Below are 138396 nucleotides of genomic sequence, written 5' to 3'. Positions count from 1 at the left end.
GTTTGCCCAGGGGAGCGCTTGCAATCAGGAGACCTGGGGGATGAGACTGTTGTGTCTCTCTCTCTCTCTCTTGCAGCACAGGGCTGTGGGTGGGTGACACCAGCTGAGGCGCGGGAGTGTCACTCTGATTTATTACCCTCGCCTCACCTGGGGCCCAGCTGCTTGAGCTGGTGGGGATGCATCTTTGATTCTGCACAAGGTGCAAGGCCTATCCTGTTGCTCTGCCTTGGCTGGGGAAGCCCCTGCTGGAAAAGGGGCCTGGCGGCAGGGGGAGGGGGAATGCTGCGATCTCAGGCTCATTCTTTGCAAAGGTCCCTTCTGAAACACAAATCCGGCCCGCTCTGCACCTAACACTTAGGTCGACCTAGGTATGTTGCTCAGAGGTGTGAAAAATCCACCCTCCTGAGAGATGTAGTGAAACTGGCCCAAGCCGTCGGATAGCTGCTGCTGGCTTGATGGCAGAATTTCACCACTTCTTGAGGGGATGGATTTACCACAGAGATGGAGGGGGAAACCCCCACCTCTGTTGCTATAGCAAGTGTCTACACCACAGTGCTACAGCAGCGCCACTGTAGCATGGACATAGCCTCCACCACTGCTGTGTGTGCATCCACACATGCGTGTCATCAGTGTGTCTCTATTGGTGATTGTAGATACCTGGCGCTAGCGCCAGAGGAGTGGTGTGCTGTCGTCCCTGACACAGTGGGTCTGGGTAGGGGGTGCAGTGCATCTGATGTAGCATGATGGATCAGTGGGTGCAGATGCTGCAGTGGGTCTGGGTGTGGGGCACAGTGCCTCTGATGTAGAGCATATGTGTCAGTGGGTCTATGTTGGATACAGGAGATGGATGCAATGGGACTGTCCTTCCCCCTGCTCTAACCCATTCTAATTAGGTCAGTTTTGCTCTACAAAACTCTGCTGGCCAAATGGGACCTGCCTAGCTCACTGGGGCTGAGCACTCTGACTGGTCACTGCAACATCCCTCCTTCCTCCGGAGAAGGATTCCCCTGCAGGGTGAGGTCCTGCTCAGCAGCTCTCTCAGAGACAGCTGGGTCCCATTTATAGGGGGAGTGAGTGCCTGGTGTCAGGAATAAAGGCTCCCAGCTCAAAAAGAAGAGGGAAGTGAATCCAAACCAGCTCTCAACTGGAGCAATTACAGCACCTTCTTAAGACGAAATCTGATCTGCTCGTTTGGGCCTAAATCGTTAACTGGAGCATTAGTGATTTCTTCGACGAATGAACATGGTTTGTATATCTCATTGCAGGGCACATAACCCAGGAAAGGTGTAATTTACACGTGGGTAACCCAGCTCCAGTGGGGCATCGGTGCCTGGGGGGGCAGCTGTGACATCATGCTACGTGGATGGCTCACAAATTCAGCTCCCTTTGGTCGCGCCTGTTAAACGAACCTGTTCCTGCATTTGGCTTGAATGAGAATTATTGTCTTTCTCTAACGCCCTTGGTGCAGATCCTTAAAGAGGTTTAGTCGCCTACTTCATATTGATCTCAGTGGAAGATAGGAGCCTAAATACCTTTGTGGATCTAGGCCCTTCTGTTTGAGGAGCTTAGAGCCAGTTTCCCTGAGCTGTGGTGCAGGGAGCAGTCGCTGGGGGTCTTCAGACAGCTGGCTTTGCTGGTGAGTTGCAGTTTGCTCCATGCGAGACAGGGAAAGTACTGGAGACTGGTCAATTTCACAGTGGTTCTAATCAGTTCTGCTTTCCATTGTCCTGGGGTAGCTGGGTTTCCAGGAGGGCTGTTTCAGTCATTCTCCCTGCACTTCAAAGACCCATATGGGGACAGCAGCGGGGCTGAATGGCTGCAGTTTGTTTGTCATTAGTTTTTGATAGGAAGTTTATGGGAAATGCCCTGGACTTGAATCTCTGTTTCTTTACAACTCCTGGGCTGGGCCCGATCCTCAGCTTGCGTCAGTGGGTGCCGTTCCATTGACGTCGATGGAGCTATGCTGATTTACACCAGCTGGGGACCTGATGGCAAGTCAGCATTTGCCCCAGTGCAAAACACCACCCAACCCGAATGCTGGTGCTTTACACCCGGCTTTGCCCAGGTGTAAATAATGGCACAAGGTTCAGGGCGATGGAAAAATTGTGCCCATTGACAGGTGAACGGGGGAAATCTAGTGATCTCTGAAGAGCTGTAAACCACCCAGCAACCAGGAAAAAAATCCTGGTTTTTGCAAAAGTTTCCTGGTGTGTCTGAGACATTGTTTTCATGCTTAGTTTAACTCTCACTGTTCTGGGAAATGTTTATCCCTATACAATGGCATGGTCTAATGGGTAGGACAGTGACTGCGAGTCAGGAGATTTCAGGTCTGTTCCTGACTCTGCCCCTGCACCTGCTGGATGACCTTGAATGAGTCACTTCACCTCTTTCTGCCTCAGTTTTTCCTCCTACCCTTTGCCTGTCCTGTCTATTAGCTTGTAAGTTCTCTGGGGTGGGGACTGGCTGTTGCTGTTTACATAGAAACATAGAATATCGAGGTTGGAAGGGACCTCAGGAGATCATCTAGTCCAACCCCCTGCTCAAAGCAGGACAAATCCCCAGACAGTAGTTGGGTTTTTTCGGGGGGCAGCTTGTACTTTGCAAAGAGATGCTCCGGGCAGACCCTCAGCTGAAGTCAGAGAGACCTTGTCTTGCCACGTGTCCCATGAATCTGGGATGATTTTTCTTGATGATTTTCTAGTGGCTTCTCAATTTGGCAAAGAGGAGACCACCCTTTCCTGCCAGACAACACGCTTGTGGGCTGCAGAGAGGGAGGGAGATTTGCCAGGTTAATTCAGAATTGGGTTTAAATGATTCCAGGCTGTCAGGTTTCCTTAGGAAACGCACGGGGAGGCTGTTCATTTGAAAGGTCAACCCCCCCAGGCTGTTTCAGACTCCTAGTGATGAATGCTTCCTTGCGGCTCAGCATGAACTGGTGAGAACCTGACTAGAAGATAGTCTAGAGATCCTGCCTTTGTTTAGAAAATAAAACCACCCAGGGGATGGAGGGCATTTCTAAAATGTTACCCTCTGAGGCAATCTACTGCAGCAATCTATGCAGGCTAGAAATAAGGTGCAGATTTTAGCAGTGAGGGTAATTAACAGTGGAACAACTTACCTACGGATGTGGTGGCTTCTCCACCACTTGAAGTCTTTAAATTAAGACTGGATCTCTTTCCACAAGGTTTTCGAGCTCAGCCAGCAGTTCGGGACTTGATGCAGGAGGCACTGGGTGAGTTTCTCTGGCCTGTGACGTACAGGTTAGACTAGATTATCAGAATGGTCCCTTCTGGCCTTAGCATGTACTCATCGGGTCTCATGGCGAGAGCTCGCTGCTGTGTCACGGTGCAAATTTCACCGCCAAACCAGTCTGCGCTGGGAAGTTCCATGATGCCACAGCCTCGCTGCTCCAGTACCCAGCAAGCAAGCTTAAAGCTAGCTCAGCTGTGTCTACGCAAACTGCAATCCCAGCCCCTGTGACTGCACCACAGACAAACCCTAGGACCATGTTCCCCCTGAGTTAACCCTCAGTGTAGTTGAGAGGTCAGATTCTGCACTGCTCCCCCAGGAGAGCGCAACACAGAATCCCCATTGCGCTGTGCCACAGTTCCAGCCCTTCCTGATGCTCTGCCCCTTTTGTCCCAGCCCCACACCGAGTCAAGGCTAATCCCTCATGTGCTCCAATGTCGGGGAGACCGGTCCTGCGTGGCGATGATGTGTCAGCCTGCAGGATGGTTTCAGCCCTGAGCGAGCCTGGCTGTGTTTACCAGCCGTCTTGAAGGCTGAGTGTTCTCTGATGCCAGGCCCAAAGCTGAATTCCCCCATGACTGGGTTTCCTGGTCTCCCTCCCCCACTTCTCCAATGAGGAGTCTGGTGGCACCATAAAGACTAACAGATTTATTTGGGCATAAGCTTTTGTGGGTAAAAGACCCACTTCTTCAGATGCAGATGTGAAAATTACAGATGCAGGCAGAAATATACTGACACATGAAGAGATGGGAGTCACCTTACAAGTGGAGAACCAGTGTTGCCAGGGCCAATCCAGTCAGGGTGAATGTGGTCCACTCCCAATAATTGATTAATTGTGTCCAGTTCTGGGCACCACATTTCAAGAAAGATGTGGAGAAATTGGAGAGGGTCCAGAGAAGAGCAACAAGAATGATTAAAGGTCTTGAGAACATGACCTATGAAGGAAGGCTGAAGGAATTGGGTTTGTTTAGTTTGGAAAAGAGAAGACTGAGAGGGGACATGATAGCAGTTTTCAGGTATCTAAAAGGGTGTCATCAGGAGGAGGGAGAAAACTTGTTCACCTTAGCCTCCAATGATAGAACAAGAAGCAATGGGCTTAAACTGCAGCAAGGGAGATTTAGGTTGGTCATTAGGAAAAAGTTCCTAACTGTCAGGGTAGTTAAACACTGGAATAGATTGCCTAGGGAAGTTGTGGAATCTCCATCTCTGGAGATATTTAAGAGTAGGTTAGATAAATGTCTATCAGGGATGGTCTAGACAGTATTTGGTCCTGCCATGAGGGCAGGGGACTGGACTCGATGACCTCTCGAGGTCCCTTCCAGTCCTAGAGTCTATGAGTCTATGAGGCGGCGTCAATACCAAGAGAGGGAAAATTGCTTTTGTAGTGAGCCAGCCACTCCCAGGCCCTACTCAAGTCCAAACTGATGGTGTTAAATTTGCAAATGAATTGTAGCATCTGTAATTTTCACTCTGTGCATCTGAAGAAGTGGGTATTTTACCCACGAAAGCTTATGCCCAAATAAATCTGTTAGTCTTTAAGGTGCCACCAGACTCCTCGTTATTTTTGTGGGCACAGACGAACACGGCTACCCCTCTGATACCCCACTGCTGACAGTTCCAACCTCAATCACAAACATCTCAGCTGCTTTGAGGCAGGATTCAGTTCCAGCCGCCTTCCCGGCTCTCCTGACTTTCTGCTGCTATTGTTCCTGCCAGGACTTCGGAGTCCCAGCTTGCAGCCCTGTGGTATGACATCCAGAATTTGCTGGAGAGATCAAAGTCTTGTTTAGCTCTCTTTGAGGTTGGACCAGCCCATTAGGGGGCGGAAATGATAGCATGTGAAAGCCCCGGCTGGCCAATCCCACTGCTCAAATCTGGAAAGTTGCTAGCAGGCAAGTGGCCCATGGACTGAGGTTTCTTGCCCACGCACATGCGTCAACCCGTCTTGGCTAGTGGATGAAGGGGAATGAAAATCCCAGCAAAAGGGATAAAGGTGCCAGATGTTCGTGAACTGACATCTGATCTCCTAAGGCGGCGGGAAAGGGTGAATTAGACAGAACTTCCAGAGCAATGAAAAACTGCAAGGGCTGGTCCCTTGCGGCTGTGCACCCTGTCCGCAGCCACTCTGCCCAGGTGGGAGAATCAGACCCACAGATGCTGGCCCTGGACCTGCCCTCAGTTTGTGCCACTGCGTGGGCTGACCCAGGACTTACTCTGGTGTCAGTGAGCCCAGAATCAGGCTTTTTGCCTTTTTGACCTGAGGAGTTCACCGCCACATGTGATCATCCCGGGGGTGGGCGTGGGGGAGCTTTGCAATTGATTGTTCTCCTGGCCGCCCAGCCAGTCTCAGCATCGCTGCTGATCTCTGCACCTCCCTCAAACACACGCCTGCTGGCCGCCCCCTGGCCACTCCCTGCCCCACAGCCAGGGCCAGCTCAAACTTTTTTGCCGGGCCAAACAAAAAAAAAAAGAGTGTCGCCCCGCTGTGCCACCCCCTCCAAGCGCCGCTGAAACACCCCTCCGAGCGCCACGCCACTGAAACACCTCCCCGAGTGCCGAATCGCCAAAACACCCCCCTGAGTGCGGTGCTGCCAAAACACCCCCCCAAGCACCGTGCTGCCAAAACACCCCCCCAAGCACCGTGCTGCCAAAACACCCCCCGAGCGCTGCGCTGCTGAAACACTCCCCCCACACGCCGTGCCATGCCGCTGAAACAAAAACAACAACAACAAACCTCGAGCGCCGCCCTACCAAACCAAAAAAACCAAACAAACCCCAAGCAGCCCCTGCCACCCCAAGATTGACCACCCCTTACAAGGTGCCGCCCCAAGCATGTGCTTGGTCGGCTGGTGCCTGGATCCGGCCCTGCCCCACGGCCCTGTGCAGGGCTCCGGGCCTGTGGGACATGCACGCACGTGGCCCCCAAGTGCTGAGCGGCCAACCCAGCTCTCCTGACAAACAACAATTTGTTTTATGACAGAAAAGGAAATTGCCCGTCAGTTTCACAAGCGCTGGGAGTCCCTTTGAAGTGCTCTGCCCGCTGGGGATGGGCGGGGCCTCTCTTCTCCCTCCATCTCCTCGGCCCCCCAACCTCTAATTACTGGTTGGGAGCAGCTCCCCAGGGAGCCAGGAGGGAGGGGAGGGGAGGTGCCGCTCTCTGTGGATGGGCGTTTTCGCTCCCAACCACCGAACTCCTTCCAAAGGCCGCAAGGGGCTCCGGGCCGCTGAGCCGTTCCTGGTGCAGGCCAGGGATGGAGAGCGAGGGGAAAGGACTGAACTAGAGACGGGGCCAGATACTCCGGTGGTGTCAATCAGCGCAGCCCCGTGGACTGCATTCCTCAGGGAATCAGGCAGCCCCCGCGTCATGCCGGCCTGGGAGCGCTGTCCCCAATGCCTGGGCAAGACAGGCCCCTGGAGCAGCAACTCAGCTGCCTGGCCACCTTGGGGTGAGGCGCCAGCGCTGTGGGAGCCCCTGCTGACCAGTAAAAGAGGGGGGTCACTAAACGTACATAGGCACCGCCCCACCCTCCAGCAGATCCTATTTCTCCCCTTGCCTCTCATTCCCCCTCCAACTCCCTTCACACTGACCACCCCCCGCTCCCCTCAGAGTTCTCCGCATCCCCCTCACTGCTTCTTCCCTCATCCATCATCCCCCCTGCACCCCATCTTCCTTCCATCACCCCTGAACCCCATCCTTCTTCCGTCACCCCCTGCATCTCATCTTCCTTCCATTACCCCCCCTGCACCCACATCTTCCCTCCAGCACCCTCCTGCATCCACATCTTCCTTCCATCACCCTCTGCACCCCATCCTCCTTCCATCACCCCCCGGCACCCCATCCACCTTCTGTCATCCCCACTGCACCCCATCTTCCTTCCATCACCCTCTGCACCCCATAGTCTTTCCATCACCCCACTGCACCCCATCCACCTTCTGTCACCCCCACTGCACCCATCCTCCTTCCGTCATCCTCCTGCACCCTTTAAACCTTCCATCACCCCCCACTGCACCCCATCCACCTTTTGTCATCCCCCTGCACCCCATCTGCCTTCCATCATCCACCACTGCACCCACATCTTCTCTCTGTCACCACCTGCACCTCATCCTCCTTCCATCACCCCTCAATGCACCCCATCCACCTTCCATCGTCCGCCACTGCACCCCATCCACCTTCCATCACCCCCACTGCACCCCATCTTCCTTCTGTCACCTCCATGTACCCCATCCACCTTCTGTCACCCCCCTGCACCACATCCACCTTCCATCACCTCCCACTGCACCCATCCTCCTTCCATCACCCCCCTCCACCCCATCCACCTTCCATCACCCCCACTGCACCCATCCTCCTTCCATCACCCCCACTGTCCCTTCCCTCCCTCTGTCACCCCCTGCACCCCATCCACCTTCCATCACCCCTCAATGCACCCCATCCACCTTCCAGCATCCCCACTGCACCCCATCTTCCTTCTGTCACCTCCATGTACCCCATCCACCTTCCATCACCCCCCTGCACTGCATCCACCTTCCACCACCTCCCACTGCACCCATCCTCCTTCCATCACCCCCCTCCACCCCATCCACCTTCCATCACCCCCCACTGCACCATCCTCCTTCCATCACCCCCACTGCACCCATCCTCCTTCCATCACCCCCCTCCAACCCATCTACCTTTCATCACCCCCCACTGCACCATCCTCTTTCCATCACCCCCACTGCACCCCATCTTCCTTCTGTCACCTCCATGTACCTCATCCACCTTCTGTCACCCCCCTGCAACTCCCACTGCCCCTTCCCTCCCTCTGTCGCCCCCTCTGCACCCCATCCACCTTCCCCAGACCCCCTCCTACCTGAGGCAGGTCGGTTCTCCCCTTGCAGATCCCACCCTGCCCGCCACACCTCCCCAAACCAGTCCGATTGGCTGGGTTCCAGTGACGGCTGTGACTGCAGCCCAGCCCATCCGCAGGGAAGGCAGAGCCAGGGCACGTCCAAGGGCACCTGGCCCTAGGAGCAGGGTGGGGCTCAGGTATTGCATGGCCAGGGCTGGGAAAGGAGGGACAGAGATGGGACCAGGCGGGTGCTGAAATAACCTCCTGCCATCCCCCTTCCCAGGGGAAAGCCCCACAGCCTGGGCCCCTCCTGATATATACTAAATCCAGCAAGGGCAGCATATGGGCACTGTGCTGTCATTGGGGGAATGAGGCAGAAGGCTTAACCTCTTCCCTGCCAGCATCTGCTGCAGGGCCTCTGCCCGTCCCCTTTGCAGGGGCTGCGCACCTGCACTTAAAAAAACCAGGACTCCACCCCAGCACAGCGCCTCCCCCTGGGCAGAGCAGCCCCTCCAGTCTGAGTGCCTGGCTGGGCTCTGCACTGCCCAAGGTGAGGGATCCATTCCTGGTGCTGGTGCTGGCAGGGCAGGAACAGAGTCGCCGTATGGAGACGCTTCCCGTGTTCCCCGAGCTCTCCTAGGCTGATTGACGATCCAGTACCTGGTATCTCCAAGCCAGGGTCTCGCCCGGAGTCCTGCTCTGGCCCACACAGCCCCCAGACACAATGCCCCAGGTGGGCACATCACCCCCACTCCAGGTGGGCCGCAATCCACAGTCCAATCCCACTCCCTTTACTCTGGGACCCGGTGCTATGCTGAGCCCGTGCTAGGCCGGGCCCTCTAGCCTGGACTTGGGCAAGTAATCACGAGCCTTATGCAGGGGCTGCTGCCACTGGCTCCCTTTCTGACCCCCAGGGAGCCATGCCAGAAGGTGGCTGGCTCAGGCCCTCCTGGGCCTGGGGAGAGTCCCGCTCCATCCAGCCCCCTTCTCACAGGGTGACTGGCCCTGTTTGGAGGAAGCAGGAGCCAGTGCACCTGTTGCTCTTTGCAGAGTGTGTTTGCTGGGACCAGAGAGGGGAGGGAAAGGCTTACATGGGAACTGGGGGAAGGGTCCTGGGGGCGCTGCTGTGAGAGGGAATTATCGAGGTTTCCTGCAGACCTTTGACCAGGAGGAAAGCGTTTGGCCAGCGGGAGCACAGGAGTGGAAGACTCCAGCCACGGAGGGCAGAGGGTGGCCTTCGGTGGCAGTGAAGAGCTGCAGAGACCAGATTTGGGGGGGGGGGGGGAGGAGTCGAAAAGTCCCCAGGACTCAGCGATGTTTTATACCAGTAAACTGGGCCCTGGGAGATGGGACCTCTTTGAGCAAAAATAAAGGCTGTGTGGAGTTTATTTAAGGCACCCCTTGAAGGGGGAAACAGAGGCAGGGCTGGTGCAGAGTCAAATCTGGCCAGCAGGGGGTGCTGCAGGGCAGAGGTACCATCACACCGCTGCCTAGAATCACGGCGCAGCCCAGCGAGGTGTGGGGAGCATCCGTCTCCCTCTGGGTCAGCGGGAATCACTAGCCCAGGCCAGGCCATGGCTAGCAGGAGCCCAGTGCTTGCGGTGTCAAAGCTGGGTGCTCTGTCCTGCCCAGGCCACTTCCCACTGGGGTCCAGGCAGCCTCACACACTGTGCCGGCCACCCTATGCCAGCCGGGGCCCCAACTCACCACTGCCCTCCCCTGTGCCACAGCAGGGTCCCCAGCCTGGCCTGGATCTCCACCCAGCCCCTAGGATCTGGTAACTTCTCTCCATCTCCCCTGCCCTCAGCCCCCAGGCGCGTCGCTCCCAGGCATCCCTTGCTATGTATCAGCGAACTGCAGCTGAGCTGACTCAGGGAGTCTTGTGGCTGGCTGGGTGGGAGTGGAAGCAGGCGGGTTGAGGAGTGAGATGAATCAGGAGACCTGTGCAGGCGGGGAGTGGGATAATGCGGGGGGTGGAGGGGCGGCAGGTTGGGATTGAGGTGCATTGGGCAGGGCTGGCAGGATGGGGGGAGTTCAGGGGTCCGTTAAATGGGAGCAAGGGGGCAACTCAGAAATGAGGTGTATCTGCAGAGCAGCTGGGCAGGGTGGGCAGGGGGGAGAGGATTGGAATAAATGGGGGACTTCAGGTTGGGCTTGAGGAATGTCATCAGCAGGGTAGGTGAGAGGGGGAGGAAGCCGGTACAAATTACCAAGGTCCGGTGGTCAGGTGTTTCCCACTTTGCCATAGATTCCTTGTGTGACCTTGAGGAAGCCTCTTTTCTGCTCTGTGCCTCAGTTTCCCCACCTGAAAAAGTGCATAATGACTAGAGCCGGACAGGAACTGGATTTTCCATTTCGTGGAAAAGTCCATGATTTCAAATATTTTTCTGTTCCAAAATGGATCATCCCCACCTCAAATTTCTCCCACAATGAAATTCCAAAAAAAAAATCTCCTTTTGGATTGAAGGAAACGCTTCCTTCTGATCAGCTTGAAACATTGTGTTCTGTTTCCAACCTTTTAAAACTATTTTAAATGTATTCTTCTATAAACAACCCAGGAATTTCATTTCCCAAAGAGCACCGAGACCTCCCATCATGAAAATGTCCAGGCGGGACATAACTGAAACGTTGTGTGTGGGTGGTGGTTTTTGTAAAGAAGTTTTGTAGAAATCCACACGTGGCTCGAAACGTTTCGATTGAGACAAAAATGGCCCTTTTTATCAAAATGACGACAAACTTCCAGCCAGGTCTGCTCCTGAGCCTTTTCCCTCAGCGATCCATTGTTACGGCGTGCCAACGCTGCAATGGGAGTGGGATTGTGGCATGGGAAGGCGCCCCCATTCTGGCTTTGGTCTAGCTGGCACTGCTGAAAATAGCAGTGGTGTGCACTACAAACCCACCCAGAACCCTGGCTACGTACTGGCATTCCAAGCCCGTGCTGCCATGTCTTCCCTGCTATTGGTACCTGGGCAAGCTAGACGAAGGCAAGTGTGGGTCTGCGGGGTTCCTTGCACCAGTGCCCTGGCCCATGCCAAGTGCCATGCAGCAGCTGGCAGAGAGGATCTCACCTACCAGCACAGCTCGGAGCCAGTTCCAGAGTCCTATTCCCCTCTGGAGAGAGGAAGACCTTCCCCTACTCCACCATACCACCCTCTCCAGGGAGCGGAAGCCCCCACAGCTGCTCCCTCGAGGTGCAATCCTCTTTCCTGTGGGATCGCTGAGCTCCTTGGAGCTTTTCCCGGCCAGGCCAGCGCTTCCGGGATTAAACCAAAAGCTCCTCCACAAAGGATTTGGCAAGCGCAGGAGCCTCTCCTCCTCCCTGAGACTCTCTCAGCACCACAAGCAGAAATCCCCCACCTGGCTCACAACGCTCTGCCCTGCACCTCCCCAGAGCAGCAAGTCCTGCAGGCATGGGAAACTCTCTGGAGTCTCTGTAGGGTACAGCGCTAGGTATAAACAGCCATGAGGGGAGGGCAAGGATGCCATTAGGAATACCTATCCCTCTCTTGCTTTGGGGCCTCGTGGGCTAAGCAGGGATCAGTGCTAGGATGGGAGAGGCCTGTGGAACTCCCAGCTGCTGGACGGGAGGCTGGTGAATGTCCAGGTGGTGCTCTTCTCCCTGCTATCAAACGCATCGATCTAGCCCAAGTTCCTGGGGTGCCTGTTTTGCGTGAGACCTAAAACCGAGCCCCTGATTTGCTTACGATCATTGGCAAGCCCACAGCGCTTTCTGCAAGAGTAGGGATATTAAATCCCAACGTGGCTATTTGCTTCTGCCTTTGTACATTCCCCAGCTGGGCTCCCTTGGAACTGGGACCCTCCAGAGCTGCCCGTCCAAAACCGCGGCAGCAGGTTGCCTGGGCAGCTGTTGCACGGTGGCCGCGCTTCGCTCCAGGAGGGGCTGCATCGCAGCGAGTGGGGAAGTGATTCTTGTACTCTCCTTGAGATGAAAGGCGTTTGAGAAACGCAAGGGATTAGCAAAAGAAGACGAGTGCTCCTTTCCCGAGCCAGACTAATCCCTTCTACACGCCGTGTAATTTAGCATCTGAAATTCAACCTCGATACCTTCACACACCATAGCTGCTGTACATCCCCACACACTTTCAGCGATGCGTGACACATGGCCGCGCCTAATCCCTGTCACGTACAGGACGCTTAACGAGAGCGGCTCCTTTGCTTCAGCTGCCCAGGCTAAACTGGAGACTGAAACTGAAATCAGGAGACCGCACGCCAGATTGTGATCCGAGAGCCATGTGAATCAGGGGAAACTCCCATGGGATTAACGTGGCTTAAGAGTCGAAGCAGGCCGATATTTCCTACTCGCACTTGATGTCGTTATTTATTTTATAGTAGGGCCTAAAGGATCCAGCCAAGGCTGGGACCCGGCTGTGTTGGTAGGAGACTTTCGCTGCCCCAAGGAGTCCAAATAGACAAGGGGTGGGGGAGGAGTGACTGACCCATGATCGTCCACGCTGGCAGAGCTGGGAAGAGAACCCAGGAGCACAGAACCCTAGCCCAGTGGGACATACCTCTAGAATAGCCCCTAGCAAGATATGGTAAACAAATTTCCCATTTGCAGCCACAGGAACAGCATAGTGAAAGGGTTAATCCTGAAATTCCCCTCCGTCCAGGAACAGAGTGACCCCTGCACCAGGTCCGAGTGCCAGCCTCAGCCTCGCCCGGCTTTGGATGGGGACAGTCGTCCACTACCTGTCCTTTCCCACTACTGGCACATCTCAGAGGGTTCCAAGGAGCGGCTGTGCCTCCTGGCTGCAGATCTGTCACCAGTTCACAGGAATTGAAAGCCTTTCATCTTCCCATGGGGTTTCCTGTGAACCATCTTTTTCATGTTAGAAGCCAGCACTGGATTACGTATGCGGGAGGAGAACACCAAAGTATGGTGCTTCTGGGATGCATGAAAGGGCTTGATTCCTGGCTACAGATCCACACCAGAGCCTACCCCTGCAGCAGGGGGATTTCCAGAACATCAAGAATTATTGATGCTGGAGTTTATGATTTATTAGCCTGCAAGATCTTTGGGGCAGGGGCTGTGTGTGGGGCTGACAAAAGGGGGGAGTAAGGGAAGGAAAATCATACTGGGGCCCTGAGCTCAGAGCCCCGCCAAAAAATCTGTAGCATCTGTGTAAATAAAGTGAAATGGGAGACGCTGGGGCCCCAGCAAACTGGATGTCGTGGGGCCTCAAATTTTTACCTACAGGCCTAGCTCTGTGTGTGTGTGTATGTGTGAGAGAGAAAGAGACTGGAAGGGACCTCGAGACGTCATCTAGTCCTGTCCCCTGCACTCATGACAGGACTAAGTATTATCTAGATAAATTTGTTAGTCTCTAAGGTGCCACAAGTACCTCTGTTCTTTCTTTGAGCTTTTAGATGCTACTCAATAGACATGTTAAAGATGGATGGGTGTATCTAGCTACGCTCTGCGCTTTGCAGCACAAACTGAAGGTCCCTGCTACAAAGCGCTCCCAGTCTATTGGTCTAAGAAGAGATACACACCGTTTGTATTCCATAAAGACAGGCTGCTCTGGGCAGCTCGGAGGTAGCAGGACTGCTGCTGTTTGAGTAGAAGGCTGCTTGTAGGCTGGAGGAGTCGAGCTGACCCTCCACTAATAGGAAGTCATAAAAATATAAGAATGGCCACTCTGGGTCAGACTAATGGTCCATCTAACCCAGTATCTTGTCTTCCAACAGTGGCCAATGCCAGGTGCCCCAGAGGGAATGAACAGAACAGGTAATGATCAGCAGATCCATCCCCTGTTGCTCATTCCCAGATTCTGGCAAACAGAGGCTAGGGACACCATCCCTGCCCATCCTGGCTAATAGCCATTGGTGGACCTATCCTCCAGGAACTGATCTGGTTCTTTTTTGAATACTGTTATTGTCTGGTTACAGTCTGCTCTCTACTGCTCTTCCTCCCAAAGTGGATGGACCTAGTGATGGAAGAGGGTTTTTCCAGCCCAGCTGCCAGCACTAGCCATCCTTAAACATGGACGTTCCATGAGGAAAACAGGGACATGGTTGTTCATTCTACTGATGTGCACCAGCTGGTGGGCCCAATCTAATGGACTCACAGAGTTTCAGGCCAGAAGGGACCATTAGGTCATTGAATCTGATCTCGTGATAGCACAGGCCAGACAACTTCACCCCCGTGAGTTTGATACGCTCTCATTGAACTCAATGGAAAGACTCCGCTGACCTTAGTCAGCTTTGATCAGGGCACAGGAACGGTCTTTGGAGGGCTGGCCAATATTCCTGGCCACAGAGACTTGTCCCTCCTAAATCAGGACGCCTGGCGTGCAGCTGCCTCTCACCGCTATGACCCACAAACAGCCAATATGGCCCCCTCAGCGAGATGTCTCCCAGCCAAGGGCCGCAGAGCTTTGCATTGCTGCTCCTGCCAGTGGGTTCTGCAAGGGGTGGGAGGAGGGTTGGTGAAAGGACGGGGCGGGGGCCCTTGTAGTCAAATAGAAACATCCCTCTGTGTCCACACACTCCATCGACAAAGTCCAGAGAGCGAAGTTGCTTCAGTTTGCAATGCCCTCCCGTGACCTCCAGGTGACCCAGAGCAGGGTTTGGAATGGGGTCAGCTGTGTTTTGCTTTGGGGCTTTCTCCAGAATTTGCCAGGAATGTCAGTAGCTGTCAGGCACTCACCATCAGGCTAATCTAGCCAGCTGATCTCATCTAGATACCCAGTAGCCACCTCTTCTACTTGATCTCTCAAATCTCTCTCTGTTGTATCTTATCTATCTAGTCTCATGTACTCATTTATCTGTCTGGCCCCCTGCACATCTATCTATCCCCATACACACGCCAATATCGATCTAATCTTGTCTATCTATCTATCCCCATACACACCCCACTATCTATCTATCCCCATACACACCCCACTATCTATCTATCCTTTACTCTGATCCCTCTTCTTTGCATCCACCCATCCATCTATCTATCCATCCCCATGACCCACATCTACTCATCCCCCATCCCTTCTGTCTCTCTCTTTTTACAGCACCCAAAGGTGTGCTGAGCTGGCTGCAGTGCCAACAGAAGGGCTGGGTCCCTGCTAGGAAGCCTCAGCTGTTTACAGCTACACAGAGGCGAGAGACCGGCCCAGGCAGCCGGTGGCCACCCCTCCAGAGGTGCTAATGATCACACTTCACTCTAGTTACGTTCCCAAGCGCCCAGGAGCCGGCGGGTTCCGGTGTGTCCGGCCGGGGTGTGTGGGCCAAGCACGTGTCCATCGCCCTGCCCGCGATCGGGCCCGTGGAGCTGGAGCCGGTCTCCCCCCGCTAACCACCCCCCGTGTGGGCTCCGCGGCCGTCCGGGGCCGGGAGTCAGCGGCGCTGGCCCTGCCTGGAAGGGTTAAAAGCAGCTGGGGCAGGTAGGGGGGCGGAGCTGGGCTAGGAGAGAAGCGGAGCGCGGCCGAGAGTCGGGGCGGGATCGCTCTGCTCACCTGGGCTCGCTCGCTCCGCACTGGCTGCGGGGACCGGCTCTGGCCAGCGGCCGAGGGGCTCTGCCCGTGGGGCGGGCGGGGAGGCGGACCGGGCGCCCCGGCGAGGACGGCTCCGCGGGGAGATCGCGGCACCCCCGGGCCCCGCTGAATCCGCAGGTAGCTGAACTCCGTGGGGCTGCCCCGGGGCGCGCCCCCCGCGGAGGCTAAGGCGGGAGTGGGGGCGGCTGTCCGCGGCGCCGGCGCTTGGGGGGCAGCGGGTTGTGTCCAGGGGCGTTCCGCGCCCCTGGGAGCCAGGCAGGGAGGGGCCTCGGGACCGGGTCCTCCCTTCTCCCGTCGTGGGGCACCTGCTGCTGAAGCCCCGGGAGTTCCTGCGGCCGCGATCGCTGCTGTGTGGGGGGAGAAGGGCCGCGGTTCCCCAGGTAGGTTCCCCCCCCGCCACGACGGTAGCTGCGCCAGGGCAGCCCCCCAATGCACAGGGGGCCGGGGTGCAAAGTGGGATATGATCAGGGTGCCCTACGGAGGGGGCTGGGCTGGTATTAATTCAGTCCAGCCTCTGGTCTGAACTGGTAGGATTGGGCCCAATCCTGCCCCTGTCCCCCGCCACCAAGGTTGTGGTTGATTGGACCCCTGGCCAGGATCGATTGAAGGGGAGATGATCTTGGCTTCCTGCCACCTCCCTCTTCAATGCCGGCCACTAGCAGCTGCTTGTTGGTTTCTGCTCAGTGCCTCAGTTTCCCCACTTGTAAAATGGTGCTGGTGCATCTTAGACTTTCCTCGGGGGGTACAGGGAAAGGGGCTTGAGGGATTTATTAGTGGAGCTGCTGAGGCATTTATCAACACATTTATTTATTTTTGCTGGAAAATGTGAAAACCAAAAGTGCTCACAGGAGCTGCTGGCCGGTTTTCCTGTATTGAGCAGCAAAGAATCCTGTGGCACCTTATAGACTAACAGACGTTTTGGAGCATGAGCTTTCGTGGGTGAATACCCACTTCGTGGAATGCATGTAGTGGCTACATGGATTTCCTGTATTGAAAACATGTTTGGATTTCTATTTTTGGGAAACGTTGCTGTTTTCTGAATGAAACAGTTCCTGGTTTTGGTTCAAAGAGCGAGTTTTATTTCAAAGATGTCGCTTGTGTTCACAAAAATTGTCACGATTCCAACTTTTTGTCCTGACTGGGGATGGGAAAATGTTTCAGAGACCATGTGTTAGTGACATGGCCAGGAGCGGCTGCAGTGGGTGGGGCCTCTGCTTTGTTAACCAAGTGTAGAACTGGAAGAAGGATCTGATTCCCTGCTGGTGTCAATCCGGAATGACTCCTGGGAAATCAGGGGGATGATTCTGCACCTGTGCGTGCCTCACTGACGTGACAAATTGGCCCCAGGTCTAGACTGATGTTGACATCCCCACTGGAGCCTAGAGAGAGCTGGGATAGGAAGAGGCAAAGCAAGGACTTATGCCTGCCCTGGCTCCTTAGCAGGGGAATTAGACAGATCCCTATGTCACCCAAACCTTGTACGCTGAAACTGGCCCCGCAGAGTCCTAGCTTGGCCCTAAGAGGAATTGGGCCCTTTCAGGGCACCGTTGCTTCTTAAGCAGTTTTACCATGTAGCGCAGCCTGGCTTTGATGGCTCCTGTGCTCAGTTCTTCCCCTAGACACTGCTACCCTTTGGAGTCAACCCGAGTCCTGTGCTGGCAGGGCTGGGCCTGCTGGTGATAGCTCTGGATCCCGGCAGGAGCCATCCCCAGGGATCCAGCTTCCTACTAATGGAGTCTGTGTGTGTGTTTGCAATTAACCTGGGGCTGGGGAGTGTAGGAGCCTGTCTGAGTTCTGCAGGAAAGGGCTATTGAATTGCACGTTTTACCAGTGAGCGAGGCCGGGGTGGGTCCTGCAGGGCTGGGCGCTGAGATCTCCTAGGGGCTGCTTGGCCAAATCTGTTTATGCCACGCAGGAAGGGAGGGAGCTGGGCACCTGTTCACAGATGCAGCCTGGCCCATGATTCCATACGGAGAGGGGACCACATCCGTTCCTGCCCCCGGCTGCTGGCCAGAGGGCTGCCATGTTTGCAGGCCTTATCCTGAGATACACCACATGCCCTCAAGTGGTCACTGATGTCAGAGAGACCTGAGGGCCCTTAGCACCCCTCAGGCTCAGGGCAACTCAGTGGTTAAAGAGGGCTCTGCTGTTCTGTGCCGGGGGGGGGGGGGAATCTTCTTTCTCTCCTGATTTTTTCCCCCCACCACAGTGTTAACCCTTTACGCACCTCTCTCCATCAGCAGCTGGACCTGCTCAGTTCTGGGGAAGCCAGCCCAGATCGTATCAGCACCCTGGGCACCTTCCCAGTTGGCTACTTGGTTAGTTCCCTTCCCTGCTTTGCTTTTCCTAGGCACTGTTGCCCCCTTATCCCTGGTGGTGGAAGATCCATGAAGCCTTTGTCCAGAAGGTCAGCTTCACCCAAGCAAGCTAAACCCTGCCCTGTAGGGCCCTGTCTGGCCTGAACCATGATGACGGCAGCTTCTGGACCTGGCTGTAGCTAGCATGGTTGTAGTGCAGTTTCCCAGTCCGTGCTGGATTGCAAGGGTAGGGTGGGAAATGTTACTCTTTAAGCCACCCTGCTAGCTAAAATCATGCACTGGGCTCCACCCTCTCATGGGGTTGTGATTTTTGTTGGATGTGGACAGAATTCACCCTATGCTGCAAATGAGTTTCAAACCAGAACCCTAGCATGGTCAGCGTCATGGAGCCAAAGATGGGGCTGGAGCAATGCCACCTGGGAGGGAATTCCACTCCCAGCTCCACCTCCCCACCGAAATGTGGGGGAAAGAGTGTTCTTCTGGTTAAGGCTTATGGAGAATTGAACTCGGCTCTGAGCCCCACAGTTTCTGAGTGGGCAGAGAACTGGAATTGGTGTCCTGAGTCCAAATATACCAGGAACCTGTTTGCTCAATCAGGCACCATCAGTGTGAACTCTAGTCAGTTTCTGATGCTGAAACAAACATAACTTCAGGCCTGGGGCCTGTCCCCATCTCCCTGCCTGTACAATAATTGTTCTCCCTCCCCTCCACTCCTGTTGGGATGAGAGACCCACACAAACTCAGAGGGGAAATTGACTAGCCGGGGGGAGCCGTGAAACTGACTTGAGACACAGTTAAAGAGGCTGTAAATAAACAAGGGGGAAAAAAAGCAGAGAAATGTATTTTCTCCTCTGATCTTTGTCACCTCCACCTGCTCAGATGGCCTTGAGTGTCCCCCACCAGGCAGTGAGTGCTATAAATCCTTCTCTGTGCCAATCCCCAGACACCATCCAACTGTTTCAACCCTCCAGCTGGAGAGGCCTGCCTGTCTAGCTTCTAACTCAAGAGATCACTGGTTCAATCCCTAGTGTTTTGGCCAACACGGCAACTGTCACATAAGCATGCCCCCACCCCCCCTCCCAGGTGTTACTTATAACAATGGCGGGTAAAAGCTTTCTGACAGGGTGTGATTTTTTTTGTTCTGTTTTTTAATTGAGGTTGGGTGTCCCCTTTAACGCTGCTGCAGGTCCTTCAGTGAGAGGATCTGTGGGGGACAACGCATGAAAAAGGGGACAGAAAACTCCCGTCAGCTACCCTGGTGATATGGGGGGAAGTTCAGGATGCTGCTGGTAGCGACCATTTCTGGAGCAGCATCGTTCTTGATTTCTATACATCTGGGGCTGGCATAAGCATCCTCTTTCCAGGACACCTCTTGGTGTGTCTGTGGATTTTTATCCCTGTTTTCCTGCTGTCAGGGCTGTCTTTGCCCTATTCCCGTACTTCCACCCACACCTCTCCGTGTCGTCATACATGCGGATTTGCACATATTTGTCCATAGCAATGCAGGGCAGGGTAGGGGGAAGTGGGGAGAGCTGTGTGTTACCCCAACAAGGGGGAGAGAGTAAGGGGAATGAAGCTTTCGGTTTTCCTTGGTTCTGTCCAAATGGAGTCAGGATTTTCCAGCATCCCCTGGCCTGAGGGTGAGGATTCTCCTGTGCAGTGCTGGGCTGTCTGGATTGGGTCTCCAGCGAATGGTCATTAGCAGGAAGATGAGGAAGGTTATGGGAGCCTGGGAGAGTGCGTGTTGGGAGGATGTATGTAGAGCTGCCAAGTGGGGGAGCAAGATGGGGTACAGGGTACCAAGGCCGAGCAAGACTCCTGGGGGCAGGAGACAATTGGAGCAGAGCGAGGGCTGCGCCCCAGGGAGGAGACTGGGTACTGCTCCTGATGGAAACTTGAGGGCGGGTGCTAGTCCTGGCAGGTGGATTTCGACATTGGGTGGGGCGCCTCGCCCCAATGGGGCTTCCACAGCTCAGCAGAGTGAGTCACCGGCTGGGATCCTGAGAAACAAACGGGGATCCTGTGGGACCCAACACAGGCCCTGAACCCTGATCTCAGTTGCTGTGGAGCAGGGCAGGGCTGGCTGGCGACTCCTGCCCTGGAACAGACAGACGGGCCCTGAGTGAGCTGCTGACATGGTTACCGGGAGAACAGGACTCCTGCCTCCATATCATCTGGGCAGTGCGAGCTGTAGGCTCTGTGTCCCAGCTGCCTGGGAATGCTGCTTTGTGGCGTTGGCTGCCCTGCAGCAGCGAATGGTGCTGTGTTTAGCATCCCTAGGCTCTGCAGCTGCGGCCCCTGGGCACTGGCTGCCGTTTAACAACCATCTTGATTCCCAGTTGAAATTTATCAGAGTCTGGAAAGTCACGGCACTGGCTCCCCAAAAATCTGCTCATGGGGTGTTAAACTGACCCCTTAACTCCCTTGTGCCACCGTCAGTCGCCCAGACTCCTGCTTGTTACCCTGGCACTGCTGCCCAGACGGACCAGAGGCTGCCTTCTGCATCACTGTTGCAGCCCCCAGTCTGCTAGTGCAGCCGGGAAGGGAGAGGGAACTCGGGGTTGTTGAGTGAGGGGAACGGAGTTTAGTGGTTTGGGGATGGTGACCAGCAGTGGCCTCCAGTGAAGTGGTCTAAACCGCTGCACAGATCTCTCCTGACTGGCGGTCGGATGGCCCACACCCACTGCTGTTGAGCGCTGAAGGACAACTGGTGCCAGAGCAAAGGCCACCAGCCTGCCTCGTGAGAGGATGGGTGGCCCAATGGTTAGGGCATTGGCCTGGGGATTGGGAGACCCTGGTTCATGTCTGCTCTGCGGCAGGCTTCCTATGCAGGCAAGTCACGAAATCTCTCTGTGCCTCAATTGCCCCTCGCAGGGGTGTTATCGGGATAAATGTGTAGGACACTGAAATGCTCAGGTAATACAGGGGCCAGATAAGTATGCAAGATAGAGAGCTGAGGCCCTGTGAAATGCCCATGGGCTTGGCGTGAATGCGGCATCAATATCGCTACCCTGCCGTCAGGCAGCATGAGATGAAATCGGGTGCTGTGGGGTTAGTGCTGGAAAGCAGCTGAGCTCCAGGTGGGACCAACCCAGTGGAACTGTCCCCTGGAAGGAGCTGGTGTCCGTCCGTCCCTCCCTCCTGGGGATCAGCTGTACACAAGGGAAGGAGAGGAGGCTGTGCCCCAAGATTAAAGTATATTCTGCAGCAAAGGGTAACGTAAATTCTGGTGGCCTCCTTGTGAGAGATGCAGTGCAGTGATGTTCTGTTCTGTGGGACGGCTGAGCTCCTTTCTACATCTACTGCTGACCCCGGCATCATCCCCGTCCCCTGAGGACTTCCCTGTTGTCCCTTTGCGGCAGATCGCAACCCGTCAGCTGGGGCAGCGCTCAGACGCTTCCTAAGACAGAGCCAGGACCACTGGAGCTGAGAAGCCTCATGGCGGTATTGGGCCTATGGCGCATGACTGAGCAATTCTGATTCCATCCAGTAGGGGGACACAAGCTAGTGATTGTTTAAACTTCAATCACGGACTCAGCCCTGCCCCATAAGAGGGTGTGGGGCCTTTGTCTGCCTGGGGAGACCCCAGCTCTAGCCCTGAAATGCAAGCGCCAGCCAGCCAGGCACCATCGCTCAGGATACTAGTCACAAGGGGCAGTGAGGAAGGCTTTTCCTTGTGCACGGTGCTGCGTGACTAGCCAGCTGCCTTATGGAGGGAAGGATGGGGGCAAGGTTTGGCTTGCTTTAGATTGGCCACTGCCCCAGGCAGGATACCTCCATGGGCCAACTCTTAGGGATGGCCCATACCTGACCGACCAGCTCCTGTGTTCTTAGCGCCACTCCCGCAGGGATGGGCCTGACGAGCAGGGCCGCGGGCCTATTCCGGGGCGTTCTATGGAGCCATGCAGAACAAGGCTCTAAATACCCCGCCAGGCCTCCCCACGCCCCTGCCACCCCGGGCCCAGCTCAGAGGTGCTCCAGAGCAAAGCTGGAGCCTCTTCCATCCAGCAGCGCAGACGATCAGTCTGTAATTACTGTAATCCACCTCCCAAAAGCTGCCTATTAGAGGGGCCTGTCTCCGAGTGCCTTTTAGGAACAGAGACTAAACTATACTTAAATCTGCTGCTCCCCCTCCTTTTTTAGGAGCCTCTAAAATACCTTCAGAAACACCCTGGCCATCTGGACAGCGCACAGAGGGGAAGATGCAAAGCTGAGATGCTGTCCAGGGACCATACAGGGCTGGGCAGCTCAGGGGCTCTGCGGACAGAGGGGAGCTGTGAGGGGATGGGGAGCAGCATCAGATCTATCATCCAGGGTGTCTGTTGCTTCAGGATCCTTAGCACCACCTGCCACGCGTCGCAGAGCCAGAGCCCACTGAAGTCAGCCTGAGCGTTTCCACTGACTCCAACCGCCTTTGGATGATGAGTGTGAGGGTGAAAGGCTCATGTTCTGTCCTGTACACCTCGCCTCCCCTGATTCGATGACCCAACTGGACAGCCTTTCAGCTGGAGGGCATCAGCCCTTGGGGGCAGGGTTGGGGGCAAAGGATGGTGGCCTAATTGCTAGAGCACTGGATGGAGACTCAGGAGATCTGGGTTCTATTCCTAGTTCTGCCACTGACCTTCAATAAGTCACTACTCTTCTCTATGCCTCAGTTTCCCCATCTGTAAAATGGGGATAATGATACAGCCCTTTGAGAGCTACTGATTGAAAAGCTCTCTAGACAATCTCCTTGGGATAAGAACCATCTTTTATGGTCTGTGTTTGTACAGCGCCTAGCGCCACACGGTCTGGATCCCAGACCAGTGCTCCTAGGGGGCTACGGAAATACAAATAATATGAAAAACCAAGGTCTTGTTGTTGTCCTGGTGTCCTCTGTCCGGTTGCTGGGTGGTTGGTGGCACAGCCATGTGAGAAAGGAGTAGTCCCTGGGCCACATTCATCCACCGAAATCAGTGGGGTTACTCCTGGGATGCATTTGGCATCCTGTGCCGAGCTCGGTGCTGAGAGGGGCTCAGCAGGATCCCAGCCCCCAGTGAAACAAATGACCTGGCCCAGACCCATCTCTGGCTCCATGGTTGAAGGGCAAACTCGGGCCAGTTCCCAGGGAAGGCAGTACAGGGTTAAGTGCATGGGAGGGGAATGAGCATGACTCCCGACTCAGACCCCTTCCTCTCCCTCTCTCTCTCCTGCTCCAGGTCTGCCGGAGCTGCGGCCCCGCTCTGGAGTACGGCAATGCTCACGGCTGTCTGCGGGTCTCTTGCCAATCAGCGCTCAGACACGCCGCGCGCCTCCTCCCCGCGCTTGGACCTGCAGCCCTACCAGCCCCACGCCAGCTCCGAGGCGGGCGGCGACTTCCCTTCCCTTCTCCAGCCCACGGAGCTCCAGCACCTGCCCTTGGCGGGCCCCGGGGTGGATTTCGCGGCTGCTCCTGGCTACGATCTGCATGGCTCTTCAAGGCTAGACCTGGATGGTGACAGCCTGCTGGCCCCCGGCACGTACTCCAAGCTCCTGCAACCGCCTCCCGAAATGGCGCACCCCTATGAGCCCTGGTTCAGGCCCTCGCACCCCAACAACGCCGCCGAGGATGGCGGCGTGAATCCCTGGTGGGACCTCCATGCCGGATCCAGCTGGATGGAGCTGCAGCCGGCTCAGGGCAGCCTGCAAGCCCCTGGCCCCGTGGGCGGACTCCAGCCTGTGCTGGGGGGTTACAGCTCCGCTGAGCACCAGCTCTGTGGCCCGCCGCATCACCTCCTGCCCTCGGCCCAGCACCTGATGGGCCAGGAAGGGCTGAAGCCACTCGACTTGCCTCCAGAGCCGCAGGTTCTCGAGCAGGCTGTGGATGGTACCGCTAGGCCAAAGAGCTCGAGGCGATCGGTGCCCCGGAGTGCCGGGCAGGCAGTGTGCAACTGCCCAAACTGCCAGGAGGCTGAGAGGGTGGGTCCGTGCCCGGACGGGGCCAAGAAGAAGCATCTGCACAACTGCCACATCCCCGGCTGTGGCAAGGCCTACGCCAAGACGTCCCACCTGAAAGCCCATCTCCGGTGGCACAGCGGGGACCGACCCTTCGTCTGCAACTGGCTCTTCTGCGGCAAGCGCTTCACCCGCTCCGACGAGCTGCAGCGGCACCTCCAGACCCACACGGGGACCAAGAAGTTCACCTGCCCCGTGTGCAGCCGGGTCTTCATGAGGAGCGACCACCTCAGCAAGCACATGAAGACGCACGAGGGGGCCAAAGAGGGAGCGGAGGGGGAGGGCAAGAGCGGGGCAGACCCTCCGGGGAAAGGCAAGAGGGAGCCCGAGGCTGCCAGCTCCAGCCCCGCGACCCAGCCCAACTGAGCCTCTCTCCCCTCCGAGATGGCCCCTCCTCTCTCTGGTACTGCAGGATGTATGCTCCCTACCCCGCGCCGGGTCTCCCTTGGCAGGGCCATGCTTTGGGCCATGATCCCTGGGCCGGGGCATACGTGGCTTGTCCTCTGAGCATGAAGCTATTTATTCTGTAGGAGGAAAGGATGTGATCTCGGTGCGTTGGGCACGGGGCCTCTCCTCCCCCAAGGGGCTGGGAGGGTCCGGCCCGAGGGCTGGTCTGCAAACCAGAAGAGGAAGGGCGTTAAGGGCTGGGACCTTTTTTTGAAGGATCTGAGTTGAGGAATTGTGCTGATGGGGTGGGGGTACAGGGCAGGAGGAGGGGTGGCCCCATGCAAAGTGGCGGGGCGGGGCAGGGAGGGATGTCTTCAGTGGAGGCTGGTGTCCCGGGTCCAGATGTTCCCTGCTGAACAGCAAAGTCAGAGTCTGGAGAGCTGTGCTCTGGGCTCAGCTGGCAGAAGAGGCAGGCAAGACACTAGAACTGAGGGTGGTCTTAGGCCACCCTACCACCTCCATCCGCTGCCTTTCCCCTCCCCCACCCCATCACCTCCTCCCCTCCCCCATCCACCGCCTCTCCTCTCCCCACCCCCGGACCATTTTCTTCTCTTCCCCTCCTCAACGCCTCTTCCAGCCCCCCACCCCCACCCCACCCTGCTGCGCACTTCACATTCCACCCTGCAAAATGACCCTCCTGGCCCGATCCCCTTTGCTCCCTGCTGCCCTGCCTGGGAAGCTCCCAGAAGCCGGCTCCTGCCCTGGGGGGGTTTCGCTCACCTGGCTGCTCTTGCTGGGCTGCAGAAGCTTCCCCGCTTGCTCGGGGATCCTCTCGCTTGCCCGCCCACCCCCTGCTTTTTGTTGCTACAACTTCTGGCACGAGGGAGGCTGCTTGGAAAGAACATCAAGGGGGACCCGGAGCAGCCAGGGCCCTTCCCTCTTGGCCGCAGCCGTCCAGACATGTCTGGGGCCAAAAGGGGAGACTATAACAGCGGGTTGGGAAAGGCTCATTTACAAGTAGCTTGTCCCAAAGGGAACCCCCTGGAGAGGGGGAGCGGAAGGGTTCACTGCTCTTCCTCCTTCCTTAGCCCCCCCAGATCCCACCCACCCCCCCGGCAAAGGAACAGACCCCCGCCATTCCCCAGGACGTGTACGAGCTGGGATCAGCCCTTAGAATCCAGCCCCGAAGCTGCCGCGGGGCAGAGAGCCCTCGGTCTCTACTGACCCGGCATGGTTTGGGGCAAAGCTGTCCCTGCCCAGCTACCTGGAGCGGGGGTGGGGGGAAGTTGAGCTGCCCCCACAGAGTGCTGAAGGGAGGTTGAGCGGCCGCCGTGTCGTACACCCAGGCAGCAGGCTCCTGTGGGGGGTCCAGCTGAGCTGCCCAGCTCATGGAGTGTAGGGGACAAGCTGGCCCCAGTTGGAACCCACCAGAGTCAGGGGCATTGACTTGCTTGGTTCTAGGTGTGGGGGCAAATCCCTTCCACCCCCAGAGTAGCTTAGGCAACCTCGGCCTCTCCTCTCTCACCACCTCCCATTCGAAGGCCCTGTGTTTAGCTGTTACAGCCCCGCTCCCAGCTGTCAGTCCCTGCAGCCACTGTTATGATCCGCCAAAGGGAGAGGGGTTCCCACCCCCATCAGCCCAAGCAGGGGGCGGTTCCACAGTGGAGCCCCTGGATGTTCAGGCCCCCATGAGTCTGCCTCAGGCGGTTCCCACGGGGGTCCAGGCTCTGCCATGTGACCTCTGCCCCCTCCTGCTTTTGGCTGCACTGGGAGGACAATCTTCCCTGGGTGGGGTGGGCGAATCCAGTCAAGGCTGATGCCCAGGGATGGGCTAAGCCGCAGAGAAGAGAGCCTTCTCGTGGCGGGAACCCACTTGCCCTACAGGGACTGGGGGGGAGAAACCCCGCAATGAGCCACTTGGGTGTGGGGAGCGTCGCTCTGGGGTGGGGATGCAGGGGGAAGCCTTGGGGAGGGGGCTGCACCGAGGCTGCTGGGCGAGTTGTGCAACGTGCCAGCCTTTGTGCGATTGCCCAACATGTGCAGCTGCTCCTTTCCCACGCCCACCCCTCTCCCGGCCGTCACCCGCTCTCCCCCGGGGGAGGTGAGCGTTGCGTTGGGAAGCCAGTGGAGCCGGCAGCAGCCGGATTCCGATCCTATGGCCCAATCGGGCCAGGCAGGGAGGGAGGAGAGCGTCAAACTACCCTCTCCCTTAGCACCTGGGCTGGGTGGGTCTTGTTTTGCACTGGAAGCTGAATCCAGGCTGCTCTGAGCCTGATCCCAAGCTCTGCACTCCAGCGATATTTATTGAATGCCTAGATTATCATTTGTGCTATGGAAGCTGATGGGTTGGGAAACATCCCTAGAAATTCCACCCTCCCCCTGCCCTGTTGTTCTTTTTTTTGTTTGTTTGTTTTTTTGTTAAACTGCTGATTTTAAACCAGTTTATCCTGAAGGAAACTTTGTATTTTTTTCTCTTGATCCTACCCCCCCCTTTTTTTTTAAATGAAGTAGTTGTTTCATATAATTGTTTTCCGAAATGTCGGCAGAACCCTCGAGCAAGTAAGACTGGCTCTTCGCCAGCGCAAATGTAACTGGGGAGTGGAGGGTTGGGCCTCTGTCGTTAAAGTTGGGATGAGGTTTTAAAACACGGCTGCGGCTACCTCTAGATCCAAAATTCTGGGGGCCGGATCCTCAGCTGGTGTCTTTCGGTTCCCCTCCATTCAGTGCGCTGATTGACACCAGCCAAGAATTCAGCCTGGGGATTTTTCACAGCTGATATCCTGGTTTGGCCCATTATTAAAACATGGGGTAATTTGCCAAATTTAGAGTGGAGTTTGGAGACCAAGAAGCCTCTAACTTCCAGAGCATTAGGAGGTTGGAGGAGGTTCAGACCCACCTCCGAATATGAGCCGAGCTCTTTATCTTAGACTGATTTATTATTATTATTTTTATTTTATTAATATTATTAATAAGGTGAAACCAGGCTTTGCCAATTGGGGAGGATGGAAGCTTAGAAACAAAGCTCGTTTAATGTGCACCTTTGGTGGGGCAGTTGCCCAGTACCGGTCTCAAAAACCAGTTGCTCGTTTCTGGTCCCATCTGGGCTGGGATCAGAACTGTGCTCGCTGCAGCCAGGCTTTGGTAAAGGGTTGAGAAATTCTGAGACACTCGTGGATAGCTGAGGGCAAAGAATCTAAACGTGTTGCAAGTCTGAGTCTTGTTGGAATAACTCGTGTGAGTAAAGGCTGCAGGATTCCTCTGTTCCCTAGCACAGTTTCCTCAAGAACCTTTTCCCTCTCAGCCGTCCGTCCGTGTGATTGGCTTAGTCACATTCCCAGTGCACCCACTGTCTCTTCCAGGGTATAATATTGATTTATTTTCAGATTCTTTTCCATTTGCATTTTTACCTTCTCAGGAAAGTGACGACAAAAACAACTGGGACACCAAACTAATTCAGACCAAATGTCACAATTGTAGAAATCACAATTCATCAGTCACAAATAAAATCCTCCTCTTAATTGACTGATTACCAGACAGAACAGAGAGCGGAAGAGATGGATAGCTGCCTCCCTGTGTGAAAAAACAGAGGCCTGGTTTATCCCTCCATTAACTTCAGGGATACAACTGGCTGCCACTGTATTTAAATGTCTCTCCTTGTAAATTTCAGTGGAGTTTTTTTTAATAACTTCCTAGGTGGAGGAAGAAATTAACAGTTATTTATATTTACCACTGAAAATCCAAAACCACCTTACCTTAACTAGAGTCTATCCCTGTCTGTGCTGTCAACAAGGAGACTGTGCTAGATTCTTGCTAATAACTGGTTGGTTATTTATGCAGCAAAAGCAGTGTGGGTTTAGATCCAGGTTCAGAGTGTCCTACCCCCAGTATCAGGAATTGGAGCTGGGAGAAGTAGAGTTTGCATCAACAATTCTAGTTTTGGTCCATCCAGAGCCCTGCTGAACCCAGAGCCCTGCTGAACTTTGAGCAAGTATGTATGTGGCTCTAAACTTTGCCTCTTTGGTCATGTCTATAAAAGAACATTCAGGAAAGTAGATAATTTGGATTAACTACAGGTGTAAATTTAAAGTGCATTAGTTAAATGGGAATGAAGCTAAATCAAATTACTTCTGAATAAGGCCATCCACACAGAGGTTTAATGCAGTTGAACTAATCCACTTTAAAAATTAATTCAGATTAGTTTTCCTGAATGGCCCAGCGTAGATAGATCCTCAGGCCACTGATTTCCAGTGAAGCTGATGGGAGTTGGGCTGGGTGACCTGACCCCTTTGTTAGCAGTGACCACAGTTTAAACATGCTTATGGCTACAGGTTTCCATCCCAGAGCAGATGTGGGGCATTATTCCCTGGGAGCTCTGAAGCAGAGCTGGTCTGATCTCTCCCTCCTGTGCCCCGTGAACAGGTCCTGAGAACATAAGGGCCTTTGGGTGTTGGGGTGGATTCCTTGGCATCTGGGCTCAGCTCATCACATCTGGCCTGCCCCCTCCATCGATAGTGGGCAAAATCGCTGTTCCCCCTAATAGAATTGCTCCTGCCTGCTTTCTGCTGGCGAAGGCATTGGAGAGGCTGGGGGACAAAACTGCTTTTTGAAGCAGACCTCTGAATTGGTGCCTGGATCCAGAGAGTCATGTACAAGATAGGTCTGTCCCAAGATGGCTGAACACTATGGAAGGGAAACCAGTGGAAGCAGGGGATTTAGGCAGCTTCTCCCCTGCTCGCTGCCTCCTTCCCTGCAGCTAGGATGTCTCAGAACCCAGCCTCCGTCCATCAGGCTTTTGATTTATGGGGCAATGCTGGCTGTAAAACTGGGTGGGGAGAGACTGCTCGCTAGGTCCCTCGCCTGCTGCAGCCAGCCCAGCCTGCTGCATAGTGGGGATTTCAGGAGGGGCTTGCTGGTGCTGTGCTTCAGAATTCACTAGTTCAAGCATCTCCTAGCCCTCCACTCTCTCCCTGGAAGGGGACTGCCCAGATGAGGAACATACAGGCAGGAATACCAAGCCAGCTGGGGCGGTGCCTTGAAACTTGTGCTTCAGGGCATAAGCTGATCCCTAGCTGGATGGTTGTGGGGGAATTTCCCCTCCTCAGAGCAGAGTATCACATCGGTAGATACAGCACAGGAGCATCTAATGTCAGACACAGCTGGAGGTGGGGTAGCTGAACCATTGGGGGAAGGATGCTGGGTTGATGAGTGTGTTGGTTTGATCCAGGAGATACCGGGCTACAGAGACGAATTGGCTTGATTCAGGGAGTGGGGAGACCCAGCTAGATGGGCCACTGGCTGGATCTGAAGTGGCAGTGAGGTGGGGCTACCGTATTGCAGGGGTAGTCAATAGGTGGACTGCAGGCCAAAACCTTAATGCTGTCCAGATGCTTTTTGAATGGACCTCTTTTATTTACTTATCATCACTGTTGTTTTTTCTTCTCTGGAGTCCGGACCTTAACTAGACCTTGACGAAAAAGAATTGCCTACTCCTGTCTAATTTGCTGGGTCCATCAGCGAGGCAGGGAGACTAGGCTAGATGGGCTAATGGAGTTGGCTAGGAGATCTGGTATCCCTGCCACACCAGAATAGATGGACTATTGACTAGATTTGATGGGGTCAAAAGATATTGTTCCATTGGTCTGATCGGGGAGGTGGAGACCCTGGGCTAGATGGGCCATTGGCCAGATCCAGTGTGAGAGGAGACAAGACACCAGACCAACCGGCTCTTTGGTTTGTTCCCATGTGGCCGTCCGCACGTAGGATACAAGGATGGAATTGGCAATGAGTGACACTCTGCTGCCTTGTACCTGCTCCTGGGAGGTGGCAGGAAGGTTTTGTTGGCTTCCAATGCCTGATGTGGGGCATGGGAGACAGGAGAGGCTGGTGCCCAGTCACCCGTGGTCAGTTTGGCTAGGGGAGAAGTTGGCTGCTCGTGACCCTGGGTGCTGGGCTGCTTTCCTGTTTCCCAAGCTGTTACCGTAGGAGCCCCACAGATCCATGTAGGATCCTTTGCTGCTATGAAGAGACCTGGGGTGATGGTTTGTGGGTTTGTGTTTTGTACCATAATAAAATTGTGTGTTTTCCACATGCTGAGCTGTGGTCTCTATCTCTGCTGAATTCGAGATGCCCACCGTGTCCAGCTTAAAGCGATGCAACAAAGAGGGGGCTCTGAGCACTCGAATACCACCCACCCCCCAAGTAACTATTCTGATCCTCCTCTCATTGTATTTTTAGGCCATGAGCCATGTGGGTTTGTCCTCTCCCCCTCCCCCAAGGAACATCACTGACTTTGGTGGGCCTTCCCGTGTGAATCTGCAAAAATACAGTGATGATGCCAACCGACTCCAGGATGGGGGGAAAAGGGGACCCCTTCTATTGCATATCCTTTGGTGGTCCTGTCAGAGAAGCAGGACTGGGGCCACTAAGCAAGGGGGTCTTCTCCAAGTGCCCCCGCTGTCTCCGGTGCTGTCCACACCCAGCAGTAGCCACAGGCTGCCCCGGCCTCGCCCATCATCCCCTTTCAAGAAGGGACATGTCGGATGAGCACTCAGCCTTTTCCCATGGCTATCCCACACAGTTTGTCATCCGGCAGTGGTAGGAGGGATTGCTCACCATTGCTAAACAAGTCTGGTTTCATAGCTCGGGACGAGCATGATGAAATGGGACGCTTCCCATCCAAATGTCAGCCACTGAAATACTCCTTCGCTGCCCTCAGCCAAGCCTGGCAAATTGACTCAAGCCCTGCTTCCCCACAAGCTGATTGAGCCGGAGCCCCTCAAAGCCATGCAGATCAGCTTCCAGGCCTTACGGCCACTTCTCTGACATTATTATCCATGTTACCTTAGCATCCTCAGGCACTAACCAAAATTGGGATCCCACTGCGCTGTGTCATGTGCAGTCACATTGACGCAGTCTCCGCCCTAGAGAGCAGGCAGAGGAAGGGTGGGGGAAACTGAGGCACAGAGGAAGGGACTTGCCCAAGGTCACACAGCAGTCAGTGGCAGAGCTGGGAACAGAGCCCAGGGCTCCTAAAGCCTAGTTCTGTGCCCTATCCCCCTTACACCTCACTGTGGCAGAGAGCAACCTGGTCAGTTTGCCTTTGCTGTTTCCTAAAACCATATAAAAAAACCACCTACCACCTAGGTTTTAGTCCTAGCCTATGTTAAGAGACTCACATTCAGAGACATCCAAGAGGTGCCGGTCAACCCTGTGGCCACTTCTTGGCATGTTATATCCCTGGCCCCTTCCCTTCCTGTTTCTGCCTCCTTCAGACAGTAAACTCAGAGACTGTTTTTTCCTATATATTTGTACAGCACTGCACACAATAGGACCCCAGTCATCTCAGTAATTGTATTACAGTAACGCTTAGTGGCCCCAACTGAGCGCAAGGCCCCATGGTGCTAGGTGCTGTACAAACACATAGGAGAGACAGTTCTTGCACCAAAAAGTTTACAGTCCACAGAGACAAGAAATGAGAAGCCTTAGCCCCACTTCACAGATGGGAAACAGAGGCTCAGAGTGAATAAGGCCCAAATCCTCAAAGGTATTGAAGATCCTAACATAACTTTGAGGAGAGCAGCTGGGCCATTCTGTGTCAGAGCCCAGTCCTGAACTGAGGTCTCCTGAGTCACAGTGCAGTGCTGTAGCCCTAAATGACCCTTTCTCTCAATAATCTGGATTGGAGCCTCCTATCAATGATAATCATCGTGTCTCTAGAATAAGTCAGCCCCGCAATGTTCAGTTTGACAGCCACATAAAGTCTCTTTATTGATCAGTCCCATTTTTGGCACCCTCACACTGAGTCAATTTTGTGCATGGGCTGGCAAATTTCAGTGCTGTTTTTGCCAGCCTGGAATAAATATTATTCCTGCTGAGCCCTAGTAACAATCTTGCTATTCATCTGGAAGGATCTCAATGTGCTTTAGACAGAGGGCTCACTTTACCCGCCACTGAAAATGCAACTGCTTCTGGGGTGGAATGCTGCAGCTGGTTTAACAGCTCACAACACCACCATACTGCAATAACCAATTGAAATAGCAGGGGAGAATTTAAGGGGGTAGAATGTAATTACCCTGCGTATAATTTGGCCAGGACAATGGGGTTACAACACACCACCTCCTGTAAAAATGACAACGATTGGTGAAGACCTTTGCTTTACGTCTGCTCCAAGAGACACAATTCCATTCGCAGTCAGAGACAGGAACTATTGTACAATGTAATTTTGGAAGCATTTTCCCCCCTCCTAGCCGAAGATTTCCAAATGTGAGCGGGGAGGAGGAAGGGGGCGTCCGTGCTTGGAACGGCCTGTCTGGGTACGGCTCAGGCATTTCTTCTCTAGATCCCACTTTCTACTGCTGGTGCCTGCTTCCCCTCAACTCTTCAAATGGGGCCTTTGGCCAGGCCACACCAACCCCAGCAGCCACAGCCCAGCCAAAGTCTGGGTGACTCCTAGAGTGTCCCTAGTCCCCTAAGATTGGGGAGAGGGGTAGTAGGCAGCTGGTCACCCCACCACCCCCAGATGCCCTTTGACCTGGCAGGTCATGGACCCCCACAGGGCAAATCTGGCTGACTCCTACATCTATCTGTCCCTTGCAACATTAAAGATGCTTGGATGAGTCAAGCCTGATCAACGTGTTGTGACCTTCAGAGAGTGGGCTGGTGGGAGTCTGAACTGTAGGTTGCAGCTAGGGTGACCAGATGTCCTGATTTTATAGGGATAGTCCTGATTTTGGGGTCTTTTTCTTATACAGGCTCCTATGACCCCCCACCCCATCCTGATTTTTCACACTTTCTGGCTGGTCACCCTAATTGCAGCCCCCTTCCCCTCATTACTCACAGGATGGGCCTAGAGGAGGCCTGACCAGAGATTGCGCCCACTCTCCCCACACACCCCCCCAACACCCCTTCCCCAAGGCAGAACCACTCCGGGATCCCCCAGCTGGGCTCTGCATGGGGCTAGGCCTGCTGCATTGACCTCAAGGGGGGCCAGCAATCAGGGAACCTGGCTGGCATTTCTGGCCTACGACGCGGAGTTGATGCCGGAGGGAACCTGAGCCTGGCAGAACCGGTCCGCGAGCAGGGGACCCTGGGATGAAGCAACAGGAGCCAGTACAGGGAGTCGGCCAGGGAGCGAATGACTCCAACTCGCCGGGGAGTGTCTCTCTCCTCCTCACCCTCTTGTTTGTAGTCCTCTGGCCACTTTCCCCGCGTTTCCCTGGGCCCAGTTCATGCCTGCCATAGGAGGACACCCTTCCCATCCGATCGCCAAGTGGCCCCGGGAGGGATTTCACCCAGGGTGCGAGTTACAAAGCAGGTCTCAGCCGGCTAGGAAGCAGGTGTGACTTGCTTGCACTGATCTGGGGTGTGCACGACACGTGCGACCGATCCCAGAGAGGTGTGCAGGGGAGCGGAAGGGGTGAGACAGGAAAAGCAAATGGCACAAGGGAGTAGGAGAAAGCAGGTCTCTCCAGCAACTGCCCTGACCTCACAGAGGCAAAAGGAGGAGAGCTGGGTGGCAAATGGATTAAAGCGAAGAGAGCCCATCCTGTTCCATGAGGGAGGGTGTTAGCTAGGGGGCCTCATTCATTCCTAGAAGGGGGTATAAGCTAGGAGAACCCCCGTTCGGTCCGTGGGGGGGGGAGGGTGTTAGGCAGGGGGTCCCATTCATTCCTAGAAGGGGGTATTAGCTAGGGGACCCCTATTCAGTCCATGGGGGACCCCATACATTCCTAAAAGGGAGTATTCACTTGGAAACCCTCATTTAGTCCACAGGGGGTGTTAGCTAGGGGGCCCCCCATTCATTCCTAGAAGGGGTATTAGCTAGGGGACCCCTATTTAGTCCATAGGGGACCCCATTCATTCCTAGAAGGGGTATTAGCTAGGGGAACCCCCGTTTGGTCCATGGGAGGTGTTAGCCAGGGGATCCCACTCATTCCCTAGGGGGCTCTGTTAGGGGAATCCCAGCCAGTCCATAGCCTCCGGAGCCAGGAGGAGCAGGGCGCAAGGGCGCCTCCTAGCGGTGCGGTTAGCTCCGGGCCGGGCCGGGCCGGCCAGCCCGGGGTGACTCCTGGTCTGTCCCTGGTTCAAATCCCGCACGGGGAGAGCAGGAAACGGCGCTGCTCCCCTCTGCCCCGGGCCCCGCTCCTGCCTTAGCAGCCTCCAGCCACAGGGCGCCGCCGCTGCCAGCTCCGAGCCGCGGAAGGTCCCGGCGGCGGGGGGCGCAGAGCGCGGAGCCGAGGCAGGGTGGACAGGTGGGGACACGCGCCTCCAGGCCCGTGCAATGCAGGCGGGGGACGTGCGGCGAGATCCCCAGGCCCGTGCAATGCAGGCGGGGGACGTGCGGGCAGACCTCCCAGGCCCGTGCAATGCAGGGTGGGGTGGGAGGTGCGGGCAGACCTCCCAGGCCCGTGCAATGCAGCCGGGGGGGGGGAGTGCGGGGAGCCCCCAGGCCCGTGCAATGCAGCCCCGGGGGGGGGGAAGTTCGAGGAGCCCCCTAGGCCCGTGCAATGCAGCCCCGGGGGGGAAGTAAGGGGAGCCCCCCAGCCCCGTGCAATGCAGCCCTGGGGGAGGGGAGTGCGGGGAGCCCCCCAGGCCCATGCAATGCAGCCCCAGGGGGGGAAGGTGGGGACAGACCCCGCAGGCCCGTGCAATGCGGGGGGGGAGGTGCGGAGTCAGGGCCGTGCAACGTGGGCGGGGGGGCTGCAGAGGGGGAGATAGGGCTGATCCATTGGCATGCTGTGGCCAGTGGGCCCTGCTGTCCCTGGGCTTCGGTCATTGTCGAGGGGGGTGTCCCCCTAGGGCATATCTGCTCTGACAATTTAATCCGAAATGTCTTTAATCCCAGTCAAAATAGCCTTTGTTTTTTGGTCCCGTCTGGCCTGGATTCAGCCAGTCTGCCTGATAGCCCCTGTTGGCAAAGGGCGGTGGGGAGCCGTTCCCAGAAGGGCTGTGACGAGGGTAGCTTCATGCAGGGGATCAAATCCCCTTTGGCACCTGAGCTCTGCCTTCCGCGTGGGACAAGCCACAGCCCCAGGCCTGAGCCACTCGACTGGGCTGAGCTCCTGCGGCTCCATCCCTGGGATGTTTTGTGACTCCTTCACGTCTGGAGCAGGGACCCTGATCCTTCTAATCCTCTGCTGGCATTTTCTTTCCAGAGCGGCGGAGGAATACGCTGCCCTCCCGTCCAGGCCTCTCCGCTGGGTTTGGGGAGTCCTCTGACCACATGATCCACGGGCCCAAGGTCATGGTGTGTTGGTCGGACTCGCCCGCCAGTGACAGGGGGCTGTCGCTGCAGGAGTCCAGCCGAGTTCCTCAGCTGGGGGTGCCTACAGGCGGGTGTTGTGGAGCCAGCAGGGCTGGAGGGGGTGACCCAGCTAGAGCTGCATAATTGGGAAATGACATCACCCTGGCAGGAGAAGTCCCCAGCCGCCCTGAGCGTGGCTGGCCTGTGCCCAGGTGCTCACCCAACCTGTGCCAGCGCATCACGGCGGCACCCCCGGCCTCAGCAGGTGGCCTTGGAATCAGTGCGAGGCAGCTGGGTGGGTGAACTGATTCTGGGAGGGCATGGTCGGGGATGCCCTGGGACTCCACCGTGAAGGGTGCCGATGGCTGGCTCGAGCACTGGGCAGGGAGACCCACTTGAGAAATGGCTGAGATTGGGTGACCCTGACTCACCTTGTTTCTTCCTAGCTAGGATGGCCGAGCAGAACCGCCCTGCACCCTCCTCCTGCGACTGCTTTGTCGCTCTGCCTCCAGCCACCGCCTCCCGGGCCGTGATCTTCGGCAAAAATTCAGACCGGCCTAGAGATGAAGTCCAGGAAGTCGTCTATCTCCCTGCTGCAACCTATGCCAGGGGGGCAAAGCTCAAGGTGAGCAGACTATGTGGCGGGGGGGGGCCCCAGTTCTGGGCGGAAGAGATGGGGATCTGAGTCCCTGTATTAAGGAGAGGGAGCCCCCTTTCTTGAAGGTCCACAACCCAGTCGTGTGTGCTTTCTCTCCCGTGCCCTCCTAGTGCACGTACATAGAAGTTGAGCAGGCAGAGAGGACCCACGCGGTGATCCTGAGCCGCCCGGCTTGGCTGTGGGGCGCCGAGATGGGAGCCAATGAGCATGGCGTCTGCATTGGGAACGAAGGGGTGTGGACCAAGGAGCCTGTTGGGGAGGAGGAGGCCCTGCTGGGCATGGATTTGGTCAGGTGAGAGTTGCCGGGCGTGGGAGACAGGTGCTATGGAGTGTTGCCGCCCCCTGGTCAGCCAGACGTGTTGAGTCCAACCCCTTCCGTTGGGCTGTGATCTGATATTTTGAGCTGCCCAGCTCCGTCCTGTGGCAGCTGCCTGATGCCCCCCACCCCTCCGGTTGTGCTGGGGCGATCCTCTGGGCTTGTGCCTGGAGAGGGGAAGAGTGCAGATCCATGGCTCCCCCCACAGCCCCCTCTCCAAAGCTGCTCTGTTTGCCGCAGGCTGGGTTTGGAGAGAGGCAGGTCAGCTCATGAAGCCCTGCAGGCCATCACGGCTTTGCTGGAGCACTACGGGCAGGGCGGCAGCTGCAAGGAGGACCCGACCCCTTTCGTTTATCACAACACCTTCCTGCTGGCGGACCGGACCGAAGCCTGGGTGCTGGAGACTGCCGGCCGGTACTGGGCAGCCCAGAGGATCCGAGGTGAGCGGTGTGAATACCCGGGGAGGCGGAAGTCTTGGATATATTGGAAGTGGGGAGTTCTGTTTCTGCAGTCCCAGCTTGTCCCAGCAGGAGGTGCTGTGTGGGAGCTGCTAGTCCAGGCTCAGCAGGGATGTTGTCTGCACAGGGATGGATGAAAAAGTCCTACTGGGAGCTGCTCTGGGACGTAGGGGACTGGATAGCTCAGATAAATGTGGAGGCTTTCACCTCTTGCTGACCAGTTCTAGTCCAGCTGAGGCTGCTGCTTACCAAACTCTGTTACCATCTGCTGCCTCTTTGGCGGCCGGTGTGATGAGTTTGGTGGGTCTCAGCCCAGTTCACATCACAGCCGCCCCCAGCCCCCTCGTTTGTGGTGCCAGCAAAAAGGCCAAGGATTGAGCAGGCCACGGCAATTCGACTCTTGTTCTCACTCCTAGAGAGGTGTCTCTCTCTGGGTCAGGCGGTTTCCCGGACGCTTACCTTACTCCTGCCTGGATTGTATTGGTGGATAGAGGTGTCAGGTCTTGGGAAGGGCCCAGGCTGGCAGCCCTCATGGCTACATTCCCAGCGGTACAATCCCTTTTAATCAAAGCCGTGTCTTGTTGCAGAAGGGACCCGGAATATCTCCAACCAGCTGAGCATCGGCACGGATATTACTGCCGAGCACATGGGGCTGAGACGCCACGCCCAGAGCCAGGGCTGGTGGAGCGGGGACGGGGAGTTCAACTTCACCAAGGTCTTCTCTCTGACCCACCAGCCCGTGCGGATGGAGGCGGCCAAGGCCCGGTACTGCGCTGGCAAGCAGCTGTTGCAGCAGCATGCAGGTGGGTGGGGGGATGGGGCTGTGCCCATGTGGTCCCTCATCCAGTTATCATCCACGTGAAGGATCAAAGCCAGCCTCCTGGCTGTTCAGTGTCTCCCTGGCCAATGGGATGGGAGCAGTTGGCTGGCAGGAGCAGCACCTAGCACTCAGGAGAGGTGTCTCTCTGGGTCATCCAGCAACCACTTGGTCTCATCTCACTGGCCACAAATATGGTGACCTAACCTGCTGCTGGTCGATGGGGAGCACGAACCAGTCCCCCTACCAGGGTTACGTACCCATTGATCTTCCAACTCTTTCCCCCTGGTGCTGCTAGGCCGCATCACGGCGGAGACCATCATGGACATCCTGCGGGACAAGGCCAGTGGGATCTGCGTGGACTCGGAGGGCTTCCGCACCACGGGGAGCATGGTGTCCATCCTCCCCCAGGACCCCGCCTTGCCCTGCGTGCATTTCTTCACAGCCACGCCCGACCCCTCCAGGTCAGTGGGGCCTGCTGTGCTTGGAAAGCCCCTGGCTCCAGGCTGTCAGAGGAGGCTGGGAGCAGTCTGTGTGTGAAAATTAAACAGGCCTGTTGTGTCTAAGGTGCTGAGGGTCCTCAACCACCAGCAACTTCCCTTAGGACGCTTGGCCCGTGGCAGGATCGGGCCCTTTGTTTGCACATTAACGTCACAAGAGCCTTTGAACCAGGAGCCCTTCCGTCCTGTTTAGCCCTTTGCCCAGCAGCAGTAGAACCAGCTGCTGAGCGCCCGTTGCAGATGTCCGAGGGGGATCCCGAGTGGAGACTGATCTGGGATTGGTTCAGTGAGAATCCAGGTCTCCAGCCTGAGGGCTTAGCCCACAGGAAGTTGCTGGGAGCTCAGGGATCGAGGCTTAAATGGGGAACCCAACAGCGTCCCAGCTGAGTCACCTTCACTGCCCCAATAGCATCTGGTCCCACTGCCCCTCTGCCGGGTCGGTGCCTGGGGCGCTCCCGCTCAGCTGCAGAGCAGGCGTTTGGTTCGAACCATGGAAGTGCTGTCGTCCGCTGTTTGCTTCCCCTGTGGGCATGAGCTGCTCAGGAGGCAGATCCCTGGCAATCTCTGGCCGAAACCCACTTTGCTGTGGAACGTCTCAGCAAGGATGTTGTGGGGCTGTAGAGACACCCCTAACAGCCTCTGCCCCCTTTTCCTGCCTGGGCAGGTCTGTATTCAAGCCCTTCATCTTTGTCGCCAACGTGACTCCAGTCCTAAAGGTGATGTCTCCGAGCTTCGGTGACAAGGACCCCGTGCAGAAGGTACCTCGATTCCAGAGCAGAGTTGATCGGAGACATGAGCTCTACCAGGCACATCAGGCAGCACTGGATCTCATGGAGACTAGCCAGGTAACTGAATGCCCCGGGCTTGTACCCTGGGGTTCTGCTTTCCTCAAATGCTGAGCAAGGCTCCTGATGGCCTCGCCTGGCACTAAACTCCCCATCACCCCAGCTTTGGGAACTTTCCCAGGGGCTCTGGGGTTCTCTCTTGGGAGCCAGCTGCAGAGCTCCCAGCAGTACAGTGGGAAGATTGGGATCGGGCTGTCTGAGATCAGCGGGGTGTTTCTGGGAGGTGGAAAGGATGGAACTAGACTCTGGACTCACTCCAGATCTACACCATCCTCATAAGGAGTGGCTTAGGCTGTGTGTGTCTCTACATCTCTCTTCTCCACTGACCCTGTCCCACAGGAGCAGGGCCAGAAGCTCCAGCAGACCATGCAGGATCTGGAGAGGCAGGGCCTGGAGGCCATGAAGGAAATGCTGGCCGGTGGTATCACCCTTGACCCAGAGGAGCTCGCTGACCTCTTGTTTGACTGTGTGGACACAGAAATCAAGTTCTACAAATAAGCCCGAGGCAGGTGGTTTCAGGGTGGGTGGGTAGGGGAAGGAGAAAGATGCTGCAGAGTTCATTGATTGTGGGCTGCACGCCTCTGGTCTTTATTGGGGGAACCCTGCAATTTTGCCTGGTGCTCCCTGACTGTGGGTCCATTTTGGGGTATTGTCTGCACTGGTTTTCTTGTCTCCATGCAACACTGGCTGCCCCCTTGCCTCTGTGTTCATTAATAGCCCTGTCCCAGGCAGAGGTGCTCTCGGACGCGGCCTGGAATGAAATGGAGCAAAGGCTCCAGTGTGGCATTGTATCCACATGAAGGGCACAACATTGTGGTCTAATACCTATCCCTAAGGGGACAGTCTGTGCCACTGGGCTGGGGGAGCGTCAGCCTGGAACAGCCTCATTTATTTATGGGACTGGGGAAGCACATCTCTGAGGGGTTACACTGATCAGTCACTGGGATGTCGTTGGCCTCCTCTTGGGAACCTGAAGCTGCTTCATCCTTAACAGAGATATATGGCCCACAGAGACTACAGGGTACACCATGCAACATAACTGGGTTGCTCAAAGCAAGGCAGAGCATTGCATTCTGGGACTTGTGGTCTTCTTGTGCTGCACAATCAGAAAGAGGAGAATAGATGTGGCTGAGCCATGGTCCACCTTCTGGCTACCCCCGGCCGCTGGTGAAAGGACACCCCCTCCCACTTGGTTTGTTTCAGAGCCCTGCCTGCCCTACCCTGTCTGGAGGTTGCTCTGTTCGCTTCCCTCCCCTGCTCTCCTTTCCGCTTGGAGCAGTTCAAAGGAACAGGAGAACCTTAATTCCCGCTGCTGCCCCGTCTGCTCTGATCCTGATTCCTAACCTCACATCCAACTGCTGCCGTTCTCTCCGGCTGTGTGAACTGGACTGGAAGTGGCTTTGCACCACTGGGATTATTGCTCTGGCATGGTGCCTTCTCTGGACCCTCTGCCTGGCATTGCCCAACCTGTAGCTGTGGACAGCCCTCCCCGGGAATGGGCGGGTGCCTGCCACTCCTTTCCTTGCACAAGTTGTCACTCCCATGAAGAGTCCAGAGCTTCAGCGGAGGTTTCAGCAGCGTGAACAGGCCTGAGCTGTCCTGAGCCAGGCTCAGCGGGACTGGGAAGGGGAGAGCCTCAGCTAGCTAGATGGAGCTGAATTTGGTGGCTGGGTTACCAGGACCCACCTTGCTTCTTCTTAAGAGGAAACACCGCCTAAGAGTTAGAGTACAGGACAGCTGGGTTCTCTCAGACTCACTTTCCCCTTCCATAGCAGGGGGATGATCCCCACCTACGTGTCCTGTACAGAGCTGGGATGCTGTGCAGGGCTAACCCCACCCCCACCAGGTAGCGCAGGACAGAAGCCCACAGGCAGACAGACTGAGGTGGAATAAAGAGGTTTTACATTTCAATCACAAGCGCCACTGTGCTGTTTTGTCCAGGCCGGCGTGGTCAGTCCCCCATGTGCCTTTGCGGGGGCTGGCTGGGCTTCAGTCACTTCTTTGCTGCTCTGGCTGCAGTTTTAACGATGGTGGAAGCCTCCCCTTTCGGGGGCTTGAGGCGGGCCCCGCTCCCACGCTTACTCTGCCCGCCAGCGCGTGGGGTGCCAGACCTCGTAGAGCCCCCTGCCTTTGGTAGAGAAAGCAGCCGAGATCCGGACTTGGGGTGCATTTCAAGCAGCCCAGGGGCTGGCGATCTCCCCCCTGAAGCTCCCTCCTCCTCTGGGCCCTTCCGGCTTCCTGGGCCCAGATCTCCTGGCAGCTGCATCAGTCTCTGTCGCTCTGTGAGCTCCTCCAGCCGGGCCTGGTGTTCGCTTAGAGCCTCCTGCCGCCTCCTCTGTGAGCGGCCAGCCAGCTCCTGCCGGAGACCCGCAAAGAACTCTGTGGGGGTGGGGGGCAGAGTGTGAAAAGTTAGAGCAATCCCCCTCTGCAGCCAGCAGACCAGCATGTGGGGCAGGCTCATTAAACTGGTTCCTGTGTGTTACGGCACAGCGTCCCCCTGGTGGCCATATGGGAACATGGTGTGTGTAGCCCTCAGCTAGAGGTGCTACACAGAAGTGCTGCAGAGCAGAGGGTTTTCCCCCCATCTCTGGAAGGTGAGGACTGTCAGATCAGCCCCTTCACCAGCACTGGTATTCACGCACACAGCCCAACCCAGCAGTCATGCCTGTGCAAATCCAGGCACAGGTGACTTCATCTGGATTTACTCATGTACCAAGAGCAGAATCTGGTCATATAGCTGACAGCAGCAGCTTGATCACCTTTGTCTGCACAGAAAGGACCAGTCAGCTCAGGGACATCATCATCTTCCTCAGAGTCACTGTCATCAGAAGCTCCCTCCTCCTCCTCCGCTGGGTCAGGGTCCCTCCAGCTGGGGACAAGCTGGGTGTCCAACTTCATGAGATGGGGCAAGGCCCCGAGCACCAACTCTCTGGAGGGACCGAAAAGATATTGTGCCTTCCAACACTGATGATCCCAAAGTGCTTTGACCACACACACACGCTCATGCTAAGTGTTGCTGCAATGCAGCTACCTCGGGGGTGGAACACAGCAGTGAACAGGGATAACTCCATATAACAGGTTTGGGCAGAAGGACAATTCTGCTATCCAGTTGAAATTACAGATGGGGAAGAATTTAGGGAGGCCGAAAGGAATTACTCAAGTTGGCATTTAGGGAGGACACCCATTTAATATCCTGGGCTCCTGCAAGATACGCCATGGGGTCTTTAGTGAGCTGGAGAGGGTAAGATGGAGATATAGCCTCTCCTAGCACCACCACAAGGCACTGGGTCAGAACTGACATGGGAAACTGCCACCACCTCCCCCAGCTCTGACATGGGAGCTGCTATAGGGGGCACCCTCAACAGATGGCCCCCACTGGGTGCAGGGAAGCCTTTAAAGATCTCTACTTGCTGGAAGGCAGAGCAGCAGCCAAGTGCAGGTGGCACAAACCAAAGGGGAGAAGGGTTAACTAAGAGAAGCAGAAGAAGGAACTGTAAATATTAAAGCAGGGCAGGGTAAGGCGAGGATCAAACGACCTCAGAGCCCAGGGTAGGAAGAATCTATTTGCATTTTGATAGAAACACAAAAAATGTCACAACAATAAGCCAACAGAAAACAACTCATGGAAGGAAGGAGCCGCTCGCCAGCTGTTGCCAGTCAATCCCTGGGCTTGTTCATTACCTCCCTTGCCCCTGCATCTCGATATGGGGGAACCCCTTGGGGGCACAGTCTTGCCCTCCACTCTGGGCACTGTGGCTCACATGCGCCAAAGTATTTAGGCTCCAGACTTCCAGTGATTTCAGTGGCAGTTCAAACTGCCACTGTAGATCTGGGCCTATCTAAATAACCCCACTCCTTGTGATGCTTAAGTGTATCCTTAGAGGGTCTCCTATTGAAGGGACAGAGCTAGCCTGAGCCGGTTTAGCAACCCCCAGCCTGCACCAGACTCACTTATGTAAGAGAAGCAGGATTAGGTGCTTGGGTCCAGATCCTCAAAGGTAATTAGGTGCTTAACTCCCACTGGAGTCATCTCTGAGGAGCTGGGCCCATGAGACAAGGGAGGGGAGATTTCGTACGCTCTCTCTCACCTGTAGCCATTCTGGTGGGTGCACCTGTTTCCCGATAAGTTCAGGATGCAGAGGGTCCAGGGCAGCTCATCTGCACAGACCAAAGGGAAGAAAGAAGGTGAGGGAGCAAAACTGAGCTCTGGCTGCTAAGTAAGTGGATGAGCTGTTAGGCTACCGGTCCACTGAAACCCTTCCACCCCTCTCTACTCTGGAGCTCTTGGAGTACTTTACAAGCATTAATGAAGCCTCACAATACCTCTTGGAGGTAGGGGAGTATCAATTCCCTTTCACAGCGGGGAAAACTGAGGCATGGGGGTGACTCTCTCAAGATCACAGCATGATTGTGTAATAGAACCCATGAGTCCTGATTCCCAGTATCCTGCTACTACATTGGTAAGCTTTAAAAACCCAGGTTCCCTTGCTCATTTCTCCCCACCACAAATCAGAGGCTGATCTGCACGTTATTGTCCCACATTGGTGCATATTACTAGAGGCCTGCTCTGGAGGGAAGAGACAAATTGTAGAATAGCTTTCTGCCCGGAGAGTGTTTCATTCCACACTTTGCCCTGGGAACACCCAGATGGATTTGTCATTAATCTGCGTGGAGCTTTGTTTTTGAAAAGCGGCGTGCATGGGAAGTGGCTACCACGCCTGAGAATTAGAAGGACATACTATTGGCCATGGCCGTCTCTTGCCTGCTTCTTGCCCAAATGAAACTGAAAAGAAACCTTAAGCTCTGATTCAGCAAAGTATGTGTTCAGGTTCATTGAAGTCCGTGGGACTTAAAACACATGCTTTGGTGCTCTGCTGAATCAGAGCTTTAACGAGGACACAAAATGTAAACGAGGCCCTGGGGTTTTATGGAAAAACGTGACGGCCTATTGGGCTGTAGCTTAGAAACCCAGCCAAGGCCAGACTACGTCATAGGACTGTTGGAATGTGATGTTGCATGTTAGCTGGATTCACAACAGCATAAAGAATTCCTTCACTCGAACACACAGTTCTTGCTTTTTAAAGAAGCTGCTCTTTTGGCAGGAGACACCGGCGCGAGCTCTCTGGCTGATTGGCATGTGTTTTTCCCCACATCGGTGTGTATCGCTGCTCGTGTTGTTGCCGTGTGTGGTGCACAAAAGAGGGAGTTAACCGAAGGCAAGACAAGAATGGTTGCTGTTCTTGCAGGGGAGGAAAATATTTGTCAAATGGAAAAGAGACTCATTAGGGAAAGAAATGGGAGTGTGGTCTAGTGCTTAGCGCAATGCACTGCTAAGCAGAACTCCTGGATCCTATTCCCAAGTCTGGGAGGGAGAGTGTATTAGTGGTTAGAGCAGGGCAGCGGTAATCAGGACTCCTGGGTCCAATTCCCAGGTCGGTCATGGACTCACTGTGTGACCTCAAGAAAGTGGCTTTCAGCGCCTTGTACATGGTGATATGATATGACCATTCCAGCGCACAGGGTGGGAGTCTTGGTTTATTCTTGCTTTGGCACCTTGGCTGGACAAGGCTAGGGATGTGCCCAGTTATCGAGAACGGCAACATTCCATGATGGATCCGCCCTCAAAGCATGTTAAGAGCAATGAGGAATAGGCAGGAGAAGGCATGGAAGAGCAGCCAACTGCGTGTGTCTGAGCCTGTCCAGCAGAGGCTGTTGCCTGCACTGCTCCTACCAGGGTCCAGTGTCTCGATCCGGTTCTGCGACAGGTCCAGGAACTGCAGTTGCCGCAGGTCCTGGAGGTTCTCCACTACCCGGATACGGTTCCCAGCCAGCGAGAGGAACCTGCAGGGCAGGAGGGGTGGGGTGGGTGGAAGAAGCTGCATCAGTGAATGCAAAGGAGAACATCAGAGGCTGGGGACTTCAGCAGCAGGGACTATATTGATCAAACCTGCATTGTGCTCTTGTGCGAGGCGAGACAGAGCTTGTGCTGATCTCAGAGGACCTGCTCCAATTCGTGCTGAAGTCAATGGCAAAACTGCCGTTGCCTTCAGTGGGAATGAAAGGGGGCCAAAAGACAGAGACAGCCGTTCTCTAAAGCAGACGCATTTACTTTGGATTTGTGCCTGAAAACTTAAAACCGGAGGGCAAAGTCCTGTGTGCCAGAGAACCGGGGCCAAGTTCTTAGGCTTAAACTGCCATGAGGCTGCTGATGTCACTGATGACACCCAATCCTCACTCCTCCCTGAGGAAAAGCCAGTGTTATCTTCTGATTGCCACGCCCATTTTTGGGAAATTCACCCCCTACTACAGCTGCAGTGCAACGGCTGCTGTTTACACATGCTCTCTGTACAGTGAATCGGGTCATTAAGAGCCCTACTTACCGGAGGTTGGGAAGGCAGCTGAGATTCTCAATAGTCTCAATTTGGTTCTGAAAAATGAAATGATTTCTTGACTAAATGAAAATGAACAATGGCACTTCACGTGTTCGCAGCGCTGAACAAATAGTAACTAGACCTGGGGTCTCCCCTGACAGTTAGCTGGGCAAGTATATTTTACAGATGAGGGAAACTGAGGCAGCGAGAGACTTGTTCAGGGTCACAAAGCAAATAAAGGACAAGGCAGAACTCCCCGAGTCGTAGTCCTGTGCTGGCTCTTCCACAGCAGGCTTCCTTCAGGGAAACAGTTCTCAGATTTATAAGGCGCAGGGGTGGGGGGAATACAAAGGAAAGAAGAATTTGCCAAAAATCAGACTAAGGGAGCAGACTCTCCAGTCAGGACGATAAGGCGTGAAACACACACGTGAGGTGGCCAAGTGTTAATCAGGTTAGATTTTCCCAGTTCTCAAACAAGGAACCTTTACATAGGAATCACTCAGCCTCTGCAAGCCTTTATGCACATGTGCAGCTTTCTTCAAGGAGGTAGCTCAGCTGAGTTCCATAAGGCACATGTAAGAGTTTCACGTGCAGATTTGCAGGATAGGAGTCTAAGGGTATGTCTACACCTAAACTGCCATGGCAGCTCTGCAGCCGATCATTGTAGTGCTTCAGTGTAGACGCTGCCGTACTCCACCTCCCTGAGAGAAAGCTAGCTTGACAGAAGAATTCTTCCTTTGACCTAGCACTGTCTCCACCAGGGATTAGGTCGGCATAGCTACATCTCCCAGAGGGTGGATTTTTCACACCTCAGAAAGCGGAAGTTAAACCGATGTAAGATCCCAGTGCAGACTAGCCCCAAGACCCCAATCCTGCAATCAGAGGTGCACAAATGGATCCCCAAATCAATGGTCTCTGCGGGAGGCTGCATACAGGGATCCCATTGCAGGTGCGGGGCCTGTACATGTACATGGTCTTAGCTCGACTGGCCATGTGGCTGAAGCCAGAGCACCAGTCCGTTATTTATTAATCCAAAAGGAAGCTCTTTTAAAGGTCAATTTAAAAGGCAGATTTTTAAAACCTGAAATGTTCTTCTTATCAGTGTAACTTAGATGGTTAAATTCCTGATTCTTCTTCCATAGCTTAAATAATTGAAAGCAAAAGAATTAAAGATCAGATTTGCTTTTCCATGGTTTTAGGTCATTTGTTTATTTTTTTGTGGTCACTTGTCTCTCAGAGTGGAAGGCCCCTAGTCATCGTGACTTTTGTTAATTGTGTCTTTCTGGACATATTCACTTTCTGGCTCTCAACGCCTGGCACAAGGCTGTGATGGTTAGGTGGCCCTTGCTGTAGGGAAATATTTAAATCAAAACACAAAACCGTGTTCAGTGATTTATTTTTTTGTATATCTCAAACTTTTCTATTAATAGTACATACTTAAAATAAAATCTCAGCCTAACACACCTGCTACTGTCTGTTTCTCACCCTTGAGGTGTCCCTCCCCAACCCAAAGCATTCTCAAGAAACTGCTTGCCAGAGGAAAGAGTCTGATCTTATTTCAAAGCCAAAGTATGTTCTTGCTCATAGTGGAATTTACTGTGGTGTGCAAAGTTTGGCTGCTGTGAAAAACCAGAGCTCATCTCCAGGGTGCTGTCTCCCAGCTTGAGAGACACATCATGTTAAAGAGCACGCTAAACGCCTTACCTCTTGCAGGTAGAGACTGCGGACCTCTCTCAGACCCTGCAGGTTGCTGATAGCGCAAATGTTCTCCCTGTCCAAGCGGATGGTTAGCAGAGATGCCAAGGCCTTGGATCTACGGAGAAAGGCGTTCAGAACAATTTTGTGAAGCCAAATTGCGGGTGTTGCTGGAATCCAAGTGCAAAGGAGATCCTTCTGAGAGCCCCTCCACAATGAAGGATCGCAGACTGCTGGGAAAGCAATTTTCAGTTCCCTTTAATAAAGCTACAACTTTATTTCCACAGACCTGCTGGGTCGTGGCAAGAGCAAAGCAGCCAGATGTGCTTAGTAATTAGGGTGATCTCCCATTACCGTGTGTGTCCCAAGTCACTACCTCTGTGCCTCAGTTTCCCCATCTGTAAAATGAGGATAATAATACTGATGTCCTTTGAAAAATCCTTTGTGATCTACTGACGAAAAGTGCTATGTGAGAGCTAGGGAGTATCATTACATCTCCCTTCCCATCTGCTAGGTTCTAGGGTGCCCACCCATTCCTCATTTTAAGGGACTCCCCTTCTTTGATCTCTGACATCCCATTTCAGCAGCGATCAGACACTCACATGCTCTCTGGGGTCTCTTTTTCTGCAGGGCAGGACAGGTTTCTCTGGGCGATGAGAGAGTCAGTGATGCTCCTCCTTTCTTCTATGGGGGTCTGCTGAAGGTCTGGAAGCAAACATAGGGGGATCCACGTTCACTTGGGGCCCCTGATCCTGTTCAGCAATGTCAATGGGAGTTCAGCTTTGGACTGCATTGGGAGCAGGCCTTGGCTAAACACAGTGAAAAACTCCTGACAGTGCTATAAATGTGGGGGCTCCACCCTGACCCCACCATCCCATCTGCACTCCTGCATGCAACCTCCTCTCACCCACAGCCCCACCCTCGAGGACAACAGTGCTCTGCTGCAGTGGGAGATCCCATTGCACGGATCACTCACCCCTGGGCATGGCCTCCGGCGGGTTCGCCAGCCTGGAGAGGGAGGGGACACGTGGCCCCTGTACCCCAGTCCCCAACTCAGCAGGCCACAGTCACAGGAATGGGGATGTGAGGAGGGGGGCAGGGGGGAGAGCTGCTTAGGGTAACTCTGCCACTCTGTGTGAAGACAGGGCTGGGGGGACAGGGACCTGAGATAGGAGCCACCAGGAAAGGCCTGGGGGCCAGAGCCTGGACTGGGGGGGCAGAGCTGGACTGGGGGATCCCCAGGAAGGGATGGGGGGCAGAGTAGGCAGGGGCAGCGCCTGAGTTTGGGTGGATCCCTGGGAAGGAACAGGGAGGCAAAGCCTGGGATTGGGGGAATCCCCGAGAAGGGTGGGGGGGACAGAGCCTGTGCCGGGGGGATCCCCGGGAAGGGGCGGCGGGGGCAGAGCCTGGGATTGGGGGGATCCCCAGGAAGGGACAGGGAGGGCACGGCCTGTGCAGAGGGGGAATCCCCGAGAAGCGTGGGGGGGACCGAGTCTGTGCCAGGGGGATCCCCAGGAAGGGACAGGGGGCAGAGTAGGCAGGGGCAGCACCTGGGTTAGGGGAGACCCCTGGGAAGGAGTGGTGGGGGCAGAGCCTGGATTGCGGGGATCCAAGGGAAGGAGCGGGGGGGAGGCAGAGCCTGTGTCGGGGGGATCCCCGGGAAGGAGCGGGGGGGGGCAGAGCCTGTGTCGGGGGGATCCCCGGGAAGGAGTGGGGGGGGCCAGAGCCTGTGCCGGGGGGATCCCCGGGAAGAAGCGGGGGGGGGCAGAGCCTGTGCCGGGGGGATCCCCGGAAAGAAGCGGGGGGGCAGAGCCTGTGTCAGGGGGATCCCCGGGAAGGGGCGGGGGGGGCACAGCCTGGGCTGGGGGGTCCCCGGGAAGAAGCGGGGGGGGGGCAGAGCCTGGGCTGGGGGGATCCCCGGGAAGAAGCGGGGGGGCAGAGCCTGTGTCAGGGGGATCCCCGGGAAGGGGCGGGGGGGGCACAGCCTGAGCTGGGGGGATCCCCGGGAAGAAGCGGGGGGGGCAGAGCCTGTGCCGGGGAGATCCCCGGGAAGGAGCGGGGGGGGCAGAGCCTGGGCCGGGGGGATCCCCGGGAAGGGGCGGGGGGGCAGAGCCTGGGCCGGGGGGATCCCCGGGAAGGGCCGGGCAGGTGGCGGGGATACACCCAGCGCGTGCCCGTTGCTAGGAGACAGGCGCTTCCGGGGTTCCCAGGGGCGGGCTCCCCCTGCCGGCTGGGAGGGCGCTGGCAGCCTCGCCGCGCGCGTCCGGCCCCTTTAACTCCCCCCGCCCCGCCCGCGCGGGGAGCGGTCCTCCAGCTTCCCACAACCCCCTTCGGCTTCTTCCCGGCTAAGATGGCGGCGGCTTTGGGCTGCCGGGCGCCCTGCAGGACGGGTAAGGACCCTCCCCCCGGGCTCCCAGCAGCTCCCCCCGCTCCTCTGACAGCCCCTCCCCATGGGGGACTCTGTCCCAGGAGCCCCCGGGGGGGGGAGCCTGGGCTGATCTCCCCCCTCCCCCCTGTAAATCCAGACACACCACACTTGGCATTTCACACTTATTGCTGCGGTGGGTCCTGATCTTCAGACCCCCACGTGACCCCTGCGCGCCCCCTGCCCCCAAATTTCAGATCCGGGTCAGAGCTTTGCATCTGGGGCTGGTCAGCTCCTGAAACGCCTCTGCTGCCTCCAGTGGCAGGGCCAGGCTGGACTTGTCCCCTAGGGGGTCCTGTTAAACATCCCAGGTCATGCTCCACCTTGGGATCACAGGCCCAGGGGCTCAGGTGTGTTCTAACTACCTCCTTCTTTTTTCTTCCCTGCCCCAGGCTGGCTGCCCACCCTGCAGATCGTCCGCCATGCCAAGTCGGTCACTCGTCACTGGAAGGCGATGCACTTTGAGCGGCAGAAACTGATGGCGGTGACGGAGTACATTGCTCCCAAACCGGCCGTCCCGGAGAAGTGCATCGCTCCCCGCATCAAAGCAGTCAAGGAGGTAAGTCTCTCCGCCCAGGTTGAGACGCTTGTTAGTTGGGCGTACCCTTGTGTGCTAAAAACAGCTGCGCAGATGATGCTTTGATGTTGCGTCTTGGACTCTTGAGCCCACAGTGCCCCCAGGCTTGAGACCCTAAGCTCCAGCCTATGTAGCTATTGTTAGCGTTCTAGCTTGAGCTCTGCTAACCCAAGTCTCTGGCCCTGGGCTGGGAGGCTTGTTCTCAGATGCAGGGTAGGCACAACCTTGCAGGCTCTGATTATTCGCTGGGGATTCGTGGTCCTAGGAAACCTTCTCGGGTTATAGTTGGTATTCCCTTTCTTATCCTCGATGCTGTTGGGTCTGGACTTCCTTTTTGTTGCTCTGTTTTTTTTTCCTATCAGCCTCTTGAGTGATAGAGACTCTGAGTGAGCCCTGTCTCCTGTATTTCTCAGCATTTCTACATCCCTTCAGCTTTAAAGTCTGATCCGCCCTTCTGTTCACTGCGTGCCTGATTCATCGGTGGTGCTGGGCATCCCAGTCACACCTGCTGAAGCAAGTATGAGCTGGAGATGTTTGGCATCTCCCAGATCAGGCATTATGCCCATGCCGTCTCCCCAGAGCTGGCCTCTTCAACCTTCATATTCTGCTCTTTCCCTTCTTTGCTCTTCATTTGTGAAGGACCCAGTCCAGCTCCTCGCTAAGTTAACGGCCCATTGATATCAGTGGGTGCGGAATCCGACCCCTAGTTCAGATGGTACCGTGGGCCAGCAGCTAAAACGGGGAACAAGGAGTCAGGATTCCTTGGTTCTATTCCTGGCCCTGCCACTTACCCTGTTTGTGACCATGGACCAGTCACTGAATCTCTGTGTCTCAGTTCTCCTATCTGTAAATGGGGGATGGTGCCCACCTCTGGGAAGCACTTTGAGGTTCTTGGATGACTGGAGCGCTATAAAGGCAGAGTTTTGCTTAACTGCTCTCTGTGCAGGCTTCAGGGTGGCACCCAGGTCCCCCCCCCCCCCGTCCCCCCCCCCCCCCGATCTAGGCTTTGATCGTTGTGTGTTTAAAAAATGTGTGTGTATATAAATATATATATGGCTCTTCCTCTCCCAGGAGAATGGCTATGCAAAGCTGTTACGTTTGCAAGTGGCAGAGACATTCCGGGACAGTAAAATGATCGCTGTGTGTCAGCACAACTTTACTCCCAGCGAGGAAATGCTGCTCATGAAACACCGCCTCAGGAAGCACAACATCCATGTCAAGTTCTTCCCTAATGAGGTACAGTTGGTGCTGCCTGGCAGCTAAATCCAACGTGGCAGGCTGCTCCTATTGGAGCGAGGTTTAGTTCTTAAGGGGGTGCAGCAAAGCCCGTGCGTGATTGTGCCCCTAGATTGCCAAAAAAAGGGGGAGGCTGAAGGTTATTGTATGCCCTTTGTTGTGGTATCTGGGTTTGTTACGTGTTTTTTTTTAAAAAAAAAAAGCCTCATGTGGAGTTAAGTGCTGTCTACATCAAAGCACCAGATGGGCTAAGATTGTGGAGGTTGGTTTCTAAGGCAAATTAATGGTTGGCCAAAAAAAGATGAACCTTGCATTGTCCTGAAGATGCACCACTAGAGGGAGCATGTTCCACAGCCAGGGCCCTTGCACCACAATGCCTTGTCCACAGCTCAACATCTAACTTGGCTCTCTTGATGTTTCATAGCAAGTGAGGAGATCTGAGGCAGCTGGGTCCCAAAACGTGGAGGGTTTCGGACTCGTTCCCCACCTGGTTCTGAATACAGTTGTGTTCAAGCGAAGTGCACTGCACACAAGTATAACATGTTCATTCTGGCCTTCCCCACTAAACGGGCTTCTGCATTTCAGCGCTGGGTGAGGCTCCTAAGCAGCCGTCAGCACACAATCTCGTCATTCACTTACTGGAGGATGTAAGTGTTCCCTCCTCTGCCTCTTTTTGGAGCACCGGTCTTTAAACACGCTGCCATGCAAGGGACTGTGAGCACTGCAGAGGGAATGTCAGAAAAATATCTGGCTACTGGGGAACTGATGGTGCTGGCCACTTGGGCTAAATGAATCCAATTTCAACATGGTTTTGTGCTGAAAAGTCCAGTTAGAGGGTGTCTGGAATCTGCTCGTCTCAGATCTCAGGGAGGGCCCAGGTCTGTTCTCATCTGGGCAGATAAAGGGCTTAATTTGAATATGAGGCTCCTGAAATGACTGTCCTTGTGGTACGTTGAAGACCGCTTCGGCCTTTTTGTGATAAATTGTGATCTCTCTCTCTCTCTTCCTTACCTCACTTACCGTTTGCCTCCCTCTTTCAGATTGTGAGACCCTACCTGTCAGTATCCAAATACAAGAACCTCCTGCCTCTCTTTGTCGGCTACAATCTCATGTTAGTGAGCCCAGAAATCAAGGTGAAGGAAATGTTGCGAATACTGAAGAACATGCCACAGATAAACCTCCTAGGTAAGGATTCTCCCTCTTGGATCAACCTGCTTGGAGAGCGTCAGATATTGTTACTTATATTACACAGGTGTCTAAAAGTGCTAACTGATGTCAGGGCCCTTTCACAACAAGTGCTGTAGTTACACTTAGTGAGAGGCTGCCCCAGCCTCAAAGAGTTTATGAACAAAAGAGAAAGGGTGGGTGGAGTAAACAGACCGAGGGAAAACAGTTTACTCAGAGTGAAGCCATACTGCTACCAGGGCTGGTGATAGAACCTGTGTCCTGCCTGGTAGTTTGGTGCCCTGTGGCCCACGCTACATCTGGGTGCATCTGCGAGGGGAAAGTTTCTGTCTCTGGGTGGTTGGCCCAAGCATCTTTGGCACAGCTGCTTTGCCCTCAGTCCCCAGCGTGTGCAAGAGGGGTTTGTGTTAACTCAGTCCAATGGCTGCCTGGCTGGTGCAGCTCCCTGATGGCAGAAGTCTGGAGGAATTGCTCCTTGGGTCTCATGGGCCAGTGACTGTACAAAGAAGTCTCTGGAGTAGAGAATAACTGTGAACCAGGCTCACAAACAGCGATACTTAGCTGGGCAAGTGGGGCTGTTTCCTGGACGGCTGAAGAGGCTGGAGCTCTTTAGGTCACTGATTGAAATTCAGTCTAGGATGGGAGCCATCCAAAGCCTTGACCACCTCATGACTGCTAGGGGGATGAATTGGCCTGAGTGCAGGTGCTCACATCACATTAGCATGCCCCTTCTCCCCCACCTTGTTGGTGAAGTTAGAGACCAGGATCACGCTCCCCTTGAAGTGGCCCCTTCAAGCCAGGTCTGAGTCACTTTGGTAGGGAAGCTCGCACTGCTGCTACCTCTTCTTTTCTGGGTCCTGTCTACTGAACTGAGCGCAGGGCTAGGAGCCAGGAACTCCTGCGTTCTTTTTCTGACTATGCCACTGATTTGTTGCCTGATCTCAAGCAAATCATATAATCTTTTCCCTTCCCCCTCTGCAAAGAAGGCATCATGGTCTCCAGGGCTGTAAATCCAGCAGCTGTCACCAGCATTAAACTCCCATAATCAAGCACCTCCCTAACGCACCTATTGAAAATAAAAGATCCCTGGCTCTCTTTCCCGCTTTTGCATCGTAGCCAGTATCTTGCACTCAGCTGTGTCTGCTCCTCTCTTGTCTTTCAGGTGCCTGCATTGACAACACCATCCTAAGCAACCAGGGGGTCATAAACTACTCCAAACTGCCCACTGTGGAAATCACCCAGGGGCAAGTGGTGGGCACTCTCTCTCTCATGGCATCCCAGATGTGTGGTCTCCTGCAGCACAGCTCTGTGCACCTCACGGCCTTGCTGGATCAGTACATCAAACAGCAAAGTGGTGGAGCTGGGGAGGCTGATGGGAAGGCCGGGGAAGGCCAGGCTGAGTTGGGGCCTGCCAAGAGTTCTGCAGGCCTTTGATGCCAGTTCCCCAGCACTCTGTTTATTAGCCACATCCTGTACATAGAGGCTTATAGCAGGGAGCCTGAGCCTGCCAGGTTTCCTCTCAGGTGGGTACGCATTAGTGGAAGAGGCCAATCGCCTGTCTAAGCCAACAACAGAATTAGCAGGAAAAAGATCCTAGGGGACTAACCTGTCAGACTGATGCTAATGGGATGTGCTACTGTTTGGGGGTGGAGTCTGCAAGGTGGGTCCAGTCCCCCTTTCTCAGCCTGGATATGTGAAGCTATTCCTCCCTCCGCTTTCTGTAAAACCCCCTCTGGTCAGTTGGTAATGGAACTGATGGATCATCCCGAGTCTTCCTCAGTGGTAAGGATTGTTCTGTGATGTGGGGAGTGGAGCAGATGGTGGTTGTAGTACTGCATGCTTTCCAACCACCACCAATCCAGCAGTGAGAATCACTGGGATCCAGGGGGGGACAAGAAAGCACATGGGGAAAGTAAGAGTCCCTGTCTCAGTTAAGGGAACTGAAAGGCAGCCACCTCTAGGGTGGAAGGCACCAACTGTTTAATGACAGACAGTAATGCTCCTCTACAATTTAAGACAGGAAGTGAAGAAGACACTGAAACAGCAGGCTATGCTAGGGACACCGAACGGAGGGATATGCCTTCACAGCAGCTGGAAAGTGTAATTCCTAGTGCAGGCAGATGTACGCACGTTAGCTCTATGTAAGGTCCCCCCCTAAATATAGCAGTGTGTCTGCTGTGGTTTGAGGTAGCCACCTGTGGGGCTAGTCTATGCATCTGTGGCCACCCTGCTATTTTTAGGTGCTGGCTTGAGTAGAGCTAGTGCACATGCAGGGTCCCAGCAGGGTATTCCGTCTCCCAGCTGCTGTGTCGACGTCCCCTTCATGGCCTGAGCACGTGTTTAACCCTAGAGAAGCATGAGCATTTTCTATGGAGACATTTTTGCTGATGGAAAATGGCTTTGTTTTTTGCAAAACAGAATTTCTTGGAGGGAGGAAGGGGGCATCTGTTCTTGTTAAACTGTGAAAGATTTTAGAGTCTTCAAATAACTCCTGAAAACATTTGAAGACAAATCTTATTTTTGTTGGAAACATTTTACAAAAGAGGGGGAAAAAGAAAACGAGCTTGGCTTTAGCTAACAGCTCTGTTCTTTCAGATGGGGCCCAACTGTAGAGAGCTTGACTATCATGGTTATTTTTCTCAGCTGGGCAGCCCCTGCCTGTCCTCCCCAGAGGAGAACCTCCTGCTTCTCCCTCATCTGTGCTTCAGTCCGGCACAGGAGAACTACAGCCCAATGCCTTCCTAAGAGCAGGGGCAGGCACCCTGCCCCACCCAAGAGCTGAGTTCCCTGCCTCCAAGTGCCACTGATTTTCCACTGAGTCTGAAACCAAACCCAGCCCTGTGTTAGCAGGAAGGGATGTTAGCAAAATAGCCTTCACAGTGTAGTCAAGTGGCAGCCAATCTATCCTCTTCGCTGCTGTTTGCAGGGTCTGGGTAGCAATGGGGAATTGAAGATGTGGAGATTTTAGCCCTGATGTATATTGGCCTAATACCACTGATGTGAGTGGACTTGTGCCTAGCTGAAGCAGGGCTGTGGATGGGATCAATCTACCGGCCTGCTGTATAAAATGCTTTGTCAGCACTGCCATTTAAACTGTTTTTGGACCAGGGTCCCTATTTTTTTTTTCTGATCGCTTTGGCTCCAAAATTGTGTGGACTGGGGCTATGCAGTAGCAGTGACAGTACTGCCTATGCCTCCTCCAGAGATGGAAAAACGCCCTGAAAGCGAGTTCTGGTGTGGGTGTTAACGGCCGCCTGTGGACAGCTCATTTGTCTGTGCTGTTGAACTGAACTTTGCAAAGCATCAGGGCCCGGCCCTGGCTGTGGGAGCGAAATGGGAGGACTCATTAATAAACATTGTTTTCTAGAATGTCTGGGCTGTGGAAGTCTTTGTCTGAGGCTTTGCTCTTAGGATTTTTACAAAGCTGTTCTCTTCCCCCCCATCCCATGTGACGACTTTGGTGGCTTCCCTTCCAGCTGCAATATGATCAGCATACTGTTGATGCCGCAGGATGCTGGCTTAAAGCCTTCTTTAGGCAGAGCACAGACCTCCCTGATCCTCGGCCCAGTGCAGGCAGGGAGAAGGAGATCCAGTCCCTTTGCCAACTCAGTCCTTGGGCTCTGCTGAGACTCCAGGCACAGGGAATCCTTCTCCCAGTAGATGAAGCCTGGGTGGCAGAGCATCTCACAGGTCTCCTGGGAGACCAAAGAACAAAGTCTGATGTTAATCTGAGCTGCTCCTGCTTCCAAGATGCACCAAACTCTCTGGATGTCAGGTGGTGATCTCTGTGATTACGTGCATGAACGCCTCTTTGAATCTGTCCAGTAAATGGGTTCAGTCTTAGCTTTAGTGAGCTAAGGATATCTAATAGTATTTAGACTTCTCCAGCATCTTCCATCCAAGGATCTCAAGCCCCTTTACGAATATTAAAGATGACGGGATTGTTGTCTGCTGGGGAAACAGGCACAGCTGGGACGTGACGTGCTCCCAGACATGGGGGATCTCTACCCAGCAGTGGCATGTGTGTGGAGTGTTGTCTGTTTCAGCTTCCCACCTACACTGATGTCAGAGTTATACTTAGCTCAGGGTAACAGGATGTGGCAGAGCCTGGAACAGAACCCAGTTCTCTGCCTTCATTTCCTGCCTGAGAACTGCAGGGCCATCCTTTTGCCTGGGAGCAGGGCCGGCCCCAGCGTGCCAAGCGTGTCCTTGGGGCGGCATGCCGCGGAGGGCGCTCTGCCGGTTGCTGGGAGGGTGGCAGGCGGCTCTGGTGGACCTCCCGCAGGCATCCCTGCGGAGGGTCTGCTGGTCCCGCAGCTCCAGTGGAGCATCCGCAGGCACGCCTGCAGGAGGTCCCCCGGAGCTGTGGGACCGGCAAGTGGCAGAGTGCCCCGCGTGGCGTGCCGCTGTGCTTGGGGCGGCGAAATGGCTAGAACCAGCCCTGCCTGGGAGGGAGCTGCTGCATCTCCTCATGAGTACCTAGATCTGCTCCCTGGGGCCTGTAGACCTGTGCGTCTACCAGGCTGTTTCATTCTCACTCCCTTTGTTATCGCTCATAGCATAAACCACTTGATATCCCTGAGCCTGGGCATTGCTATAGATATCTGGGGGGGGCCGATCCCTTCGCTACTCACGGCTCTTGTTCCCTGATATGTGACCCAAGTCCAAGCAAGTGCGGTGCTTTGCTGATTAGCAATAGGAAGACTGATTTCCCCCAGTGACCTTGGCAGGAGATCAAAAAGGGGCTAGCAGTGACACTTCTGTCCCAAGCACAGTGCACTCACGAGGGCAGCCTAGTCCCCTTCTCCAGGGAGGAGAATGTCTGCTTCATGCCTTTGCTCTGCATGGCAGCCAGGAAAGGACAGTGTATGCTGCTAATAACCCCTTTTGGTTGATTGTAGAACCCAGACATGCTTTCATCGGTGAGGTGTGGACCATTTCCCACCCTCTCCCACTGATCTGATATGGCCAGGAAAGACCCTACTGGATGGCACATGATCTGGAAACTTCAACAGTGGCATTGCATTTTCAGATTGTTCAGTGGTGCCCCACTGCTACAACTGTGGGGAAGGGAGAGGAAATACTTGGCCCCATGCACTGAAGTGGAAATTCTTCCACCTTTGGGCTTAGCACATGGAGTTTTCTGCTGGTGCTCCAATTGCAAATTGACTGGATTTTTTCTTTGCGCAATATCTGAGTGATAACAGCTCTGAAATCTGCACTGAGGTGGTGATGGGAGGGTGGGGGAGGCTTTGTAAAAAAATGGTCATTTTATATTTATTTTGATGAAAACTTGAAATATGTTCAAAGAAAAATGTTGATGCAAATAGCAAAAATATATAGATTTCGTGTACTTTTTGTGCATCTTTTTTCCTTCCAGTGACAGGTGAACAGAGAGAGCTGCTGGAAGCAGAGGTTGGTTTTAGCTATTGGATCAACAACATTCCTCATTCTCCGTCCCCCTTTATGCCCTGCAATTTAGTTCCTTGCGGTGGCTTCATCTACCTTGTATCTCTACACTTGCAGCTGTGGCCCTGCCATGCTTTCGTACTCCCTTTCAGAGATAGCTGGAGATATTAACTCTGATCTCTGAAACGCAACAGGCTTGGGTCCTGTCTGCGTGGAGAAGCCAATGTTTTCTCCACTTTACTTTGTGCTGCTGTAGCAGTTGAGATAAGGGTGAAAATTTTCTGTGCTTTTTGGCAGAAAATTGGGTTTTCAACACTAAACGTTTTTTCTTCCCTTGGCACAAGATCAAAATCCAAAATATTTAAATTCTGAAAAGCTGCCCCCAAGCCTCCTAGGAGTTGTAGTTCAGGTGCCTCACACTCCTGTTCTATGTCAGCTGAACTTCCTGGCTGGATTTCATCTCCCATGATGAACTGCCTTCCCTCACCAAGAGTGGAAATGTTGATACATCATGGGAGACCAGCCTATAGAGGTGAATGGGAGTATGAGGCACCCAAATGACAACTCCTATGAGGCACCGCATTTTGGTTCTTGGCCAAACTATGTCAGTCAGATTTTTGGCCCCAAATTTGAAATTTTCTGCTGTCTTTGAGATCAGCAGGGGGCTCTCCAGCCAGGAGTCCCTAGAGTTAAACAGCTGAGCATTGTCGGCCTGCAGGGCTTTGATTTGGGAACTATTGTGCCAGTGGGAGAAGCAAGAGGATGGAGAACTATGTGGTTAAAGCTCTAAAGTGATTCCTGGCTCTAGCGTGGTTTTCTGTGGCCTTCGGGACATCACTTGACATCGCTGAGCCTCAATTCCCACTGTGTAAAATTGGCAGAGGTTTGTGTGTGTATATTATCCTTCCCAGTTCCTACCCCACCGGGCTGTTAGGAGGCTATGTTAATTGTAAGATAATCTGACACCATGATGAGAGTGACCAGCATGACATGTCCAAAAGGGACATAGCCTCTGTGCACACAGAGTGCCAGCCCAGTTCATCTCTAGCGAGGTTCTTCGCATGATCTGGCCGACTCTCCTGTGGCTATGTCCCTTGCTGGTGATCTTATGCAACTGAAGCTTGTGGTGTCCATGTGGTCACCGGCCCAGTGTGGCCTTCCTTGGAAAATGCCCTTTGTTCTTTCATGCTAATAAACATCTCTGTCAAGACAGCCACTCAAACGGAACCATTGTTGATGGAGGTAGTTGGTGGGTTCAGCCACAAATATGCTTTTTGCTGATTTCATCCTGCCAGTTAATATGGAGCAACTGACGGGACCTTCGGTTTGTGCTTGTGGCACCTTAGAGACTAACAAATGTATTTGGGCATAAGCTTTTGTGGGCTAAAACCCACTTCATCAGATGCCCAAATAAATCTGTTAGTCTCTAAGATGCTACAAGGACTCCGCCTTGTTTTTGCTGATACAGACTAACAGGGCTACCCCCTCTGAAACTTGTTTCACCCTTGTTACCCCAGGTGACAGCCTGTTTTGGGGTCCATTCTGTTGAGCTGGTACTGCCTGGAGTGGCTGTGTGTTTGGGTCAGCCCTGGTGAGCTGGTCCTGGCCCAGGTGACAGGGTTTGGGTGGGTTCCCACTTGATCCCGTGTTGGCCTGGGTCAGGTGTGTGTTTGGGTCGCTTCTGCTGGTGCCTGCCCCACAGGTGCATGTTTGGGTCGGTTCTGCTGAGCCAGTGGCCCCCCCCCCCAGATGCGTGTTTGGGTCGGTTCTGCTGAGCCAGTGGCCCCCCCCCCAGATGCGTGTTTGGGTCGGTTCTGCTGAGCCGGTGCCGCTCCCAGGTGTGTGTTTGGGTCGGTTCTGCTGAGCCAGTGCCCCCCCCCCGGTGCGTGTTTGGGTCGGTTCTGCTGAGCCAGTGGCCCCCCCGTGTGTGTTTGGGTCGGTTCTGCTGAGCCGGTGCCGCTCCCAGGTGCGTGTTTGGGTCGGTTCTGCTGAGCCGGTGCCCCCCCCGGTGCGTGTTTGGGTCGGTTCTGCTGAGCCGGTGCCGCTCCCAGGTGCGTGTTTGGGTCGGTTCTGCTGAGCCGGTGCCCCCCCCAAGGTGCGTGTTTGGGTCGGTTCTGCTGAGCCGGTGCCGCTCCCAGGTGCGTGTTTGGGTCGGTTCTGCTGAGCCGGTGCCCCCCCCCCCGAGGTGCGTGTTTGGGTCGCTCGGTTCTGGGGGAGTCCCTGCCGCTCTTCCCCTCCCAACACTCTCCCGGGGACCTCCCAGTTGGAGAACAGGACCCTGCCCGGGAAGGCTGGAGCGGGCGCGTCCGGACCGAGCGGTTCCGGTCCCGGTCCCGGTCCCGAGTCCTCCACGGAGCAGGGGGGCAGAGCCGAGCCGCGACAGGCGCGATGGGGGATTAGGGGCGAGCGAGCCGCCGCCGCTTTCTTCCGTGTTCCGGCTTCCTCGCTGGGCGCGGATGCGGCCGGGCGAAGGCGGCGGGGCCGGCGCGGGGCTGGGGCTCCCCCCGCAAGCCTAGGTAAGGGGCCGCCCCGCGGGGCCGGCCGCGCCCCCCTTGCTCCGTGCCCCGGGGGGCGGCTGGGATCCGGGGCCAGCGAGCCGGGGCAAGTCCTCGCGTCTCCGGCACCCGGGGGCTCCCCCCTCCCAGCCCCGGGTAGAGCCTCCCCACGCTGGCTGGGGCGCAGGAGGATGGGGGTCAGGGGGTGGCTGGGCACGGGGGGGGCTCCTCGGATCCTGCGCTGGCATGGGCGGGGGTCTGTCCCTGCCTGTTCCCCCTCCAGCCCGCTCCAGGAAGGGGCTCTGGGGGGCCGGTGTGTAACAGGCTAGTTGCGGTGCGTAGCGACTGGCAGCCCCCGTCACGGACCGGGATCCTGGTGGGCTGGGTGCTGTCCTGGTGAGGGCAGCAGGGGACTGGCAGCCAGGACTCCTGGGTTCTATTTTCAGCTGGGGAAGGCAGTGCCGACTAGAGGTTAGAGCAGGGGACAGGCAGCCAGGACGCCTGGGTTCTGTTCCTAGTTCTGCCCCTAACTTGCTGAATGGCCCTGGGCAAGTCACTTCTTTTTTCCCCTGGCTCAGTTTCCCCCATTTGTAAAGTGGGGGTTATGTTGCTGGCTGAAGTGCCCTAAAGGAGGATGAGACAGTGTTTTGAACGTGCAAAGGGCCAATTATTAGTCGTCTTATTGGGCTGGGGTGTTGTCCTGCTGTCCAGCCCAATTGCAATTGCATTCTGCCTCCTTAAATTCCTCCTGCAGTTTCACTTGGGTACAGCCTTCTCCTTCCCTTCCTGCCCTAAAACTGGGGGGCAGAGTGACTGTTGAGCAGCCGCTGCGTTCCACCCCAGAAGCTGCTGCATTTCAGAATGCCTGGGTGAAGCGAGGCTCAGACGCTTCATTTGGGTGCATTCGCAAAGCCCTCTGAGCTGAAAAGCACCGTAGATGTCTCAGGTATTTTTAGCAGCGGCAGTGGGTGACATCCGAGTGGGTACGCAGATCTGATAGGTAGCGTTGAGGCGGCAGGCAGGGCGTGGAGGGAGATGGGACCTCCCCATGGCGCACGCCTCATCAGGTTCATTCACACATGCCTTGTGGCTGTTTGTGTGACAAACACAGGCTACGAGACAATCCTGGCCCTGAAGGGCTGATAGATCAGAGCAACAAGGGACCATGGGGCCAGATTTTCGGAGCACTCACTTGGCAAATCTGATTTGTGTCTGGTCCCACAACCGAAGCCCTCGGTCTAGTCTCGACTTGTCAGGTTGAGCCTCATTTTTGTGGGTCTTTATATAGAACAACACCTAAGGGACCCTGCCATTCCCCGCTGCCCTTAAACCCTTTGCAGGTCCTCCCTCATCTTTGCATATTCCCAACACAACACCTGTTTCCTGATTCCAGCACCCCCTCCCTCTGCCTGTACGGAGCCAGGCAGTCCGGACTTTGTGGCCTGTGGTCCATTCACAGATTTTCAGCCCGTGAGGTATGTGGTGGCTGAGCACAGCAGGTCACCCCCAAGGTAGGAGAGTAAAGAAGGAGATCTGCCCTCATGAGCTGCCTGCATAGGACTGAGTCACTGCTGGCCACGTGTAGGAAACAGTGAGGAAGCTGAATGAAGCGGGGTAGTGGGGGAGGATGGAGGTTGCACTCTGAACCCTGGCTGCCTGGCAGCTCCCAGCTCATTAGCTGTCAAAGGAAAGTTGCACTTGTCGTTGGAAGAAAGGCAAAAGAACTCACAGTGGTTTTTCTCCACCCGGAGTAAGAGTGACGCCGGGCCCTTCTCCAGCATTTTCTACTCAAGAATCTCAAAGTGCTTCATGGATGTTGGGGAGTCAAGACTGAAAATCCCATCTGAGGTGGGTCAGTATCGTTATCCCTATTTCAGATGGGGGAAACTGAGGCAAGGGGGGAAGGGAGTGACTTGTCTAAGGCGAGACAGTGGGTTAGTAGCAAAGCTGGGAGAGTAAATATATATATATGGTTCCAAGACACCCCTGCTCTAACCACTAAACACACTCTCCTCCCAGAGTTGGGATTAGAACCCAGGAGTCCTGGTTCCTTGGGCCCTTTGCACTAAGCACTAGACCCTACTGCTTTCCAGAGCCAGGGCTAGCACCCAGGAGTCTTGGGTCCTAGTCTCCTGCTCTAACCATTAGACTCGCTGCCAAAGACTTCTATACTTGTAGCCTCATCTGAATTTATATGATGGGTGGGTGTTTGTCTATATAATGTATTATTATTATTTGTATTATCATATCACCAAGGAGCCCCAGTCAGGGACCAGGACCGTGCGGAGCCAGTCGCCGTGCTATATATGTATTTACTCTCCTTTTGATGTTTCACGTGTTAGATCACATTTTAAAAAAAAAATAACATACTGAACAGAACTTTACTTGGAAAATGTCAGTTTCCCTCCAGTTGGGGTTGCATCTGGGTTTATGGTCAGCGTGTACTGGGTTTTGGTGACTGAGATTTCTGATGATATAAAAGCTGGAGCGTGGCTAATAAAAATTTTTGGGGTGGGGGGAGGTGTTGGTCCCCCTGATGCCGGGACCCTGTGATTAGGAGGTTCTCCTGTTGACTTCAGTGGCAGTCAGGAAGTACTGGGTTCTGTTCCCAGCTCTGCTGCTGACTTCCTGCGAGACCCTGGGCAAGTCACAGCCCTGCTCTGTGCCTCAGTTTCCCCTTCCACCCATGTCTATTCAGCCTGTGAGCTCTTTGGGGCAGGGACTGCCTCTTATTACATGCAGCACCTGGCACAATGGGGCTCCTAGGTGCTGCTGTCATACATCTCATGCTGCTTCCTGGTATTGAACTGAAAGTGGTGAGAGGAGGTTGTGCAAATGAGGGGCGAGGAGGGGGTGGAGGAGGGAAGGGTGGTGGGCCAGGAGAGATGGCGAGGAGGGGTGGGGGTCTGGGACCACGGCAGCTCTCTGTGTGGGGTGGAGGGGGCAGTAGGCAATGGTGGGGGGCTGGGCTGTGCCTGCCATTCCAGCTGGTGCTTCCTGGGGCTGGGAGGTGGAGGGGGTCGTTGGTAGAGGGGGAGGGCTGACATGGGTGTCAGGGGTGATCAGAGGAGATCAACCAGAGGAGGCAGAATGCAGTGTCCTGGAGAGACGGCTGAGAGGGTCTGGCCTGGGCTTGGAGCTGCTGGAGGAGGTAGGATCCCAGGCAGGATCCCAGGGAGAGTTTGGCCCTAGGTCCTCAGAAGTGTGGGAGGGACCGTTCAGTCCATCCAGCAAGTCCCCACCCCCATCCTCCTTGGGGGGCATTTGTGGCACCCACAGTGTGTCCAGGGCCCACATTTACTGCCTTTGTATCTTTCCTACTCCCTATTGTGGGCTTATTCTGGGGGAGATTTGGAACACTGTCTCCAGCTTTCCTGGGGGGCAGCGCGTGCTGCAGGGGTCGCAGCAGGGGACTTTGATTCAGGACTCCTGGGTTCCTTTCCTCACTCTGGAAGGGGAGTGTTCTGCAGTGGCTAGAGCAGCGGTCTTTGAGTCAGGACTCCTGGGTTCCTTTCCCGACTTTGGGAGAGGACAGCAGTAGAGCTGGGAGTCAGGAGACCTGGTTCTGTCTGAGCTCTGGGAAGGACGGATTGTGTGTCGTGGCTTATGCCCGGGGGGGCCAAAATCAGGATCCTAGAGTGTATTTCTGACTCCCACCACCCACTGGCTGTGTGATCTTGGACAGGTCACTTCCCCACTCTGTGCCTCAATTTCCCCCATCTGTAGTTTATTCCCCAGATCTCTGGGTGCAGATGATATAAACACAGAGGCCTACGAGCTGATGGGGAAGCTGAGAAATGCCCAGTGCTGAAAGGATTAAACCTTCCTGAGGCTTGGGAATGACCCTGTTGTCATAGCATCAGGGACAGGCAAGGTGTAGAACCCTGTTAAGCCCTCCCACCCATTCCACCCCGCCCTTGGCAGAAACACACAGATTTGTTTGCCAAGGGAGGGTGCAAAGGAGGAGGACAGGGAGGGCCATATGCTGAGTTTCCCCTCCCCCGCCATGCTCTCTCAACCTCACCAGACTTGCTTCCTCCCCGGGTCCCCACCTGGGCTCTGCTGAGGTTGTTAGGAGGGATCCTGCCGGGTGCCCGGGGTCGTGGCTTCTTGGGGAGCAGGAGGGTTATGGGGAGAAGCAGATGGGAGAGTCCTAGCGCTCCGGTGAGCGGAGACAACTCCATATCTCTTCCCCATGGGGTCAGCTGCGGGGTGCTGGGCTCTGAGGATGAGGGGTGAGGAGGCAGAGACATGGGGAACGGGGATGACAGTGATGGATGGACAGTCAAGCTGTGGAACTCACTGCCAGGGGATTTTGTGAAGGCCAAAACTAGAACGGGGTTCAAAAAAGAATGAGATCCATTCATGGAGGACAGGTCCATCAGTGGGGACTATTAGCCAAGACCGGTAGGGGACGCAACCCCATTCTCTGGGTGTCCCATAGCCTCTGACTGCCTGACGCTGGGACTGGACAACAGGGGTGGATCACTCGATAATTGCCCTGTTCTGTTCGTTCCCTCTGGGGCACCTGGCACCGGCCGCTGTCAGAAGACAGGACACTGGGATCGATGGCCCATTGGTCTGACCCGGCGTGGCCATTCCTACGGGCCTGTATGCTCGTGTGCAGCATCGCACCCCGTCAGAAGGGGCCATTAGATCATCTAGTCTGACCCTCCATACAGCTGCACCCATTAATGTTCATCCTGTATTCAATCCAAAGACTTCAATTCGACTAACTCATTTCAATCCTCCGGAGATTAAACTGCCTAGGCAGAGACTGAGGGGCCTCCACAGGGTTGGTCGCAGGTGGCTGTGCCCAAGGCTCATGCCATGGCAGGGAGTTGATCAGGTGTGATATGCCCAGGTGATCCTAGTGGGTGACCGGCGCCCTGTGCTGCAGAGGAAGGAGAATCCACCCCATGAGGTCCCTGCCAGTCTGCTGGGGTGGGGGGGGAAATCCCATACAAACCCCATACAAACCCCAAATCCAGCAACCAATCTGACCCTGAGCAGGTCAGCGGGACACGCCAGCCAGGCAGCTAAGACAGGATCACCGGCCCCCCTGTCCGCTGTCTCCAGCCATGGCTTTCTCTGATCCTCCTTCAGCGGCAAGCAATCCCCCCCCACTCCCACCCCTCAATACATCTAGTCGGGGATACTCAGACTGAGGCTAGGGAGCCGCAAGGGCTCTTTAAGGTGTCTCCTGGGCTCAGCACAGGATATTAAAACCCTGTGAGATTTAATTATTAACCGATCTAAGCTCCTAACCAATCAGGATGCTTTTCCTCTGTTATTAACCATTTGTAGACTACTTGGTCAGTCTATCTTGCTGTGAGAATTATGTGTCCAAATAGTAAATGAAGCCACAAATGCCCAGGGCTGGGGCTCTTTTGGGTAATGTTAATTTGGCTTCTGGCCCCCTGAGGTCGGAGTATCTCTGCTCTAGACCGGGGTAGGCAACCTATGGCACATGTGCCGAAGGCAGCACGTGAGCTGATTTTCAGTGGCACTCACACTGCCTGGGTCCTGGCCACCGGTCCGGGGGGCTTTGCATTTAAATTTAATTTTAAATGAGCTTCTTAAACATTTTTAAAACCTTATTTACTTTACATACAACAATCATTGTGTTCTATGTTATAGACTTATAGAAAGAGACCTCCTAAAAATGTTAAAATCTGTTACTGGCACGCGAAACCTTACATTAGAGTGAATAAATGAAGACTTGGCACAGCACTTCTGAAAGGTTGCTGACCCCAGCTCTAGACACTTCTGTCCTGCCTCGTGGGGAGGAGACGAAAGCTCCTGGCCTGAAAAGGGGGGGTGGGAGGTGAGAGAGACAACGGCCAGATCGGACCAGCTGAGCCTTTGTGCTGAGGAGGGTCTGTCCCCTCACTGGGGTGTCCTACTGCTCTCCCACAAACCCCTCTCGACTTCCGCTAGGTTTGCCCTCTCTAATCTTCTGGGGCCCGCCCTGTCCTCTATGAGTTCGCAACGATATTTGGTAACATTTCCGAGCTTGCTTCAGCTAGTTGCTTAAGTAGTGTGGGGTGAATTTCATCAGGCCCTGCTGGCTTGAATACATCTAACTTACCTAAATGTTCTTTCACCCACTCTTTTCTTCTTCTGGCTTGAGTTCCTGCCCCCTTGTTAATGTTAATTGTGTTCAGTATCTGGTCACAATTAATCTTTGTAATGAAGACTGAAGCAAAATAATAGGTTTCAGAGTAGCAGCCATGTTAGTCTGTATCCTCAAAAAGAACAGGAGGACTTGTGGCACCTTAGAGACTAACGAATTTATTTGAGCATAAGCTTTCGTGGGCTACAGCCCACTTCATCGGGTGCATAGAATGGAACATATAGTGAGGCAATATATATACATACAGAGAAGATGAAACTCCCACCTTTTCATGGTCTCTGTATGTGTGTATATATCTCTCTCCTTACTAGATGTTCCATTCTATGCATCCAATGAAGTGGGCTGTAGCCCATGAAAGCTTATGCTCAAATAAATTTGTTAGTCTCTAAGTACTCCTGTTCTTTTTGAAGCAAAATACATATTAAACACCTCAGCCTTCTTGATGTCACCATCCGCTATTAGCTCTCCTTCCCTGCCAAGTAGAGGACCTACACTTTCCTTTGGCATTCTCTTGCTCCTAATGTATTTATAGAACCTCTTCTTGTCTTTTATGCTCCTAGATGAGTTACACTATTAACTTGTGCCTTTGCCTTTTCGCTGTTGTGCCTACATGCTTGTGCCATTAGTTTATATTCATCCTTAGGCTGTGATTTGTCCACATCCTACTAGGCTGTAGATCCTACTAAAAAGGAGAGGATAGAAGTTGATCCTACTCTTTGTAGGATTCCCTTTTTGATTTTCAGGTCACTGAAGAGTTCCTGATGGATCCCTATTGGCCTCTCACTAGTCTGACTGTCTTTCCTTTGCACCAGGATAGTTGCAGAGCTTTGTGCCTCACTCTGGGGCCTGCTGGGTATTCTCCCCAGTTGTCTCCACTAGTTAGATGAGCCTCCAGTTCTGGCACTTCCGTTCCATGCCTCCTACCGTGGAGACGCTTCCATAAGCTAACGGCATCTCCCCCGAGCCCAGGGGATGGTCTCAAGTTGCAGTGGGGGACGTTTAGGCTGAGTATTAGGAAAAACTTTTTCACTCAGAGAGTGGTGAAGCACTGGAATAGGTTACCTAGAGAGGTGGTGGCATCTCCTTCCTTAGAGGTTTTTAAGGTCAGGCTTGACAAAGCCCTGGCTGGGATGATTTAGTTGGGAATTGGTCCTGCTTTGAGCAGGGGGTTGGACTAGATGACCTCCTGAGGTCCCTTCCAACCCTGATATTCTGTGATTCTATGGTTCCTTTGCTCGGCTGCAGCTTACATACGGTGTGCCAAGCAAATGCAGCTTCTCAAGCCTTCTGCATTGCGGTGAGATCTTGTAGGACTGTGGAAGAGTCTGCCAAGGAAAGTGGGGGAAGCTTTGTCCCCAGGGAACCTTAAAGCTAGACAGGACAGAGGGGCAGGAGTGTTGTCAGGAACAAGCCTGCCCTGGACTAGACGGGACCGAAAAGGTCTCTTCTGTGTGCAGCTCCTGTGACCCGCCATTCCAACAGAGAGCTCTCGCTTGCATTTCTGAGCAAAAAGGGAAAAGCCAAAGGGCAGGGTTCTCAGCGAGTGTAAATCAGCCAGTGTGGAACTGTTCTGATTTACCCCAGCTGGAGATCTGGCCCCATGAATGCAGTCAGGTGACACTGCACTGTACGTAACCCTGAGTTGAGCGGATCAGAGCTGGCTTGGCCACATGGCCCATGTCAAGTACTGTCTGAATCTTGTGGTCTCCATGGGAATAAGCTGGCTTTTAGCCCAAAGCCAGTCTTGGAAAGGCTCCTGCTTGCAAAATAAAAGTCCCAGGGGGTGTAGGGGTGATCATTGTTTGGGCAGGATGTGCAGTGTACGTCGGGGTACGTGCTTCCCTGGCCAGAGGTCCAGAGTTCTGACCTCTTAGCAAGATGAGAGTGAGGCAGAAGGGAAGGCACTGGGGTCTGACCGTGGCTGGATAAACCCTGAAGGCGAGATCCTGCATCTGCTTTAGCTTCCACTCCACGGAGCCCTAAGTGATCAGGATGAGAAATTTGCAAATAGCCCCTTGTCCGTAGATGTGTTAAAGATCCCATCACCCTTCTTGTAAGTGCAAGGGTGTTAGCTCCAGTGTCCAGGCCAAATTCCAGAACTGGACTGGAACAGAAGGGGGCTGCGGGTTGAGAGTGAGGATCATCAGTAGAGCTGGGCCGGGTTCGAGGGCTGGAATAGCAGGGGGGCTGTGGGTCGGGAGTGAGGCTTATGGGTAGAGCTGGGCCGGGTTCGAGGGCTGGAATAGCAAGGGGGTGCAGGTTGGGGATTGAGATGTCTGTCCCCGCCTGGAACCTGCCTGTCGTTCTCATGAGAGCTGCAGCTCCAGGAAGAGGGTCACAATGTCGCCGCAGCAGCACCGCTTCCAGGCCATAACAAGCCGGTTTTGGTTTCTGTCCCTGCAGGGGGGCTCCGAGCTGGAGATGAAGACGGTGGCCTGACACCATTCACGAGAGGGACCCCCAGCCATGGGCAGCCATGAGAAGGAGCTGGCCTCCCCCCGGAGGGCACCGGCACCGTCCAGGTCCAACAGCACCGTGTCTTCCAAGCACAGCAGCGCTCACCAGGTCCGGCATCTCTCCTCCTTCTCACCGACGCTCCCATTCCCTGCCCCAGGGACCAGACCTGGGCCGGGGGAGCCTCAGGAGGGGGGCGGTAAAGAGAAGGGCTGGTGATCTCACCCCAGAACTGGGTGCCCTGCCCCACTAAAGCGGGGCTGGCCAGCAAGGAGACATGTTTGCACCAGGGGTCTGACGCCGCCCATCAGTGACTTGGGAGCCAGGGATGTTCTCCGGGGCCCATGTTGCTTTAAGCTGGAGCAAAGGCAGGGACCAGGAAGAGGTCTGATGGGGAAACCAGCCCCCTGCTATCCCGCCTCGCAGTAGGGCACGGCCGTTTCCTAGTGCCGATTGGTGTTGGTACCCCCACAGCCCTAGGCAGTGTGTGTAGACAGAGATCATGGTCTGTCAGCCCGGTCATGCCAAGGAGCGCGTGTCCCGGGGCACTGAGGGTGCAGCGCAGGGGTTACTATACGACTTATCTCCCTTGGCGCCCAGGCGGGGCGGCATTGGGGCCTGTCTGTTCTCAGTCAGACCCCCCCCACCCGTGTGCTGCAGGGCTGTGAGTGCTGGGAGGTGGTGGACGAGCCCTGGGGCAGGATCGGGCCTAGCCAGGAGCTGGAGCGGCATGAGGGATACCTGCTGAAGAAGAGGAAGTGGCCCCTGAAGGGCTGGCATAAGGTGAGAAGGCAAAGGGGTGGGGGATAGAAAACCTCCCCCCTTCCGCAACCCGGCACCCCGCTGTCACTTCACGGCCTCCTTGCAGTGCAGCTGGGGGCCACCCCTCGTGGGGCAGGGGACTGGGGCTAGCTCTCAATCCCCACCCGCCTTGTCCTGGGCTCTGCTCTCATCTGGGACTGAGCCAGCCCTCAGCTGGGGGACTGCAAAGGGAAACTCAGGGCATGGCCCCAGCAGGGGTCGCTCTTCCCCACGCCGGCGCTGATTGAGTGCCCCAGCAAGGCCCTGCCTGCGTCCTCATAGAGCCCAGGGATGGAGGGTATTTGGCTAAGCTGGGGCGTTTGTTGACCCTGGTTTCCTTGGTCAGCTCCCAGCTTGGGTGGTTACATTCTGTCTCCAGGGGATTTCCCCCTGCAGCTTCATGATTCTCCTTCACGTCCTGTCCTAAACTGCCACACGCTGTTCAATAGCTTCCAGTCCAGGCCTGGCTGCATTTTGCGGCTCTGTGAGCTGTGGGTGGTGTGGCTATTAATTGGGTCCTGTGCTCCACCCCAGAGGTGGCTGCATTTCAGTGCTGGGGGAAGCGATTCCGGGATGTCGTTTGGAAGGTGCTTTGGCATCCTCTAGGCGCCTTGAATCCAGCATGTGAGTTGGGCTCCTGGGGGCAGATCATGCTGCCCTCTGCCCCCTGGCGTCCCCACCCTCTCCTGCCTCCTTCAGTCTCGTTGTCTTCTCCTCTTCCTCCCACAGAGATACTTTGTGCTGGAAGAGGGGATCCTGAAATATGCCACCACGCGCCAGGATGTGAGTACGGCACAGACAGGGGCCAGGATCAGTTGGCCTGGGGTGGGTGTGCTGGAGCCGGCTTGCAAGGACTCTGTGTTTAGAGGGAACCCTATGGATCGTGCCCCCATTTCACCACCATCCTTCTGCCCCAAGTGGGGCCGGTTAGGAAGGGGTCTCTCACTGGGGACCGTCCTTCCCCCGATCCAGGTGGGGCGAGGTGGGCGGGGTGGTGTACTGGGATGCGAGGGTGGAAGGGCACTGCCCAGTGCCGGTTCGCACCCCAGCTGACCCGGGCCTGCAACGCGTCCCCTTGCAGGTTCTCAAGGGCAAGCTGCATGGCTCTGTCGACGTCCGTCTGGCCGTCATGTCCATCAACAGGAAAGCGCAGCGCGTGGACCTGGACACGGAGGAAAACATCTACCACCTCAAGGTAGCGGAGCGCCTGGCTGGGGCACGGGGAGAGCGGGTACGGGAGGGAGAAGATGGGACGAGATGGGGGAGGGAGGAGACGGGACGTGGGGGTGGACAGGAAGAGTGGGTGGGGGGAGGGAGGAGATGGAGGACAGGGCAGATGGGGAGAGAGGAGTGGTGGGAGGGGGGTGGCCAGCACTATGGAGTGGGGTGTCTATGAGAGATGGGTCGTGACACATGTCCCGTCTCTCCCCTCACTCTCTGGGGTCTCCCCCTCCTGCAGATCAAATCCCAAGAGCTCTTTACCAGCTGGGTGACCAAGCTGTGCTCCCACCGCCTGATGGAGAAGCCCAAGTGCCCTGCACCCACAGGGGGCCCGGCCGGGCAAGTCCTGCCTTCCGCCCAGGTGAGCGCTGCCCGTCCACTTTGGGAGCACAGGAGGGAGCTGTGGGCGGGAGGTCATGGGAGACTCTGCCCCTTTGGGAGATGGAACTTGGGCGTCCGGGCCTCGCCCTCCCCCTATGGACATAGTCTTCCCCAGGGAGCTCCCCTAACCCCCTACCCCTGCATCCCCCAGGGCTACGGCTCCCGGAACCGTGTCCTGCCGTCAGACGGCACCCCGGCCCTGTCCACGCTGACCAGCTCCCGGGACAAGGTGAATGCCTGGCTGAAGGACAGCGAGGGGCTGGATAGGTGCTCGGCAGGTGAGAGGGCCGGGAAGGCTGGGGCCAGGGTGTGGAATGGGGGGGCTGTGGCACCCGAACTGAGAGGCTCTTTGGGCACCCTGTTCCCCTGCCTGAGCGATGGGGGCAGGGAGTGTGGCACCCACTTGTTCTCTTTCACCGTGGCTGCTTCTCTGTTTCTCTCTATACCTGCCCCCACCCCATCTCAGAGCTCTCTGAGTGCCAGGGAAAGCTGCAGGAGCTGAACAAGATGCTCCAGAGCCTGGAGACCCTGCACCGCATCCCGTCCGCACCCCTCATCTCCAACAGCCAGGTGACTGGGGGTGGCGTGAGGGCTGGAATGGGGGGGTCTGGATCCTTCCTTTGGGGCGGTGCTAGCCCTTTAGGGAGCTCAGCATCAGGGATACCCTGCCGGGCAGCTGGAGCAGTGCTGAGATCAGGGCCCGTAGTGCTGAGGGCGGAAAAGGCCTCAGATCACAAAGGGGAGCCCAGGGGAGGGATCGTGCCCTGAATCTATAGTGATGGGCTCTGCACAGGGTCCTAGGTGCAAAGGCATCCACATGGATGGCCTGGGTCTGAGCTTCCCATGGACTGTTGGCAGCAGGTGGGGCAGGGCAGCAGGGATGCAGATTCACTAGCCAGGTGCCATTGGCTGTTAACTGGGCCCTGTGCTTCACCCCAGAGGAGGCTGCATTTCACACTAGTGAGCAATCTCTGTGCACTGCTGCCACCTGAGTCGGCCCCTTGCCCCCCCCACCATCTGTGGTTCCTTCCCCTCTTGCCAGGGGGTCTCATGCTATCTCTTGGTTACAGACCTCAGCAGCTGCAGAGAGACCCAGAAAGGGGAAGCGAACCACCAGGATCTGGTGCACCCAGAGCTTTGCCAAAGATGACACCATCGGCAGGGTGAGCGGGGCCATAGGGAGGGCTCCAGCGTTGGCGGGAGGAAGGGGCTTGCTGCTTCGACTTTCCCCAGATCCATGCGGTGCTGGGTTCGAAGGGCAGAGGAAGGCTGGAGCCGGCCATAGGAGAAGGAGGTCCCCTGGCAAATGAGGGGGCTGGGGGAGGTCACAGCATGAGACCCTCAAGGTGTGGCCATGAGAGCCCAGATCCCATGTGGAGCAGAGTCAGGGCTTCCTGGGAGAGCCCCACCCAAGTCAGATTCATTACAGAGGAGCGGCCTAGTGGCTGGGGTCGGGGGTCTCTGAGGACAGCACTAAGCCCCTTGGGGGGGTCAGAGGTCATGCCGGTGTACGAAAGGGGGTGCTCTGCGGGGATCTAACCCTCCCCCATTCCGTGCTCCCAAAGGTGGGCCGTCTGCACGGCTCCGTCCCCAACCTCTCGCGCTACCTGGAGTCGAGCCAGAGCCAGCCGGCCTTCAGCCTCCCCCCGGAGTACAGCCAGCTGCAGAGGAGCTTCTGGATCCTGGCCCAGAAAGGTGGGATGGGTTGGGAGTGGAGGGTGGGGACAGGACATGGGACCTGTTGCTCAGAGGACACAAGCCGCCGTCCGGGGAGATGCCTAAAGCGCTTTACCTGGTCCAGCCACTCGGGGGAGGCAAAGCTCAGTGTCGGGTGAACGTGGGGGGCAGCCTGACCTTGTGTCCGTCCCTGCCCCCCGTCCCGACCCCTTCTCTAGTGCACGAGTCCCTCAGCAGCGTGGTGGCCGTGCTGACCGCGGAGAGGAATCGCCTCCAGGAGACGCAGCGGGCCCTGGATTTGCAACGTCAGGCGGGCGGCGCCAGGAATGCAGCCGCGGCTGGGGTAAGGCACCGGGTGTGCGTGGGCTACGCTCTGCACCCTCCCCCTCTGCCACCGTGGGGAGCTGCGGGCTGATCCCAGCTTTCCCCCCGGCTCCTGGCATCACGGCCCCCTGGGTGGGTGGCGAGTGGCAAGCCGAACTTGGCCGCTCTGGCTGAGATGTGTGAGTGGCTGCTGCTCGAGCTGAAGGATGAGGCTGCATCCATTAGAGGGAGACAAAGACCCAGGCATTTGTAGGCATTGGGTTTGCTGGGGTCCAGGCTGGAGCAGGTGTCCCCGGGTAGGAGATTCTGTGCTTCCCCTCCACCACCCGCCCCAGGCACCCACCACCATGGAGGTCCCGCTAGCTAACGAGATGGAAAAGCTCTGGGTCCCGGGTTCGAATGCCGCCTGGGGCTGTAGCGACTGGAAGTACGGCCCGTTGGGTGGCTCTGTACAAGGCCTGGCTGGGTGACTGAGCTCTCACCTGCTTTGGCAGGGCGGCTGGGGGCAGGGAAGGCTACGCTGTGCACCCATGATCAGCAGAACCTGGCAGGACCCGGCGGGGGTGCTGGGCCATCTGGGGGGACGGGGGGAGGAAAGGACGTGCTCCTGGGAACGGCCTCCCCCCAGCGTTCCTTTGGCTCCTCCTGGCCCAGGCTCCCTTGCACAACCCAGACCACGCGGAGTATCTGCGGCGTTTCCACTCCCTCTCCATCTCCTCCGACGCCATGTTCAACTCGTTCACCCCACTGCACCCGGACGAGGTCAGGTGCCCTCGGGGGCGGCGGGGAGGGGAGGGAATGAGGGGTGTGTGGGGGGATTCATGCCCCTCGGTGGAAATCAGAATCAGACGACAGAGAGAGTCCCCCCACCCCCCCGTTCCCTCTCCTGCCATGGCGGGCGGTGCCTGTGGGTTGATGCTGGGGCCATCAATGGAGCCGTGCAGCACTGAATCGCCCCGCAGATGGCTGTCCAGTCCTCTCTGGAGGGGGGGGTGTCTCTCTAGCGCTGCCCCTTCTAGCCAGTCCTGCTGCTCCTGCTTCCCTGGGGGGATCAAACCCGCCCCACTGTGGGGGGCTTAGGCCCTCTAGGTGCCCCCTGGCATAGCCCCCTGCACTGTCAGCGAAGGGTCATGGTGACTCCCCTTCTCCCCCCTCGTAGCCTGACGCCCACTTGGCCAAGGGACGGGAGCAGCAGCTGTCCAACCGCAGCATCGTCTCGCTCTCAGACTCTCACACCGAGTTCTTCGACGCCTGCGAGGTCTTCCTGTCCGCCAGCTCCTCCGAGAACGAGGTGAGGGGCAGGGCTGGGGGGATCCCCGCGGCAGGGCCGTCCTGCACCTGATCCTGGGCCCTGCTGCCCTCTGCTGGCTGGGTTATGTCAGGCGTCTATTGCTTCCCTCTGGGGTCCTGTCAGTGGGGTCGACACACTGATGCTGATGTGGTGGCCACCTGACAGCTGTGGAGTCGAGACAGCGGTGGTCCCGGGTCAGTTATACCTGGCACAGGTCTGAGCAGCGAGACACACAAAGGTATACGCACCTCTGGCCATGCAAACACGCACATGTACCTGTGCGCACAGCCGTGCACAACCACTGCATGTGTACGCACAGCCGTGCCCACCTCCGCACACGCAGAGACACACAGCAGCCATCGTGTACGCGGGCACACACAGCCATCCCCACATCTGCACCTGTGTCCCCTCACAACAGCCACGCCCGCAGGTGCGCACAAGGACACACCCACACAAGGTGCCAGCATGGCCATCTGTGTCACAAAGTTTAGACATCCCGGATGATGCTGTGGGAGGGGCTAAGAGAAGGGGGAGGGACTAGGGAAAGTGGGTGGAGCTAGAGGAAGCCATCCCATGCAAAAGCCCTGGGCTTTTCTGTCCTTGGCTGGGTTTGGGGTTTGTCGCACTCACCTGGCCTCTCTCTGTTCTCTCTTCCGCCCTCCTCTCGCCCTGGCCCAGCCGCTGGCTGAGAAGCCCCTTCCTCCCCAACCCCCCCGTTCATCCTCATGAGCTTTTACTTGTGTCTCGTTTAGACACAATCTTGGTGCATAGAACCGTTATCCTAGAAAGCACCCCCTAGCTCCCACTCTGCCTCTCCCCCACTCCCCACTTCTCCCCCTTTAAACCCCCTCTCCACTACCCCCCTGGCCCCCCTCCCACAGATCCTTGGTCCTCCGCTACTGAACTCCCAGCTCCCAGATAACCCCTCTTTCCCCACCATCTCTGCCTCCACTTCCTCGATTCTAGCCACCTCCTTCTGGGTGGGTCCGACTTGTCTTTCCCCCTGTGGGCTCAGTCGTGTCCCCAACCCTGAGGAACCCTCGCACCCCGGTTCTAACCGCCCTCTCCCCCCATTTCTCACCCTTAAGAAGCTCCTAACACCCTATGCAGTGCCCGACCGGGCTGCTATCCCGCGCCCTGCCCTCTGGCTGTTAGAAACCCCGTTCCCTTCCTGTGTCTAGTGGGGGACACAGGGCCTGGAGACCTAGACAGCCCCCCACCCCGCCCTGTCTGTGCTTTGGGGCAGGGGAATTCTGGCTCCCGGGGACTTGGGCTCCCAAATTTGGAGTGGGGTAGCAGCCAAATGCAGCTGGAGGCCAGTACATAGCCCTCTGCCCCTGCATTCTCCGGATCCTGGGGGCTGCTCCCCAGCCGGCCTGGCCAGTGGGTCTGACTTGTGGCTAATCCCATGAGCAGCTCCAAGGGTGGGGGATTTTGCCCCTGCGGCTCTGGAGGGGGCATGTTGTGCTTTAACTGTCTCTCCCGTCCACGCAGCCCTCGGCCTCCCCCACCCCCACTCCAGCTCCCGTCGTCCTGCCCCAGTCCCAGTCCCGTAGTTGCCAATCCGGCTTCTGTGACCTTTCTGCCCCTCCAGGCCTCCGATGACGAGTCCTGCATGAGCGAGGCCACCAACAGCCTCTCCGATGAGGCCGGGGGGGACAGGGGCTTCCAGAGAGGTATCAACCCCGGGGGGGGGGGATCACCAGGGATTAGGGAGAGGTGCTGGATGATGTGGGGGGCAATGGGGAGGGGGAGAAGCTGGGGGCCGATGGCTGGAGAGAGGTTGGGGAGGGTGGGGAGAGGGGGAAAGTTTGGGGGGGTGATGGCTGGGGGGAGGGGGATGGGTTGGGGGGCTGATGGCTGTGGGGAGGGAAGCAGGCTGGGGGGCCGATGATTGGGGGAGAGGGAGAAGCCGGGGGCAATAGTTGAGGGAGGGGGGCAGGCTGGGGGGGCCGATGGCTAGGGGGAGGGGGAGAAGCTGGGGAGCAATAGCTGAGGGAGGGGGGCAGGCTGGGGGGGCCGATGGCTAGGGGGAGGGGGAGAAGCTGGGGAGCAATAGCTGAGGGAGAGGGACGGGTTCAGGGGAGGGCCCAGGTGACTCTCACATCTGCCCCCAGCAGGCCGAGGCGCGGCGGATGGGGGGTCTGCGCCGTGCGCATCCGAGCCGGGAGGGGGGGCACTGCCGGCGCCCCTGCCCCTGCCCGTGCTGCTGCCCACGAGGCTCCCGCACCGGAACTGCCTGCCGGCCCCCAGCGTCCCCGCCGGCGACGTCAGCCTGTGGAACATCCTGCGTAACAACGTGGGCAAGGACCTGTCCAAGGTCTCCATGCCGGTGCAGCTCAACGAGCCGCTCAACACGCTGCAGCGGCTCTGTGAGGAGCTGGAGTACAGCACCCTGCTGGATGCCGCCAGCCGCTGCGCCGACCCCTGCGAGCGCCTGGTATGGCCCCCGCCTCTGCCCCTGCCCCCAAGCCCTCTGCCCCGCTCTCACCAGAACAGGCCAGTTCTTGGGGGTCTCTTCTTTGGCCTAGCGCGTCGCTGGGGGTGGGGTTCATGGGAAGAGGTAAAAGCCATACAGTGCTGGCTGGCTGGCCATATTCCTTCCTGACCCCTCCAGCTCAGGCCCTGAAGCATGAGGGTCAAAGGCCCAGGCAGCTCCTTCCTCAGCCGTTTGTCCTCATTCCTAGAAATGGCTAATCCATTTGCCCTGCAGCAGGGAGTTCCACCCATTCATAGCCCTTACCTCATGGTCCCACCTCCACTAGATGAATGGAACCCATCTCTCCCCGTAGCTGCTCCTCCACCCTCTTAGCTCTGCTCACAGCACCACCTGCCCTGGGGCCTGGGTGTTACGGCTGGATATGGCCCAGGCCCCAGTGACTCTCTCCCCCCAGGTCTGCGTCGCTGCCTTTGCTGTCTCTGCCTATGCCTCCACCTATTACCGTGCAGGCAGCAAACCCTTTAACCCTGTCCTGGGCGAGACGTATGAGTGCGTTCGGCCGGACAAAGGCTTCCGCTTCATCAGCGAGCAGGTATTCAGCTGGCCGGCCAGGCTTGGGGGGAGGGACACAAGGACAGGAGTCAGCCACAGTAACAAACTGACCCTGGATATGACACCCCTGTCCTCTCCTGGGCGGAATCCAAACTGCCTGCTGCGTGTGTCATGAGCACTGTACTGCTCGCAGCTGGTGGAGATTCGCCTGGCGTTACTTTTCGTCTCCCCTCCCAGAAGAACACACAGAGGAGCACGGAGGAGAGGTGTCTGTAGCTGAGAACGGAGATGGGGGTGGGGGCTGCAGAGCAGAGAGAGAGCGCTCTTGTGAAGAGGGCGGGGGGATTGCACCCTCCCCCAGCCCCAGCTCTCCAGACAGAGGACTCAGCTGCGTGGCTCTTCCTTTCTCTCCCCACTGCATGCAGGTTTGCCACCACCCACCCATCTCCGCCTGCCACGCAGAGTCAGACAACTTCATCTTCTGGCAAGGTGAGCACCAGGGCCTCGGGGCTGGGTCAGAACCGCCCGGACAGAGGGATTCTTTGCCCTTTGTGCTCAGGGATTCAGGACCAGGGGCTGGGTCAGAACTGCCCGGCCAGTGGGATTCTCTGTGCTCACGGCTGCTGGACCAGGGGGCTGGGGGTGTGTCAGAGCCATGCGGGAGGAGTGCTCAGGAGCGCGGGTTTGGGTCAGAACCACCCTGAGCACGCTACTGTCTCTCTCTACTCCCTCCAGACATGAAGTGGAAAAATAAATTCTGGGGCAAGTCCCTGGAGATCGTTCCCGTGGGGACTGTGAACGTCAAGCTGCCCAGGTGAGTGACCCCTGGGGCTGGTGAGCCCCTGCCCTGTGCCCCTGCCCACCCCCACGGTGCCTGGCCCCTCCCCTCCCAGTTACTGTCTCTCGCTGGCCAAGGTTCGGGGACCACTTCGAGTGGAACAAGGTGACGTCCTGTATCCACAACATCCTGAGCGGGCAGCGCTGGATCGAGCACTACGGCGAAGTCCTGATCCGCAACGTCAGGGACAGCAGCTACCACTGCAAGATCACCTTCTGCAAGGTAGGGCGGGGCCGGGCCCCACAGCCCCCCGTAACCCCCACGCCTCCCCTCTAGCCTCCCACCCGAGAGTGGGGCCGGGCGTCACAGCCTCCTCGTCCCCCATGCCTCCCCTCAGCCTCCCACCCCCTAGAGCAGGGCCAGCCTCCCAGCCCCCCACGGCTCCCACACCTCCCCTCCAGCCTCCCGCCCCAGCCTTCTTTCCCCCAACCCCCGCGAGGCGTCTTCTCCCCCCTAACCCTTCCCTCCTCAGCAGGCCCGTTACTGGAGCTCCAGCGTGAACGAGATGCAGGGGGCCGTGCTGAGCCGCGGGGGGCAGGTGATCCACCGGCTCTTCGGCAAGTGGCATGAGGGGCTGTACCGCGGCGCGCCTCCGGCTGGGCAGTGCCTCTGGAAACCCAGTAAGGAACCCAGGGGAGGGGTGGGGCAATGCTGTCCCTTCTTGCTGGGGTGGGCCTTCTTCCTGGAGGGACCGGTCTTCTATAGGGGACTGGATAACCACCCCCTGCAGGGACAGACCTCCCCACCTCCTACGGGCCGGCCCTCCATAGGGGACTGGGAAACTGCCCCCCTGCAGGGACAGACCTCCCCACCCCATAGGGGCTGGCTCTCCATTGGAGACTGGGAAACTGCCCCTGCAGGGAGAGACACCTCCCACCGCATAAGGATCAGCCTTTGCTAGGAGTGGAACATCACACCTATAGCTCTGGACTCCTTTGGGGGATGAGGGGGGTGCTGGCCTCTGCAGGGACAGCGCACCCCCAAAGGGACCTGTGGGCAATAGCCCTGCACCCTTATTACTCTTATTGCACATGAGCTTTGGGGGGCCCCAGGCAGGACCCCCAGTCTAGGCTGTGGTGGAGCATCCCGGCTCCCAGCCTCACGCCCAGTTCTGATCTGCGGGCCCGTCCCAGGGGAGGTGCTATCCGAGGGTGAGGGGTTGGACTGGGAGGGGTGCTCAGAGGCCGGCTCTGTGTGTCTTCCCCCCACCCCCCACAGACCCCATGCCCCGAGAGCTCGAGAAGAACTATGGCTTCACGCAGTTCGCCCTGGAGCTGAATGAATTGACGCCGGAGCTCAAGCATTTCCTGCCCTCCACGGACACGCGGCTGCGCCCTGACCAGCGGTGAGTGTCCCCCTTCCCCAAGACGGATCCGTCTTCTGATTTGCTGGGTCTCGCAGGCTCAGGGTGGCTCAGATCTCGGGCTCTGCGGCGGGGGTGGTAGAGGGGTATAGCTGAGACCCCACAGCTCATTGTGGGAGTGATTCCACCCCCCCACCATCCCAGGTATCTGGAGGAAGGCAACGTGCAGGCGGCAGAGTCCCAGAAGCGCCGGATCGAGCAGCTGCAGAGAGACCGGCGCAGGGTCATGGAGGATAACAACATCTTCCACCAGGCGCGTTTCTTCAGGTACCGGCTGCCTGCCCGGCCGCTCCTGAGAGCCACCTCCCTGCCCCGCTCTGAGGAGGGGACCCAGGGCCTGCAAGTGGGTCCCTAGGGTGCTGGGCACCGCTCCGCGGTGTTGTGGGACCCCCGGGTCCTGGCTTATGCCAAAACCACAACGTGGTCACAGGAAACTGGGGTCTGGGAGGGGCCTGAGCCTTAGAAATGAGCAGGAAGCTGAGCAGCCCCTGGGATATTTGGGGATATTTGCGGGGAAGCGAGTGGGGTTTGGGCCTGGACGCTGGGCCCAGGTTAGTCGCGAGGCTCCGTCCACAGTTGTTTGCCCGGCTCTTTGAGGCGCCCCTGGGGCTGAGTCCTGCCCCGGTGAAGCCAGAACTCCCTGTCTCTGACCACATCCTTCCCTCGGCAGGCAGCAGACAGACCCTGGCGGCAAGGAGTCCTGGGTCAGCAACGACACCTACTGGAAGCTGCGGGCAGAGCCTGGCTATGCCAACCTCGACAGCCCCGTGCTGTGGTAGCAGCGGGCATCCCGGGGGCCGCCCTGCCTTCCAGGCACATAGGGACTAGTGGGCAGGGTCTGGGGGCACCACAGCGCTGGACATATGCAAGGAGGGCAGGGCACTGGATCCCAGCTGCCCCCTCCGGGGTCTGCTGGGACGTTAGGCCAGGTGCCGCGGCAGTGCCCCCCCGTGAACAGGGTGTGAAAGGTGTCCTGGCCCTTCCCGGGTCCACCCTGCTCCCATCCCATGCCCATCGCTGCTGTCTGCTGGCTGGACAGCCTGCCCCTGCTGGCACCTCGAGGACTGCTGGGGGTGCCAACCCCTTGCACGTATTTCTGCCTTCCCCCCACAGGGGGCACCATGATCTGGTGGGGGGGGGGAGTGGGAGGAAGCTTTTATTTTTCAAATTCTTTGTATTAATTTAAACAAAACTGTGCAGACAGGGGCCTGAATCCGGGCAAGTGAACTGCAGCAAATGAGACTGTGTGCATAGCAGGGGGCCGGATCTTCCTGCACGGAAAAGCCATTCCTCAGCATAGCCCTGGCCTTGGAGCCGGGAGCAGCCAGGCGATGACCTGAGCAGCTGTGTTACCTAATGGTTGGACCCAGGACTCCTGGGTTCCATTCCCAGCTCCAGGACGGGCGTGGAGTCCAGGGGTTAGAGCTGAGGAGATTTGGGAGGTTTGGTTCCAGGCTCACCCAGGGCTGTACGGATGGGTGAGGAGTGGGGCAGGACGTGGGCGTTAATGACTGACGGTCCGTAGAGCCATCGTGCACCCATCTGTTCCAGGGATGGCGTGTTCTGTGCCGGTGAGCTGGGAGTTGTTCTCCTTGGGCCCCTGAATCTGCTCAGGGCCTTTGGCAGTCCTTTTCTTCCGTTTTTGGGAGGCCGTGGGGGGCATGTTCAGAAAGCACCCCTGGGGCTCTGATGCTTTGGGGGGTGTCCTGGGAAGAAGCTGCTGGAGTGCTCCCGTCACTTACCTGCAGGGAGCAATGTGGAGCTGGGAGGAAGGCGGCCAGCATGGGGGGCAGGGATCCCCCATGTGGCTTGGGGTCAGCCTGCAGGTGGGCAGACCCTGCGCCCTCCCTCCAGGCCCCGTCTGGCTGGGTTTGGCCATTTCTTTGATGAAACATTCCACACTTCTAATAAAGGATCTGGAAGAGCCTGAGTGGTGAGTCTCCTTCACCATCACCCCCTGCCCCACCTTTCCTCTCCCCGACCCACCTTGAGGGGAGGTTCTTCCTCTCTGCAAACCAGGCCCCCTCCAGCCCACTCATGGGCTCCTGGCTCCAGGGTTCTTTCCTTCCTGCAACACCAGTGGTTTCAGACAGCCTTAGCGAGTGCAGGAGGCTTCATTTGTTCATGTGGCCTAGGGGTTAGAGCAGAGGGGCTGATAGCCAGGCCTCCTGGGTTCTGGTCCCAGCTGCTAGACAAGAGTAGGGGCCAGGGGTTAGTTGAAGGAAGGGGGTGGTAGTCGAACTGAGGCCTCCTGGGCTCTGGTCCCCATTTTGCCCCCAGATACAAGTCACTTGTCGGCCTGTTTCCTCACCAGGCTGCCTAGAGGTAAGTCACTAGTGAGAAGTGCTTGGAGATCCCCAGCTGGAAGGTGCAGGAGCCAGGCAGGTTTCCTGGTGCACGCCCAGCAGGGGTTGGCGTGTTGCACGGCACCTGTCAGCGTATGAGCACAAGGGAGTGGGGGCCAGGCAAGCTGCTGCCACCCTGGGTATTGGGCCAGGCCTGCTGAACAGGTTGGGGCTGTGAGGCGTTAACATCCCTAGGTGGGGTGCACCCTCCATCTCCCCCCCCCCCCGAAGGCTGCTGCCCATGGCTGAGATGGGGCCTGGCTGGCCTGGGGGGGGCTGCAGGCTCCCTGCCTGGCTCTGAGTGGTGATCAGCTCACTCCACCTAGGTCAGTGCCTCCCAAAGGGCTGGGCTCGCACCCCTCTCCCGCAGTCACATCCCTCGGTTCTCACGCGCATCGTACGCACGCACCCACTCAGCGCCATGTGCTCAGCCGCAGGCCCTGAATATACAGCCCCACCCATAGGTGCCCATGCAGTGACCCCTACGCTCAGCCAGCCACTTGTGCCAACCCCTCAACACACGGTAGTGCAGGTGGGCAAAAGCATGCATTGCACACACCCCCTCACAGGCATGCCCTGCACACTTGCTAGGCACAGGCCTGCACGGCTGCCTGCTCATTGCACCCACGTGTGCCTCTCATGCATGGCTGGGGTTGCACATGGGCGCAGCCAGCCAGGCACTTGCACACCCCTTACACACAGGTGTGTGTGTGTGTGTGTGTGTGAGAGAGAGAGAGAGACGTGCTCTGCAAGTCTCACACACACACACAAGTATGTGTGACCACATGCACGCATTGCATCCAGCTCTCTCTCTCTCTCACACACACACACACACACCCCTCCCCTAGAGTGGCACCTGGTCCCATCCAGCCAGGCTCAGCTGCAGCAACCACCCCCTCCCCCCCCAACACATCTGCCCCCTCCTGCATGCACGGTGCAGCCAGGTCTCTGGTGCTCACACATACACAGTGTAGGCACCAGGGCTTTACAGTTTATTTAAAGAAAGTCTTAAGCAAAAAACAAATCACGGTGAACGTGTAGATTCTGTACATAGGTCAATAAATATTTTCCAAAGTAAAGATTTTTTCTTAAAAAAACACCCTCACCCCCTCCAACCACACCCCCCCCCACACCCCCCGCCTGGAACAGACCCGCTCGTTTCGCTGCCTAGGCCGGGCAGCATGTAAACAGTTTGGGCAAGCGCAGCAGGGCTGCGGGTGGCCCGTGCCTGCAATGGGAGGCAGCCCGGCGTGGCAGGCTGCAAGGAGGGCCGGGCCCGCTACTAACAGGCTGGCACCGTCCTCTGATTGTCTGGCTGGAGAAATCCACCTCCAGTGTTCCCAGGCTAGAGGCTTCAGATATTGCAGGTCTGGGACATGCCCCAAGGAGGGGAGAAAAATAACATTTAACTAAACCCCCCTCCCCCTGAATCATTAGGTAGCCGAGTGGTGGAAGGTTTCGGGGGCAGGATCCCTGCCGTTTGGGAACTGGAGAACAGAGCCCCCCCGGAAGGCCAGGAGCTGGAGTGCAAAGGGAGGGGGCTGGTTCACACAGGGCTGCCCTGCCCTGCTCTGAAATGCTGCAAGATCCATGAATATTTCTGGCTGATGCCCCCTCTCCCTCCCCCCCCCAGCCACCTGCGTGGTTTGGCACCTGCTTGCAGGGGGCTGCACTGGGCATGGACCAGGCCTCCATCACGCCCAAACCCTCTGCACGCTTGAGGGGACGGGGGGTGGGGGAAGGTGCCTGCTGCAATGGGGGAAAATGAGACTGCTAGGAGGGTGCTCCCTCCACCACTGGTCGCCACCGGAGGGCAGCAGCGAGCAACAGGGGGGAAGGAGACCTAATGTGCCCCTGTGCCCAACCCACCCTGGCCTGGTTGGAGGAGGGGGAGAAGCGGTTGGCAAGACAGGCACTCTGGGCATCAGTGATAAGCAGGGTGGGGCCAGACCTGCCGCTCTCGCCCGCTGCTGCCCCTGGCTGGCTGCAGGGTAACTGCATTGTTGGTGCTTTGGGGGAAGGAGGGGGTGCCCTTGTTGGGTGTTTGCCTAATTTAATAGAGGGGGAGTGTGTCAGGACACCAGGGAAGAAGCACGCCCATGCGCACAGGCGTGTGCATTTTTCTCTCACATGTGAGCCCCCCTGTGTATGTGCAACCGCTGCAGGTGAATAGGCACGTGCAACAGTGTGCAGCCATGTGCTTGTGTGTGACTGGGGTGTGGGTCAGTGTGTAAATGCACACGGGTGTGAGCACCTCTGGGGCTGCCTCCTCCCCCCCGTACGCGACTGCGCACACTGGCACAAGAGGGCGTTTGCACACATGCCAATGCACAAACATGGGCCAGCAGGGCCCAGCCTCGCACGCGCGTGCACACACACACACACGCCAACGACCTGTAACATTTGTGTGGGCAGGGCTCGAACTGTGCTCGCAGGGGGCGAAGTCACCCACAGAAGCTTCCCCCCCGCACACCTTCATCTCTGCTGCGCCTGTCTGCAGCAACCGCCCCCCCCAACCGTCACACCCTTTCCCTGGGGACACCTGATATGATTTGGGGGGCAGGGGAGCTCCAGCCCATCAGCACCAGGAAAACGCTCCCTCCCTGCCCCCCTCAGTTGCCGTAGAACCCGTAGTAGCCGGGGTCGGCGCCCCCGTCCTTGTCGTACAGGTCCCCGTTGCGGGCGGGGGGTGAGCTCTCGGCGCTGGAGGCGTAGGGCGACACCCGGCGCCGCTTGCACTCCGCCTCGAACAGGCCCGAGTCCGAGGAGTCCACCGACTTGACCGAGGCCGGCTCGGCCCAGCCCTCCGCCTCCTTCCCCTTCTCCTCGCCGGCGGGAAGGGGCCTGATATCCCGCACGGGCCGGAACCAGCCCAGCGTCCCGGGGCTGGGCTTGGCGGGTGGCTGCCAGGCGGCAGGCGGCGAGCCAAAGGGGTGGGGCTCCTGGTAGTAGGGCAGCGTGGCGTGGGGCGAGGCCGGCAGGGGGAAGGCCTTCACGCCGAAGGGCATGTACTTGTTCCCGCTGTAGCTACCCTCGTAGGCGCTGTAATCCAGGGGGGCAGCGGGGGGCTGCTGGGAGGTGAAGTACCAGCGGGGGGGATCCTTGTGCTGCAGCGGCTCCCCGTTGTAGTAGCGGCTCTGGGGCAGTGGGTACTGCTCGTGCAGGAAGGATGGGAAGCGGCTGCCAGGCAGGAGCTGCTGGCAGCTGGTGGCGTCGGGCGGGGATGGGGTCACGCGGTCGCCCTCTGCCGTCGTGTACATCCTGGGGGGGGCAAACACAAAGTGGGGGTCAGGCAGGGCGTGGAGAGGGTGCCCTGCGGCACCGGGGTTGGAGCTGGATGGCTGGTCGGGAGGTGGCACCTGGTGCCTCAGGTTAGGCTCCAGCCCTGGCTGGCTTCAGCTGAGCTCTGGTAACTGAGCCAAGTTTGTGGGGGTCTCAGCCCCGTTCCTGGCTGGGCATCCCTGACCATCGCCGTCCCTCCCCGCATGCTGGCAAGCTCAGCAGAGGCCCCAGGCCCCGGCAGGTGAGCGACAAGGTTCCCTCTCCTTTTTTTCCCCCACGTGCACCACTATTGAGGTACGGTGGGGATGCGCGCCAGCCGTAGAAACAAAAAAACTCAAGAGAATCGCGCTGTTTAAAACGTTCCCAGAGGGATGATGACTCCAGCCCGGACAGGCCGTTGAGAATGAAAGAATTAAAACTGAAGCGTAAGAGAGAAATGAAACACTCAAGTAGCACTTGGAAAGAATAAACTTACAGCGAATGTGTGTGTATTGCAGGAAGTACCAAGAAGGAACAACAACAGCACAAGTATGTGTTGGGAGGGAGAGGGGTGTGTGTGTGTGTGTGTGTGACTCTCTCTCTCTCTCTCACACACACACACACACACACACACACACACACACACACACACACACACACACACACACACACGTGTGTCTCTTCCCGCTGCAGCTCTGGGAAAGAAGTGTCTCTCCCATCCCCACCGCAGCTCTGCATGCCCAATGTTTGCATCAGTGACCCCCTCTCTGCCCTGCCCACCAACACCCTCTGAGCACTGGGGGGTGCCAGGCAAATGGGGGCCTCGGAAACACCTGGCAGTGACCCGCCCCCTGGCCCATGGCTGGGCTGGCCTCGTGGGGCGATGGGGAGACAGCCAGTGGGGGGCGGGGAGAGGATACTCACGAGTCGAAGTTGTCCCGGAAGCCTTTGGCAAAGGGGTTGTGGTCGATTTTCAGCTGAGTGATCTAGGACAACACAGGACAGTCTGGGCACGCGTTCACAGTGTGTGTGTGGGGGGCGGCACGGGGCTGGGGAGGGGGCAGAGGGGAAAGAGGGATAGTCTTGGGGAAGAAGCAGGGATACAGGGCAGCCCTCATCTTCCTAGTGCTCCCCCAACTGCCCCCCCAAGCCCTAGGAACCCCCCCCCAATTGCTCCCACCATGGGCCTTGCTCCAGCTTTTCCCTGACACCCACCCTGCTCTTCCCAGCATGAGGCCATGGGGTGCTGACATGACACTCCAGTCTCCACCCAACCGCACCATGGGCGGCCCCAGACCTACCCTTTTCCTTGGCACAGCACCCCCTAGCGGCTGCCCCTGGGTGTCCATGGGGTTGCCGTGGCCCAAGGAGGCGTGGGGGCCCTGTACTCACGTCGGCGTTCTGGTAGGCTGTGACGGCGATGAACTGCGTCTCCGGGAAGATGAAGGTCTGAGTGTTGCCGGAGGGGTAGGCCTCATCCCCTTCCCCCTCCTTCACCTCCGTCACGTGCAACCGTGGTTGGTACTTGTGCAGCGACTGCAGCACGATCATCTGCAGAGAGCAGGGCACGGGAGTGTCATGGGAGAGGCGCTCGGAGCAGCGGGCACGGAGCTCATAAGGGATGCTCTGCAGCTGGGAGTGGGGGGGGGGACATTGGGACAATCCATGGTAGGGTGATCCCCACTGTTCTGTGGGTCAATCTATGGGGGAAACCATGGCAGGCTTATCCAGCTGAGGGTACCATGGCCCGCTGGGATAAGCCATTGAGGGAACATCAGTGGGATTCATAGCTTTAGATAGATATCATGTGGCAGGCAGTTCCACAGGCTAACTATTGGGCAAAAGGCAGCTCCTTCAGCTGGAAGGAAGGCAACAGAACGAACAGAACAGAGAAAGCACGAGGGGTCTTGAGAGTCAGCCCCACACTACAGAGAAGCTGATGGTGGGGAGTAGGTAGTGTCTGGAGAGTCCAGAATCTGGAGGGGAGTGCAGATAGGCTGGTGGGTCTCTGTCCAGCTGACAAGGATGGGTGTCTGGCCTGTTCCCTACAATGGGGGATGTTACCTGGGTGACAGGGATGGGTGTCTGGCCTGTGCCCTGCGATGGGGGGCATTACCCAGGCAACAGGGATGGGTGTCTGGCCTGTGCCCTGCGATTGGGGGCATTACCCGGGCGACAGGGATGGGCATCTGGCCTATGCCCCGCGATGGGGGACATTACCTGGGTGACGGGGACAGGTGTTTGGCCTATGCCCCGCGATGGGGGACGTTACCCGGGTGACGGGGACAGGTGTTTGGCCTATGCCCCGCGATGGGGGACGTTACCCGGGTGACGGGGACAGGTGTTTGGCCTGTGATTGGGGGGTGTGGGGCTGGTGGTTACCTGTGTGATGTTATTGGACGCCCCCTTGTTATTGGTGAGCTTGAGTTTTCCAAACGAGACCTCTTGGCGCATCCAGTGGGCCCCGGTGTTGGGCGAGTCGGGGTGGATGTACAGCCGGTTACCTGCCAAAACAGCCCCCTGCTGAGTGTCGTGCCGCTCCCACGGGCCCACCAGCTGCTCCCTGCACCCAGAGCCTGACGCGGCGCCCCTGCCCGCCAGCGTCCCTCCTGGCTGGGTGCCTCTGGCTCAGGGCTCGGAGCAGCACCTGGGACCAGCTCCTCCACCCAACCACGGGAGGCAATTCCCCGCACTTACCCAGCCCAGGCTGGGAAGTGTCAGCTGGGTAGGCAGGGGGCAGAGAGGTGATAACTCATCGGCTCCACCCTGGCCCCAGGGTGCTACGCCTGCCAGGGAGCCACTGCACTGTCTCGGCTGCCCACAAGAGGGCACTCTGGCTCCTGGAAATGCGGCAAGTGCTGGGGGGGTGCAGCTGGGGCTGGATGGACGGGGTAGGGACAGGGTGGGCTCTCTGTTGCTCCTCATGGCAACCGATTGCTGGGCCAGTCCAGGGCCCTGTGGCGCCAGGGGAGTTTGGGGTTGGGGCGAATTGCAGACCCTAGCTCCCCACTAGGGTGACCAGAGAGCAAGTGTGAAAACTCAGGACAAGGGGTGGGGGAGTAATAGGAGCCTATATAAGAAAAAGACCCAAAATCGGAACTGTCCCTATAAAATCGGGACATCAGCTCACCCTGCTCCCCACTTCTGTTCGGGGAACACGGATCCAGCTCCGCCCTCCTCAAGGAAAAAGGCAGCCCCGAGACGCTGGCCATTGCGGCTTGAAATCTAAATCCCGCCCCCTCCCTCAATCAGGAACCAGCTCTCAGGTCACAGCGAGTCCCGTTCCCCCCCCCCCGCCCCGTCTGCCACCCCAACACAGCTTCTACAGCTGGTGCCACTCTTGGGAATGGTGCAGAGGCTCCCAGCGACCCCAGGCCCAGCCTCTCCCAGCAGGAGGCGCTGCAGGGAATGATGCAGGAGTGTTGGCTATGGGGGGGAGCTCTGGCTAGTCCAGTCCCAGCCTCTCTCAGCAGGGGGCGATGCGGGGGGGGTTCGGGAGCAGTGGCTGGGGGAGGGGGCGCCTGGCTCTCCCAGCAGGGGGTGCTGCGGGGGGGGGTGTTCAGGAGCAGTGGCTGGGGGAGGGGGCGCCTGGCTCTCCCAGCAGGAGGTGCTGCGGGGGGGTGTGTGTTCAGGAGCAGTGGCTGGGGGGGGTGCCTGGCTCTCCCAGCAGGAGGTGCTGCGGGGGGGGGAGGGTGTTCAGGAGCAGTGGCTGGGGGAGGGGGTGCCTGGCTCTCCCAGCAGGAGGTGCTGCAGGGGGATGTGTGTGTTCAGGAGCAGTGGCTGGGGGAGAGGGTGCCTGGCTCTCCCAGCAGGGGGCGCTGCGGGAGCACTGGCCGTGGGAGCTCCCCACTCTCTCAAGAGAACCCAAGAGACAGTGGCAAGCACCGACCACCCCCCTTACCCCTGGTTCCGCCCCATGAACGAGATAACTGAGAGGGGGGGAAGGGGCCTGGATCTCTCCTTCCTACCTGGCATGTTCCCCTCGGCCTTGCCGCACTGGACCCACTTCCCGCCTTGGTACCTCCAGTGGTGCTGATCCACCAGGACGATGTCCACGCAGACCCTGTAGTGAGCCACGGGGTCCAGCCCGGAGAGGTTGAAGCTGAGAAACGGGAACATCCGCCTGGGGCAGGGACACAAACACAACCCAGCGTGTTACTCTGGAGGGGACGCCCCCGGGGTCCCCATATCACTCAGCAAGACACCCCCCCTCCTTCCCTGGCGCAGAGCATCGACCTGCCCTTGAAATCCCTTGGTGTCCGGCCACGTGGCGAGGAAAGATCCCCCCCCAGCAGATGAGCTGGGCCCCAGGTGGGATCCCAGCCCCGAGCAGGACAGGACAGAGGATGTATCTGTGGGACATGGGCTGGAGGAACGTGATGGCAACAAGGGGGATCAGCGTGTGGTGGCCTGGCTTGTCTGATGGTAGCACTGAGCAGCCCCAACAGAGACCAGGGCCCTGCTGTGCTAGGGGCTGCACAAAGACACAGCGAGGCAGTCCCTGCCCCCAAGAGGTCACAGTCTGATTACACAAAACACATACAGGGTGGGAGGGGAAACTGAGGCACAGTGAGACTGACCAGCCCCAGGGAGGAGAACCCAGGCCTCCCGAGTCCCGGCTTGGCATGGAGCAGGCACCTTGGTTACCCCTCAGCCAACCCCATGAGGTTACCCTGTTACTACACACTCCTAGACAAGGCTGGTGCAGGCTGGTTTCCCATCCTCATTCATTCCTGAGCACTGGGGGGCACCTGGGAGTATCAAACCGGAGAGATCGGGAGATGGCTGGGGGCAGAGATTGCAGGAGAGCCTGAGGGAGAGGAGGAGACGATTTAACCATTCCTAGTATTGCAGCAGAGACCAAGGGCGTTCCCTGGGCACAGGGAGGGATGGAGGGAAAGGGGGGACTGGAAGGGGGAGGAGAAGCTCAGGGTGGCTATAGAAAGCAGGGGGAAGAAGCAGTAGAGAATGGAGATGGGAGGGGAGACAACGGGGTGGGGGTGAGTTGTTGAAGCAACCCCCCTTCCCCCCCCCAGAGCACTGAGCTGGATTATTTCCCAGCTCTTCCAATTCCGGTTCTGAAGCTGGCCCAGGCAGCCGGTTCTGATCCCAGCCCCTGCCCCCTCCCCCCCAGCCCCTTGCCCCCCACCAAGGCAGATTTAGCTGCTTGGCCCTGTTTAGAACCCAGAGACTTGTCAAGTGACTGTGACAGGTGGCAGCTCGGTTCTGCGTCCCACGCCCAGGCAGCCCCTTCCCTCTGCCTCCCCACGTTTCCGGTTCAGGAACCGATACCGTTGCTATTCTCAGCCCCATCGTCAGGCCAGGGAAGGGCCGAGGAGCAGGAGGGAGGGAGGCAGGGAGAGGACAGCTGGGAAGGGAGAAGAGGAAAGAGGCACGATCGGGTGGGGCTCACACGTCAATTTCAAATCCCTATTCCATCCCCTCTCATTAGTGGCCTCCCCCTTCATCAGAGCAAGAAGGGGGGTCTGAGCAAGGCAGCTGGGAAATAGGGGACACTCTCTCCCCGCTGCACACAGGGCCCTGGCCTGGCAGGAGCTGAGGGGATCAATGCAACAAACCACATCCACACACACCTAACAGGCGCCACAGAGGGTCGAACTCGGGACCCACAAACATACCGGCATCTGCTGTTAGCGCTAGGGCAGGGGTTCTCAAACTGGGGGTCGCAACCCCTCAGGGGATTTACATGGGGGGTCATGAGCTGTCAGCCTCCACCCCAAACCCTATTTTGCCTTTATAATGGTGTTAAATATATAAAAAAGTTATTTTAATTTACAAGGGGGTGTTGCACTCAGAGGCTTGCTGTGTGAAAGGGGTCACCAGTACAAAAGTTTGAGAACCCATGTGGGGGGAGGGACAGCTCAGTGGTTTGTGCTGCAAAACCCAGGGTTGTGAGTTCAGCCCTTGAGGGGGCCACTTAGGGATCTGGGGCAAAATCAGAACTTGGCCCTGCTAGTGAAGGCAGGGGGCTGGACTCGATGACCTTTTGGGGTCCCTTCCAGTTCTGTGAGATGGGTATATCTCCATATATTAGGGATTAAGTAGCAGGTGGCTGTAGACACCAGGGCCGGCCACAAGAGGGAGACATGACCACACGTGTAGGGCACTCCTATAGGGAGTGGAAGCATGGCTCCCTCTAGTGGCTGGCTTTAGGGACTGCAACAGGCTGCTAGTCCCTGCTGATACAAGTCCTCTTAAGCAGCAGCAGCTGCTTTGGGTCTGAAGGTTGCAGGTTCGCTCCAGGCGGACGCAGGAACAGCCCTACTGGGTCAGAGCAATGGTCCAGCTCGGCCAGTCTCCTGGCTTCCGACAGGCACTTTCAGCTAGTTCAGCGCACGGTGGGAACCACAGAGGCCGCCGAGGGACAACACGGACAGGAGGCAGAAAATGAAACTGGCCGGGAACACCCAGCCTCAGTGGGTTTTAGATGCCTGATCCTCAGCGCCGTCCAAATCAAGGGGGGGGAGTGAGGGGAGGGGAGATCAAGCATTACAGAGAGTGAATTAATTGTTGGTAATTATGATGCATGGGCCCAAATCCTGCTGTCACCCACCCTGGTGTGCAGCTGGAGTGGTGCACTGATGCCAGATTTACTCTGTGGAAATAAGAGCAGCCATAGCTAGATTGACAGCAGCTAGTTAAAGATGCACCTTAGTGCCAGCCCCCTCTCAGGTTTACACTGGTTTTACACACTGACCCACGCTGGATTAGCACGAAGGTAGCCAGGTTCAGAACCAGGCCCAGTCACGCTGATGCGACCCTTCTGGCCCCATTCCAGCCTTGCCCATGCCAACCATTCAAAAGTCATCAACCAGCTCCTATGTGCTACCACAATATACAACTAATCATAATAAGACTAAGAGCAGAATTGAACCCCCCTCTGGTCCTGCTCATGTTCCTGGTAAAGCCAAGAGCTGAGGACCATGGGACACAAGCTGTTGTCAGTTGCACAAGTGTAAAATCTCCTCCCCTGCTGGTTTAAATGGGCGATGGCCTGGGCTGCCCAGAGACTCTCTCTAGAGCTCCCACGATCTGTCAATCAATTATGACCCCCACCCACCCCCAGCCCCGCAGATGGAGGGGAACAAAGGGGAGAGTGTGCGAATATTGCACTAGCTAGTGAATAAAAGATGGGCCAAGGGCAGGGAGCCAGTAGGGTCCAGGCCACGCATGACCCTGGGCAAAGCCACCTGCCCGTTTTTAACCAGCCAACCTGTTTGCAACGTGCCAGGCTCCAGGGACAGGGTGAAGCAGACGTCACCGAAGCCCAGGGCAGCCCAGGAAGGCCGGACCCCCACAGCGCAGCCTGCTGGGTCTCGGGGAGTCTCAGTGCACCTGGGGTGTGCATGCCCTGACAGGCAGCAACTCCACTCCCGCCCCACAGGAGAGGGACACACTCAGCTGCACCTCTCTTGTGTAAGAGACACGGCGTGGGAGGGAACAGCTTTTGGGGGACGCTGGGGAGCCTGAACGCTTGTCTCTCTCACCAATAGAAGTTGGTCCAGTAAAGATATCACCTCCCCAACCTTGTCTCATTAATATCCTGGGGCCAGTCACAGCCCAGCACACACCCCATGGTACGTACACAAACATGCACACACTCTGAGCCAGCCCCCCCCCCACAATCAAACACACACAATCGTAACCCATTCAGCACCTACAGCGTATATGCACACGCACACCCAAGACATAGTGACACACACTGAGAGCACCCCTAGAGTGTGCGCGCACAATCCGGCATGCCCATGTACACGTCCACGGATACGCACACCTGTGGCACTCACACAACGCCCTGACTGTGCGTACGCGCAGATTCACACACAAAGTGACGCGCACAGTCCCCACGGGCACACTCATTGATGTGCACAATTGATCACCAGCATAGTCACAGGTAACCTGCTGCACGCGCACACACACACACACACACGATGAGCCGCACTCAGGCAGACGTGTGCACCCTGTGCAGTGCTGCTCATTAAACATTAGCGGCCCCCTTGAAATATTCATCCCCGACTCTCTCTGCCGGAGGCCACAAGCAGGACCAGAGGGCGCTTTGGGATCTGGTGCCGGGCTCCCCGAATCCTGTCTGAGCTGAGAGCCGGGGGAGGGCATGGAGCCAGGGGAAGGGGGGGGCAATGTGGATTCAGTGGGAGCACTGAGGTGGGGGCGGAAGGAGCCCCACCAGAACCAGACCTGCTGGTACCGTTCCGTTAGCATGGGGAGGCCAGGGCAGCTCCCTCCTGCCCCGCAGGCTCCATTCGACCCGCCGAGCCCGGCTTTCTCCCCATCGTTTCAGGGATCTCTCTCCTGCCCTGCGTTCCCCTCTTCCTCCCCCTCCTGCAGCTGCTCTTCTCTTCCTTTCTCTCTCTCTCTTTCCTCTGCTTCTCTGGGTCTCTCTCACTTCCTTCCTTCCTCCCTCCACTCCCTCCCCGCACTTGCCACAGCGCATGATGCTCAAAGCTGACAGGCCCAGGCGCCCCTGGCGTGGGAGGGGGATGCTGGGCGGAACCAGGAGGGGCTTTGAGCCTTCGGGCTCTGGGTTTCCTCGAAGCGCCGGCGTTTCTGATAAAGCGGGGCCCCGGGTGGAGTGATCGCAGGGCCAGGGGTGACCGGGCAGGAGCAGGGCCCCACTTCTCAGAAACGGCTTCGGAAAGCCCGGCCCAGGCCTCGCTCCTAGGGCCGAGTTGGACGTGGGGGGGCCGGGACCCTCCCCTCCCTCTGCATGGAAATCCTCCTCCCCACTGCTCAGAGACCAGCCCAGGGGCGTCCCTGGGGTGTCCCAGGGAGCCAGGAGAAGCAAATGTCTTTCGGAGCTCACTTCTGCCTGCTTTCACCCTCGGTTACCTCCCAGAGATCCTCATCCCAGGTCTCCTCTTCTGTACTACTGGCCAATGGGGTGTGCCTCTGAGCACCCAGCCTGCCCCATGCCTTGCACCCTCCCATGTCTCCTCTGCCCTATGCACCCAGCCTGCCCTATGCACCCAGCCTGCCCCATTGCCCCCAGCCTACGTCCAAGCCCAGACTTGTGTAAAAAACGTTACACAAATGGTTTCACCTTTCCGAATGGTTTGGGACCGAGGGGGTGGGTTGGGGGGTTTAAATATCGACTCCCTGTGAAAGCCGAGCGCTCCCTGGGTTTCTAAGGAAAATCGACGTGTCTGAAAGAAACGTCCAGGTCTGAAATTCCATGTTTTAATCATGACTCTTGAAGACCGGGCCTGGGGGTTTTGCCCAGAAATGGGGCTCCTCCCCTGCTCCCATTATGAGCTTTCCGGGACACCAGAGCCAGAGCTCCAGAACTAAATGGCAGCAAACCTCAGGCTCGGAGTTAGAAGCCCCTGGATAGCCGGGGGTTTGCTGGGTGGAGCAGGAGCACAGGGCTGGGAAAGCAGGGGGTCAGGGTGGCGGAGCATCTGTAAAGGGGAGGGGAAAGTTGGTACAGCGCACCTGCCCGCAGCACGTTGGCATCTATAATGCTCCTCAGCTGGGTCCATGTTCTCTCTACCCTGTCAACCCTTCTGCAGCCAAGATCGTCATGCGCTCGAACTAAAACCCTGGATCCAAAGCGCCCTGAAAATCTGGAGCTGTTCAAAAGCTCTACTCTGGGTCTGGAGGTTGCAAATGGCCCCTATCCAGAACTACCCCAAACTGGACCCGATGCCTCGCTTTCAGCCAGGCTTCTCCTCCTGCAGCTGAGTCTGCCCCACACAGCCGGGGGGTTCCTGTCCCACGGGAGCTTTGGTTTTATTTCAGCTCGGAGGTATCCTGGATCGGTTACGCCCCTCCTGCACCGGGATACTTTGTGCCGGCGCCTTGCCATGGTGACTCGCTGCAGACCAGGGCGGCAGGGGTGGGAGGGATACACTGAGCTGAGCGGCTGCCTCAGGTCTTAAGATCCTTGGTGCCCCCAACTTTCACAGACCAAAGCCGGCTGGATCCTGAGCAGAGTTCAATGGAGCTCCCGCCAGCTTGGAATTCATTCGCAGGATCTCAGCGAGGCATTGGGAGATTATGCTGGTTTCCTGCCAGCTTTCCTTGCTTGATTAGGCAAATTAATTTCCCAAATGCTTGCCCCAAGCTCCCCGGGGCCTGGGGAGTGTGAGTGCTTTGCTGCTCTCCGGGAAGATCTCTGCTCCCAGGGCAGCAGGATCTCCCCCGAATAACTGTGTCAGAGACGTGGTCTTTGTGCCGAAGGAGCAAGCCCTTGCAGCGTGTGGCTTCTGTCTCCCAAGGCCGCGGATTTGTGGTGGCACAGGAGTGTGAGGGTGTCCTTTTCATGGCTGTGTCAGCAACATCTTGCCCCATATGCGTATGGGGCAGGTAGGGCTGGGGCTTCTCAGGCCTGGTCTCGGTGCAATGGAAGCTAGAGCAGGCCCTGCGTTGTATCCTACATGGAGCCAAAAGCAGCACCTGCACACTGAAATGAAGCCACTTTTGGAGTGGAGCATGTCAGTGGTGCAAACGACATCGCTTTGAAACTTTCACCAGTTTCCCAGCCCATGTACACAGGGGGCCTGATCTTGGTTGCATGGGTGTCAATAAGGAGTAACTCCACTTTGTGTTCGTACAGGGCCTAGTGCGATGGGGTCCTGATCCTGCCTGGAGTTTCTAGGTGCTACTTTAATACAAATAAATCATAATAATACAGTGATAGAAGTTAATAAAGCACAGGTAGGAGCTGAAGAGAAACAGGCAGGCAAGATCATCCCATTCAATTACATCCAGGGGTGAAAACAACTTAACAGGACTTACCGGTACTGCCAGAGTCCTGAGGGGGGCATGGCCTAATACAGAAGAGGCGTGGCCTCAAGATTTAAAGGCCGTGGGGCACTGGCTATGGCTGGGAGCCCCAGGGCCTTTAAATCAACCGGAAGTTCCAGCTGCAGAGGTGGCTGGGAGCCCCTGAGGCTCAGGGGCAAATTAAAGGGCCCGGGGCACCGGCTGCCACGGGAGCTCCGAGCCCTTTAAATCCCGGCCCCAGCCTGGCTGCTAGAGCCGCAGGTGGGATTCAAAGGGCTCTGGGCTGCCCCCTGCGGCGGGGAGCCCAAAGCCCTTTAAATCCCGGCCGTGGAAGCTGGTGCGGTCCAGCACAGTGTACTGGCTCTTGCTGGATGCCGGACCAGATCGGTCTACTTTCATCTCCGATTACATCACATGAAGACAGACAACTAAATATTGACAATTTTTATAAGTGATTCTTGTGACGAAGTGGGGTTTTTTTCTTGGGGTTTTCTGTCTTTTCCAGGGTTTGCATGCACAGGGGGTGGGACTCAATGTACCTGGGTGTTACTGGTTTAACGAGGTGAGGGGAGAGGGAGTTTGTTGTTACAGAGGACCGGAGAGGGATTCGGGACCCCAGCCCAGGAGACACAACCGGTTCTGGCCAGTGGGAGGACAATGGGCTGCAGAGAGAGGACCCCGTGACCTGACTAGAGGAGAGCTGCAAGGAGAGGGGACTCAGGCCTTCCTGTTTACGACCCTGTTTACCTGGAGAGAAGACAATGGACAGAGGCGGGGCTTGAGGCCGGGGATATCAGAGGCCCAGCTGGGAAGCAGGGGGGCTCGGGGCTGGCCCCACCTGGATGCAGGGAGACTGGGATGTGCTGTTATTGTGAGAGGCCAGGCCTGAGGCCCTGAGAGTTTCCTGTGCTGTGTTCAACTCTCAATAAACCCTCCTGTTTTATGCTGGCTGAGAGTCACTCTGGTCTAGAGAATAGGGTTGCATCAGCCCCTTCGGGCGTGAAGAGGCCCAGGGGGTCCAGAGTGCGTGGACTCCCGGAGGGGGACCACGGCAGAGACAAACCTGCTAAGGCTCAGAGAGGTGCGGCTCCAGGTGGTGGAGGGGCTTGACCCCGAGAGAGAGTGGACCCCCGAGAAGGGCTGTCTCACTAAAAGGGGCACCCCCCCCCCCACGGACTGCACAGGGCCAAGAGTGGGCACGATCTGTGAGTCCGTGACACTTGTATACAAACGTAAGAAATTTAAATACTCAAGATGGGTGGACTTGAGTGCCTGGTATGAAATAGGATATTGATAGAAGAGGAATCACAGAAACTTGGTGGGCTGATGATAAATCAATGAGTAACACCAGGGTACAAAATGTCTAGGAATGAAAGTAGGTCATGCTGGTAGGCAAGTGGCACGATATGCGAAAGAGAACCGTCAAACGTAGCAAATATCTTAAATGAATCAAACTGCATCATAGAATCACTACGGAGAGAAATTCCATGCTCGAAGAAGAACATATCAGTAGGGATATACCACTGACCACCTGACCAGGATGGCGATAGTGCAGGGGTTCTCAAACTGGGGGTCGTGACCCCTCAGGGGTTCACAAGGTTATTACATGGGGGGGGTCACAAGCTGTCAGCCTCCACCCCATACCCCGCTTTGCCTCCAGCATTTATAATGGTGTTAATATATTTAAAAGTATTTTTAATTTATATGGGGGGTTGCACTTAGAGGCTTGCTGTGTGAAAGGGGTCACCGGTACAAAAGTTTGAGAACCATTGCGATAGTAACTGTGAAATGCTCAGGGAGATTAGAGAGGCTACAAAAACAAACTCCAATAATGATGGGGGATTTCAACTATCCACAAATTGACTGGGAACATGTCATCTCAGGAAGAGATGCAGAGATAAAAATCTCTAGACACCATTAATGGCTGCTTCTTGGGGTAGCTAGTCCTTGCACCTGCAAGGGGAAAGACAATTCTTGATTTGGTCCTAAGTGGTACAAAAGGTGAATATAGCTGAACTGTTCAGTAATAGTGATCATAATGTAATTAAATTTAACATCTTGGGGGAGGGGGAAGCGGGAGAGTACCAGAGAAAACCACCACAGCAGCATTTAACTTCAAAAAGGGGAACTATACAAAAATGAAGAGATCAGTTAAAGAGAAATTGAAAGGAGCATTCACAAGAGTGAAATGCCTGCAAACTGCATGGAAACTTTTTAAAAACACATAAGAAAGGCTCAAACTATATATGCCCCAAATAAAATTTAAAAAATAATAATAATCAAGAAAGGGACCAAAAATATGCCACTATGGTAAACAGAGTTAAAGAGATGGTTAGAGACAAAAAGACTTGTTTTAAAAATTGGAAGTCAAATCCTACTGAGGAAAACAGAAGAGAACAAACTCTGGCAAGTCAAGTAAAAAATATAATTAGGCAGGCCAGAAAAGAATTTGAAGAGCAACTAGCAAAAGGCGCACACAAAAATTTTGCTGTTAGTTTTCAATATATCAGAAGCAGGATGCCTGCCAAACAAATCAATGGGATCCACTGGTTGCTTAAGTTGCTACAGGATTACTCGAAGAAGACAAGGCTGTTGCGGAGACGTTAAATAAACTTTTTGCATCGGTCTTCACTGCAGAGGATGCGAGGGAAATTCCCACACCAGAGACATTCTTTTTGGCAAAAAATCTGAGAAACGGTTCCAGAATGAGGTGTCAGTAGAGTTGGTTTTGGAACTAATTGATAAATTAAATAGTAACAAGTCACCAGGACCAGATGGCATTCATCCAAGAGTTCTGAAGGAACTCAAATATGGGACTACAGAACTACTAACTGTGGTATGTAACCTATCATTTAAATCAACCTCTATACTAGGTGATTGGTGTTTAGCTAATGTAACATCAGTTTTTTAGAAAGGCTCCAGAGATGATCCTGGCAAGTACAGGCCAGTAAGCCTGACTTCAGTACCAGGCAAATTGATGGAAACTATAGCAAAGAACAGAATGATCAGACATTTAGATAAACATGATATGTTAGGGAAGGGGAAAAAAACATACCTCACCAATCTATTAGAATTCTTTGAGCGTATCAATAAATATGTGGACAAGGGTGATCCAGTGGATGTCGCGTACTTGGACTTTCAGAAAGCTTTTGACAAGGTCCCTCACCAAAAGGCTCTTAAGCAAAGTAGGCACTCATGGGATAAGATGGAAGGTGCTCTCATAGATCAGTAAGTAGTTAAAAGATAGGAAACCAAGGGCAGGAACAAATAGGTTTCACAGTGGAGAGAGGTGAATAGGGGGGTCCCTCAAGGATCAGTAGTGCTGTTCAACACATTCATAAGTGGTCTGGAAAAAGGGATAAGGGATGAGGTGGCAAAGTTTCAGACAATACAAAATTACTCAAGACTGCTAAGTCGAAAGCTGACTGCGAAGAGTTACAATGAGGTCTCACAACACTGGGTGACTGGATAACAAAATGGCAAATGAAATTTGGTGTTGATAAACACAGAGTAATGCACATTGAAAACATCATCCCAACTATACATGCAAAATGATGAGGTCTACATTAGCTGTTACCATTCAAGGAAGATCTGGGAGTCATCAAGGACGTTCTGAGATCATCTGCTCAATACGCAGCAAAAGTCAAAAAAGCAACCAGCATGTTAGGAACCATTAGGAAAGGGATAGAGAAATAAGACAGAAAATATCATGATGGCACTATATAAATGAATGGTACAGGTGCCCCTTGTACTGCATGCAGTGCTGGTCACCCCAGCTCACAAAAGACGTATTAGAATTGGAAAAAGGACAGAAAAGGGCGACAAGAAATGACGAGGGGGATGGAACAGCTTCCATATGAGAAGAGCCTAAAAACACTGGGACTTTTCAGCTTCAAAAAGAGATGACAAAGGGGGGTTATGAGAGAGATCTATGAGTGGGCTGGAGAAAAGTGAATAGGGAAGTGTTATTTACCCCCTTCACATAACAAGAACCAGGGGTCACCCAATGAAATGAACAGGCAGTGGGTTTAACACAAACAGTTTTGAAAGGTTAAAAGAAATATTTGGGGGGGTCAAACAAAATGCTTTGTTTGGCCCAAAATGTTTCGATTTTGAGCATTCTTAAATATTTTTGAATTTGAAAAGAAAATAAAGGCAACTTCAAACCGGAAAAATCAAAATGTTGCGATTCCCCCACCCCACACCCCACCTGCCGCCGAACAATCTGGTGACGCTGATGCAACCTGCGAATGGTTCGCTTGCACGGTTTTTGCCCCGAGACTTTCAGCTGAAAATTTTCGCCCACCACTAATGAAAACCCTCTTCCGGCCGGATCCTTAGCTGGTGTCTATCGACGTAGCGCTACTGACATCAGAGGAGCGCCGCTGATTTACAGCAGCTGGGGAGCCGGACCTTGGAACAAAGACACCGGATTCTGTACAACATCACGGCAGCGGAGCAGAGAACCAGCCCTCTCGGCACTATCGTTCAACGTGCTTCTCCTAACCCAGATACTGCGGGTGGAGCAACATTGCTGTATGGTCCCCATCTACAGAGCGCTGGCTGGCCAGAGGCACATGGACTGGTGTGACCAGGCAGTTCTTAAAGGTCGTGGTTTTTTTAAACAACTGTGTGGATGTTCCTGAACACTCTGATTTCAGCAGGTTTCCAACCCTTCCCCTTATCTTTCATTTGAGGATCTTAAAGCACTTTGCAAAGACTAATGTATGAAAACTGACAATCTCCCCCCAGGAGGTGGGCCACCCCAATTTAAAGATGGAGAAACTGAAGCCTGGTGTCTTGGCCCAAGATCACAGAGAAAGAGCTGGGGATAGAACCCAGGAGTCCTGCCTCAGGCCTCTGCACGCCGACCACAGCCTGAAATAGAACCGTTGTCCAGCCTGTCTGTGACCACCAGCCCCGCAACCCAAGGAATAGAAAGCCAGGAGCCCCCCTCTGCTCTAACCACTACACAACACTCCCTCCCAAACCCAGCTGTCCTGATGCTCGGTCCCCTGCTCTAACCACTAGACCACATGAGCATGTCCACAAACAAAAATTTCTTCTTCCCTTCACATAGACTTCAACAGGGTGATCACCCGGAGGGGATCACAGGGAACACCAATGGAGGCAGGAGATACACACGCAGAGCAGTGCCAGGCAGAGAACGTCTGCAAAGCTCTCGCCAAACCAGTACGGCGCCAGTACCCTCCCTCTGGCTGAGGGTTCAAATGTAGCACACATCTCCCGGGCGAGTGACAGTCTGAACCAGGGGTGCGGCCGTCCTCAGCCTGGGTTGGTCAGTAACAGCTCAGGGGGACGGGGAGCTGGGGTGCTGCGGCAGGGAGGAGCTGTCTAATATCTGCTCTCTCCTACGCATTATGTGGCTCCCTAATATCACTGGTAACCCACACACACTCTTCACTGGTTTCCATGGGAGGTTTGGCTCGGATGGATTTAATGGTAGTCAAGTAATAACGCATTGTGGACATGAGTGATAAAATCCGGTCCCAGAGCAGGAGCCAAATGTGTCCACGGCTGGTTGGAATTAAAGGGGAGAAATTGCGGGGTCTCTAAAAGCAACACAAATTGGGCAACCCACACCGGAGTCAATCCATAGTTGATGCTGCAGCACCTAGCATGGGTCCCCGAGCCCTGTACCCACCCACCATTGGAATGCAGCCACCGCTGGAAGGGAGCCCAGCAGCTGTGTAAGAACTTGATCCAAAGCCACTGGAAACAGTTCAACAGGCCACAACAGCACCCAATAATGCTGCGCAGCAGTTTCGGACAGGAAGGGAAGTGCCACGGAGCTTGAAGAAATGCTTGTTCATACACGGCCAGATGGGCCGTTTTTAAATTCTGGAGCCAAGCAGAAGGGGAGATTTTAGGTGGTTTTAGACAATTTTTTCAAAGCACGAGTTAAAAATAATCCACTGGTCTGGTGACATTGTGGGAGATGTTAGAGGCAGGTTTTCTCCCCACGGTGTTGGCCGGGGCTTTATGCAAACGTGTGCACTTGAAAGCAGAAGCTCAGTCGCTGATTTTTTAAACTCAATGGTCCAGACTCTCAGCCGGTGGAAACTAACACAGCTCCCCTGATTTCAAAGAAGCCACATCGATTTACACCCGCTGAGAACTTGGCTCGTTTGATGGCGTTTTCCATCCACTTTCCGCGGGTGTAATTGGAGGGCCAGGGGGAACCTGCCCCCACTCCCTACTGGGTAAATCTGGAATATGGCCGCAGTGAGTCAGGAAGGCTATTTTAACCTAGGCCTTCCTATTTAAATGTCTCCTCCTGCATGTGGCTGCATCTAGATCCCACATAACTGCTGGATCACTCCCCCCAACCCCATGCACTGTCAGCAAGGGACACTGCAGGATCGCCCCCCCCCACACACACACACACATTGACTCAGCAGAAGACACGGCGGTTGCCTGATGGTGCAAGACTCTGGGTTCCTCGCCTGCCTAGCACAAAGTCTGACTCTTCGGTGACAGCCACCCTGCCTCAGGGCAGGAGTCCAACACCCGCCCCTGGGGACCGGGCTGTGATGAGCTACCAAAATCTACAGGAAGCAATTGCTGAAGTTAAATCTAAACATTACTGAAAGCCACGTGGCCCTGCCCTTCACGTAACACAATGATCTAGAGCAGAGGTGGGCAAACTATGGCCCGCGGGCCACATCCGGCCCGCAGGACCCTCCTGCCCAGCCCTTGAGCTCCTGGCCGGGGAGGCTCGTCCCTGGCCCCTCTCCCACCCAGCCACATCTCCGCACGTGCACCCACCCACCTCCCAGGCTTTCCAATAAGATATGGCTTAGATAAGGGGCAGGAGGACCCAGGGGGCAGTTGGATGGGGCAGAGGTTCTGGGAGTAGGGGGCAGTCAGGGGACAGGGGGCGGTTGGATAGGTGTGGGAATCCCGGGGAGCCTGCCAGGAGGCAGGGATGTGGACAGGGGTCAGGGCAGTCAGGGAACAGTGAGAAAGGGGGGTTGGATGGGCCAGGGGTTCTGTGGGGGTGGTCAGGGGATGGGGAGTGGGGGGGTTGGATAGGAGTGGGAGTCCTGGGGGGCCTGTTGGGGAGCGGTTGGGTGGATAGGGGTCAGGGCAGTCAAGGGACAGAGAATGGGGAGGTTGGATAGGGGGTGAAGTCCCAGGGGGGCAGTTAGGGGTGGGGGGTCTCAGGAGGGGGGCAGGAGGTTCTGAGGGGGGCAGTCAGGGAGTGGGAAGTGGGAGGGGTCAGATAGGGGGCAGGGACCAGGCTTTTTGGGGAGGCACAGCCTTCCCTACCCGGCTCTCCATACAGTTTTCCAACCCTGATGTGGCCCTCGGGCCAAAGTTTGCCCACCCCTGATCTAGGGGGTCGATCCCAGCTGCTGATAAACTTTCCAGGAGTGGGGGAGCATAAAATACCCCGGGCGAACCAATGGCACCCGACGAGAAGTCCCTTGTTCCCCCCCAGCTCGGCCACAGGGGCGTGGAGAAGCCTGACCCCTAGTGGGTGCACTAGAGGGGTGCATGGCTGAGCTAGCGCAGCAGAACCGTGTCTCCTCGCAGCCCCTACTAAGAGCAATTCTTATTTATTTGCAGATGGTCTCTATGGCAAGGGACTGACTGCATCAGTGGGGACTGGCCTGGAGAAGGAAGAAGAGCTAAAGGAAATCTCCTCCCATCCCTGGCACAGGCGACTTCACTTCTTCCCAAAACACAGTTGCCTGGTTTTAATCCCAGAGGTGTCAGAAGATCAGGCTAAGCCAGATCCCAGAGCACACGGGCAGGGGCAGGAGGCCCAGGAGCCATTCACCTCTCATTAAGCGGGTCTTTCACCTTGCTCTTCTTTCAACAGCTCTGTCTCCACCTCAGCTCATCTGAGCAGGAACCTTCCTTCCTTCTGACTCCCCTGAAAATGGATTCCCAGCTCAGAACTGGTCTCCTCTGCATGCTAACGCCATGTTGCAATTACCCCAGAGCACGGTCCCACCTTGGATGGCTGTAGGAACTCCAACTCCCCTAGTGGGGTCAATGGAAGCATCCCTGCCCCAGCCCAGCCACATCTACACCAGGGGCTAGGTCAGCCGAGCCCTCAGCGGGGTGAATTTTTCATACCCGAGAGCTGTGGCTAAGTCAATCAAGATTTTTAATGTTACTCAGACCGCTGCTACCCCAGTGGAATGTGGAGTGGCCCCGCTGTCTTCAGCGGACACAGAGTCTCAATCTCCTCCCTGCAAGATCCAGAACAGCGCCACCGACTTTACAAGACTAACTTTCCCACTCCGCTCTACGTCCACTGCCTCTGAGAGTTGGGGTTGATTCCGTCCCTGCGCCACGTCCCTCTACCCTTGACTTCTCTCTCTTTGCAAGATCCCAGCCCTGGCAGCCCCCAGCCCTGGCCAAACCCAGCACCTGCTTCCTCCACTCCTGCCCTTGTGCCTCTGGCAGAAATCCTGTGACCTTGTGGGCCTTCCTCCATCGCGCTGCCATCCTCTCCTCCTTCAGTTCTGCCCTTTCTCTACCAAGCAACCTTGCCTCTCCAACCTGGCCGACTCCCATGCCTGCAAATCCAGTTGCTTGGACTCCTTCCTCAACCCCCACTCCCCACTTCTCCCGCTTCATAGGATTTCCCCACTTTCTCCCTGCCAGCCAGGCGCCAAAACGCAGCTCTCTCTCCAGACCCTCCCATCCAGGCTAGGTATAAATCTTGCCAGTTCTTTCTGCAGAACCTCCCTAAGGGCTAGCTGGTGACAACGCACCATGTCGACGGGGGAAGAGCTCTCCCGTCGGCATGATAAACCCAACCTCCGCGAGAGGCAGCAGCTCTGTCGTCGGGAGACGCTCTCCTGCCAGCACAGCCCTGGCCACACCCGCGCACAAGGGGACGGCTTAGTCACACATTGTCTACACTACAGATAACCACGTCAATCAGGGGTGTGAAAAATCCACACCCGGCACGAGGCAGTTCTACCGACCTAACCCCCCTTATAGACAGCGCTGTGACACACCTCGGGGAGGTGGGTTCACTACACCGACGGGAGAAGCCACGGCCTGGCCTCTCCATCTGTGCAGCTAAAACTCTCACCATCTCGTGGCTTCGACCAATGCAGGCTTGCTCTGCGCCACCCCGTTCAGACTGCTGCTGCAAAGAACATCACTGACCACCCCACCGCTCTCTCTGGATCTCTCCCCGGCTCCCCCTTTCTCCAGCACTTCAAACATGAGTGATTTGCCTTTCCTTTCAATTCTCGGCCTTCAAGGCCTGTCCCCACCCTAACCACCATCTCCTTGAAATGTCAGCTCCCTGCAGGGGTGCCAGCCCCCCCCCACGCCGATGTGTTACATTTTCAAACAAGCCCCTCTGTGCTCTCCCCCATGCTGCCCCAGTAAACACCCCCGATGCCACCTCCTTGGCCATCTTCTTAGTGGCCTTCACTCTGCTGACGAAGGGGAATTTTGTTCTCCTACAATTCCCTCAACTCTCTTTTGCCTCGATCCTACAAAAATCTTGACACTGGCGAGGCAGCTGGTGCCAGTCCCTCGTACGCCCCCACCGGCACCCAGCCGCTGTCTCTTGGACCCTCTTTCTGTTCGGTGTTGGTGAAGCCCCTAGCGCAATGGGGCTGTGATCCTCCGTGTGGGCTCTGCCTCCCCCACCCCACCCCTGGATGCTATTATCCTACAAACACCATCCAGCCCTGATCTCAGCTTAACCATGACGAGCAAGATCGGCCGGTGGAAATCAAAGCAGTTCCATTGATTTCCACAGAGCTAGGCCGATTTACACCAGCTGGGGATCTGGCCCAGATGACAACAGATTCCCCAAGCCAGAGTGAACCCCCCCCGGAGACACAGGTTAAAGGGCCTGGACCAGGGTTAATTTCTTGGCAGGACTTCAGGGCAGGTTTGGGGATGTGACACCCGCCGCTGCTTTGCATCATTGCAATACTTCCAAGCATTGGCGGGGGAGTGGGGGGAGATGAGAGGGTTGGGGAAGGTGCATGTGCACTGGAGATAAAAGTCCCACTGTGCTGTAATGTTGCATTAGCATCAGCAGGAGCTATGAGCAGGCAGGGACCGGCCTCCCGTTTTCAGCGTCTCCTGCTTTTTCCTAAGGGGATCGGAGCGGGGTCAGGAAAAAAATTAACTGGCCCTGAGAACTGAGCATCTTCTGGCAACTGAGTCACATTTTCCACAGAGGGCTGGTGGATCGCAGCCAGCATGGGTTCAGCCCACCTGCTGCCTTGCTGGGAGGCAGCAGGGCACGGAGGGAGGGCATTTCCGAGAAGGGGGGGAACATTCTGCCCACGAGACCCGACACCAATGAGACTCAGGAGGAGGCTGCCCCATGGGAGAACCAGCCTCTCTCCGCACAACGAAAGCGCATCAGCGGGCCAGCCTGTTCCAGGAGAGGGGAGAGACTAGGTGCAGGGGCCATCTGTGTGTTCAGCATTTGTACAGCACCGAGCACAGCAGGGGGCTGGTCCAGGACTGGCTGATCCCCAGCAAATAGTCTAATTGTTCTCCCCTCCTCACCATGCCCCCCTTGGGCTGCAACAGGGGCAGGCCCAAGCACCAGATAGTCTGGGGTAGTCTGCAGGAGGGACCCCATGTGGGGTGACTAGATATCCCAATTTTATAGGGACAGTCCTAATTTTGGGGTCTTTTTCTCACATAGGCACCTATTACCCCCCACCTCCTGTCCTGATTTTTGACCTCTCTCTCTGGTCAGCCTAACCCCATGGATGTGCCTGGGGAAGAGGCAGAGAGATTGTCATGCAGCAGACACCTCCAAGGGAAGCTACCTGGATCCAGCTCATGGGAATGTCCCGACACATCGAAAGGCCGGACAGGTCGGCCCGTAGAGTGCGAGAGGGGGAGTTTGGAACATGGTCTCTCTTTCTCTGTGGATCCCAATCTCACCCCAACTTCAGTGGGAATTCTGGGGGGCAGGAGGGAGGCCCAGCCAAATGATAAGGCACATTCTCCTCCTTAGATCTCATCTGTGTTAGAACTAACATGCTAAGGACCAGGTCCTCAGCTGGTGTAAATCCACTGACTTCAGAGCTAGGCTTATTTACACCTCACCCACTGGGGAACTGGCCTTCGGGCCATGTGGTGTCCCCCCTATACCATTAATTGCCTGTCTACTACTCTGAGAAAGAAAATCATCTGTCACGCTGGGGACGCCAGCCAGCAATGCTATTTCTGCTTGGTCAGAGCAGCCCACAGCTCCAGCCCAGGACCTATGTCCTCGCCCCATATGTTCACCTAAGGCCTTTGAGGCTCTCAAGCTAGACCTGGTAGGGGGCTGAGCCTTCTGGGAGCAGGGGCCCATCCCCTCCTCAGATCAGAGGCCGCCTTCAAGATCCAGATCACCACCATGGTGGCTTCCCTTTTCTTTTAGCTTCTTTCCCCCCGTGGAAGGAGCAATTTTGTTTGTTTTCCACCTAGGTCTGAGCCCAAACCTTCCTCCTCGAACAGCCCCAAGCTTTGGGGCAGACCAGATTCCATCTCCCATATATAGCTTCCCAGGACATCACTGTTCTTACTTACTATTCACCCCACTGCTAAGTGTCGCACAAACAGACCCAAAAGATGGTCTCCGACAGCTTACACCCGATGGGTTCACTCTCATTTTAAAGTCACTGTCCTAAAAATTTTCCAGTGGGCCCCAGAGGGAGGGCTCCAGAAAACAAATACAAAAATTAAAAACCTGTCTGTGAAACAAAGGCAGGACCCAGCTCATGTTCTGTTCCACCAGTTCTCATGGGTAGGGTGGGATGGCTTCTTTGTGGGAAGAGGAGTTCAGCGTAAATAAAAAATGGTACTAAAAGAATGAGATGACTCAAAATTGTTCTTTTGGGACTTAAGGAACACAATGCCAGGAGGCCTCCATTCAGCAAAGCACTCGATCACCTGCTTAAAGTTAAGCGCGTGCTTTGAAGTCCCATCGAGCTGAAGATCTCTGCTGAATCAGAGCCCTCGTTAGGACAAAACAGTGCAGCAAAGGCGGGCGTAATCGGCACTGGAAGAAACAGGCATCACCAGAGCCGATCAGACCCTCATGATCCAATTAGTCGGGCTCTGAGACCCAGTCTACACGGCAATCAGAGGTGTGATCGCAGCACGTGACCATGCCGGAACTCGCTTTAATCTCGTTAGCTCAGGCAGCAACAGCAGTGAAGCCACAGCAGCATGGGCTAGCCACCCAAGGGTCCCGCCACCCAAGGGTCCCGAGTGAGTTTGTACGGCCCACGCTGCTCCGATATCAAAGACAGCTACATTAAAGCTAACTCAGGTGTGTCTACGTATGCTGCTATCACACCTCCAACCACGGAATGGCCAAGATGCTGCGGCTGAAGATGCAAGAAACTCTCACGATAATTTAGGCAGGGCTCTGCTAATACGGTGATGGGTGCTATGGGGAAAGACTGAAGAAGAAATTGAGCAGGTTATTCAATAGCTATTTCCAGTGCTTGATTAGCCCTTAAATATGAAGGATTTAAAGCACTTACGCTGTTTATCCTGCCTAATATAACTGTGGGCATTCGCTGGTTGTTAGTTTTGCCATTATTGCAGAAATGGCATTGATCTCCCTGAGCGTGAGCATGGCACTTCCCTCTCTGTCTGACAAGGAATAAAGGAGACATTCCAATAAACGGGCCAGGTTATCTCAGGGCCACCCAGGGCGCGAGGCGAGTCGGGGCAATTTGCCCCAGGCCCTGGGCCCCACGAGCCCTGGCCCGGCAGCAGTCCGGGTCTTAGGCGGCATTTCGGCGGTCTTCAGTGGCATTTCGGTGGCGGAGGCCCCTTTAGTGCTACCAAAGACACGGAGCGACTGATGGGCCCCCCGCCACCGAAACGCCACTGAAGACCCGGATCGCCGCCGGGTGAGTACAAGCACTGCAACTCCCCCGCTTTGCCCCAGATTCCCTGAATCCTCTGGGCGGCACTGAGTTATCCACGGAGCTAAAGTGGCACTGCTGCGTGGGCCGCCACGGAGAGAAATCATTTTACGCCGCCTCAGAATCTCGCCCAGCAGTACCGCCCCCCAAAAGGTTTATAAATAAATATATTTCACATTTAAGCAAGTTTCGGGTGCGTGGGGACTTTGATGTGGTTGGAATTTTAATCTGTTACTCTGCAGGGGACTGTTTTACCTCCAGCGGCAAATATCAGGTAGAACATCGAAAGAGGAATGCTTTAAGACCCTAATTTCTAGCATGTATCTGAGGACTGACATATAGAAAAAGCCCTGGCTTAAGCCACCAGCAAAGACTGGCCACCGCTTGGAAGCCAGGGCCATATTGTCTCAATATCAAGGCACTACCTTGGAGCTGATCGACACAGATTTTATACTGATACCGCTACGTCAGTTAGGAGACTGGTTTTTTTTTTAATTGATCAAGTTATAGCAATACAACTCCTACCATGCATGCAGTTATACGGATACAAAAAAGTGACTCAGGTCACATCTACGCTACAGACATCCGCTGGCATATCCATTGCAGGCAGGGGTATGAAGAGGTGTGACTGCCGGACAAAACACAGCTGTGCTAGCAAAAGCCCCTAGTGTAAACAGAGTCATATTGCCAAAATTGTGCTTTTGCTGGCACAGAATATTTTGCTCTATGGGGCTGGAATAAACTATACCTGTAAAACCTTCCAAGCGTAGATCTGGCTTCACACTGGTATCTTTTATTTCCCTATCCCATATGGGACTAGTTATGCCGGTATAAAGCACCTTTATATTGCTATAACTGCATCCACACTAGGGCGCTTGTATGAACTTAACTACACTGTTTTTGCGTTTAGACAGTCCTTGGGGGTCTCAAACAGACCTGTGCTCCATTGTGCTAGGCCCTATATAAACACACACAGTCCCTACCCCAAGGAGCTTGGTTTTTAAAAGGGTTGAAATGAGATCCTGGCCTTGCTGCTGTCAATGAGTGTTCTGCGGTTGACTTCAACTCAGGCAAGTTGTCACCTCATCAATTTTAAAATGACACATTCGATTGAAAGCATTGCTGCAGCCCTGTTGGGCTCTCTAATATCCTGGGACAAGGTGGGTGAGGTAGTATCTTTGATCAGACCAACTTCTGTTGGTGAGAAGGACAAGCTTCTGAGATTCATAGAGCTGAAAACGAGCTGTGTGTCTGTGTAGCTGAAAAGCTTGTCTCTTTCACCAAACTTGGTCCCATAAAAGATATTACCTCCCTCACCTCTGTCTCTTTAACATCTGATTTAAAAACAAACTAATATTGTTACAAGCAACACCTCAGGTTGATGAGGTTAATGAGAGGAAGTGGAGGGGAAAAAACCAAAACACACATTTCTGTATGTTTTTCTACATTGTTTACTTTGTGCATTTGACAGCACTCTGTGTCTTGTCAGTTTCACCATTTCCTCTGTTATAGTCAATTTCATAGTTTTCCCCTGTAGAGTCAATTTTCCCTGATTGTTGGTGTGGGTCTTTATACACACTACAGAGGAAAGAAAAATCTCTCTCCCCCCTCCTTCTCTACCTATATATAAGAAAACACGATCGTAAACACTGCAGGGGGATTCCAGGGTAGGGTGTGAAACCACTTTTAAATTCTTTGATTTAAATGGACAGGAGTTTGAGTTGATGGTGTCTGTCTAAGCAGCACATTCCTCTTTGATTTTGGTAGGGAATTCGGCTTAAAATTGACAGCACGACACCTGGAGCAACGGAGCTACTCTGAGGGCTTGTCTACACTTAGAACTCCACAGCGGCAGTGTGGCCGTTACCTGTGCCGATCGGTGTGGGTAATCCACCTGCCCTAGGTCACCAGAAGAATTCTTCCACACATCTAATGCTGTCTACATGGAGACTTCGATTTACCCAGCTCCGTCCCCTGGGGGATTTTTCACACCCCTGAGCAGTGTAGCTGAGTCGATCTAATTTGTAGGCCAGACCTGACATACAGATGAGGACCTGGTGCACAGCTTTTAGCTAAAGGTCAAGCTAAATTGTACTAGGAAGTTTGGGTTACTTTAAAGGTGCTTGCTTAGGAAAGGAGGTGGTTTATTGCTGCTACTTCTGTAAGAAACATGATTCCTGAAGGTGGGGGGACCCTCTGTCTAGGTTGCAATACACTGTTAGTTGCTCATACCTTCCCCAGCCTCGTACCACGCTATCGTACTGCTACACGAAGCTCAGGGTGGAGACCACAGGAGTGTGGTTCTGAAACAGAAGGGGGAGGAGTGGGCTGGGGCGAGGGCCACAGCTCGCTGCTAAGGATAGAAGATGGAAGGATCCGGGGCGGCGATGAGTCGTGAAGCAGTGACACAGGGAACGTGGAGGCAAGTGAGTGCGAGTGGAAGATTATGTAGGTGCTCTGGTGGAAGGATATTTTGGGGCCAATTTCAGAAGTGAGTAAGTCTGTCCAGAGGGAGACAGAGGCCTCTAGCCTGCCCTGCAGCTCAGTAAGTAAGTCTAAGGGAATCTCTGAGCACCTAAATCACCCATGCATAGGCCTTGCCTCTGAATCTGCCCTGTTAACAGGCATGTCCTAGTGATTTGGGTGGAAGGGCCTAGGATACAGGAGCAGGTGCAAAGGTGTGGAAATCAGTTGCCTAGTGCTGAGGTGGGACTCCATGGGGGGCCTTATTTACAAATACAGAGCCACAAAGCCTTGGGGGGGTAGGCGGGTCAGGTTTCCAGTGGGGGCAGCACTCAATGAGCATAAAATGGCCTAACTCCACTGACATCAATTTGCACCAGCCAAATATCTGATTTTCCCCCTCCCCAAAGCATCCACTCAGCACCTTTCCTGCTGGAGGAATGAGTTTTAGGATGGGATAGTCCAGGGTTCTCACCCTAGGTCTGCTGACTCCCTGTCTGGCTGGGACAGCACCAGCTTTCTGTGCCTCAGTTTTCCAGTCTGTAAAATGGGGATGATTCTACCGTCCCCACCGCAGTGCTACGAGGACTTCTCTCATAATGGACCAGTTTCACAACAGCACAGTTTGATGGTTAATGGGTTTGCTGAACCCCAGCCTTCTCCACCCCACCCCCGGCCCCTTTTCATCTCCTGAGCACACCACACAACACAGCCCTGCTTGCTCCCTCTGTTTAAAAAACACCCGTCATGGAGGGGCGGCGGGTGGGCTGCTGATTTCCTGAGTCGACTTGTCTCCCAATGAAGAGCCTGCCGCTGAGTCTGAGATGATGAAAGGGCGCAGAGCCACAATAACCACGGCCGTGCAAGAGACAGAAGAGTCAGGGAGACGCTGCTGCTGCTGCTCGCCTCTCCCCCACCCCGGCCCACTAATACCAACAAGGGAGAGAAAAGCTCTTTGCAGAGTAACATTGCACCAGCCAAGCCCAGCTGACTTCAGTGCACCTCATTTTACACGGAGGTCCAAAGACTCCAAGGAGAGTTTAGCCTCGAGGCCACTCTGTCTTTAGATTTATCTTGCACCAGGCCTGTGCAACTGTGCAAGCTGGTGCTTACACCAGTGCAACCCACCCTGGTAAACTGTACTAGTGCAAACCCAGTTTTGCACCAGCACATTAGTGGGGTTGCACCGGTGCCTCTGCCTCCATGAAGTTATGTCCCAGTCTAGACAAGCCCATAGCTAATAAAACTCAGGAAGGGGTCTCCAGCTTTGGCTGTCAGATTGCTGTTGTGTTCTCGTGGGGTAGGGCGCACTGTAGAAGTAACAGGGACAATCCCACGCCCTCTGGAAGGAAGGATCCGGCACCAGATTTGTCCTAGACGCCTGCTAAGAAGAAAAATTACTGTAGCAACAGGCCAACCCACGGTGGTGACTTTATAACGAGGAGCCAGGTTTGGGACAGAGGCCCAGTTCCCTCAAAGGTGTTTTAAGCACCTAACTCTCGCTGATTTCAACAGGCCTCAAACATCTGGGTCTGAGCCATGTCCAGTGAAACCATGGCTCCAGCGGATGCCAGATCAGCCTCTCGACCTGTAGTGTGTGTGAGCAAGAGAGAGATGGGTCCAAATGATTTCCCACAGCACCCGCTGCCAATGGGACCCGGCTTCTCCAGTGCTTTCACCTTCCAGCACACACACAGTTCCTGTGGGCCAGTCTGAGATGATTTAAGTATCCTCCAAAAGGGAAGGAGCTAACTGTTAAGCACCCCATTTCAGGGGGAGCGCAGATAGGCTCTGCCCTGTGTAATTACACACACACAGAAACACACACACACACACACACAGAAACGCACACACACGCTCTCTCTGCTGGAGTTCCCCCAAACTCAGGGGTCTTAGTCAATGTCAGACCATTAGTGCAGAACACCATAGTGCTTTCTCGTAAGGGTGTGACCTGCCTTGGCAGGAGTTGGCCTGAAAAGACAGCCACACTCCATGCACAGCCTGGCTTGTTTCATGGTCGTATTTGGGCGACAGCGGATTTCAAGGAGCAGCCCAGGGGACACTCAGGTTGGATCCACAGGGAACCCCACAAATGCAAGCCTAGCTGAGCGACTGCCATGGAGCACCAAGCAGATCCCTCTGTTCCTCCCCAAAATTCGTAGTGCTGGGGAAGTAATGGGCTTCCCTTCACTCTAAAGCCCCATCGGAACCTGATTCTTTGCTATTCAGATTGTAATCAGCCCAATAGTGGTGACAGGGCGGGGTAAGACTTAGAGACCAATGAGTAACTCCTGAAACCAATAGAGACCGAATCTCTAAAGCAATAAAATCCTAAGTCTGGGGGAGGGGGATATTTTAGGGCCCGATCCTGCTCCCCTTGAAACCAACATTGGTTGTGTCACTGATTTCAATGGTGGCAGGATCGGGCCCATGATTATGGAAGACGTTTGGGCTGGGTGTCAATTTGGCCATATCCAGATGAAAGGGATCTGACTTTCAGTCGGCACGGACCCACCCCTGGCTCTGAGAGAATGAAGCCCCCTTTCAGAAATCACAAGTGAGGTGCACAAAAATCTTTAGCCACTTTCAAAAATCCCGGCCTACACATTCACACAGCACCGTTACAGAAGAAGGATCTCAAAGCACTATCAAAACCAACCAGCTTCACAGACCAGGGGCCCCGATCCTGCTCCCCCTGAAGTCAATGGCAAAAGACGCCAATCTAGTGCCAGGACAACAGGACTGGGCCCTCTCTACACGTGAATCATTTTAAGCCCCTCTGGAATGCAGCCACCTCTGGACGGTGTTTGTTTAACACCCCACAGCAACAGATTAATTTAACGCAACATATTTGATTTAGTGAAAGGCTCAGAGGGGTGGAATTAACTATGCGAATGCATCCTATGTGCAGTTAAAACTCATTTGGAAGGGGGTTAGTTCTGGGCTCAGGGGAAAGAGGAAGCTGTTTCTTCTGGTGATATTTTAGTAGGTTTCTATATGACCCCAGCAGTGGAAAAAAAGAAAATCTCAGATGCTGAAAATTGATCAAATATGTTCCACCCCCAATCTGAATTTAAATTTCCAGAGAAACCGAGTCACTGGGGTTTGCAGGCAGAGAAGGGAATTGAAAGAGTACTAGCCAGGGTTTTCTAGCTCCAGGTGCTTTTGGATCTATCGGGTTGATATTTTTTTCTTTCTTTCCTTCCCCTTCCCTGTCCCTTGATAGTGATGGTATGTAACTGAATTGCCCGAGTGCTTCACAGAGGGCATGCTCCACAGGACTGCAGGCCTGGAAGCCTGCGTGGGAAATGAACCGGCCTTAACACGTTTAGACTTTCAACACATTAAGCAGGTTGGTTTCAGCATCAAAGTGACACCATCTGTCTGGGCCAAAGAAAGAAAAAGCTGAAAGGTGCGGAGACCTCCTGGGTGAAAAGGAGATGCCCCCTCACAGCAGCAGCCCAATCCACCGGATCAGGTCTGAGTTTTAGCCGTTTCTGAAGCTCTGTTCTGCACAGATCTGCAGCGGCAGCTCCAGCTTTTAGTAAGTTATTAAAAAGCATCTTCTAAAATGCATTAACCCCAGCAGAGGAGGTGAGACAGCACCTAAACAGGAGGCAGGTTAGATTAAAAAGAAGGGGTCAGATCCCTCGCTGGGGCAAATTGGCACGGCAATAGGGAAGTTGATGGAGCTCTGCTGATTTACACCAGCGGGGGGGGGGGGGGGAATCCAGTCCAGCGTGTGTGCATCCGCCTGTTAAACGGACATTGAAATATGACTGTGCCTGCGAGGAAGCAGCCCACAGCTTAAAGAACAAATACAGCACCGCTCCCAGGCCCCAAGATGAGCACGCTCGACACCTCCCAGGACTAGGCCCTGATTTTGTAGCACCTCTTCGGGTGCAGAAGAGACACAGGCAGACTGTGATCTGTGATGGTATGGACGCACAGGCGGCCCTGGGTGAAACATGCCTGACACCTTCACAGACCCTACACCCACTGGATCAGAATGGTAGGACTGGAAGAGACCTCCAGAGGTCATCTCCTCCTGTCCCCTGCGCTCATGGCCAGGCTGCATATGATCTGAAATCAGAAGCCCTCCTGCCACTGGGCTTCAGACGCAGGCAGACGGGGCTACCATAGAGCAAAGTGTCCCCCGTCTGCAGCATGGGGAAAAGCTGGGAGGTGGTGGGGGCTGCTGAGGTGGAATTCATGTTAGTCAAGGGCTTGGAGGCAACTGGGCCAAAGATGGGCATTCATTATACCACTACAGCATTTGGCCCTAGGTTGTCATCATCGTGATTATTAAAGACCTGCAGCATTTCCAGCTGATAAGCCTGGGAAAGGAGGACAGGGTTTTAGTGTCTGCTAAAACCCTGGCTTCCCGTGACTCTGATCATGTACTGCCTGGGGACCCTGACTGGTCAGGACCCCTGGCACGGATTCAAATGGTTTCTCTCGGCTTGCTGAGCTCTGCTGGCACGCTATCTGAGCGAGCCTGCCACAGGAACCAGAGAGGAAACAGCAGCTGCCCGGTGGCTCACAACCTGCCCAGTCATTCTTGTGCGGACTTGGCCCTGTGAGGTGCCAAAGACCCTGAGAGTACCTGGCCTGAGAGTGTCCAGCGGGCACCAGCGGCCGAGGACTGCCGGGCACCCAAGCAGAAATACAGGGTGGGAGCCGGCAGAGCGGCTCCGAGATGGCCAGGCACACAGCTTGGAGCCCTCACTCAGAAAGACAAGAGATTAGAGAGAGAAGAGAAAGCCAGTGTGTGTGTGCCGGGGGGAGATCCAAGTATAACACACACGATCCCTTGTCAAGGCCAGATTTTGGTCTCCGTCCCAGCGGTGAAAAGGCAAAGAGTAACCCCCGTGCACTTCACTTAGAACTAGTTTTACCCTAGTCGCTGTGAGACTCAGCCAGACCCCAGGAGGCCACCCGGTCTGTGCCGGGCGCTGCGCAACCACAGCCCGAGACTCCGGCTTTGCACCGGAGGGGCTGAGATCCGGACCGGGGGGCCTGCTGGCATTTCATTCCCCCGAAGGACTTACCGATCCGGCAGGTGTCAAAGAGCCAAGGGTGCCGAGAACAACGCCCGGGATTTGCAGACACGCAGCGAGCCAGGCCCCCCTCCCCACCCCGGACCCGCGCCCTACAGCCCCTTTGCGCCCCGCGGTGTCCCACTCGGGCAGGTAGGGGCTGGGCGCACGGCGGGGAGAGGAGCCCTGGCTCTCTCCAGAGAAGTTTTAGGACTTGGCTGGCGAGGCCGGGGTGAGCCTAGCAATGGGATCGCGTTAGGGGGAGACGACGAGCGGGCTCCAGGTCTCCACCGCCCCCCCCCACACTAAATTTGGGGGAGTCCCGATCTCCCCACCACCTTCAGCAGACACGCTCCCGCCCTTGTAGGGGAGCACCCGTCCCCAGCCCGCCGCCCGGAGGGTCCCGGGCCCCCCTGCCCCGGCCTCACCTGCCCTGCTTGGTGATGATCATCTCGGTCTGGTGCTTGTGGAACTTGGCCCAGAGCGGGTAGTTGTTCAGCATCACCTGGACCTTGCCGGCGAGCTGGTAGCCGGGCACCGGGTAGAGCGGGCCCCGGGGGAACACGTGCTGCACGGCGCCCGGGTAGCAGCCTTCCCCCGCCGCCGGGCTCGGGTAGAGCTCGCCGCCGCCCGGGTAGAGCTCGCCGGGAGGCAGCGCGAAGCCGTGGCTGCCCGGCTGGGCGGCGGCGGGCGGCGGCTGGGCTCGGTAGGCGGAGCAGCTGTTCAGGGCCGGGCTGAGGAAGCGGCCGGTGGCCGGGGCGCTCCCGGGGAAGCCCCCGGGGACCAGCGGGGGGCTGTAGGGCAGGCTCAGCGGGCAGCCCTCCGGAGCCGGGGCGTCGGGGAAGTAGAACCGCTCCGGGACGCCCATCTTCAGCTCGGCCGGCTCCTTGGCCCCCGGCAGATCCAGCGGCTCCTTGGCAAAACTTTGGCTGTCGGTGCCATTCAGCATGGTGAGCGCGGGGCTGCTGGCTCCGGAGGCTGGGTCCAGGGCTCCCATCGACTTGCCAGGCGAGGCGGGGTGGGGGTGTTTGCGGGGGGGGGGGAGATCAGCCCCCTCCCCTGCCTCAGCAACTCATCCGGGTCGTGCAAAAAATAAAATCAAAAGCGGGACACCCGCCGGCAACCAAACTCTGGGCTGCGCTCGCCCCGCAGCTCCCGGCCCGACTTCAGCGGCGGCTGAGTCCGTTTCACACGCGGGGCCGGGGCTCCATCGCCGGGCCGGGCACGCCAGGAGCAAAGGCAGCAGAACCCCCCTGCCCCCGGCCAAGCTCGGTTTGTACAAAATCCTCCTAACTAAAGAGCCCGCTGGGTTCCAGGGGGCGGGGGGGAGTTTCCCCCGACACCTCCCCTCTTTCCAAGGGTCACCCGAAGGGGGGGGGATTTCCCCCCACTCCTGGGAGCTGCCTCGTCTGCCCCGCTCCGTCACTCCACCTGCTCCATCCTCTGCCTCCAAGAGCCACTCTGGCCTCCCTCTTATTAAAAGCAGCGGCACTTGGGGCTGCGAGGCTCCGCCCCCTCCCGTGATGGCCACGCCCCCTTGGAGGCACCTCCCATTGTGAACAGGGACTTGGGATGGGGGAGAGGGACTGTCCAGCCAGAGGGGAAAAGGGAATTTAGGGCCCCGATCCTGCCAGCACAGATGCATGTGCTCCACTAGACTCATAGAACATCAGGGTTGGAAGGGACCTCAGGAGGCCATCTAGTCCAACCCCCTGCTCAAAGCAGGACCTAATCCCAGGGCCGCCCAGAGGGGGAGGGCAAGGGGGGCAATTTGCCCCAGGCCCTGGGCCCCACAGGGGCCCTGCGAGCCCTGCCCGGTAGCAGTCCGGGTCTTCAGTGCTGCTGAAGATGCAGAGCAACTGAAGGGCCTCCCGCCACCGAAATGCCGCCGAAGACCCAGACCGCCACCGGGCCAGGGCTCGCAGGGCCCAGGGCCAATTGCCCCACTTGCCCCCCGTGGGCAGCCCTGGGATTAAGTCCTGCTTTGAGCAGGAGGTTGGACTAGATGGCCTCCTGAGGTCCCTTCCAACCCTGATGTTCTATGAGTCTATGATACTTAAAGTGAGCGGCCCTGCCTAATCCCCAACTAAATCATCCCAGCCAGGGCTTTCTCAAGCTGGGCCTTAAAAACCTTTAAGGAAGGAGATTCCACCACCTCCCTAGGCAGCGTTGTTGTAGCTGGGATGGTCCCAGGATGTCAGCAAGATCTCACCCACCTTGTCTTGTGGTCCAACTAGACTGCTGTCTAGGGTGGCAGATTTCTGGGCAGCTGCCTGGTGGGCAAGGCCAATCACTAAAATCCATCATTCGGAAAGAGCGTCTGGGGCCAATCTGCTGCCTTAGGCCTGTGGGGAGGTGGAGTTTTGCTGAGGGCAGCAGGTTGTCTTGAGCTGCCTCTGGTCCCCTTGAAGCCAGTGGAATTCCGCTCATGTTTGCAGGGTCAAGTTGTCACCTTGGTTTGGGTTTGATTCTGTATCAGGGGTATGCTGTTTAGCCATTGTTATTTCACTTGCTTCAGAGTGAGATTGCGGACGTCCCAGAGATTTATAAGCATCAATTCCTCCCCCCCATTAATGCTTAGCACATCCTCTGAATTTTGCAAATGATTAGCTGCAGCATTCAGAAGTTACAGACGGACAGAGAAATGCCATCCTGTTGAGTGGAAACCCTTTGCAAGCTCGGCCAGTGGGATATCTTCCCCCTGCCTAACATAGCGATGCTGGCAGATGTCTGTAGTGTAGACAGTCTAACAGAAGTAGGCCCCCAAATCTCATTGGAATTGGGCACCTCCTTTTGGAAATCCCAGCCCATGGCTCCAACCCTGCAAACATTATGCACAGGCTTAACTTTATGCAGCCGGGTTGATGTCAGTGGCGCTGCCCCTGTGTGCAAAGTTAAGCAGCTGCCAAAGTGTTTGTAGGATGGGGGTCTTGTTTGCTTATTTCAGGGTACAGGGGAGGGATAGCTCAGTGTTTGAGCATTGGCCTGCTAAACCCAGGTTGTGAGTTCAATCCTTGAGGAGGCCACTTAGGGATTTGGGGCCAAATCAGTACTTGGTCCTGCTAGTGAAGGCAAGGGGCTGGATTCAAAGTACCTTCCAGTTCTATGCAATAGGTATATCTCCATATATTACCTGTGTCAAGCTCTAGCTGTTTCACAGACCCCCACACTTGCATGGATCTGATTGCAGGATCAGGACCCAATTGTTCCCCTAGGATAAACCCCATCCTCAGTCTGTGGGGAAAGGTGTCTGTACTCTTCCAAGCTCCTCCCTATAAATAAGCTGCACCCACAAGTCATCAAGATGAGACACTGCTCACAAGTAGAGGTTTGAAATATGATGGTGCGACGCTCTAGGCTTGTTGAGTTTGGTTCCTTCAAGAGTGGGGGGTGTCACCACTTGACACCTCAAAATCCCACTCAGCAGATTAGCCTGTTCTTGACTCTTCCAGGAAATAGTTAACACCACTAACATTTAAATGATCACCCCAGTTAACTCCTCCTTAAGATGAATGGGGGTGTTAGCCTCTCTCCAAGATACTGGCCCTGGCTTTCTGCAAGTTTGCTTGGATGTCTCTACAGCGGTTACACATGGGTCACATCTGAGGTTTCCTTTGCAACTGTGACAGCTAGAGACTTTTTTTTTAAGTGAAAGATGAAGATACTATCTTCTTCCTCAGAATCTCAAAGAGGTCCCAGGATGTTGTATGGCCATATACTAGCCCTGTATCATGGTCAGTGGAACTGGAGTCAAAGGATCCAGGTTCCCTGGAGGAACGATCATTGAGGGGTGTCCAGGGGAAAGAGGAAATGGGGGGTGGGCCATGGAGACAAGTCAGCCATGTGGATGGAGCAGTGTTCAGAGTTTAATAAAGTCCCAATTTGTTCAACTGAACCCGCATTCAGTGTCATCCTTTGCAAATGAAACAGCCCAAGCTAAGACCTGCATCAAGAGAACAACAAAAATACATCTTATTAAATAGTAATACCTCTTCATAATAAAGACTGTGGTCATGATAAAGAGGTGAGAGAGAGTATTGGATTTCCCAAGGATTTTAGGGGCATGGGATCCAAACTGAAGACCCTGAAAACATGTATTATATATTTGTTTTGTCATAGTGCCAAGGAGCCCCAGTCACAGATCAGGACTGTGTGGCGCTAGGTGCTGTACAAACACAAAGCAAAAAGATCATCCCAGCGCCGACAAACTTACAATCGAAGTATTAGACAAGAGACAACAGGTGGATACAGACCAACGGGGGAGTACAATGAGACAATATCCACCAGCAGAGCAGGCCCATTTTACGCATGCAAGTAAATCAACACGCTTCACTGACGTCAGTGGGCTTACTGGCATGAATAAAGCTACTCACATTTGTAGTGTTTGTAGGTCCCCGCCCTAGAGTTGCAGAGTGATTTGCAGCCAATAAAAGTTTTGTTACTTTGCCAGATCTTTAAATAGGATTTTTCCAAGAAGGGGGTAAAAAAAATTGCCAGGATAGATACAGAACTTGCTTTAAAAAGGATGGGCAGGGGGAGAATTGTTTGTTTTACAATATTTTCAGTTCTTTTATTTTCATTCCAGCTTTCCCCCCCTCTGTGGTTTTGGGGCATGATCCTGTAGTCCTTGAGCTAGGACTACCTGTGTGGGAAGATTTGTGTTGGTGGAATCACGGGGATAGTGCTATTGAGTTCATTGATACTGCTGGTTTGAGGAACAAAGGGTTAATCAGGTGAATCAGGGTTCAGGGTATCCAGTACTCCTGTGATGAAAGTCATACAAGGATAGATAGATAGATAGATAGATAGATAGATAGATAGATGATATGGGGGAGTGTATGGGGAAAGAAAGAAAAAGAAAGAAAGAAAGAAAGAAAGAAAGAAAGAAAGAAAGAAAGAAAGAAAGAAAGAAAGAAAGAACAGGCCTATTAAAAAGACACTTTGAACATAAACCTCATACAATCAAAAAGCAAATTTTAGCCCTATGGTACCTTCAAATATTGCAACTGAAATAATAATACAAATACATTTTTCTTTCCACCATTTGCCTTTTACATTTCCCTCAATTTGGATATTGAACCTAATCTAGTCACTTTCATTTTTTTCTCGTTACTTTCATCTTCCAGTTGTAAAGCATTATGCTATGTACTACCGTCAGTGCTATACACTAATTATTAGTTAATTATTGTTATTACTCACTACACCTACCACCACTAACAAAAAGGTATAAACATTGTCAACATAACAATGACACGGCAGGAAAATGTGTAAACCGAAACAACAACAAATACGCGCCCTGTTCTTGTTGAAATTTTAAAAATAAAACTCAGAAGTCAGAATCCAAAAAATAAAAAATCAGAATCAGAAGCATTTTCTATTTATATCAGGTTTTGTAACTGCAAGAAGATTGAAATGTTGAGCCTAAAATTCCTTGACAGCACCTTTTAAAAATGTTCATTTGGAAGGTAGAAGAAAAAAACTTCAGCTATTGTTAAAAAAAAAAGTGACTCTGATCAAGGGGCAGGAAAATCAACTCCCCACAAATCCGTGGGCCTGATTCGGGTCTCATTTACACCGATGTAATCAGGAGTGACTCCACTGAAGGACACTTGTGTAAAATTTAAATGACAGTGGGAATCAGAGGCACAGTGCTTCAAAGCTAGTGCTGATAGCCAGAGGAGCCCTCCCCTTCTGAACAGAAAGTCAAACTTATTTCAGGCTAAAGTGAATGTGACCTGGTAGGAAGTTTGCTCTGAAATGAAAGGAGAGGTGAGGCGGGGGGAAGAATCCTGGGAGAAATGTCTGAGGTCAACATAATGTTTCGGTTTTGTTTGTCTCCCAGGCAGAGGTTCCTAGAGTGCTCGTCCAAGCTCTGTGCCACGCGTGTTGGGACCCATTGAGTGCAGCTGCAGGCCATGCAGAGAGGATGGTGCTTTTAACACTTTTTATACGTTCAGATTTTCTTCTCCGCGGTGGTTATTTATTTATTTATTTATAGGCTGCTCAAGAAACCTGAAAAATCCGGTCCCGCCTCAGGGACATCCATCCTCTGCCCTGCGGATCATTCACGCCAATCCATGCCCACCTCATACACTCCTCTCTGTGCCAGGCCATGCCCACCCCAAATACACTTGCAATCAACAGACTGTCCTTCAATATAATGTTTCCCAGTGGTAGAGCTGTACCACCTGTAAAGGAAATCCCTGGATCTTTCCCTATAGTGACCACTGTTGTTGTGGCCATATTGAGTCCCAGGATATTAGCGAGACAAGGTGGACCAACTTCTGTTGGTGAAAGAGACAAGCTTTCAAGCTGCATGGAGCTCTTCTTCCTTGGCAGCTATCCCAGAGAAGTGCCTGTCAATATTTTCCATTCCCAGCAGGAACACAGTATGCAGGGGACGGTGGCCAGGGATCACTGATCTGACTGGGATAACAGCCCCAAAAATACACTGATCAGGAGGGTTGTCACCGAGCTATTTATTTCCACATCTCAGCCTGTTACATTCTCTCTTCTCATTAGAGCTCTGAATTTAACTTACCTTGGGGATCACACTGAATAGATACAGAACACCAGATATTCGTCACTCCGATGTTTTTTCCCTTTCCCCAACTATAACATAACCAGCAATTGCTATCCTTCTTGCTAGCCCCCTCCATGCTGGGAGTCTGTTCTCTTCATCGGAGGTGGAAATATTGCGACAGCCACTCAGAAAAGTTTAGACAAGAAAATTGGTATCCCATAGTGTTAGGGCTTGAAGTCAATGGCTGTCTCTCTGGTTGGGCTTTGGATCAGGACCCCAGCAGCATGTATTCCAGAATTCGGTGAGGAGCGTTCACAGTCAGTCCCAGATTTTTCAGAAGTGCTTAGCACCGGATCTGAGCAACAAATGGCTTTTTCAGCTCACTGGCAATTCTGAAAATTTCAACAACGGAAGAACAAGGAAAGAACAAGGAGTAAGGGTCTTAAGTTCCAGTGGGGGAGGTTTAGGTTGGATATTAGGAAAAACTTTTTCACAAAGAGGGTGGTGACGCACTGGAATGGGTTACCTAGGGAGGTGGCGGAATCTCCTTCCTTAGAAGTTTTTAAGGTCAGGCTTGACAAAGCCCTGGCTGGGATGATTTAGTTGGGGATTGGTCCTGCTTTGAGCAGGGGGTTGGACTAGATATCTCCTGAGGTCCCTTCCAACCCTGATATTCTATGATTCTAACATAAGAACATAAGAAGGACCCTACTGGGTCAGACCAGAGGTCCATCTAACCCAGTATCCTGTCGGCCGACAGTAGCCAATGCCCGGTGCCCCAGAGGGAATGATCAGAACAGGGAAACATCAAGTGATCCATCCCTTGGTAGTCATTCTCAGCTTCTGGCAAAAGAGTTTTGGGTTGGAATGAAACATTTTCAGTGAATTGAAAAACCAAAACAGATTTCGTTTTGATTGCTTTGTGAGCATTTTTAAACGTTTCTGATTTCATTTCAGCACGTACTTTCACTTTTTTAAGGTCCTTTCAAACCCCCAAAGGAAAATGGCCCTTTGGATTCAGAATTTAAAAAAAAAATTCTAAATTAAAAATTTGGTGAAAGTGATGCATGTTCAAGGAAGGTTTCGGGGTTGCAGAATCTGCATTTTTAACCAGAAAAAAAGTGTGTGAATTTTTTCCCCAGCTCTCGTCATCACTTAGTGCTCGTAAGAGCCTGCATCTAATACTAACTGAAGAAAGCTGGGACGAGCACCTGCAATGTACACTTAAAAACACCAGGGTGAGAGAAGATGGAGGCAGAAAAAGAGAATCCAGTTTAGTGGCACTGATTGCTGGTTCGCTTCATCCAACACTCGTCAGCAAGAGGCTCTGGTCTTGTCCTCACTCTGGGGTATCCATCTCTCCAAGAAACATTCTCCCACTGCCTCTTCTGCCCCTGCCATGGTATGTGGTCATGTCCCCTCACCTGCAATTATAATACCTTTCTGTTTACTGAGATCTATGGGTGCTGTTTACTGAGATCCACTAGCTGGAATGGCAGGGCTTTGCATGTTCGATGGTGCAGCCTCAGTTCTAATCATGCTGACTATATTGACATGACCAGATTTCACCCCCCCATCTCCGCTGGGACTTCCCGTCATACCCATCAGCTTAGCATCCCATACGACATCGATGCTGCGGAAGATTAAGGAGCAAAAGGAGCCATGTGTTTTTCTCCCTCCACTTCTCCAGGCCAGAGGATTTGAGATTAGAGAACCCTTTGATGGGCACTGACTTCTCCTTCCCACCCTGAATCTCAAAGGGAGAGAAGGCTGCTCCCCTTGGCTTTCTTCCTAATATGTGCACCCACAGCTCTGGCGGTCTCAAAACCAACCCTGTTTATCCACTGGAATATCTGCAGGGGGCAGCTCCCATCTCTGGCTATCTGAGGCCTGATTTTCAGAGGCTCTGAGCATCCATCAGGCCAGATTCTGAACCCCATACTCCACAAGCAAATGTCCTTGACTTCATTGGAGTCCGGTGCTATTTAACAGAAGCTGGACATGACTGTGAGACATTTCTTAATATCGATGGGCATCAGGGACTCTTTGTTCTGTTTGTACAGCTCCAAGCACAATGGGCTCCCGGTCCATGACTAGGACTCCTAGGGTATGTCTACACTGCAATTTTCAGTCCCGCCAGTCCAAGTCAGCTGACCCGAGCCAGCTGCCACCCTGCTGCGGGTCTTTGATTGCAGAGCAGAAATGCCTCTAGGGCTAGAAACTACTGAAATACAAATAAATAACCCCTCTTTAAACTGCTGTGTCCCAAAATCCCCTCCCACTGCCATGTCCCCACATCTGCCGTGCACCCAAATCTCCTGCCACTGTGCTCACTGCCCACTGGATTTACTGGGGAGGTGATACTCAAACCCTCTCCCTGCATCAACTGAACAGGGAGAGGCCACCCTGGGAACAAGGCAGTGGATCTGCACAACCCCCTTCCCCCAGCATGTACCAGGCCCAGGGGAGCTCCCAAGAGTCCACCTATCTTGAGACAGAGGAAATGGGGAGTTAAGGATGTGCAAGGCAGGGGGAGCTGCAGGGGGCTGGGGGGGAAATGTGTCTGGGTGGATGGGAGCAACACCCTCCGTGATGGCACTGAGTAGCCCAGACTGATGGGCCTGGCTGCCGTCTCTATAGAGGGTTGTGTATTGTCCCATCAGATGCAGCTTAGCAGCCATTTCAGTCTTTTCAGAAGTTTAATTGTTTAGAAAGGCTTCCCTTCCCCCTGTTTAAATCCATATGCAAAATCACCCTGGCTCCTCTTCCGGCTCCCTGCCAGCTCCTCCCAGAGCTGTAATCCCCCAGGAATTAGAAGAGGAAAGAATTGATATTAGGAGCATTTAAACAGCTGTTTTATTCAAGGATTTTACAACGAGGGCATCCAGCCTGGGAAGGCTCTGGAAATCCAATATTCTGGATCCAGCTGTCTTATGCTCTGTGTCACCTGCACATGGCAACACACACAGGGAGGACACACATGAACACATGCTAAGGTGCAAAGAACCCTATGCCCTTTAACCCAAACTTCGTGTATGGCTCCCCATTCCCCCCTGAGAAAACAGTGTCTGTGAGGATCCTCAACTTCTTTACAAACTATACACTTCGGCCACCTCTGGGGTGGATGCCTTGTTACCAGCCCACAGCAACGCTGCACATCAGAAGCAGTGGAGGCCCAGAAATCAATCAATCAATCAATCAATCACTCATCGAAGTTCTTACCAAAAACTTTCCAGCCAATTCTTGTGTCAAGAAAACTTTTGTTAAAAGAGAAAAGGGGGGGGGGAAAACACCCGAACAACTCATTAGAAGGAGACGAGAAAAAAGTGCAGCAGCATGTGTTCCTCTGACGTCACCACGTGCTAATTCATTCCTGATTTACCATCCCCAGTGAGGATAAATTCACAGGCACACGCCCCCTCCTGCTGTGAGATCAGCTCTCCTGGCTAGGCAGACAGACAATTATGAGGCTCACCAGCTTCCCATTGTCAACCCAGGCAGCAGGGGCCAGTGGACAAGGCACTGCACTGGGGCCCAGGAGACCTGGGCATTATTCCTAGCTAGGACGTGCTATAGGACCTTGGGCAAATCACTTCCCCTATGTCTTCCTCCTCCATTCTTTGGAGTTCAAGTTGTTTTGGGGCCTTGTCTGTACACACACGTTTTATCCCTTTGGCTATAACTGAAGTAGTACAACCCTCACTAGTGTGGACGCAGTTGTACCAGCATAAAAAGATGCTTTATGCCAGGCTAGCTACTCCTGTCCGGGAAGTTATAGCGGTAGAAGGCATCCTACCACACACTTGTACAGCATCTAGCGCAAGACGGTCCTCACCTCAGCTGAGGCCTCTAGAAACTCACTGCACCACAAATCCTGGCAATTCCAGGAGGATCCTGAAGCTCGAAGGGCCTCTCTCCTCCCCGGTGGGGCTTTGACCATCAGAGATGATCCAGATACAAGCTGATCCATCCTTTTCGAAGTCCTCTCGCATCCACATTCTGACTCAGGTGGCCTTGGAAAGCGCTGGGAGGCAGCAGAGTCCAGGGAAAGGGGAGCAATCCAGAACTGGGCCTGTTTGAATAAGTGGTCCCTGAGATACAGTGCCCCTAAAGAGAGACATCGGAATGTTATGGTTCTGATAGGTTTGTAGATGTCTGCATATGCCCGGATCTGTCTGTATCTATAAGTATAAGCTTGTGAATGTCTGTCAAAGGCCGGATAAGTCTGTATCTAAAGGTAGAAGCCTGCAGATGTGTGTACAAGTCTGTAGCTACATGTGTAACCCTGTATCTACGCGTGCAACTCTGCGATCGCTCCCTGTCTGTATCAGTATTCGTCTTTCTGCAAACCTCACTGACACGAACAGAAATGAAACGGAAGGAATGAAAGCCCCAGCACTTGGGCTGCCTAAAGCTTGATTGGACAAGACCCCGGTAAATAGTCAGCACAGGGAACAATCCTGTATTGCTCCACATATCTCCTGCCTCGTATCAGGGGATAGGTCGGAGTCGGTGGATCTTTTCCCTCTCTAACATCTCTGACCAGATTCTCAGTAGGGAAGAGTAAATCACACATGGATGTTGGCTCTTTGCAAGGAAAAGGGCCAGAAACGAATTGTTAAAAAAATGCTAAGCGTAGCTAGACAGGCCGAATGTATGCTAAGGATAGACTCATGGACTGGATGGCCGTGTCCCATTCCAGGTCTTTAGCTACATGGACATCTTAGGCATTCCGTCTTCTCCAAGACCCGAAGAATGAACATTACAGCCCTGCCTGCAATGTAAAGTGATTTGGCCCCATAGGAAAGAGCAGAATTAGAGATTAATTTAATGGGGAGGGGAACCCGTCCCTCCCATTTCACCACCGCACCAGCAACATAAATAAATCAATAAATCCAGCATGTCCCATCCAAGAAAAACCAGCCAAGATCATTAAGGGTAAAACTGGCTGGAGTGAAGACGATGTTCCGCTTTAGATTTATTGCCTGACTTTTACGATCTCATGATGCCCATAAAAGCCCCCAGAGGAAATTTCAGATCATTGCCGAGCGTTGTTAAAACCAAACAGCTGAGTGTCTGGCTGCACACAGCGATTTGAGGGCTCAGAGCAGCGTCGGAGGGATACAAAGTGCTGTTCTAAGCTGGCAGACTTAGGGAATCAACGTCCCGATGAGAAGAGAACTGAACCGCCCCTTTTCAGAGCTCCGGAAGAGGATCTTCTATGGCGGCGAAGGAATTCTTCCTCCCAGAATGTCTTCAGACCAAAAATGAGCCCCTTCCTGGAGGTGCGGAGCTCAGCGTTTTATCAAAGAGGTCAGTATCATTATCACTATTGTAGAGATGGGGAAACTGAGGCACACAAAGGGGTCAGGACTTGCCCAAGGTCACCCAGCAAACCAGTGGCAAAGCTGAGGAACAGGAAGAGAGCAGCAAAGGCATGTTGTATCTCAACTGCCCCGTCCTAAGTGCATCCGGTTTCCTGTGCTGTGACACACAGGCACCCTCTGAGGTGCGGCAGGCAGGAGGAAATGGCTCACGCCAAGGGATCCAGGCAGGATATGATCGTGGTCGTGGGGCTTTTGCATTTTCTGTCTCTCTCTCTCTCTCTTGCCTTGTCATGCTCCCGTCTCAGGAAGCGCATTGGCGAAGTTGCTTGTCGAAGAGCATCGCCTGCCCCGCCAGGCGAGCTGCCGAAGCCTGCGGTTGTGCTGCCTTTTCCAGCGCGGAGGGAGACACCCCCCCCAGCCCGGGCGGGGCTGTCAGAGGGTGCTACACAAGTGGTGCCGCTCAGCAGCTCCGTCTGCTCTGAGTCAGTGCTCAGCGGCTGGGCACGGCCATCTTTCAAGCCGCTATAGCCCCGAGCTCCTGATCACCGATGACCTCAGGGAGTTTTCTGAAGTGAGTTCTTATCCCCATTCAACCTGGATTATTTACACTGGGCCTGTGGCTACGATATCCTTCCTGCCTTCCACTGCACCGCTGGGTCCTGTTAACCAGAGCTTCTCTTTCCACTCAGCTTTGGCTGTCTTTCAGCTGGAGGTGGGTGGACTTTTTTTTTTTACAACTAGCTAGACCCATCAAACTGTGCTGGGGCATCTGTGATCCTGGGGCTGGGAATCAGTCAGCCAGGAACCTGCCCCTGTCCCCGGATAAGCCACTTCAAGTCAGCCATGCCACAGTCTCCCCACTGAAAAGCTGGGCATAACAATTCTTACCCGCCTTTGTCAATCGCAGAAGCAAGTTAATATTCGGACAGATCTTTGGCGGGTGAAGGTGTACCATAGTATGGGGCCTCCACCTAGGCATTTGTAGCTTTTGGGGAGGGGTGGGGGGAATCAGACTCACCCCGGCCCTAATTTTGAAGGCTGAAATGAGACTTAAATGGTGCATAAGCCTTTTGCCTAGGGATGAATTTCATCTCAACCCCCTGCCAAGAGCTTGTAGTCGCCCATATACATCCAAAGGCTGGTTGAGAAACTGTATTCATTCATTCTGGATCAGCTGGCGCCAAGCCACGTATCTCTGCTGTGGCCTAACTACTCTGGCGGCACTACACCACCTGCCACCAGCTGAGAATCTGGCCTAGGGGAACCTGTGCACGTACCATGGGCTAGGACAGGGGTAGGCAACCTATGGCACGCGTGCCGAAGGTGGCACACGAGCTGATTTTCAGTGGCACTCACGCTGCCCAGGTCCTGGCCACCAGTCCGGGGGGGGGGGCTCTGCATTTTAATTTAATTTTAAATGAAGCTTCTTAAACATTTTTAAAACCTTATTTACTTTACATACAACGATTGTTTAGTTCTGTATTATAGACATATAGAAAGAGACCTTCTAAAAACATTTAAATGTATGACTGACATGCAAGACCTTAAATTAAAGTGAATAAATGAAGACTCGGCACTGCACTTCTGAAAGGTTGCCGACCCCTGGGCTAGGATGACCATATTTTCCCAAAGGAAAAACAGGACACCACATGGGGCTGGCCCGAGGCCCACTTCTACACCCCCACCTGCCCCCAGCATGGGACTGGCTCGAGTCCCCTCTGCCATGCGCCTGCACAGGGATGGCCTGAGGCCCCCATCTACTCCCCACACACAGGGCCAGGCCAAGACCCCCTGCCGCCCACCTGTGTGGGGCTGGCTTGGCCTGAGCCGCTCTGCTGAGCCCTCCCTCCCATGCAGGGCTGGCTTTGCCGCTTGCACCCTCCCCCCCACACGTCCCTCCATGCCCCGCTAGGGGTTGCACCCCACTTCTTTGGCAAAACCAGGCATTTGTCCCATTTGCTCAGGCCAACAGATGATCAATTGGCAAGATCAAATGGGGAAAAATGCCCCGTTTTGCCAAAAAGGTCACATCGGCCGAGACAGGGCTTCGAAAAAAGGAACTGTCCTGGCCAAACGGGATGTATGGTCACCCTACGCAGAGCTCAATCCTGCCAGATGAGATTCATGGAGGATTCTGAAGATTTGATTCAAGCAAAACTCCTAGCAAGAGCCGAGATCTTGGGCTTTGGTCTCCTATAGATATCGTGCCAGACCCTCAGTTTGTACAAATAGGCAGAGCTCCCCGGGTGTTAGTGCAAGCACGCTGAATGAACACTCTGGTAGGTGAGGTGCCAGTGACAAAGATGAATGCACAGCAACATTTTAGTTTCAGGCCACACATGCTTTATATTGAGGTCCCGTTTACAAACAATCTATACAGGCTTAATACATGATTCATCAACATGTCAATAATTGGCTGATCAATTGTTAAGAGAATCCAACGATTGCTTCTTACCACGCCGGATAACCGTCTTTAACCCTTCTATGCTGATAACTCGCTCTAACACATACAACCCACGCCCATGCTTAGAACATCTGTCAATCATTTATTAACCTCTCTTTTTGCTGCCTACAAAAAACTTGACAACGGTTAGGCAGCTGGTGTAATGAGACCACTGTGTAGCATCAGCATAATAATCTCCAGTTCTTATGTAGCGCTTTTCATCAGCAGCTCTCAAAGTGCTTGACAAAGGAGGGTTGTATCATTATCCCCGTTTTACACATGGGGAAAACTGAGGCATATATCAATATTGTCTCAGTGATTCCTTGTGCTCTCCCACCTGTCTGTCTCCACTTGTTGTCTCTTGGCCTAGCCTTAGATCGTAAGCTCTTTGGGCCAGAGACCATATTTTTGTTCTGCATTTGTACAGCACCTAGCACCATAGGGTCCTGGCCCATTGGTTCAGTGGAGATGCTCCTAATTTACACCAGCATGAGCGAGACCAGAATCAAGGCCTGTATACCTGTCAGGAGCAGAGTGTAAGTATATCCAGTCAATGGCAGCTGGAGAGAAGTGTCTTTGCATCACGCCATGAGCAGAGCTGGCTGTAAACTGGAATTTCTGTTCTGTGAAAAATTCCAACAATTTGAAGAAAAAAAAATCATTTCACATTAGGAAACAAAAAATCAAAAGTTAGGAATTTCCTGCGGCATGAAAGTTCCAGCATTTCTGATTTGGGACTCTTGGAATATTTAAGTTCATTAAGGTAAAAACATTGTTTCAAGACTGTTGAAACATTCTACTGTAAAATATGAAAAGTACCCTATGAAACGTGTCATATGACATCTCATTTAATATTAAAATAGTATTTTAATATAGTATAAAAGTCAAAATGGCACAAATCAAAATGAGAAAGTCAAAATTAAACATCGGGACATTATTGAAATGAGAGAGTCAGACTGACTCTTTTCCCTGTTGAAAATTTCATTGAAATTGACACATTCGTACAACGCCTTTCGATTTCAGCAAAATGGCATTCTCGGACGGAAAACTCCCCCATCAATGTTTTTTTGACCAGCGCAAGAACTGAGCAAACATGTGCCTAGATGGTCAGGCAGCTGGGGCCAGATGCGCAACTGATGTAAATCAGCATAACTCCAACAACTGCTGGTTTCCACCAGTAGAGGATCTGTGCAGATCCTGTTGTTATTAACAATATCCCCCTTCACATCCATTTACAAAAAGAATCCTGATGTGAACAGCAGCCCGCAGTTTGGCAGCGGTTCAGGTCGGAGGCAGGAATATGCAGGACGGTAAGACAAATAGAGGATAAATCAGTGGGGCTGTTTCTTAATAAATCACTTTGTTTCTTTTTTCATTATTAAAAGAAGAACAAAAGAAAAGAAAAAAAGGGGTCTAAATTCAGCCTCAGGAATAAAAATACCCCAGCGGAAGAATTTGCATCTCGCTTTTGCTATGAAGCCAGCTCTTACGTAGGTGGTCAGGGAGGCGTGACAGCAAACCACAGCCTGGCAGAGCTGGGCCCCTGTCACCTGCCCTGGCAAAGTCCCGGGGGAAGAACCAACGGAGCCAGCTGGAAATAACTGCCCAGTCATTACACACACAGGCAGGCACCAGGCATGCCCAGAGACACCTGAACACAGCGCCCTATCACCGCTGTGCGTGGCTTGGCAGTGGTAACAGGACAGTGTTTGTGCATACACACATTCCCAATTATAGGGCCAGATCCACAGCTGATGTCGATCAGTGCCATGAAAGTCGGTGGCCACTACGTCAATTTACACCAGCTGCAGGTGTGAACCTGTTAGCTTTACAGACCTGAATCACTTTTCTCATGTCACTGAAATGCAGCCAGCTCTGGGACGGAATGCAGCAGCTGTTTAACAGCGCACAGCAACAATACGCAACGGTTTGGGGCAGGAAGCGAGAAAGAATCCTGCACTTAAGAAACCCTTGCCTATTGTCTCGAAGTGCTGTGTAAAGCATGATGCAACAAGCGACATCATGAGCGTGCAATCGATTTTGGAGATGTAGGAAAGGCCCTAAAAATGGATGGCACAGACTGTTAAATGCAGGCTGCCAGCTCCTCTGCCTTCACAGAGCTGATCTAAAGCTCTGAGGCTCAAATGACACACACCTGTGGCAATTCAGGTGACAGGGGCTGACACAGACGCACAAAGTAGTCAATGACAATGAAATCCCACCACCATTCCTTTCTCAGCAAGGGGAACCACTGGCAGAGCATCCAGGATGTGTTAGATACCTGCAGCTGGCTTGTGCCAGCTGACTCAGGCTCAGGGGTTAGGGTCTGTTTAACTGCAATAGAGACGTCAAGGCTCGGAGCTCTGCCACCCTCCCACCTTGCAGGGTCCTAGAACCTGGGCTCCCAGCTCAAGCCCAATGAGCCGAGTCAGCTGGCCTGGGCCAGCCATGGGTGTCTAACTGCAGTGTGGACACACCCAGCTGGCCCGACAGGGTCGCCATAGGGCTCCTAGAATGGACAGGAAGTTATCCTGCAAGGCTATTGTGACGGTGAGGCCGGGGACAACTCACGGACTGGCCCTTGGTTGTCCCTGGCCTACTCTCAGGGTGCAGGGGGGCACAGATCAAGCAGTCACTAGGCCAGGTCCCTAGCTGGTATAAATCAGCGCAGTTCCACCGAGGTCAATGGAACAGTGCCGACTGACCCCAGCCAAGGATCTCGCCCCTTGCAATCACACACACGGAGTTAAATAAGGCTCTTGCAAGCTGCTCTTTCCTTCCGACCAGCACATCCTTGCTTTTGATTTATCACCCTGAGTATCTCCTCTACTGGAGGGAATGATCATTGCACCCACAGGCCCCATCAGGGATCTCCACTGTGCTAGGTACCACGCTGACTTTCATTAGCGAGAGTCCCTGCCCAAAAGAACGAGCTGGCTGGCTATCGGAAAGGCAGCTTACCAGGCTAGAACACACTGGGCTTGGGAAAGTACATAGCAGTTTCCACCCAAAGATGTTAATACAGCTGCTGAGTCAGCACCATTACCCCCATTTTACAGATGAGGGAAACTGAGGCATAGAGAGGCTAAGTGACTTGCCCAAGGTTACACAGGACATCTGTGGCAGAGCAGGGAATTGAAGGAAGGTCTCCCAAGACTTACGTAGTGCCCTAACCACTGGGTCACTTCTCCTCCACTGATCTACTGTGGGACCTTGGGTGAGTCACTCCCCCCCCGTGCCTCAGTTTTCACTCCCATCCTTTGTCAGTCTTGCCTACTTCTCTTGTAAGCTCTTTGCGACAGGGGCGTGCATACAGCGCCTAGCGCACTGGGGCCCTGATCTCAACGGGGGCCTTTCCATGCTACTGCAATACGAACAATCCACGATCAAATAAAATGACGGTCACAGCTGGCCCCGGTGCTATTGGTCTCCGTGCAGAGACATTCCAGTCTGAAGCTCCCCTGGCTGCTGAGAGCGGCGGTTGTCAGGCTGACCAGGGGGAGCAAAGAGGGAGCTCTCAGCACCGCCGATCTGGATGTGCAAAGGGCCCCAGGCGTGGTATAGGGAAAGGCGTGGTCTGCAGCCCCTCAGCACCAGCCATGGAATCCACTGTGGGGAAAGCGCAGGCCCTGCTCCTGACAAGCATGGCTCCCAGGGATGCAGAGAGCTGGCAAGCAGCCCCCTAAGTATTAGTTAAGAAGAAAAGCCAAGGGAGAGTATGTGTGGTTGACGGTGGTGGCATGAAGCGGAGACCATCAGACATTAGCTGTAACACCCCCGACCCCTCTGCCTCTGCTCTGCCGATATCATGTGTTAGAGTCATTTTCCTTTGCCCTGGTCCCCCGCGGACTCACAGCTCTGCCTGCGAAGAGGCATTGTCGATTCAGCGCGATATATCCTGAAAGCAGGCAGCTGTTCTGCCGGAGAACTTCCCCCTCCACCCCGCTCGGGAAGAGTTGCCAGTTAATTATAATGTTAGGAAATGGCAAATTATTCAGTTCTGGGGCTGACATGTTGACTCACTCTGGGGGTGTGTGAATGCCACCTCCTGCCTGGCCACCCCCGGGAGCACCGAGCCCTGGCCTCTCTCATCCCTTCAGACAGAAGCCTTCACATTCGATCACGAAGGGCTGTGGATACAAGGCTCTAAAATGTATGAATCCTCGTTCGCTTTCAGGGTCTCTGGTCAGAGCCGGCCCCAGCAGCTCGGAGCTTTAACCCTCTGTCTGCTCAGACCTTTGGCCTCAGTCCAGGCAGCCTCTGCCTGCCAACCCTCCCTTCTCACTGGGGGGAGATGCAGCAGGCCTCGGCCAGCTCCTTGTCCTATTAGATTCATCTCCTGCTTTGGTAATCAGCTGGATTATTTGAAGCGAGGTTAACGCCAGCACAAGGGGGCAGGATACTATGTTGGACATCTGGCCAGGTGAGCAGCATTAACAAGCACCAAGAGCTCTTTAACTGGCGTGTTTGGCTAAGAATCTTGGACATTCACATCCAAAAGATGACACCTCCAGTGTCATGGTTAAAATGCCACCTATCAAGTGACCGATTCCCTATGGGCTTTCCCTAGAGTTCTCCACTCCGAAGTCTGATCCTTCCTACTTCGGGAGATCTAATGGGATAACAGTTTAGGAGACCTAATGGCATGATAGCTTGGGAAATCGAACAGGCTCACAGCCCAAGGGACCCTGACTAAAGTGAATTAAAAAAAAAAATCAGTATCGTCCATAAAAAAACTTCAAAGGAAGCAAGTTTGAACTTGGTGTCTCTCTCAACAGAAGTCAGTCGAAAACAAGATCTGACCTCACCCACCTTGTCTCTGAAAAGAAGTGAAACTTTTCATTCCATTTCAAAAAACTGTATTTGTTTAAAAACCAGAAAAAGCAAGTAATGAAAAAGGTTCAAATTTCTCTTTTTTCCTCCTTCCCTTTCCATGGGCAACACGGAGAAATGCAGACAGGGGAGGGGGACAAAAAAGGTGGGGGAAAATGTGTTTATTTTTTCCCACAACCATTCCCCTTCCGCCCTGCCACCCGCTGAACAAATTCAACCAAAGCCAAAAATTCCACTGGAAATTATCTTGTTTCGTAAAAAAGCCATTTTGCCCCCTGCCCCCTGCTGAGCTGCTCTACCTATGACAGAATCCAGGGAGCAGATAATAAACTAGACCAGGCTGGTTTGGAATTGAGATTGGTCGTCCTCATCTCACGAGGACCACAATTCGTGGGGTGATCCCCGAGTGCCTCTGGCTTCCGTCTGCACTGGAAGGCGCATTAGAAGACCCTCTTTCATTGTACTTCTGCTATGGAACTCCAATGCAGGGCGAGTTCACCTTAGACTGGATCAAAACCCAAGCCGGGGCTTAGAGAGATCGCCAGATTTTGGGGGGTCATTCACATCAATGGATGGACAGGGTCCGTTTAGCTCGTTCTAAAGCTAGGCTAGAAATTCAGACCCAGCTCCAAATTGCAACTTCTCCAAAGTTCAGATGGAGGGTTTAGATTCCGGCTCATCTCGGGGAGAAAAACAAACCAAGAAGGGAAAACCGGTGTCTACTGCGAAGCAATATACTGTATCGCCTGTACCAGCTGCCCACGCGGCCTTTCCTTCTTGCTGACAGCAGCCTACAGCATATAGCAAGTGGAGAGGTGGTGAAAGAACGGTTAAACACACAGTTATTTGTAACAAACATCCCCTGCTTCTCTCTATGAGACTCTCGGCTGAGCTGTCTGCGTGCTCATTTTATGATCAGTGAGATTTGCGGACGGTTGATCTGCTCTTCAGTTGTCACTGGCTAGCATGTCATTTGTTCTGTATGACGACTAAATTGCACACGTGGTTTGCCCAGGCGCACCCTTGTGTGCGGATACTTGTATCCGGAGAAACAAAGCGACCCCGATAGTCAGTGGCTGGAGGCAGTGTAGCTGGAGCTGGGTCGGTCCCAGCTGCGACCCTTAGGGTATCTTTCCCAGCCCTGAAGAAGAGAATGCTTGGCTCTCATCCGAACAGAAGTTGGCCAATAAAAGATATTACCTCACCCAGCTCATTTCTCCAATATTCAATGCACTATTTCCTCCCCACCACACACACCCTCTTTCAGCTCCCTGCAATCACTGGACTATCTGGGACTCGGGCTAAACCCCTTACAATTAACCCTGTGCATTCCACAGGAGCCCGGCCCTCTCATCCAAGCGGGTGAGACTGGGGTTTCCTGGGCCCATCTCACAGCAGCAGCAGAGGGGACCCTGGGCCAGGACAGGCCCTGGAAAGTCCTGCCCTGAGATGTTCACTCCCTGGCTCTCACCCAGCCACCCCTAGGGTCAGTGTCCCAGTCAGAGGGGGGAATGAGCAGAGAGGGTTCCTTAATCTTCGGAAAGGAAGTGGGCTCTGGTTACCCAGCAGGGCAGCAGCTTGCAGTGTAAACGGAGAGGAACAGGAAGAAAAGCTATTAACATATTTCAGCTGGTGCCATCCAAAAACAGTCTCACTGATCAGCCCTGGGGGGCGAGGAGGGGCAGCATTCCAGAGGGTTAACCCCTTCCTGGCTCGGCTCCACCAACTCCAGTGTGGGGACACTTACTATTCCTCTGCAATGCATTCCCTCCCCTCTGCAAATGCCTCTGGGCCTGGATTTCTCAATCTGCACCCCCGCCTCCACAGAACTATACCAACCCCCCCTCACAGCGGGCATTTGGCTGGGCACAAGCTGCTACTTGATTCCGGCATGAACACCTTTGGCCTTTGTCGAGATCCATTCTCTGGTTCTGCAGCGTGCCCCGTCTGGATGGCTAAGGGCTGTGCATCACTGCTATCCTCTACTGGATGAAACCAGAACCACCTCACTGCGTCGGGCCTTCTACTGCCAGCGGCTAGTGGAGATTCTCCTTCAGTCGAAGCAGCCACAGTCTTGGCTTCTAGGAGCTGGAGAATCTGATTCTATGCCCACAGCTGCCAGCAAAATGACAAGGATGAATTCCTAGATGGCCACGGGGAGGTTAAATTATCTAGTCATCACACAGCGCCTTTCATACCAGAGGATCTCTAAGAGCTTTGCCAGCTGGCTCTAGCTCTCCCTCTAGCTTAGGCATTCCTAAGGCACTTTAAACATCAAAGTGCTGAGGGCTGCAGCTGTTTGACAGGGCCCAGCCACATTCCACAACAGTTTAGGACAGGAAGTGAAGAAGAATCCCAGCTCCCCTTGGAATGGCTGGGGAAGATTTTTGGGAGGCAGCTTGCAGCTCTCCCATTTGGAATGCAGACAGGGCCGCTGCGCGGAAGAAATCTTTGCAAAATGTGCCATGGGCATCTCAAATGACCCCAAACGGCCAGGCCCCAGATCTCACCTGGAAAATACCATTTGCAAA

General features: G+C 55.0%; 6 protein-coding genes across 22 annotated transcripts; 4 read left to right on the top strand and 2 right to left on the bottom strand.

Annotated features, from left to right (window-relative positions):
* The first annotated feature begins 23136 nt into the window (after positions 1–23136).
* Positions 23137–24240, top strand: SP6 (Sp6 transcription factor). Its single transcript, XM_030541635.1, has one exon. It carries the CDS (start codon positions 23137–23139, stop codon positions 24238–24240), a length of 1104 nt encoding a protein of 367 aa, XP_030397495.1.
* A 10110-nt stretch (positions 24241–34350) lies between these two features.
* On the top strand, positions 34351–41008 carry SCRN2 (secernin 2). Of its 7 annotated transcripts, none has more exons than XM_030541353.1 (8): positions 34351–34511; positions 35954–36128; positions 36272–36453; positions 36718–36917; positions 37523–37738; positions 38051–38216; positions 38917–39097; positions 39437–41008. In XM_030541353.1, the coding sequence occupies exons 2-8, from the start codon at positions 35955–35957 to the stop codon at positions 39593–39595; spliced, it is 1278 nt and encodes a 425-aa protein (XP_030397213.1). In that variant the 5' UTR covers positions 34351–34511; position 35954; the 3' UTR covers positions 39596–41008. The 7 variants fall into 7 exon arrangements, with proteins under 7 accessions (XP_030397213.1, XP_030397211.1, XP_030397209.1 ...); XM_030541351.1 differs by having other exon boundaries at positions 34428–34511; positions 35950–36128; XM_030541349.1 differs by having other exon boundaries at positions 34495–34511; positions 35415–36128.
* LRRC46 (leucine rich repeat containing 46) lies at positions 40978–48966 on the bottom strand. Its single transcript, XM_030541357.1, has 8 exons — positions 48140–48966; positions 47766–47868; positions 47173–47281; positions 45478–45524; positions 44829–44938; positions 43186–43255; positions 41857–42026; positions 40978–41476 (listed from the first exon to the last, which is right to left on the bottom strand). Exons 1-8 carry the CDS (start codon positions 48147–48149, stop codon positions 41091–41093), a joined length of 1005 nt encoding a protein of 334 aa, XP_030397217.1. The 5' UTR covers positions 48150–48966; the 3' UTR covers positions 40978–41090.
* A 513-nt stretch (positions 48967–49479) lies between these two features.
* Positions 49480–55955, top strand: MRPL10 (mitochondrial ribosomal protein L10). 2 transcript variants are annotated; one of them, XM_030541431.1, is made up of 6 exons: positions 49480–49553; positions 49981–50147; positions 51237–51401; positions 51826–51934; positions 52442–52586; positions 53749–53857. In XM_030541431.1, the coding sequence occupies exons 1-6, from the start codon at positions 49514–49516 to the stop codon at positions 53759–53761; spliced, it is 639 nt and encodes a 212-aa protein (XP_030397291.1). In that variant the 5' UTR covers positions 49480–49513; the 3' UTR covers positions 53762–53857. The 2 variants fall into 2 exon arrangements, with proteins under 2 accessions (XP_030397291.1, XP_030397290.1); XM_030541430.1 differs by lacking the exon at positions 51826–51934 and having other exon boundaries at positions 53749–55955.
* Positions 55956–60445: 4490 nt separating this feature from the next.
* Positions 60446–81898, top strand: OSBPL7 (oxysterol binding protein like 7). 10 transcript variants are annotated; one of them, XM_030541531.1, is made up of 24 exons: positions 60446–60511; positions 62246–62342; positions 69030–69191; positions 69741–69863; positions 70611–70664; positions 70963–71076; positions 71341–71463; positions 71635–71761; positions 71950–72053; positions 72554–72646; positions 73049–73178; positions 73379–73503; positions 74139–74246; positions 74644–74775; positions 76370–76451; positions 76893–77215; positions 77670–77807; positions 78193–78256; positions 78503–78581; positions 78683–78827; positions 79078–79225; positions 79824–79950; positions 80113–80221; positions 80639–81898. In XM_030541531.1, exons 3-24 carry the CDS (start codon positions 69093–69095, stop codon positions 81152–81154), a joined length of 3063 nt encoding a protein of 1020 aa, XP_030397391.1. In that variant the 5' UTR covers positions 60446–60511; positions 62246–62342; positions 69030–69092; the 3' UTR covers positions 81155–81898. The 10 variants fall into 10 exon arrangements, with proteins under 10 accessions (XP_030397391.1, XP_030397393.1, XP_030397392.1 ...); XM_030541532.1 differs by lacking the exon at positions 60446–60511 and adding an exon at positions 60800–61436; XM_030541533.1 differs by lacking the exon at positions 62246–62342 and having other exon boundaries at positions 60461–60511.
* A 1374-nt stretch (positions 81899–83272) lies between these two features.
* Positions 83273–118171, bottom strand: TBX21 (T-box transcription factor 21). Its single transcript, XM_030541647.1, has 6 exons — positions 117168–118171; positions 89543–89697; positions 87957–88078; positions 86967–87125; positions 86499–86560; positions 83273–85574 (listed from the first exon to the last, which is right to left on the bottom strand). Exons 1-6 carry the CDS (start codon positions 117734–117736, stop codon positions 84926–84928), a joined length of 1716 nt encoding a protein of 571 aa, XP_030397507.1. The 5' UTR covers positions 117737–118171; the 3' UTR covers positions 83273–84925.
* Between the last annotated feature and the right edge of the window lie 20225 nt (positions 118172–138396).

Source organism: Gopherus evgoodei, chromosome 23 (assembly GCF_007399415.2).
Source record: "Gopherus evgoodei ecotype Sinaloan lineage chromosome 23, rGopEvg1_v1.p, whole genome shotgun sequence".
NCBI lineage: Eukaryota > Metazoa > Chordata > Testudines > Testudinidae > Gopherus > Gopherus evgoodei.
The sequence above is the reverse complement of the archived record's forward strand: the minus strand, read 5'-3'. Positions and strand labels throughout refer to the sequence as shown.

Excerpts from the sequence above, each read along its gene's own strand:
- SP6 (XM_030541635.1), top strand. The coding sequence starts at position 23,137 with ATGCTCACGGCTGTCTGCGGGTCTCTTGCCAATCAGCGCTCAGACACG.
- SCRN2 (XM_030541349.1), top strand. The coding sequence starts at position 35,865 with ATGGCTGGCTCGAGCACTGGGCAGGGAGACCCACTTGAGAAATGGCTG. Across the intron at positions 36,454-36,717 it reads CTGGGCATGGATTTGGTCAG|GCTGGGTTTGGAGAGAGGCA; the intron begins GTGAGAGTTGCC and ends TGTTTGCCGCAG. Across the intron at positions 38,217-38,916 it reads GCCACGCCCGACCCCTCCAG|GTCTGTATTCAAGCCCTTCA; the intron begins GTCAGTGGGGCC and ends CTGCCTGGGCAG.
- LRRC46 (XM_030541357.1), bottom strand. Across the intron at positions 47,282-47,765 it reads AAAGAGACCCCAGAGAGCAT|ATCCAAGGCCTTGGCATCTC; the intron begins GTGAGTGTCTGA and ends CTTTCTCCGTAG. Across the intron at positions 42,027-43,185 it reads ACCCACCAGAATGGCTACAG|AGAGTTGGTGCTCGGGGCCT; the intron begins GTGAGAGAGAGC and ends CGGTCCCTCCAG.
- MRPL10 (XM_030541430.1), top strand. The coding sequence starts at position 49,514 with ATGGCGGCGGCTTTGGGCTGCCGGGCGCCCTGCAGGACGG. Across the intron at positions 49,554-49,980 it reads CCGGGCGCCCTGCAGGACGG|GCTGGCTGCCCACCCTGCAG; the intron begins GTAAGGACCCTC and ends TCCCTGCCCCAG. Across the intron at positions 51,402-52,441 it reads TCAAGTTCTTCCCTAATGAG|ATTGTGAGACCCTACCTGTC; the intron begins GTACAGTTGGTG and ends TCCCTCTTTCAG.
- OSBPL7 (XM_030541531.1), top strand. The coding sequence starts at position 69,093 with ATGGGCAGCCATGAGAAGGAGCTGGCCTCCCCCCGGAGGGCACCGGCA. Across the intron at positions 77,808-78,192 it reads TCCGCTTCATCAGCGAGCAG|GTTTGCCACCACCCACCCAT; the intron begins GTATTCAGCTGG and ends CACTGCATGCAG. Across the intron at positions 79,951-80,112 it reads CGGCTGCGCCCTGACCAGCG|GTATCTGGAGGAAGGCAACG; the intron begins GTGAGTGTCCCC and ends CCACCATCCCAG.
- TBX21 (XM_030541647.1), bottom strand. The coding sequence starts at position 117,736 with ATGGGAGCCCTGGACCCAGCCTCCGGAGCCAGCAGCCCCGCGCTCACC. Across the intron at positions 89,698-117,167 it reads ATCATCACCAAGCAGGGCAG|GCGGATGTTCCCGTTTCTCA; the intron begins GTGAGGCCGGGG and ends TCCCTGCCCCAG. Across the intron at positions 87,126-87,956 it reads CGTCCAATAACATCACACAG|ATGATCGTGCTGCAGTCGCT; the intron begins GTAACCACCAGC and ends TGCTCTCTGCAG.